This window comes from Vicia villosa, unplaced genomic scaffold (genome assembly GCF_029867415.1).
Source record: "Vicia villosa cultivar HV-30 ecotype Madison, WI unplaced genomic scaffold, Vvil1.0 ctg.000422F_1_1, whole genome shotgun sequence".
Lineage (NCBI taxonomy): Eukaryota > Viridiplantae > Streptophyta > Magnoliopsida > Fabales > Fabaceae > Vicia > Vicia villosa.
In genome coordinates this window covers 269028-412880 of record NW_026705199.1, presented here as the reverse complement: position 1 = coordinate 412880, position 143853 = coordinate 269028, and the positions used below count along the sequence as shown (strand labels likewise).

General features: G+C 35.4%; 15 protein-coding genes, 2 long non-coding RNA genes and 2 pseudogenes across 18 annotated transcripts in view; 10 read left to right on the top strand and 9 right to left on the bottom strand.

The window, feature by feature from the left end:
• Positions 1-775, top strand: part of LOC131628045 (F-box/kelch-repeat protein At3g23880-like) — a 1331-nt gene extending 556 nt beyond the window's left edge. Inside the window, exon 1 of the mRNA XM_058898905.1 lies at positions 1-775. This exon is cut by the window's left edge and continues 556 nt beyond it. Coding sequence (XP_058754888.1) covers positions 1-652 — 652 coding nt within the window. The 3' untranslated portion in view covers positions 653-775.
• Positions 776-3000: 2225 nt separating this feature from the next.
• On the top strand, positions 3001-3642 carry LOC131628077 (uncharacterized). Its single transcript, XM_058898937.1, has one exon. It carries the CDS (start codon positions 3001-3003, stop codon positions 3640-3642), a length of 642 nt encoding a protein of 213 aa, XP_058754920.1.
• A 9971-nt stretch (positions 3643-13613) lies between these two features.
• LOC131628043 (GEM-like protein 6) lies at positions 13614-15043 on the bottom strand. Its single transcript, XM_058898904.1, has 3 exons — positions 14857-15043; positions 14414-14751; positions 13614-14312 (listed from the first exon to the last, which is right to left on the bottom strand). Exons 1-3 carry the CDS (start codon positions 14975-14977, stop codon positions 14139-14141), a joined length of 633 nt encoding a protein of 210 aa, XP_058754887.1. The 5' UTR covers positions 14978-15043; the 3' UTR covers positions 13614-14138.
• Positions 15044-26857: 11814 nt separating this feature from the next.
• LOC131628042 (F-box/kelch-repeat protein At3g23880-like) lies at positions 26858-28123 on the top strand (annotated as a pseudogene).
• Positions 28124-44270: 16147 nt separating this feature from the next.
• Positions 44271-45398, top strand: LOC131628076 (F-box/kelch-repeat protein At3g23880-like). The gene has a single exon (XM_058898936.1). The coding sequence runs from the start codon at positions 44271-44273 to the stop codon at positions 45396-45398; it is 1128 nt and encodes a 375-aa protein (XP_058754919.1).
• A 7986-nt stretch (positions 45399-53384) lies between these two features.
• Positions 53385-56211, top strand: LOC131628075 (F-box/kelch-repeat protein At3g23880-like). The gene is made up of 3 exons (XM_058898935.1): positions 53385-53661; positions 53710-53836; positions 55386-56211. The coding sequence occupies exons 1-3, from the start codon at positions 53385-53387 to the stop codon at positions 56209-56211; spliced, it is 1230 nt and encodes a 409-aa protein (XP_058754918.1).
• Positions 56212-57657: 1446 nt separating this feature from the next.
• On the top strand, positions 57658-59046 carry LOC131628041 (putative GEM-like protein 8). The gene is made up of 3 exons (XM_058898903.1): positions 57658-57858; positions 57962-58299; positions 58385-59046. Exons 1-3 carry the CDS (start codon positions 57723-57725, stop codon positions 58556-58558), a joined length of 648 nt encoding a protein of 215 aa, XP_058754886.1. The 5' UTR covers positions 57658-57722; the 3' UTR covers positions 58559-59046.
• A 358-nt stretch (positions 59047-59404) lies between these two features.
• On the bottom strand, positions 59405-60218 carry LOC131628074 (putative GEM-like protein 8; annotated as a pseudogene).
• Positions 60219-63691: 3473 nt separating this feature from the next.
• On the bottom strand, positions 63692-64901 carry LOC131628040 (putative GEM-like protein 8). Its single transcript, XM_058898902.1, has 4 exons — positions 64710-64901; positions 64532-64612; positions 64085-64359; positions 63692-64003 (listed from the first exon to the last, which is right to left on the bottom strand). Exons 1-4 carry the CDS (start codon positions 64843-64845, stop codon positions 63815-63817), a joined length of 681 nt encoding a protein of 226 aa, XP_058754885.1. The 5' UTR covers positions 64846-64901; the 3' UTR covers positions 63692-63814.
• A 1403-nt stretch (positions 64902-66304) lies between these two features.
• LOC131628039 (F-box/kelch-repeat protein At3g23880-like) lies at positions 66305-67527 on the bottom strand. The gene has a single exon (XM_058898901.1). It carries the CDS (start codon positions 67502-67504, stop codon positions 66371-66373), a length of 1134 nt encoding a protein of 377 aa, XP_058754884.1. The 5' UTR covers positions 67505-67527; the 3' UTR covers positions 66305-66370.
• A 2401-nt stretch (positions 67528-69928) lies between these two features.
• LOC131628038 (uncharacterized) lies at positions 69929-71575 on the bottom strand. Of its 2 annotated transcripts, none has more exons than XR_009291665.1 (4): positions 71146-71575; positions 70948-71052; positions 70605-70655; positions 69929-70381 (listed from the first exon to the last, which is right to left on the bottom strand). It is a non-coding gene; the product is annotated as an uncharacterized LOC131628038 (long non-coding RNA). The 2 variants fall into 2 exon arrangements; XR_009291664.1 differs by having other exon boundaries at positions 70948-71043; positions 71146-71572.
• A 1580-nt stretch (positions 71576-73155) lies between these two features.
• LOC131628037 (GEM-like protein 4) lies at positions 73156-74383 on the top strand. Its single transcript, XM_058898899.1, has 3 exons — positions 73156-73360; positions 73465-73796; positions 73897-74383. The coding sequence occupies exons 1-3, from the start codon at positions 73225-73227 to the stop codon at positions 74089-74091; spliced, it is 663 nt and encodes a 220-aa protein (XP_058754882.1). The 5' UTR covers positions 73156-73224; the 3' UTR covers positions 74092-74383.
• A 1226-nt stretch (positions 74384-75609) lies between these two features.
• LOC131628096 (putative GEM-like protein 8) lies at positions 75610-77017 on the bottom strand. The gene is made up of 3 exons (XM_058898961.1): positions 76729-77017; positions 76357-76625; positions 75610-76265 (listed from the first exon to the last, which is right to left on the bottom strand). The coding sequence occupies exons 1-3, from the start codon at positions 76856-76858 to the stop codon at positions 76092-76094; spliced, it is 573 nt and encodes a 190-aa protein (XP_058754944.1). The 5' UTR covers positions 76859-77017; the 3' UTR covers positions 75610-76091.
• A 1176-nt stretch (positions 77018-78193) lies between these two features.
• Positions 78194-79238, top strand: LOC131628095 (GEM-like protein 4). The gene is made up of 3 exons (XM_058898960.1): positions 78194-78544; positions 78646-78929; positions 79028-79238. The coding sequence occupies exons 1-3, from the start codon at positions 78409-78411 to the stop codon at positions 79211-79213; spliced, it is 606 nt and encodes a 201-aa protein (XP_058754943.1). The 5' UTR covers positions 78194-78408; the 3' UTR covers positions 79214-79238.
• Positions 79239-81018: 1780 nt separating this feature from the next.
• Positions 81019-82200, bottom strand: LOC131628073 (F-box/kelch-repeat protein At3g23880-like). The gene has a single exon (XM_058898934.1). The coding sequence runs from the start codon at positions 82198-82200 to the stop codon at positions 81019-81021; it is 1182 nt and encodes a 393-aa protein (XP_058754917.1).
• A 3739-nt stretch (positions 82201-85939) lies between these two features.
• LOC131628097 (putative GEM-like protein 8) lies at positions 85940-86521 on the bottom strand. Its single transcript, XM_058898962.1, has 2 exons — positions 86342-86521; positions 85940-86238 (listed from the first exon to the last, which is right to left on the bottom strand). Exons 1-2 carry the CDS (start codon positions 86469-86471, stop codon positions 86081-86083), a joined length of 288 nt encoding a protein of 95 aa, XP_058754945.1. The 5' UTR covers positions 86472-86521; the 3' UTR covers positions 85940-86080.
• A 1803-nt stretch (positions 86522-88324) lies between these two features.
• LOC131628072 (F-box/kelch-repeat protein At3g23880-like) lies at positions 88325-89479 on the bottom strand. Its single transcript, XM_058898933.1, has one exon. It carries the CDS (start codon positions 89477-89479, stop codon positions 88325-88327), a length of 1155 nt encoding a protein of 384 aa, XP_058754916.1.
• Positions 89480-97140: 7661 nt separating this feature from the next.
• Positions 97141-98425, top strand: LOC131628036 (GEM-like protein 4). Its single transcript, XM_058898898.1, has 3 exons — positions 97141-97321; positions 97425-97753; positions 97850-98425. Exons 1-3 carry the CDS (start codon positions 97186-97188, stop codon positions 98036-98038), a joined length of 654 nt encoding a protein of 217 aa, XP_058754881.1. The 5' UTR covers positions 97141-97185; the 3' UTR covers positions 98039-98425.
• A 36914-nt stretch (positions 98426-135339) lies between these two features.
• Positions 135340-136904, top strand: LOC131628035 (uncharacterized). The gene is made up of 2 exons (XR_009291663.1): positions 135340-136323; positions 136716-136904. It is a non-coding gene; the product is annotated as an uncharacterized LOC131628035 (long non-coding RNA).
• The last annotated feature ends 6949 nt before the right edge of the window (positions 136905-143853 follow it).

The window sequence follows — 143853 nt, the reverse complement described above, 5'->3', positions numbered from 1 at the left end:
TACCTTAGTATATGATCGTTTCATTAATAGTTATAAGATTATTGCTGTTAGTTTAATTATAAGAAAATACGAAGTCAACGTTCATACTTTGGGTACTCGTGGTTGGAGAAGGATTCTGGAATTCCCAGGTCCCGGGCTCTGTCCTAATCATGAATCAGGAACATTTTTGAATGACTCCGTTAATTGGTTGACACGCAATACTAGTGGTGAGTATTTAATTGTTTCTCTTGATTTGGAGAAAGAGTCCTATCAAAAGCTTTCACTGCCTGCCTTTGATGTGGAATTCGAAACTTCTGATGCAACTACCTTAGGGACATTGAGGGGTTGTTTGTCTCTCCTCTCTTCTAGGGACGAGTTTGATGATGTTTTTATTATGAAGGAATACGGTAATGAAAATTCTTGGATTAAATTGTTCAGTGTTCCTCACATGAAAACATGGCGTGATGATGGTCACTATACCAAGGTATTATATATTTCAGAAGATGACCAAGTGTTGATGGAGTTTTGCAAGGATTGGACTGAGACGGAATTTAATTTGGTGGTTTATGATTCCATAAATAATACTTTCAAGATTCCGAAATTTCAAAACAACATCCATGGTCATATGGTGGCAAATGAAATCTATGTTGAGAGCTTGATTTGTCCTTTCTAGATGTTGTGCTATGTGACCTGATTTAGAGTGCTCATCTTGTTATTTATTTTATGCTTATTTTGATTACTAGTGGTGACTTATTGGGTTACTCTTAGTTTATGTTATTTTTATTTATTTGTTAGTTAGAGCTGTCGGTTTTGTCATTGCACATTACATTTTATAAATTTCTCAATTTTGTTTTGTGTATCATTAGTTGGTTTCTTTATTTCGCTGCAATGTTTGAATCACATTTTGCTTTCTATGCAATTCTTGGCCTTAAACAAGTTTCACTCAATATCAAAACTTGTGTTCTGGTAGAAGTCTGAGTCTACTATGTGATATATATGTGTGACTAATAACTTCTGTTTTACCTTACCAGAACATTTTTCATTACGATTGTTTGCATCTTTTTTATATCTAATCATGTTCAAAAGGGTGGACACTAGGTTAAATTGTTGAAAAGATTCAAAGTTAATTATAAATATGAGTAATAGTAAAATAAAAAACAAAGCAAAAACTAAAATGAGTGAAACATATGTTATAGCTGGAATATATTCACGCACAACATAATCATTGATGTTTATTTAACATACATTATAATATTAAGACGTTACAACTCCTTGAAAGTGGTTTCATTGATAAGAGAGAGGTCAGTGGCATCCTTACTTAGATGAATCGTCAGAGCTAGCTGCCATTCTTACCTTTTTGTGATGTCACCCTTCTTTAACACATTTTTCCTATGGAACATTGATTATTAATTTAAGAATTAGGCATTTCTCTCTCTTTTAATTAACTATTTGGATCCTGTGCTGATTGAATGTAATTAAGTATGATGTTCTTGAACAAGTTTCGTCTGCAACAGGATCCTATCCTAAGCCTACAATCATATTAATGATGTAATATATGATAACTATTTAAATTAAATAATTTAAACAAGTTTCACATTTGAATAAATTTTAGACAAATTTTATTAAAGATTTGAATGGTTTGAATATCAAAAGTCTCTAAGAACTTGCACGTAAATAGTTTGTAAGTAATTGGTCTGATACTTAAACTTCTAACCGTTTTTTCATTCTTTCTATTTACATTTCTTTCCGTCTTTCTTTCTACCACATGATAAAAAGTTTCCTATCAAAACTATCAAATTAGGATTTCAACAATATAGAAAAGATGTTTTAGTTGCTTGATGAAATCATTTTTGCCACTTGTTGGTGCAGAGACATTTGTACATTCACTCATAGTGTTGAATTCATGTGTGGCGTAGGCATGAACAACTTCCACATAATCCATTCATGAGCAACACAACAAAAATTGCAGCAACAAGCTCAAGGACAAATTGTTACCGCAATTCAAACTCCATGATCTAAAATTTTGTTTAACTGATTGTTTGAAACTTTTTACTGTATTTTTTTTAGTAAGCAAGAGATACTATATTAATGAAAAAGGAGAACAAAGGGTTCTCCAAACCTTTACAAGCGGATACGGGAAGAATTCCGACCAAAAGGAAAATTGCAAACTAACTACTACAACGAGAGAAAAAACAAAGGATCCGTTACAAACTCGTAATAGGAGAAATTGGAATGTGTAATTTTACCGCAAAACATTTTTACCGTTGATTGTAATGATATTTGGACCAAAGATAACATAGACGGAAAAGGAAAATTTGTAAGTGGTAGAAAAATGTTAAGTTCATTTGATCTGTATTGATTTGTTATGGGAATTTGGATTTGGAAATGTTTGTGAGTTTGAGGAAGAAGATTAAGAACAACACTCTAGAATCCGAAAAATAATTTAGTGATAGGTTTTTCTAACGCTAATTTTGTTACAAAAATTGGTCAATACTATTGGAATTACAATAAACATTTGAAGAATTCCGAATCAATCTTGATGAATAAGAATTATTTTTTTCCATTGATTGGAACAAAAGTGCGGGGCCAGACAGTTATTCGTTTGAGTTCATTAAGCGGAGTTGGGAATTCATTAAAAAGGACGTTTTCAAATTTGTGCTGGATTTCCATAAGGATGCCAGGTTAACAAAAACATGTACTTCTTCTTTTCTAACACTTATTCCTAAAGTTTCAAATCCTCAATTTCTTAATGAGTATAGACCCATATGCCTAGTGAGAAGCTTGCACAAGATTCTTTCTAAGCTGTTAGTCGCTAGAATTAAATATGTAGTAGGAAAACTAGTTTCGGTCAATCAATCAGCTTTCGTGCCGGGTAGAAACATATTAAATGGTGTTCTCCTAATCAATGAGGTTTTGGATATGGCAAGAAGAGAGAAGAGAAGTTGTGTAGCTTTGAAGGTGAATTTCGAAAAAGCGTACGATTGTGTAAGTTGGGATTTTTTGCGCATGATAATGGTCAAAATGGGGTTTGGAGAGAAACTGTTAAGCTGGATGGACAGCTGCATTTTTACAAGTCACACCTCCATTATCATCAATGAAGCACTACGTAAGGATTTTAGGGTGAAAAAGGGACTCTGTCAAGGAGATCCATTGTCTCCTTTTCTATTCGTTTTGGTTACGAGAGCGCTAACGGGACTCATGAAAAGGGCATTGGAACGAGTAGATTTCAAAGGGTTTAAGATCAATGAAGTTGATGAGGTTAACCTTCTGCAATTCACGGATGCCACAATCATTGTGGTGAATGGTTGTAGTGACAACTTCTGGATGATGAAGTCGATGCTAAGAGGATTTGAGTTGATGACGGGGACGAAGATCAACTTTCTTAAGAGCAAGCTTTATGGCATCCATGTTAGTGATTCGATTATGGAAGCGGCGTCAAATTTTTTGAACTACGATATTGATGTTTTTCCTTTCAAGTACTTAAGTGTTAAAGTTGGTGCTATTCCTAGAAACGTATCAATATGGAAGGATTTAATTAGTCAGCTGAAATCTAAAGTGTCCAAGTGGAGAGGTAGGCACTTGAATATGGCGGGTCGAGTTACGTTGATTAATTCGGTTTTGAATGCTATACAGATTTATACTCTCTTTTTACAGGTGTTATAAACTGTTAAGTGTACGATGGGCGTCAGACTGCATTCTAGCAGTCAAATTGGTTGGGAAATCAAGCTCTGAAAGAAGCATTCCCAGAGGCTTTTGCTGCAGCCATTAACAAGTGTTGTAGTGTGGCAAATGTTGGGTATTAGAATGGACAAAATTTGATCTGGAATTTAGGGGTTGTTCTTGATATGGCTGAACCGTCAAAACAAACTTTTAGCGTTAAATACATATTGTGTTACAACCTGAGGTTCCTTCAGCAGCAAGTAACAATGAGGACACAAATGGAAAGAGTGTAACTACCTAACTAATTGTTAGTTATACAGCTGGAAGTTAGTTAGTAGTTTAAGATTGTGTATAGGCAATGCATGATAAGCTAAACATGCACTATCTTGTTGTATATATAAACAACTTGTAATCTTCTCTACCTTCTTAATAAAGCAAGTTGTATTTTTCACAATTCATAATATGGTATCAGTTGAACATATCCTTGCTTCATTCATCTTCTTTGTTTGACTCATTCATCAAGATCTCTCTTCTTGATTTTTCTTACTCATTCAGTTCTCCTTTCTTTTCTTCTTCGTTCCGATTCTCTTTTGGATCTTCTTCTCATCGATCCAGTGGTTTTTCTTCTCTTGCTTTCTCACCATGCCTCCGCGCGTTACACCACTTGACATTGACTCACCTTACTATATTCATCCAAGCGAAGGACCAAACTCAGTTTGCATCTCACCAAAACTCAATGGTTCCAATTATCTCGCATGGAGTAAATCTATGCAACGAGCGCTGGGAGCGAAGAACAAGTTTCAATTCATCAATGGCGATCTTGATATTCCTTCACATCAAGATCTCAATCGTAATCAATGGGAAAGGTGCAATCATTTGATTCATTCTTGGTTATTGAAGTTTCAATTCATCAATGGCGATCTTGATATTCCTTCATATCAAGATCTCAATCGTAATCAATGGGAAAGGTGCAATCATTTGATTCATTCTTGGTTATTGAATTCTGTTTCTGAACAAATTGCTTCAACTATCGTGTTTCATGCTAATGCAATTGACGTTTGGATTGATTTACGTGAACGTTTTTCAAAAGCTGATCGCATTCGTATTTTCAATCTTCGTTCTTCGATTAACAATTTGAAGCAAGCGTCACGCTCTGTTATGGATTACTTCACTGAGTTAAGAGGATTATGGGAAGAACTCAATGAACACCTTCCACTTTCCTCATGCTCGTGTGTTCAACAATGCCGTTGCCATGCCATGCAGAATGTTCGTGCGTATCATGCTGAAGATCAGGTTATGCAATTCTTAACTGGTCTTAATGAACGTTTTTCAGTGGTTAGAACTCAAGTTTTGCTCATGGAACCATTACCACCAATTAACAAGGTGTATTCCTTAGTAGTGCAAGAAGAGAGTAATCATAACTCTGTTAGTGTTACTGAAGATGAGTCTGCACTCATGGTGAATGCTGCTCAACGCTTTGAAACCAATGGCAAATCTCTTCATTATAAGCATCCTCCTCGCCAATGCTCTTTTTGTCATAGAACTGGCCACACTGTGGACTTTTGTTATCAAAAGCATGGCCACCCTAATTTCAACAAAAACAAATCACAAGCTAATGCTTCCACAGTTCATGCATCCGATGTTGATCAAACACCTGGGAATTCTACAACAAATTCATCTACCGCTAGTGCTACCAACATCTCTCAAGCTTAATATGATCAGTTGATTGGTTTACTCCAACAAGTCAATTTGATCCCATCCACCACTCCTAGCACTACTGCATCTATTTCCACTTTGATGACTACTCCTACTCCTAATGAGGACCTCTCAGGTATTGTCTGTAACAATTTTAGTTCATCTGCTCGAGCCAATTTTTGGATCCTTGATTCTGGTGCAAATGACCATGTGTGCTCTGTAACACCCTTCTAAACCCCGCGGAAATTAATAAAATAACTCAGAGTAAAACATGAAAACAAGGGTGCCACAATTCCAATTATAACAAATTTTCATAAATCAATTGTCATGCTTCACTTAGGGGAAAATCATCCATTTAACAAAATCATGTTTCTATACAGCGGAACATTAATCAACAGATAAGCATAACATCATCTATGCAATATCTCACAAAATTACTCCAATAACAACAAAATAGAGTATCATCATAAACTCTAAACTAACGTCCCCCCAGTGTTACAATATCAGAGCATGACACCGACGCTATACCAAATAAACTGACTCATGAGCTAATCCTCACCGAGCCAAAAGCCGCTACTCGCCAATCTGAAATCATCAAAGTAAGGGTGAGTCTCATTCACAATTAACAAATGTTATCGAATCATAAACAATAACACACCATAGTCACATTATTCATCCAATTTCATTATATTCAGATTGTCAGGAAGTACTCATCAACACACAACAACAAATAGAATACATTACCAAGAGACAACACCATAATTCATCCAAACAAATCATAACCATTACACAATCATCACATATTATAACATTGGACAATCTTCCATTCATGTTATAATAACACAAGTAGCCTAATGCAGATGCAACTATATGCATGTGGTACCAAATCTGGGATAACCCAACTCACCGATCCACCATCGTCAAGGATACGGCAACACCCACTCACTAATTCCACACAATGGGAATTAGCTACCACTGATCCACCATCGTCAAGGATCAGCCACATAATGATTATGAATGCATGTATCAACCATAACATGCTCATCACCCACATAAGTCAGCCAAATGTCATAATCATCAACCACCACAATAATCAATAGCCACACACAGTTATGCTATTTCTCAACCATAATAAAATACATATTTTACATCAACAATATATGTATAACAAACACCAATTACAACCACCACATCATAACAGGTAAATCATTCATCATACAGTGCAACAACAATAACACCCCTCACGATCGTGTACCAAGTACGACAAAGCAACTCATCAATTTACCTCATCATTCCTCAAAACACATGATAACTATATTTACCATGAACAACACCCATTTGCACAATTAACAGAAGCAACCACATTATCACAACATACATCATTGCACGTATTCAATTATGCACACAACAACCATTGCACCTCATCAGCTATGCAAAACCAGAATAAACCACATTTGAAGAAAATGATACTTTTTAAAATAAAATCAAGTTGTTAGTGTTTTATTCATTTCATATGGTAGAACATTCAATTTAAGGAACAGCATCCAAAACGGCGTCTAAAACAAACTTACGGTTTGAAAGTTACACATCTTTAACTTTTTACAAGAAAACAGTTATCGCTACAGCACGCGGCGCCACCCACAGTCCGCGGCGCGTAACGATTAGAAAACACGCCTTCGCGGCGCAAACACAGGTTCGTGGCGCGAAACGAGAAAAGAACTACGCCTTCGCGGCGCCAACCTACCTTCGCGGCGCGAACTGGCAAAAACCAGAGATCTCACATCGATTGACAGCATTACGGGATTCATCCCAAAATCCCCAAAACCCAAATCAAGTTATGTCATGAACCTCAAATACCACCATATCAGCCACATACATGTTATAACACAAATATAACACACAAAGAGGATCATTCAATCATCATAACAGCCATATAATCATACAATTCATCACGTCAAACAATTCCCATCAAAATCATCCCAAAACCCCAACCTAACATATAACCAATTGACACAAACAATGCATCTAAATCAGTCCCATCATCTATAATACGATAAAAGATGTTAACCGGAAGAGTCCCCCCTTACCTTAGCCAAAGATCTTGATTAGCCCTCTTCCTCTTCTGTTCCTCTTTCACGTATCAGCTTTCCAATCTCTCATTCCTCTGCTCTGCTTTTCACGTTCCTTTTTCCTTTTTCCCAATTTTCTTTATTTCCTTTATTTTATGAAAACATAAAATAATTAGTAGCGGGCTTACTCACTTAGCACCCCCATACTACTATCTCACCATTCCAGCCCAATGGCCCTTAATCCATAATTCTCCAATAATTCAACAAAATACCAAATAATTCTAAATAATAATTTAATTTCCGATTAAATTAAAATTAGAAAATATGGGGTGTTACATGCTCATCTCTTTCTTTTTTTTACCTCTATTCATACCATTAACCCTATTTACATTACTCTTCCTAATGGTAATTCTGTTTGTGTGAAACAAGTTGGCTATGTACATTTCTCTTCTGATCTCTATTTGGAAGATGTCTGGTATTCCAATGATTTCCAACTTAATCTCATTTCCATATCTAAACTGTGCCAGTCATTAAAATGCCATTCTAATTTTTCTTTTCATACTTGTTTCATCCAGGATATGAACAACCTGAAGATGATTGGTTTGGGTAGACAGATTGGAGGGCTATATAGACTGCAAGTAAATGCCTGTCCTCCTAATGGTGCTATCACACATACCAACATGTCTCACCCTCATTCTACCAGTGTCAACACAATTCTCCCTAGCAATGCTCTATGGCATTTTCGATTAGGCCATGTTTCTAGTAAAAATCTCAACCACATGTCTTTACTATATCCAAATATCTCTTTTGATTCTAAGGCTACATGTGACATTTTCCATTTAGCTAGACACAAGAAACTCCCCTTTCCTCATAGTTCCAATATTGCAAACTCTAAATTTGAAATGCTCCATTTAGATACATGGGGTCCTTTGTCTGTACAATCTATTCAAAATTACAAGTATTTCCTCATTATTCTTGATGATTTTACTCGTTTTGTATGGATTGTGCTCATTAAATCCAAATCTGATGTTGCTCCTAAAATTCAGCAGTTTATTAAAATGATTCAAACTCAATATAACATCACCCCTAAGATCTTAAGAACAGACAATGGTCCTGAATTCATGCTTACTTCCTTCTATGCTATGCATGGCATTAAACATCAAAAATCATGTGTTGAAACCCCCCAACAAAATGGGAGGGTAGAACGAAAACACCAACACATTCTCAATGTTGGTAGAGCTTTATTATATCAATCCAAACTACCTAAACCTTACTGGTCTTATGCCTTACTCTATGCTACCTTCATCATTAATAGAGTACCTTCCACCATTCTAAACAATAAATCCCCATACCAAATTTTCCATGACAAACTTCCTGAGATTTCTTCATTCAAAGTCTTTGGTTCTCTTTGCTATGCCTCGAGCCTTAGTGTACACAGAACCAAATTAGATCCTAAAGCCAGAAAAGCCATTTTCCTAGGTTATCCTCCTCATATGAAAGGTTACATTCTCTTAGATTTAAACACTACAGAGGTCTTCACTTCAAGGAATGTTTCCTTCCATGAACACATACTTCCTTACACTCACTCTTCTTGTCAATCTTGGTCTTACTATCATAGCTCTTTCTCAAGATCAATCTATAGTCCAACTGTCCACTCCATCCTCCAGTGAGTCTTTCCATCCTTCAATATTTGACATCCCTAGTAATTCTGATCCTCCTCCTCATACACCCCTTCATTCTCCACATACTCCACCTTCTACAAATTCAAATCCAGTCTCTTTACCCTTACCTACTCGTGTATCCTCTAGAGTGTCTCACAAGCCATCTTACTTGCAGCACTATGTATGCTCTCAGTCTGGCAGCTCAGATCCATCTTCTAAAGGTATGCCATATCCCATCTCAGATTCCCTCTCTTATTCCAATTTATCCATACCTCATTGTCACTATTCTCTCTCTCTCTCTTTCATCTATTACTGAGCCTAAAACTTACAATGAGGCTTGTAAATATGATTGTTGGAATCAAGCTATGCAATTGGAATTATCAGCCCTTGAGAAAACAGGTACATGGATCATTGTGGACTTGCCTCCAAATATCAAGCCAATTGGCTGCAGATGGGTGTATAAAATCAAGCACCATGCTGATGGCACTATTGAGAGATTCAAAGCTAGGTTAGTTGCTAAGGGTTATAACCAAGTTGAAGGCCTAGACTACTTTGAAACCTATTCTCCTGTTGCCAAAATGACCACAGTCAGAACTGTCATTGCTCTTGCTTCTATCCATAATTGGCATCTCCATCAATTAGATGTGAACAATGCCTTTCTCCATGGGCAACTTCAAGAGGATGTCTATATGACTCTTCCCCCAGGTGTTACAGCTACCAAACCTAACCAAGTTTGCAAACTTGTTAAGTCTTTGTATGGTCTTAAGCAGGCTAGCAGAAAATGGCATGAGAGGCTAACTGAATTTCTTAAACATCATCACTACAAACAGGCTGCTGCAGATGTTTCCTTGTTCATCAAGCAAACACATAATGCATTCACCATCATGTTAGTCTATGTAGATGATGTTATATTGGCTGGTAATTCTTTGCAGGAAATGCAGCTTATCAAACAACAGTTACATAATGAGTTTCAAATTAAGGATCTTGGTCAATTAAAATACTTCCTTGGAATTGAGGTGGCTCACTCCAAACAAGGAATCTCTTTATGCCAAAGGAAGTATTGTCTTGATCTTCTACAAGATTCTGCACTCTTATCTGCCAAACCTGTGTCTACTCCATCTGATCCATCTTCTAAGGTTCATCAAGATGCTAGTGGTCCATACCATGACATTCCTGCTTATCGAAGGCTGGTTGGGAGGCTCCTATACCTTAATGCCACCAGACCCAACATTACCTTCTGCACTCAACAACTCAGTCAGTTCTTGTCAGCTCCATCCATTAATCACTTCAATGCAGCTATAAGGGTCCTCAGATATTTGAAGTCATGTCCTGGGAGGGGTATCTTCCTACCAAGAAATTCTCAATTGACCCTGCAGGGATATTCAGATGCAGACTGGGCTGGATGCTCAGATACTCGAAGATCCATCTCTAGCCAGTGTTTCTTCCTTGGAAGATCTCTTATTTCATGGAGAACAAAGAAACAATTAACTGTTTCAAGATCCTCCAGTGAAGCTGAGTATCGAGCTCTTGCAGCTGCTACTTGTGAGTTACAATGGATAGTGTATTTGCTCAAAGATTTGCATGTCGAGTGTACAAAGCTGCCAGTGTTATATTGTGATAATCAGAGTGCATTACACATTGCTGCTAATCCTGTATTCCATGAAAGAACCAAGCATCTAGAAATAGATTGCCATATAGTGAGAGAGAAGATGCTAAATGGTTTGATGAAATTGCTGCCATGCACTTCAAAGGACCAACTTGCAGATTTCTTTACTAAACCATTGCTGCCTCAACCATTCAATCGTTTGCTAGCCAAGTTAATGATGCTTGACATTTATCAGCCCTTAACTTGTGGGAGGGTGTTACAACCTGAGGTTCCTTCAGCAGCAAGTAACAATGAGGACACAAATGGAAAGAGTGTAACTACCTAACTAATTGTTAGTTATACAGTTGGAAGTTAGTTAGTAGTTTAAGATTGTGTATAGGAAATGCATGATAAGCTAAACATGCACTATCTTGTTGTATATATAAACAACTTGTAATCTTCTCTACCTAAAGCAAGTTGTATTTTTCACAATTCATAATATATTGAAAGTTAATCATTTTCTATTACTAATGTAAGGTTATTTTCTATTACTAATGGAAGGTTATAGGTAGACTAAAAGTTGAACCTTCACATTGACAACATTACATTGGCTGATCAATGTGAAGACGCGGTTGCTTAACCATGAAGCCTTGATATAGTACCATTCTGTGTCACCACCATTGTGAGAATGCATCCCTCTTTTATTTACATTTTGTATCTTATAATTGAGTATTAGTTTAAGAATTAGGGATTGAACTTTTGTTTGAAAGTAATTAGTTATAATGTTTTTGAGAGTGAAAATTTGTATCGGTTTCGTCTGCAACAGGATCCGATCATATTGTGGATGTAATATACAATAACTATTTAAACTAAATAATTGAAAAAATTCACATTTGAAAAATTTCTACACAAAATAGGCCTCTCTCTATGGATCAATGGATACCTTTTCCTAATATGATCCCTGTATGTAACTGTCACTGTTTGGTGTTTGTTACAAAGCTTGTTCCAAATGGTCTCTTGCATCAACAACTTTATCAACAATGTGTTGACAGCCAAGTTTGCATTTGAGCTGTTATATATCAATGTTCAATCTTGAGTGAAAGGCCAATACTTCCGCGAGATGTTTATAAGTCATATCTTATATCTTATATCCATCTAAGTTTGAGAAGTTGTCTGCTCGAGATATTTATAAGTCTTGTGATATTTTGATACACCCATAAGCCAGAAATCAAAGTTGTCAACTGTAACTATATTTATGTACTTCTCTCTTGCCTTCTCAACATTTTCACTTTGCCTCACACACTTTATCTTCTTCACTGGAATAGAAACCTGTTGTACATCACACATATATATACCTTTGAGAATCTTATAACAAAATATTGGAATAGAAAGACTCGGAGATATGAATAGGTTTGTTCATGACATACCTTATAGTGGATCCTACACATTTGACCTTTCTGATTAAAGACTTTTATTGATCTGTCACTGCAAAAGGCAACCTTTTCAGTGGAGATGAAGAGGAGACCAGCTAGAGGGCCAGATGTGGTCGACAGATAACAATGGCAAACTTTCCGTAGCGTCTCCCCTTCGAGGCTTTGAGAAAGGTTTATATATCTTGAGGAGCAAGATTTCATGGTGCACAAGACACGTTGTCCAACTCTTTGGAGAATTGCACTGTTATGGAAAAATGGGTATAAGGAAATTGAAACAAAAAAGGTAAAGGATGAGGTGGTTTACAATAGCAGAACTTTATGAGTTGGTATTGTAACTTTGTGATTCTAGACTTGTCAAAATTCTATTGCAGTAAGGTAGGTATGTAAAACTAAAATGAATGCCAAGTATAGTAAGTTAATGTGTCATCTCCTAGAAATGCAAGACCTCTAAAAACATGGCGCATTTGGAAAATAATTGGTGTTTCCCTTTTCCATGGGTGTCATCTCCTAAAACATAATGTTTGTGGTCCTTCCAATTTCTTCATATTAATTGTGTACTTCAAGCAAATTATTATTCATGAATTCTTGACATTTTCTTATAACTTTCACTTAAAATTTGAATTACATTTCAGTGAAAATTAAGTTGAGCAGTGAGTAAGTTGGTTACAAACAGTAAAATTATATGACTAAGTTATGTCCTATAGAATATACCATAGTATAATTATATATGTGTCACTATATCTCTTTACTTTTTGTTATCTTGTCAAAAGAGAAGTTAAAGAAGGGTGGCATCACAAAGTTAAGAATTGCAACTAGCTTTGATGATGCATGTGCACATAATAAGAAGATAAGCAAGTGTCATTCTTTTCTTTTATAGGCATTACTGCCCAATAGTTGAAAAAGTTATTAGGTTCAATCACTTATTGATGTAATAAAGACACTATTCTCAATAAATTGAGTGCAACATATACTATGTGATCACCTATAAGAAGGTGCACCATGTCACTGACTTTATATATTTTAATAATACTAAAAGGTTAAGGTCACCAATATGATAACAACCGGTTTATATAAGGTTGGTTCTATCAACTCAACTTAACATAGACTCTAACCATATGCATTGATAATGTCTTTTGACATTTAATTTGATAATTGTATCAAGTTACCGCGTTCGCGTTGATAATGTCTTGAGCATGGCAAAACATTACATATCTACGATATGCATGGGTGTTTGGTCTTTTTCTTGTGATGAGCCTATTTGTATATCCAAACTGGTCAGAGGAAGACCTTTATAGCCAACTCTATACAAGGTAAAATATACAACTACAGAAGAAAACTGTTACTTATTAAAGATGAAAAAAGCTACTACGGTTCTATTGTCTCAGTCTATGTAATTGATGGTTAAAATAATGATGTTGCAGAGGTTTCAAAAGTGAACTATTATGTCACATAATTGGTTTTAGAAAAGCTAGTTGTTTCTTGAATTTGGCTCACATTTCTGTAAAAATCTGCAATGATATTCAATATCAGATGACAAAAACTAATTTGACTCTTATTTATTTAATCAAACATATTTTCCAGCAACAATGCTTAGACCATGGAGCCTTGATAGGACTCCTCTGCATCATCACCATTGTGAGAATGCTTCCCGCTTCATTCTTTCTATTTACATTTCCTTCCATCTTGTTTTATACAATAACAATTAATAATCTCCTTTCATTGAACTCAAAATAGGCCTCTCTCTATGGATCAATGGTTACCTTTTCCTAATATTGATCCCTATCTCTAACACTCATTGTTTGGTGTTTGTTACAAAGCATGCACCTAATGGTCTCTTGTATCAACAACTTTATCAACAATGTGTTGACAGCCAAGTTTGCATTTGCGCTGATATGAATGAACCATGTGCATCTGTTATATATCAATGCTCAATCTTGAGTGAAAAGCCAATACATCCGCGGGATGTTTTGTCCTCAAATCATATCTTCAATTACAGCTAGCTGTCATATAATTACTTGCGGTATTTCATCTCTTGTAAGTTATATCTTATATTCAGCTAAGTTTGAGAAGTTGCTTGTTCGAGATATTTATAAGTCTTGTGATATTTTGATACACCCATAAGCCAGAAATCAAAGTTGTCAACTGTAACTATATTTATGTACTTCTGTCTTGGCTTCTCAACATTTTCACTTTGCCTCACACTCTTTATCTTCTTCACTGGAATAGAAACCTGTTGTACATCACACATATATATACCTTTTAGAATCTTATAACAAAATATTGGAATAGAAAGACTCGGAGATATGAATAGGTTTGTTCATGACATACTACCTTATAGTGGATCCTACACATTTGACCTTTCTGGTTAAAGACTTTTATTGATCTCTCACTACAAAAGGCAACCTTTTCAGTGGAGATAAAGAGGAGACCAGCTAGAGGACCAGATGTGGTCGACAGATAACAATGGCAAACTTTCAGTAACGTCTCCCCCTCGATCACACTAAAATACTTCATGAACACTTTCTCCACTCCACCCACTTGAAGAATTCGAGCCCCTAAGCTTAACTTTCTCTTTATAGTTTCAGATATGTTTGTCCCAAGTCTCGCTGTAATTTCAGAATTACTATCGGCCTTCCTGCTGCGCTTTTTCTGGTTAGAACTTATACTACCTGAAACATTGAAGCAGTCTATATTAGTAAAATCATCAAAATACTTAATGAAATTAAAGTAGATAATCGTGATTCGTCCGTCTATAAAGGAAAAGAAAGTCTTACATTTGCTTTGATCTTTGGATGGATATTGATATTGATGAGAGGCTGAATCGAGCAAGTATCTGTTATCCGATTTTTGAAACTTGTTTCCAACAATTAGCTGGTGAAGAAGTGAGGTCTGCATATTGATTGATTAATAAGGTTTGTGTTCTGTTGAGAAGGATACCTAGTAGATTGCAAGGAAGTTAGATTCACTTGGTTAGAACAGTCCCTTTGTATTGTAAGGTGGTGGTATTTAAAGGGATGAAAAGTAGGAAGTGAATGTTGAGCCTTTTGTTGGATGACTCAGCCATGATCCGGGTGATATAATAAAGACACTGCTGACATGGGAACTTGAAGGACTTTATTCAAGATAATATTTTGATATCATAGATTGTTTGGTTACTTTTAGAAAAAGATGGTAAAGAAGAAAGATATAAGTAAGCTTTTTAAAAAATAAAGTTAACAAGGTTTAATTTCATAGTGTGCAAGACACGTTGTCCAACTCTTTGGTTTACATTAGCAGAACTTTATGAGTCGGCATTGTAACTTTGTGAAGCTAGACTTGTCTAAATTCTATTGCAGTAAGGTAGGCATGTAATTTGTAAAACTAAAATGAAGGCCAAGTTATTGGTGAATGATGTGTCACTATATCCAACAACACACTTGTTTGCTTCACAATACATCTTTCCCATCTCTATTTAGCAAATTAGTAATACTTCTTACTTGTTAACAAGTCAGAAAGATGATATGTTTAGTTTATTGAAATAATTATGGTAGATAAAAATGATACACGTGCATATAAAATTAAACAAAATATTTATATAAAAAAGTAAAGAATTGAACTTATTAAGATAAATTATGCTACAACAAAATTATTTATAAATAAAAAAACAATTTGTTAGATAAAAGGAAAACAAAAATATGTAAATGGATAAGTATTGCTGTTAAATAAAAAATTAAAAATGTTTTATTGACTCGCATAATAAATCATTGTTTTTAAAAATATTAAAAGAAAAAATGTTATGAAATAATTAAAAATTAAATGTTCAATTTACATAATATTAAATAGGGTTTAATATATTTCACCCCCTGCCAATATAGCGAGATTCGGTTTGGCCCCCTTGAAGATTTTTTTTTATTAAATGCCCCTTATAAAACCCAAAACCTAGATTTACCAAACCCTTTTACCATATTTGCTGACTGGGCTTTGATTTAATTGGTGATGTGGCAAAAGCTACTTGATGACATGGCCATTAGAACAACATCACTCCTATCATCACTTCCACCATAACCATCACCATCACAATCACCACCACCACCACTACTACCTCTCTACTTCCTTCACTCTCTGAAAACTGCCATTAGAACAACAACACAAACAGCATCATCATCATCTCTCATCGACGTATCAGCAGCAACAACAACTTCGCAATGACTCGCATCATCTCATTCTGAACAACACAACAGAAGCACATGCAAGAATGAGAGGGCATCATCTCATTCTGAACAACACAACAGAAGCACACGCAAGAATGAGAGGGGGACGAGGCGGGCATCTTCGAGGAATCAATCCAACACCGACGCAAACTGACCTTGTCATCCATCCCTTAAATAGTTAAATTGAACATTGGAATCTTTTCTATGGAGAACTTGCTGCATTGTAGTGCAGATAATAGAACTTGATAAGGTGTAGCATGTAACACCCTTCTAATACCCCGCATAAATAATAAATAATAATCAGAGTAAACATGAAAAAAGGGCATTACAACTTCCAAATAATTAAACAATAATACTCATGTCATGCCATAAAGGAGAACGTCAACCAAATTTATTCAGATTCATCATGTTAACACAGCGGAATTATCTTTAACATCTGAATAACAAACAGCCAAGTCACAGACTTAGAGCGTCAACATACAAATCCATCCAAAATAAAAAGTTCAGCAAATAATTCTAAACGACGCCCCCAGTGTTACACGACCAGAGCATGACACGGACCCAACTGACTCTAACACTACTTGACGAGCTAATCCTCACCAAGTACGAGAGCTACTCCTCAATCTGAAAAATAACAACAGTAAGGGTGAGTCTCATTCACATTTAACTAATGTTATAAGATATAGATAATAAAATATCATTTCACATGCCATTCACCCAATCACAGTTATGATCAGATTCAAACCATACAATCAGCAAGCAAACAACCAATTTAACACATATTATAACATTGGACAATCTTCCATTCATGTTATAATAGCAAAACAGCCTAATGCAATGCAACTACATGCATGTGGTACCAAAATCTGGGATAACCCAACTCACCGACCCACCATCGTCAAGGATACGGTAACACCCACTCACTAATTCCACACAATGGGAATTAGCTACCACTGATCCACCATCGTCAAGGACCAGCCACCAAAATGATTATGAATGCATGCATCAACCATAACATGCTCATCACCCACATACATCGATCAATGTCATAATCATCAATAAAACACATATTTCATACCAACAATACATGTATAATAAACACCAGTTATACCACGTCATCATACAGGTAAGACATTCATTAGTGAACCTATAAGCATATCCCACTACAACAAATAAGATTGAGTGTTTTAAAAATAATTCAAGCCACAACTCAAAACACCATTTGAGTATATAAATTATTTGATTAGCTTCACTGTACTCGAAACGGCACCAAAATCCGGCTTACGGTTTAAAAGTTACACATTTTTAAACTTTTCAAAACGGCATGTCGCAACAACTAACAGCACGCGGCGCCACACACATTCGCGGCGCGGAACGAATCGGAACAACGCCTTCGCGGCGCAAACAAGGTTTCGCGGCGCGGAACGAGAAGAAACTACGCCTTCGCGGCGCGGCCATACCCTCGCGGCGCGTACTGAGCACAACAAAACTTCCTGGCCTTCTGCCAAGCGGTTCGCGGCGCCAACTCCTGGACGCGGCGCGAACTGGCGATTTCCAGCGCTCCGAATAGCAGAAAACAGCCTGCGATTTTACCCTTCCTTCACCAAGTCATTACCAATTCAACCCATTCCAATCAGATTTTCGCATACAGTACAACAAACACATATTATAGCACATTATAATACATTCAAACCATCCAAATAACACCATTACACGAATCAGCATACTCATTACGTGTAAATCCTCCCAAAACCTAACATTTCTACAACCTAAGCACAACCCAATTGGTACGGATAACACGATCAATTCTATCATATTATCTATAATCCCATAATAGAAGATAAACGGAAGAGTCCCCCCTTACCTGAAGGTTGATTCTTCGCTCTTCCTCGGTCGCACTTCTCCGTTCCTCTTCTCTTTTCACGTTCAGACTTCTTTTCCCAATACTGTAACCTTCTCTATTCTACCACTCCTTCTATTTTATTAAGAATAAAATAAAATTATTTTAATTAGTAATAGGGCCTACCAATGCACCCCCTCCCTTACTAACCACAACTCAAGCCCAATTGCTTAATTCCTCATAATTCAATTAATTTAATTAAATTAAATTATGAAAATAAATGGAGTGTTACAACTCTCCCCCACTAAATAGTTTTCGTCCTCGAAAACATACCTTAGGCAAATAACTCTGGATAGGAATCCTTCATCTGACTCTCCAATTCCCAAGTCACATTCCCACCTGCTGGTCCTCCCCAAGCTACTTTGACCAGTGCTATCTCCTTGCCACGCAATTGTTTCAGCCTTCGGTCTTCAATCCTCATAGGCAAAGTTTCAACTGTCAGATTGTCCTTTACCTGTACATCATCGACTTGGATCACATGAGATGGATCAGCAATGTATTTCCTCAACTGTGATACGTGGAATACATCATGCAGATTCGCAAGCGTCGGTGGCAACGCAATACGATACGCCACTTCTCCCACCCTCTCCGTAATCTGGAACGGACCAATAAATCGCGGAGTCAACTTCCTTGATTTCAGTGCTCTACCAACACCAGTTGTGGGGGTCACCCTCAAGAACACATGATCTCCTGCTTGAAATTCAAGTGTCCTCCTTCTTTTATCATGATAACTCTTCTGACGACTCTGAGAAGTCTTCATCTTCTCCTGAATCATCTTGATCCTTTCTGTTGTCTCCTGAACAATTTCCGGTCCAATCACGGCACTTTCGCCAGATTCATACCACCATAAGGGCGTTCTACACCTCCGACCATACAAAGCTTCAAACGGAGCCATACCAATACTCGAGTGAAAACTATTATTGTAAGTAAATTCGATCAAGGGTAGATAACTATCCCAAGCACCGCCTCTTTCCAACACACAAGCACGCAACAAATCTTCTAGTGATTGAATAGTTCTTTCCGTCTGTCCATCCGTCTGCGGATGATAAGCAGAACTCAATCTCAGCTTAGTACCCAAAGCCCTCTGCAAACCTTCCCAGAATCTGGATGTAAACCTTGGATCTCTATCCGACACGATACTCGAAGGAATACCATGTAAACTCACTATCCTGTCAATATACAATTGAGCCAGCTTCTCCATTGGGTAATCCATTCTCATTGGTATAAAGTGAGCAGACTTTGTCAACCTGTCTACAATAACCCAAATAGCTTCACAATTCTTCACCGTCCTCGGCAAACCTGAAACAAAATCCATAGATATACTATCCCACTTCCATTCTGGAATAAATAACGGTTGCATAGCTCCATACGGTTTCTGATGCTCAATCTTCGACTTCTGGCAAGTCAGACAAGCATAGACAAATTCAGCTATTTCCTTTTTCATTCCAGGCCACCAAAACAGCTTCTTTAAGTCATGATACATCTTGGTAGCACCAGGATGAATACTCAATCCGCTACGATGTCCTTCTTCAAGAATACTCTTCCTCAATTCGGCAACATCAGGAACACAAACACGATTACCAAACCTCATTATACCATTCTCGTCGATTCTGAATTCACCTCCTTTATCTTGATTAATCAGAGCCAACTTATCAACCAACTCTACATCAGTCTTCTGACCTTCTCGAATTTCCTCAAGAATACTACTAGTCAGCTTCAGCATACCCAATTTAACACTGGTAGGAGTGTCTTCACATACTAAACTCAAATCTCGGAATTGCTCAATTAAATCCAATTCTCTCACCATAAGCATAGACATATGCAAGGACTTCCTACTCAATGCATCGGCAACAACATTTGCTTTACCCGGATGATAATTCAGTTCAAAATCATAATCCTTGAGAAATTCTAACCATCTTCTTTGTCTCATATTCAACTCTTTTTGGTCAAAGAGGTACTTCAAACTCTTGTGATCACTAAATACTTCAAACCTTGAACCATATAGGTAATGCCTCCACAACTTCAACACAAATACCACTGCTGCCAACTCTAAGTCATGAGTCGGATAGTTTCTCTCATGCACCTTGAGTTGTCTCGACGCATAAGCGACTACCTGTTGATTCTGCATCAGTACACCTCCTAATCCTGACAACGAAGCATCACAATACACAACAAAAGATTCCGCCGGATTCGGCAAAATCAAGATCGGCGCACTCGTCAACCTCTTCTTCAACTCTTGGAATCCTTCTTCACATTTCGAATCCCAAACAAACGCTTGACCCTTCCTAGTCAACTTAGTTAACGGTAATGCTAACTTTGAAAAACCTTCAATGAACTTTCTATAGTAACCCGCCAGACCAAGGAAACTACGGATTTCGGAAACTGACCTCGGAGCTTCCCACTGAGACACTGCTTCTACTTTCGTTGGGTCAACGACAATACCATCCTTAGAAATTACATGCCCAAGAAAGCTCACTTCGTTTAACCAGAACTCACACTTTGACAGTTTTGCATAAAGTTTCTTTTCCTTCAATAGTTCCAATACCACTCTAAGATGATCCGCATGCTCTTTTTCATTCTTAGAATATATCAAAATATCATCAATAAATACTACTACGAACTGATCCAGAAAAGGGTGGAAGATCCTATTCATATACTCCATGAAAACCCCCGGTGCATTGGTTACTCCAAATGGCATCACTGTATATTCGTAATGACCATACCTCGTTCTGAATGCTGTTTTCTGAATATCGTCCGTCTTCACCCGAATCTGATGATATCCCGACCTCAAGTCAATTTTGCTGAACACACATGCTCCAACTAGTTGATCCATCAAGTCATCAATTCTCGGCAAGGGATACCGATTCTTGATAGTAACCTTGTTGAGTTGTCTGTAATCCACACACAACCTCATTGAACCTTCTTTCTTCTTCACTAGTAACACCGGTGCACCCCACGGTGAGACACTAGGACGAATAAATTTCTTCTCAAGTAAATCTTCCAATTGATTCTTCAACTCATTCAATTCCGATGCCGACATACGATAAGGTGCCATCGACACAGGATTAGTTCCAGGAATTAGTTCAATAGCAAATTCTACTTCCCTCTCTGGCGGCAATTCTCTTACATCTTCTGGAAAGACTTCTGGAAATTCACATACTACCGGTAAGTCACTACTCACCGCTTTCTTTTTCACTTCCATGGATGCAATCAACATGAACACGACAGCCCCGTCCTTCATTGCTTCATCCACTTGTCTAGCCGTCATCGCTAAATCCTCAACACTGACATTTTCAGGAAAAATAACCGTCTTCGTGAAACAATTGATATGAACCCGATTAAATTGCAACCAATTCATACCCAAGATAACATCAAGTTGTTCCAACGGAAGGCACACTAAGTCCATTCCGAATTCTCTACCAAAAATATCAATTGGACAGTTCAAACAAGCGAACGAAGTAGTCACTGAACCCGACGCAGGAGTGTCAATGACCATACTTCCATTAATCTCAGATATTTCCAAATTCAGTCGTTTAGCACAATCCAATGAAATAAACGAGTGAGTTGCCCCAGTATCTATTATTGCAATTAAAGGAGTGCCATGGATAAAACACGTACCTTTAATCAACCGATCATCTGGAGTAGTCTCTGAACCAGATAAGGCGAACACCTTACCACCAGCTTGATTCTTCCTCGGCTTAGGACACTTAGGACTGATATGACCTTCTTCCCCGCAGTTGAAACAAGTTACAGTGTTCCCTTTGCACTCAATAGCAATGTGACCTGCCTTTCCACATCTATAGCACTTCTTTTCCTCGCTCTTGCATTCGTGAATGCGATGTCCAGGTTCTCCACACTTGAAGCACTTAATAGGGGCACTAGAGTCTCCCCCACTAGGCTTCTTCCAGCCTCCAGCTTTCTGGTTACCCTTACCATAAGGCTTACCACGATCCATATGCTTTTTCCCTTTCCTGTCGACTAACTCGCGAGAGTGCGACGACTTCAGTTTAATATTGTCCTCTTCAAAGATTCGGCTGCAGTCAACCAAATCGACAAACCTGCGAATCCTCTGGTATCTGATACCCTGTTTAATCTCATCGCGGAGACCATTCTCAAACTTAACACACTTCGAGAATTCACTAGCCTCATCATTATTGTAGTGGACATAATACTTTGCTAGCTCAACAAACTTGGACGCATACTCTGGCACAGTCATGTTACCTTGTGTCAGCTCCAAAAATTCAATCTCTTTCCTGCCTCTAACATCCTCAGGAAAGTACCTCCGCAAGAATTCTCTCTTGAACACAGCCCAAGTGATTGCAACACCTGCAGCTTGCAGTTCGTCCCTACTAGCCATCCACCAATCATCAGCTTCTTCAGACAGCATGTGAGTCCCATACCTCACCTTCAGATTTTCGTCACAATCAATCACCCGGAAGATCCTTTCAATCTCTTTCAGCCACTTCTGAGCGCCTTCGGGATCGTGAGTGCCTTTGAACAACGGAGGGTTGTTCCTCTGAAAACTATTCAGCTGCCTGTCAGCACCAATTCCAGCTCCATTGGCATTCCCTCCCAGCACACCAGCAATCATGCCCAGAGCCTCAGCGATAGCATCATCGTTTCTTCCTCCTCTTCCAGCCATTGTTCTGCTAAATATCAAACAATATCTATTAGAACAAGAAGTATCGACAGTGTCAACCTTACACTAATCGCATACGAGGGATTAACCGACACTAAGACTCTGACTCAAACGACCGACAATGCTCTGATACCACTATTGTAACACCCTTCTAATACCCCGCATAAATAATAAATAATAATCAGAGTAAACATGAAAAAAGGGCATTACAACTTCCAAATAATTAAACAATAATACTCATGTCATGCCATAAAGGAGAACGTCAACCAAATTTATTCAGATTCATCATGTTAACACAGCGGAATTATCTTTAACATCTGAATAACAAACAGCCAAGTCACAGACTTAGAGCGTCAACATACAAATCCATCCAAAATAAAAAGTTCAGCAAATAATTCTAAACGACGCCCCCAGTGTTACACGACCAGAGCATGACACGGACCCAACTGACTCTAACACTACTTGACGAGCTAATCCTCACCAAGTACGAGAGCTACTCCTCAATCTGAAAAATAACAACAGTAAGGGTGAGTCTCATTCACATTTAACTAATGTTATAAGATATAGATAATAAAATATCATTTCACATGCCATTCACCCAATCACAGTTATGATCAGATTCAAACCATACAATCAGCAAGCAAATAACCAATTTAACACATATTATAACATTGGACAATCTTCCATTCATGTTATAATAGCAAAACAGCCTAATGCAATGCAACTACATGCATGTGGTACCAAAATCTGGGATAACCCAACTCACCGACCCACCATCGTCAAGGATACGGTAACACCCACTCACTAATTCCACACAATGGGAATTAGCTACCACTGATCCACCATCGTCAAGGACCAGCCACCAAAATGATTATGAATGCATGCATCAACCATAACATGCTCATCACCCACATACATCGATCAATGTCATAATCATCAATAAAACACATATTTCATACCAACAATACATGTATAATAAACACCAGTTATACCACGTCATCATACAGGTAAGACATTCATTAGTGAACCTATAAGCATATCCCACTACAACAAATAAGATTGAGTGTTTTAAAAATAATTCAAGCCACAACTCAAAACACCATTTGAGTATATAAATTATTTGATTAGCTTCACTGTACTCGAAACGGCACCAAAATCCGGCTTACGGTTTAAAAGTTACACATTTTTAAACTTTTCAAAACGGCATGTCGCAACAACTAACAGCACGCGGCGCCACACACATTCGCGGCGCGGAACGAATCGGAACAACGCCTTCGCGGCACAAACAAGGTTTCGCGGCGCGGAACGAGAAGAAACTACGCCTTCGCGGCGCGGCCATACCCTCGCGGCGCGTACTGAGCACAACAAAACTTCCTGGCCTTCTGCCAAGCGGTTCGCGGCGCCAACTCCTGGACGCGGCGCGAACTGGCGATTTCCAGCGCTCCGAATAGCAGAAAACAGCCTGCGATTTTACCCTTCCTTCACCAAGTCATTACCAATTCAACCCATTCCAATCAGATTTTCGCATACAGTACAACAAACACATATTATAGCACATTATAATACATTCAAACCATCCAAATAACACCATTACACGAATCAGCATACTCATTACGTGTAAATCCTCCCAAAACCTAACATTTCTACAACCTAAGCACAACCCAATTGGTACGGATAACACGATCAATTCTATCATATTATCTATAATCCCATAATAGAAGATAAACGGAAGAGTCCCCCCTTACCTGAAGGTTGATTCTTCGCTCTTCCTCGGTCGCACTTCTCCGTTCCTCTTCTCTTTTCACGTTCAGACTTCTTTTCCCAATACTGTAACCTTTTCTATTCTACCACTCCTTCTATTTTATTAAGAATAAAATAAAATTATTTTAATTAGTAATAGGGCCTACCAATGCACCCCCTCCCTTACTAACCACAACTCAAGCCCAATTGCTTAATTCCTCATAATTCAATTAATTTAATTAAATTAAATTATGAAAATAAATGGAGTGTTACATAGCATAATATTAATCTGCAGAATCTGGCATACATGTCTACCACACAAAATGCAAGTTGCAACTATGAAACCAAATATGTTACTATTGTTTTCTGAATCTGTTTCATTAGAGGAGGGTTATTCTTGAGTGAAGAAAGTGGTAATTGACCTAGAAAAAAAATGTGCCAACACCAAAACACCAGCCAAAAGAACAGAGGCATACTTCACCAGCCAAGAGAGCAATTGTACTCTGCATCTTACAAGAGCACGTATCATCCCCAAGTAATTCTCGGTTTTCCTTATGGGTAGAGTTGGTTTTGGTTCGAAGCATGTCAGTGGCTTATTTTACGCAAGATGACGTGGTTTAGTGTTTGCAAGCAACATGAGGATGAATTAAGATAAAAAGGTTTTGGGAAGAAAATTGAATTGGCAAGCCATGACTTGATTCACTAAAATCTTTTGATCTTGGATGAGTATAGTATTTTACTTACTTTCTTCCCTTAAATGAATTCTGAAAATTATTATATTTTACTGTCAATAAAAGTTAAGTGTTATAATAATTATTGACAAGCAATCACGAATATGATGTAATTTCTTGTTAATGTATGGGTGAATGTAACTAGAGATTGCTTCCATATTCCTGCATTTAGAAAACGAACTTTGACTTTAAAGAATGCCAACTGATAAGTAAATCACATCAAAGGTTGTCAACTGATATGCAAAGAGACATAACAGTACAAGCTGAATATAATTAAATAGCCACATTGAGAGGCTCACGTGGAACCAGGAACGGGTGGTTCTGAAGCAGAATGAGCTGATCTTTCTTAGTTTTGTTTTTTTTAATCTCTAGTGATTTGTATTCTGAATGGACTATTGATAACCATGCTTAAGAGAATTTTCATGAATCCATCACCTAAGTAATAAGGTAGTGAATAAAAGATCTTTCCTTGTTAAACTCTTGAACCATGTTTAAGAAATTATTCAGTATTTCTTCTTTTTTGGACCTGCAGATTTTTGTTTCGAACCTTATGAAAGGTAATTCGCACCAGATGAATAGAGTTAGTGTTTGATATTGGAGTTATATTTGCGTCATACTATTTATTTTAGTATGATATCGTCATCGTCACCTTATTTTCATGTTGTCTAGTTCCGTTAGTAAGGCCTCCTATCATAATATATTAAACAATTGTATGTCTTTGACTGTGTTATTTCGTGGGGCCAATTTGTTTTATGTTCTTCATGGTATTAGGTATTATATTTGGTATTCTGGTACTATGCCATAATTCTGTCATGTGAAGTATGTCTTCTGTTTTGGTACTAGTGATATTCTGACCATGATCTCCTGCTTATGAATGGCTTTCATGAAAAGAAAAAAAATAGAAAAAATACTGTTATTATTTTGTTACAGGTTTTATAAACATGGAATTTGGTTTTGGTTTGAAAGAGTTGGTGATAATATGGTTTTGATGGTTTTGGGTGAATGTATGAGATTAATGGTTTTTTTATGGTTTGATTTTGGCTGAGAATGAATTTGGATAAGTTTCTTTGGATGTGCATGCAAAGTGAGGGAAGAAAAACATGTATTGTTTATGTTTGATTTTGGAGAAGTTTCTTTGGATGTGCATGAATTCTCAGCCAAAATGAACTCCCATTGTTGTGTTTGTGTGCATGCAAAGTGAGGGAAGAAAAATTAAATCTGCCACATCATCAATTAAGTCAAAGCCCAGTCAGAAAATATGGTAAAAGGGTTTGGTAAATCCAGGTTTTGGGTTTTATAAGGGGCGTTTGCTAAAAAAAACATTCAAGGGGGCCAAACCGAAACTCGCTATATTGGCAGGGGGTGAAGTATATTAAACCCTATTAAATATGTGTAGTTTGTTGAGATAAATGTGAAAGCAACTCATTACTTGATCAATAAGTTGTTTAAATTTAAAAATAAGTATAAGTTGTTTAAAAGAATTAGGTTACTTAATCAATAAGGAATCGTAGATGGTATAAAAAAAAGTTTAACCTGAAACTCAGTCCCCTAACCTTTTCTTAGGTAGCAAAGGTGATGGCCAAAAGAAGGCAACAACCTCAACAAACCCTAACCCTAACATCACCGCATCCCAGCGGTTCTCTTCCGTTCGATTTGGTGGTTGAAATACTCTGTAGACTCCCTGTCAAACACCTCCTTCAACTCCGCTGCGTCTGTAAATCATGGAATTCTATTATCTCTAGAGATTCCAAGTTTGCCAAGAAGCACTTCCGCTTGTCAACCTCCCGCCACGACCGCCACCACCTCATCCTATCTTCACCTAAGTTCCTTCTTTCACATTCCTCAATTTCCTCTATATTCACCTCCACATTCACTACTGCTACTTCTATCGTCAAACAGTTCGGTTATGGTAAAAGAAGTATTCTTAACAAAATAGCATATCGGAATAGCGCTTCCACTTGTGACGGCATCCTATGTTTTAAGATACATAATACTTTGGCTCTGGTGTGTAACCCTTTCATTCGAAAATTCAAAAGATTGCCTCTTCTGAAATTTCCACACCAATTACCTACCTCATATACCTTAGTGTATGATCGTTTCAATAGTAGTTATAAGATTATTGCTGTAACTAATAGTTTTAAGATTATTGCTGTTAATACAAGTAAAAGAAAATACGAAGTCCGCGTTCATACTTTGGGTACTCGTTGTTGGAGAAGGATTTTGGAATCTGGACTTTCCAGGTCCTGACCTCATTCCTAATCATGGATCAGGAACATTTTTGAATGACTCCGTTAATTGGTTGACACGCGATACTACTAGTGAGTATTTAATTGTTTCTCTTGATTTGGAGAAAGAGTCCTATCAAAATTTTTCACCGCCGGGCTTTGATGATGTGACTACCTTAGGGACATTGAGGGGTTGTTTGTCTCTCCTCTCTTCCAGGGACGAGTTTGATGATTTTTTGATTATGAAGGAATACGGTAATGAAAATTCTTGGATTAAATTGTTCAGTGTTCCTCACATGAAACCATGGCGTGATGATTGTCACTATACCAAGGTATTATATATTTCAGAAGATGACCAAGTGTTGATGGAGTTTTGCAAGGATTGGACTGAGACGGAATTTAATTTGGTGGTTTATGATTCCATAAATAATACATTCAAGATTCCGAAATTTCAAAACAACATCCATGGTCATATGGTGGCAAAAGAAATCTATGTTGAGAGCTTGATTTATCCTTTCTAGATGTTGTGCTATGGGACCTTATTTAGAGTGCTCATCTCGTTATTTATTTTATGCTTACCTTTCTAGAAATTGCTGTGTTATTTTTATTTATTTGTTAGTTACTCTTAGGTTTTGTCATTCCACATTACATTTTATAAATTTGTCTTACTATTTAATCTACTATTCTCAATTTTGTTTTGTGTATCATTAGTTGGTTTCTATATTCCGCTGCAATGATTGAATCTCATTTTGTTTTCTATGCAATTCTTGGCCTTTAACAAGGTTCACTCAATATCAAAACTTGTGTTCTGGTAGAAGTTTTAGTCTACTATGTGATATATAAGTGACTAATAACTTCTGTTTTACCTTACCAGAACATTTTTCATTCGGATTGTTTGCATCTTTTTTATATCAAAAGATTCAAAGTGAAATATAAATATCAGCAGTATGGTTTTAAATTGCGGTTGCGGCTGCGGATGCGGTTGCGGTTGCGGATATTGCGATTGCGGTCATTGCGTTTGTTGCGATGCGCATTGCGGCCGTTGCGGCGTGAATTTTTAAAAGGGAGTGTTTGAAATATTATATTGAAAAATACTTAATGTTATTTTTTTTCATTATATAAGAACTAAATTGAGTTTTAGAATTCTAATATATTGATTTTTGATGAAAATACTTAAAAAAAACATGATTAAAATTGTTCGATGAGGTTCCTAATACATCCGGAGGCGAGATTTCAAAATCACACCGCAATTGCGGTCCGATGCGGTTGCGGAGGCAACCGCATCCGCAATATTGCGGGTGCAATTGCGGTTGCGGACCGCAATTTAAAACCATGAGCAGTAGTAAAATAAAAAACAAACCAAAAACTAAAATGAGTGAAACATATATTATGTGATCACTGTCAGAACCAGCTGTACAAAGTGTTAATTAGTTGTATATTTTATATTTAAATAGGATTAAACTCTCATAAATAGGATTTGATTAGCTGAATAATGTGTATGTATTTATAGAAATTATTGGCCCTTAGTTATAGAATTGAAACAGGGCAGTGATGAGTATTTATTAGGAATTTCCTTTTCTAAATACATTGTATTCTATTTAAGAGCACAGGCTGCTCTATCATAATAACAGAAAAATTATCTCTGTCATGGCATCAGAGCTCCAAAATCCATAGGAGCCTGTTAAAAAATTGTGGCCTGCATTGCCATTGTTTCCGCTGTGCGGCCTGCATTGCCGATTTTATTTTACAGTCTATCACTACGCCAAATTTAAGTTTTAGCAGCACACCTACTAAAGCGCTTCTAGTAAAAAGCGTTGTTATAGGTTGCACTAAAAACAAAATAAAAAAACAAGCTAAAAAAGCGCTCTTAAAGGGGGGGTAATGAAAGCGCTTTTCAAAAGCGCTCTTATAGGGGGGGGGGGGCTATGAAGGCGCTTTCTAAAAGCGCTCTTAAAGGGGGGGGTATGACAGCGCTTTTCAAAAGCGCTCTTATAGGGGTCTTATAGTGGGGGATATGAAAGCGCTTTTGAAAGCGCTCTTAAAGGGGGGGGGGGGTTACAAAAGCGCTTTTTAAGAGAAAGCGCTGGCATAGGTGGCCCTTCTAAAGCGCTTTTCATAAGCGCCCTCGTAGGTGTTTTAAAATAAAACAAATTAAACTTGCCCCAATTAATTTCAGAAGCGCTTCTCAGTATCTTTCTCTTCTTCTCCTCGCGAACAAACACCCAGAATCCCTAAATCTCAGATTCTTCCCTAAATCAATTTCAGTTCCTCCGTCCTCCGTCTCCGCCGCCGTTTCCGCCTCCGTCTCCGCCTCCGTTCGCCGTTTCCGCCTCCGTCCGTTCTCCGTTCTCCCTCCGTTCTCCGTTCTCCCTGCATCCCTTTAGGTAATTTCTAAGTTTTTGAATATGCTGTATGTGGGTTGCTATATGTTCTTATTCATACTGCTATATGTTTTTGAATATGCTTATGAGAATTTGTTTGGAATTTTATATGGAACATTTAGAATCTTTAGAACTGACATTTAGAACAACACTGACATTTGGAACAACACTGAGTTTTGGTGGAAAGATTGAGGAAATTCTGAAATTCTGGGGAGTTTCATAGTTATGGTGAATTGATGAAATTGGATGATCATGTTTTGTGTTGTTGTTTGGATAATCATGGTAGAATTATGATTTAGTAAATCTTACATGTATGATTATGAGTTTTGAATCTTCCTTATTAGTTTTATGAGAGTTTAGGTGGTTTGAGTTGTGACATAAAACTAAGATTCAATGATGAATTGGAGTAAAATTAGAAGATGGAAATATGGTGTTTTGATAGTTAAAACATGTGTATAACTTGTTCCATGAATGGTGATAGATCAAAATTAGGAAATAATTAGGGGTCATTCTTATGCCATAATATTGGAGTAGCTTTTTGTTTGTTGGTTGTTGTGGTTTGTTGAATTGGAGTAAAATTAGAAGATGGAAATATGGTTGTTGTATCATTAAAAAAACCACTTTTAATGATACAAAGAAATTTATAAAAAAAACAAAAGCTATAACAAACGGTTGCTATAGTAATAGAAATTAAGAGTTGCATTTTAAACTTTTTGCTTCTTAAGAGAAATAACACCCTCTTATTTTCCAGAAATACTTGAATTCATCCTTTTAAAATGTTAAAACTTGACACTTTTTGTTTTCTTTAAAAATGAATAATTTTATTGCATGCACTTTAGTTCATTTTAATAAAAAATATGTATACATGTGTTTCTCTATTTTTTTTTTTTGGTTACATGTGTTTCTCTATTTTTATTTATAATATAAGGAACATGTGTTTCTCTATTTTTTAGTTCAAATTTGCTTTCATAAAAAATGTTTGAATTTTAATATAAAAAGAAATTTCACTTTTTAAATTTATAGTTTGTTATAGTTTGTTATTTTCTTCTTTTTAAATTTTAATATCAATTTAGTGTCTCTCAACCAATTTTTTGGTTTGTGGACTTATATTACCTTGAAATAAGGTAATGTCTTCTTTAAGAAATCAGGTATTCTGATTAGGTATTCTATTATGATGATAGCTATTTATTATCTTGACAAAATTCCTTAGTACCTGATAGAGAAACCAAGAAGCATTTGTTTAGCTTAATTAAGTCATGGATAAGACATGGATGAGATCAAACCGATTGTCGAAAGAGTACGAGAAAGGGGTATGGGAATTCGTTGAGTTTGCGGTTAAGCACTCCGAAGACCCGCTTCGAATGCCGTGTCCTTGCTTGGGTTGCTGTTATGGGGATAAGGTTGACGGGAAACAGTTGGGATCCCATTTACTACGGTTTGGAATTGATAGAAGTTATACATGTTGGACAATGCATGGTGAGAAAAGTAACGGGAATGCTGGGTCGAGTTGTAATAGGAAGTATGCTTCAAACGACGATTGCACAGACACATACGATTGCGATCGAGTCGAAGAGATTGCAGAAGCGCTTGAAGAAGATCTTGCGGATTGTCCCAAAATGTTTGAGAGGTTGGTAAGCGATGCAGAGAAACCGTTGTATGATGGTTGTTCAAAATTCACAAGATTGTCTGCGGTGTTAAAGTTGTACAACTTAAAGGCGGACAATGGATGGTCGGATAAAAGTTTCACAGAGTTATTAGCCCTTATGAAAGATATGCTACCAGAGGATAATGTTCTTCCCAATCGAACGTATGAAGCCAAAAAGATGTTGTCCTCTATTGGCATGAGCTATGATAAGATACATGCATGTCCAAACGATTGCGTTTTGTTTTGAAACGAGTATGCAGCGTTGAATGAGTGTCCTAAATGTGGTGCCCCTCGATATAAGAAAAAGTTGTCTCCTGCTAAAGTCTTATGGTATTTTCCTATAATTCCGAGATTTAGACGCATGTATCGTAGTGAGACCGATTCAAGACACTTGACTTGGCATGCAGATGAAAGAATTATTGATGGAAAGTTGCGACATCCGGCAGACTCACCACAATGGATGAAAGTTGATACTGATTATCCTGAATTTGGAAAAGAAGCAAGAAACCTTCGGTTGTCATTGTCTACTGATGGAATGAACCCGCATGGTATTCAAAGTATCTCGCATAGCACATGGCATGTGATTCTTATGATCTATAACCTACCTCCGTGGCTATGTATGAAGCGTAAGTACATGATGTTATCAATGCTAATTTCTGGGCCTAAACAACCAGGGAATGACATAGACGTATACTTGGCACCGTTAATCGAAGATTTAAAGTTTTTGTGGGACAATGGTGTGGAGGTTTACGATGGGTATAGGAAGGAAAGTTTCAACTTGAGGGCGATGTTGTTTGGAACAATTAATGATTTTCCAGCATACGGAAATCTATCCGGGTACAGCAATAAAGGTCAAAAGGCGTGTCCCGTTTGTGAAGATGAAACCGATACGACACGATTGGATCTTTGTCAGAAGAATGTCTTTCTCGGTCATCGTAGATTCTTAAATTCTAATCATCACTACCGTGGGTGGAGAAAAGCATTCAACGGAAAGGCCGAACATGGTACAGCCCCGCCTTTTTTGTCAGGTGATCAAATTTTTGAAAAGGTGAAAGATGTGAGCACTCAGTTTGGCAAGCCTTTTGCACATTCACTTGTCAAGGGTGGGTGGAAGAAGAAGTCCATTTTTTTTGAACTTCCATATTGGAAGTCGTTGTACGTAAGACATTTCCTGGATGTTATGCATATTGAAAAAAATGTATTTGACAGCGTTATAGGTACGTTACTCAATATACCAGGAAAGTCTAAGGATGGCGTTAACATAAGGAATGACATGGTAAACATGGGGATGAGAACTGAATTGAGACCCGTGACGAAAGGAAGACGAACATATCTGCCACCTGCTGTTTACACTCTATCTAGAAAGGAGAAGAAAACATTGTGTAAGTTCCTCAGTGAAGTTAAAGTTCCAGAAGGCTACTCTTCAGATATTAGAAGACTTGTGTCCATGAAAGACCTCAAGTTAAAGAGTTTGAAGACGCATGATTGTCATGTTATAATGGAACATTTTTTACCAATAGGTATACGTTCTATTCTGCCAGAAAAAGTAAGAAGCGCAATAACTAAGCTGTGTTTCTTCTTCAGGTCAATTTGCAGTAAGGTGGTCGATCCCGCGATCTTACCAACATTGCAAAAAGAGATAGTTGTTACTTTATGTGATCTTGAAATGTATTTTCCTCCCTCGTTTTTTGACATAATGGTTCATCTAGTCGTTCATCTTGTGAAAGAGACACAATTGTGCGGACCAGCTTATATGAGATGGATGTACCCTGCTGAACGTTATATGAAAATATTAAAAGGGTACGTGAAAAACAGAAGTCGACCGGAGGGTTGTATTGCCGAACGATACGTTGTTGAAGAAGCGGTTGAGTTTTGTACTGAATATCTGTCAAATGTTCAATCAATTGGACTCCCCAAATCTCATATTGTCGAAAAAAAAGAAGGAAAAAGGCTAATTGGAAATAAAGTTGTGACAGTATCAATGGTCGAACGGGATCAAGCGCACTTGTATGTTCTGCACAATGAGATTGAGGTTGAGCCGTATGTTGAAATGCACAAGGTTGTTCTCCGAGATTTAAATCCAAATAGAAATGAGAACTGGATAGTACGAGAGCACAATCGAAGTTTCATACCGTGGTTTAGGGATCATATTTATTCAAAGTATCGTTCAGATCCTGCTTCAGTAACAGAAAGGTTGAGATGTTTAGCCTATGGTCCAACTGTAATTGTGCTTTCTTATAGCGCATACGCTATTAATGGATACACATTTTATACCAAAGAACAGGATGATAAAAGTACTATGCAAAATAGTGGTGTTACCTTGGTAGCTGAAGCAATGCACATATCAAGTGCGAATGACTTAAATCCGAAATTTGCAAATTTGTCATATTTTGGGGTTATCGAGCGCATTTTGGTGTTTGATTACGCGAAGTTTCAGATTCCTGTATTTGGTTGCAAGTGGGTTGAAAATAATAGTGGCATACGAATGGATAAGTCAGGATTTTTGCAAGTGGATCTCAATAGGGTAGGGTACAAAGATGAGCCTTTCATTTTAGCCTCTCAAGCTAAACAAGTGTTCTATGTCAATGATCCGACAAGTACGAAATGGTCTATAGTGCTTTTATCTAACAAAATAGTAGATGAAAACATTGAAGATCAAGGTGATATTGGTGTTGGCATTGAATCTTGTACAAGAAACGATCAAAATGAGAATGAATCTTGTACTAGAAATGATCATAATGAGGGTATTTGGATCAATCCAACCGTCCGCGTTGTTAAGAGACGCGTAGAACACAATCCTACCAAGAAAAGAAAGAGACGTTAGTGATAAAGGTAATAGTATACATATTCCGACTAATTTGTTTTATTCAATTTGTACCGATTGTTTTAATCAATAGTATAGTACTTATTCAATTTTGGTGCATATTCTCGTTTTGTACATAACTTTTGAACCATGTATCCGTTTGTCGACTTCTTTACATGTAACTATACTATTTTGACGATTCCGGAGCTGCTCATGCACTTATATGTTCATTTCGGGACTGTTTTTTTATCGGTTTTGCTTCTGCCCGTAATCAAAAGTCGGGCTTAGGGTCTGAATTTCGGAAAACTGACTTTATTTTTGAGTCCGTGGGGACGTTTTACCATAGCCATGTAAATTTCGTTCAATTCCGACAACTTTATTTTTTGACGCTTATTTTGATTTGTACCGATTTCGTTTCCGATTTACTTGTACATGCATGGTTTGACTTCCATTTTACTTGTATAGATTGTTAGCTTATTAATAGTGTACTAATGTGCTTTAGTTTGTTTGATACAGGTTAAATGGCTCCGGATAGAGATGCTCCACCTGAAAACTCACAAGAAAGAGATGCTCAAGAAAGAGATGCCACGGATACAAATGCTCCACCTGATACTGAAGCAAAAGAAGTTGCACGAGGCATCACTATCATGAAGGGAATCGTTCGACATAGAGACCAAGGATTAGTATACCGATTGGAATGGAATTCTGATAAACAAGCAATTGGTCCTAATTCTGCAAAGTTGACAAGTTATATTGGTACACTTGTTCGTATGCATATTCCGGTCTCCGTAGCTAAATGGAATCTGAAAAGCGAAGACTTGGATGCGGAAAAAAAAGCGATTTGGGACGAGCTTCAGGTATATATCATATATGGTTAATTGTTGTTATTATCTTGACGATAAATTGTTTAAATTACTTATACTAACACACTATGAGTATGTTTTTTTGCAGAGGACTTTTGAGATACCAGATGATCGTAGACGCTACATACTTGGTTTGGCCGGCAAAAGATATAGAGGGTGGAAAGCTTTTTTGACAAACACTTATCTTAAGGATAAAGATGGAAACTTTCTTGAAGAGGCACCGGGACGGCCAAAAAAGTATGAGATCTTCATTGGTGAAGAAGATTGGGCTAAGTTTGTAGAGCAAAGAGATGAAGATTTTCGGAAAAGGAGTGCCAAGAATAGTGCGAGAGCATCCAAACCCGCATATCCATACAAAAAAGGGCGTTTGGGATATGCACGCTTGGAGGATAAAATTGTAAGTAAATAGAAATGCGTTTTAATTAATTGTCTAAATGTGTTTTATTTGACGATTTTATCATTTGTGTCAATGCATAGTTAGAGGAGACTAAAAGTGAGGAAACCTCACTTCCTGAACATGTGTTGTGGAGGGAAGCTCGTGTGGGCAAGGATCATGCTGTCGATCCCGAAGTTCAGAGAGTTTTTACTGAATGTGTAAGTATAATACTGTGTCTTTAATTAAATCAAATGTTTTTTAATATATAAATGATTTTTTAATGTAAATGAATTACAGGAGACCTTGTCGCAATCGGCATCCACCGGTGAGGGGAGCGTACTTAGTAGAGCACTAGATGCTCCTGAGTATCCCGGTCGGGTGAGGGGTAAGGGTCATGGTGTGACTCCAACCTCTTTTTACAAGAGTCCTAGGAGAAGAAATCCTTCAAATGAAGAAGTGTTGCAAAAGTTGGCGGAATTGCAAGCACAAGTCTCTGAATTGCAAAGAGATAAAGAGGCGTATATGAGAGAAAAGTGCAACACTTCATCGGTGAAAGAAACTAGTGATAAGGCTAGTATCAACTATCAAAGGAAATTTCCCGAGGTAATTATAATTTTTTTCCTTTTAAATTGTTCTATTTTATTAATGATAATGACTTTATATTTACTATTGGTTTAGGGCATTTCATCTTGCCAACTATACTTATCGGAACCGAGTTATCGACTAGTTGGCAAGGGAAAAGTGCACAACACTTTGGGAGATTTACTTCACCATAGACCGCTCCCGGATGGACACCTGAAAGTATCGGTGGATGTTGTAGTAGATCATGATGCGATGCTACCGGTACCTGACATGGTCTCAGAGACGACATTGCTGCGAGATGCAATAGGATCATTTGTTGCATGGCCCTCGGAGCTCATTACCATTAGTGATGAGGTACATTGAAAACGATTATGAATCATTTAGTTTTCGAATGTCAATTCTAAACCGTTTATTAATTATTTTTTACATTTTAATTTTAGACTGCTCCTATAAAACCCACAGTTAAGGGTAAAGGGATTTTACAGGAGGAGGAGTGCGTTGCATCACTAAAAGAGGTACATTTAAAGTGTTAATAATTAATCTGAATCTAAATCTGCATGATTTTATATTTTACCTAACTTATATGATTTTTAGGCATCCGCTCGAGAGTCACAACAAGTGACGCAGCAAGTTCGTACCGTACCACCCACTGGTCCTCCGAAGCCAGCGGGAAAAAAAGGCGGTGCTTTTGTGCCTCGGTACCGGTCGACGCTCGCAACAATGCTTGATATGTCCGATTTGAAGGATGGTGCTTTACGTGAAATCGTTATGGATGAGAGTGTCTTCGGTATTGAATTCAAGTCACTTATTACACTTGATGACTTGGAGGAGATTTTTAAGCATGATCAACTAGGCGTCAATAACATGCACTCATACATCCGGTAATATTCCCTCATCCGATATATTATTTAATTAGTCCCACAATATAATTTATTTACACATTTCAATGAAAATAATCTAATGTTTATTATGTTTTTATTTAAGGTTGTTGTATGACAGAGTGTTGCGCGGGACTCCGTTGTCTAACAGATTCCGTTTCGTGTCTTCCGCCCACTGCAGCGGAATGGCAATTGCTTCGGAACGGGAATCAGTTAGACAGCGATTAGTCGATAGATTCATGTCCACCGGCAATACAGAATGTCTGCATCTTTGGGCGTATAATACCCGACCGTAGGGTTAGTTTCTCATTCTTTGTTCATCTAATCTCTGTTTCTTTTGTGTATAGCAAATTTTTCATATAACCTATTGTTTTTATTTATAGAGCACACTGGTTGCTGCTTGCTATCAACCCTATAAGGGAAGTCGTGTATTATCTGAATTCGGTAAATGGTGAATGGACCAATTATCCGGCCATGAAGGACATCGTTGATTTGTAAGTGGGATCGTTCTAAATATATATTCGTGTATATTTATATATATATTTACTTATTTGTGGGATTGATCTAAACATATGCTTTTATATATTTGTTAATTAGATCAATACAAGTGTTCCGAAGTCAACGGGACGCACAGGTATCCCGAACTAAATCTAGCAACATTACTTGGATCCAAGTGCAGGTACATTATTTTTCACAATGTTGCTTATAATATATTTATGCTACTTGATAAAACAATGCACAACTATAGAATCTTATTTGTTTTTCTATGTAGTGTCCGCAACAGAAAAACAGTTACGATTGCGGATACTTTGTATTGAGGTTTATGAAAGAAATCCTTCAGGCAAATCAATTAGAGATTCCGCTCACGGTATGAATTTATAACTTAAGATAATTTCATATAATTTATTACATTTAACTAAATGTATCATTCATATTTTGTTTTTGTTTTGTAGTACCTTGACGAATTCCGTGCCGCTGGATACCCGAAACTTAAGTTGGAAGAAATAAAAGAGGATTTGTGTCATTTTTATATTAAGCGCTTTTTCATGTAGGATTTGTGTCGAATTGAAGTACTATAATATTATTGATGTTGTAATGATGTATATATATAATTTTGGATATTATAATGGTATTATATTAGTATATATATATATATATATATATATATATATATATATATATATTGTCTTACTGATGGCTGAAATAATATCGTCGAAAATAAATTACAGGTCGAAAATATTACAGGCTGAAAACATATTACAGGTCGAAAATATTACAGGTCGACTGGGAGGATTAAATTACAGGCTGCACATTAAAATACCTCATTTAGCTACTAAAGCGCTTTTTAAAAAGCGCTCTTAAAGGCCCACATACTAAAGCGCTTCTTTTTAAAAGCGCTGCCAAAGATTAATAAAAAAGCAAAAAAAAAAAAAAAAAAGCAACATACTAAAGCGCTTTTGTAAAAGCGCTCTTATAGGGGGGGCTATCAGAGCGCTTTTTCTGGAAAAAGCGCTCTTAAAGCCCACCCTATAAGAGCGCTTTTACAAAAGCGCTTTAGTATGTTGCGTTTTTTTTTTATTTTTTACTCTCACAGGGGGGCCTATCACAGCGCTTTTCTGGAAAAAGCGCACTTAAAGGGGGGCCTACCAGAGCGCTTTTTCCTGAAAAGCGCTCTTAAAGGGGGGCCTACAAGAGCGCTTTTTCCAGAAAAGCGCTCTTATAGGGGGGGCCTACCAGAGCGCTTTTAAAAGCGCTTTCGTAGCCTATGCCAGCGCTGGCTTTGGCAGCGCTTTAAAGCGCTGTTAAAGGCCAAAAAAAGCGCTTTAAAAGCCCTTCCTCGTTGTAGTGTATATTGTTGTTTTCCCAACAAAATTCAGAATGTCTGAACCAGTTAATACCCCTGCCCCAAACACTGGCTCTGTTGAACTGCAGAATGTTCAACCTAGCCTTCGTCTCAATGGTAAAAACTACCTCAAATGGTCTCATTTTGTCCAAACCTTTTTAAAGGGAAAGGGCAAATTGAATCATCTTACTGGAAAGGATACTCCAGTAGCTGCAGACAAAAAGTTTGCTGCATGGGATGAAGAAGATGCTGTTGTAATGTCATGGCTATGGAATTCCATGGTACCCGAGATTAGTGATGCGTGCATATTCATGAAGACCGCCAAAGAGGTGTGGGACAGTTGTAAAGAAAATTATTCAAAGGTTGGTGATGCTGCACAAATTTACGAAATTAAGATGAATATTGCGACTACCAAACAAGGAGATCGGTCCATTAGTGAGTATGCACAAACTCTACAAAACCTATGGTTGGAGTTGGATCACTATGAACATTTTGAAGCAAAATGCACAGCAGATGCTACTTTACTAAAAAATTATAAGGAGAAGGATAGAATCTATAAGTTCTTAACAGGTCTGAACAACGAGTTTGATCCAATAAGGATTCAAGTACTCGGAAAAGAGTTACCCTCACTAAATGAAACCATGGCTGCCTTTCGAACAGAAGAATCGCGAAGAGGAGTGATGATGGAGCCTCAATCAACTCAAAGTTCAGCCTTAGTAGCAGAAAGTCGAGAGAAGAACATCGACCAATGGAAGAACGGTCAAATCGGAGGAACCCCCAAAATGGAGATTGAAAGAGGGGATAGCAAGGATTCTCTATGGTGTACATTCTGCAAGAAGCCAAGACACACAGAAGACAGATGCTGGAAACGTCATGGAAAACCGCCAAATCAGAATCGAAATTGGAACACCAAAGGCATTCAACGAGGAGGACCAGCACATGCTCACTTGGTCCAATCAAGTGTTGTTGAGGGAAGTCATTCCAAACCTACTGCAGACTTCAATCCAGAAGAAATTACAAAACTAAGGGAATTACTAGACTCTTTAGGCAAACCCACAAATACAGGTAGTTCTTCCATGGCATTATCAGGTAGTTCTCATCCTTATGCTCTTAGTGTTATACAATCTACAGAAAAAAAGACATGGATTGTTGATTCTGGGGCTACGAATCACATGACCCATTCCTCTACTGAGTTTATCTCTTACACACCGTGTCCAAGTAATAAAAAGATTGTCACTGCAGATGGCACTTTTATTACTGTTGCTGGGAAGGGAGATATTCCACTAAGTCAAAATTTAATTTTGAGAGATGTCTTGCATGTGCCCAAATTATCTGCCAAATTGTTATCTATTCACAAACTTACAACAAATTTACAATGCTTAGTAACATTCACTCCTACACTTTGCAAATTTCAGGATCAGGAAACGGGGAAGATGATTGGACTTGCTAGAGAGGACAATGGGCTCTACCTTCTTATGGAAGCGCGTGGGACAAGTAGCATTAAGAGTCAACTTCCATTGTCTTTGTTGTCAGAATTTGTTCCTTCCCTTAATAAAGAAATCTGGTTGCGTCACTTCCGGTTTGGTCATCCTTCATTTAGCACTCTCAAAAATATGTTTCCCACCTTGTTTCAAGGTATAAACTTAGAAAGTTTTCATTGTGATGATTGTGAACTTGCTAAACACAAACGTGTTAGCTTTCCTAATAATAATAAAAGAATGTCTACTCCTTTTTCCTTAATCCATAGTGATGTTTGGGGGCCATCCAATATCCCAAATATATCTGGGGCCCGTTGGTTTGTCATTTTTATTGATGATTGTACTAGAGTGTCATGGATGTATCTCTTAAAACAAAAAAGTGAAGTCACTCAAATATTTAAATTGTTTTTTCAAATGATAAGAACCCAATTTGAGACTACCATCAAACGGTTTCGTTCTGATAATGCCAAAGATTATTTTAATCAAACATTGTCTTCTTTTTTCACTGAAAATGGTATTATTCATGAATCATCATGTGTCCACACCCCACAACAAAATGGGGTGGCTGAAAGAAAAATTGGGCATATTCTCAATGTTACCCGAGCATCTTTAATACACACAAATGTTCCAAAACAATATTGGGGGGAGGCTGCTCTTACTGCAGCCTACTTGATTAACCACTTACCCTCTCAAATTCTTCAGAATAACAGCCCCATTCAGCTCCTCTCCAAATTCTACCCAAATTTCAAAACTTCAAACAACCTAGTTCCTAGGATCTTTGGATGTGTGTAATTTGTCCATGTTCATTCTCCACATCGAGGAAAACTTGATCCTCGAGCTATTAAATGCATATTTCTTGGTTACTCCCCTACCCAAAAGGGTTACAAGTGTTATCAACCTACAACAAAAAAGAATTTTGTCTCTATTGATGTCACTTTTGTCGAAACCGAATCCTTTTTTTCCAAACCTTATCTTCAGGGGGAGAAGGAATATATTGAAGATAAGGATGATTTGTTCCAAGACCTTTCTTTTATGCCCACTTCATTACAGACTCCTAATGCTACTCGTCCACTACAAGTTTACACAAGAAGGGCAGCACCTATTATCCAACCTGTGCAAGTTCCAAAATCTGACCCAAATCCTGAAACTGTAATTGATGAGACTGTTTTAGAGGAGCAAATTGTGCCCCTTGAAACTGAAGTTGATGGGACTGTTTTAGAGGAGCAGAATATGTCCATGGATGCTAGAGATCTTCCAATTGCAATAAGGAAGGATGTTAGAGAATGCACAAAAAGGCCAAGGTATCCATTGTCTCACTTTATATCCTATGATAATTTGTCCAACAATCATAGAAGTTTTCTTGCTCATTTAAACAGTACCACTATCCCAAAAAATGTTACTGAAGCACTAGATATCAAAGAGTGGAGAGAAGCTATGAAAGTCGAAATGGATGCACTAGAGAAAAATGGAACTTGGAAATTAGTAGAGCTTCCTAATGACAAAAAACTTGTTGGCTGTAAATGAGTATTCACCCTTAAATACAAGTCTGATGGAACACTTGAAAGGTATAAAGCAAGACTAGTAGCTAAGGGGTACACACAAACGTATGGGATTGACTATCATGATACTTTCTCTCCCGTCGCAAAAATGAGCACTGTCAGAATTTTGTTATCTCTAGCAGCTAATTATGGATGGAATTTGCAGCAATTCGATGTCAAGAATGCTTTCCTACATGGGAACCTTGAAGAAGAAATTTACATGGAGGTCCCACCTGGGTTCAGCTTTGAGAAAGGCAAAGTTTGTAAGCTAAAGAAGGCCCTTTATGGACTGAAACAGTCCCCTAGGGCCTGGTTTGGCAGGTTTACTACTGTGATGAAAGATATGGGATTTAAACAAAGTCAGGGAGATCACACTTTGTTTACTAAGCATTCAGCCTTAGGGGGAGTTACTCCACTAATTGTTTATGTGGATGATATAATTGTAACAGGAAATCATCAAGCAGAAATGGATAGCCTAAAAGTGTGTTTGCTGAAAGAGTTTGAAGTAAAAGAGTTGGGCAGATTAAAATATTTTTTGGGCCTTGAAGTGGCACACTCTCGTCATGGTATTTTCATTTCTCAACAGAAATATGTGCTGGATTTATTATCTGAAACTGGTAAATTGGGATGCAAACCAGTAGAAACTCCAATTGAACAAAATCACAGACTTAGTGAATTTGTTGAAGATGCAAGTGTGGATAGAGAATCCTATCAAAAGTTGGTTGGAAAGTTAATATATTTATCTCACACTAGGCCAGACATAGCTTATGCAGTGGGAGTGGTGAGTCAATTCATGCATAATCCCAAAGAAAATCATCTTAGAGTTGTTTATCGAATTTTGCAATACTTGAAGGGCACTCCTGGAAAAGGAATTCTATTTACAAAGGGTGAAGGAATTACTTTGGAAGCTTATACAGATGCTGATTATGCTGGATCAGTAGATGACAGAAGATCCACATCCGGATATTGTACTTTTCTTGGAGGAAACTTGGTGACTTGGAGGAGCAAAAAACAAAACGTTGTTGCGAGGTCAAGTGCAGAAGCAGAATTTCGGGCTATGGCTTTAGGTATTTGTGAACTCCTATGGCTGAAAATAATTCTACATGACCTAAAGATTGAATGGAATGGACCCGTGAAACTATATTGTGACAACAAGTCAGCAATAAACATTGCACATAATCCAGTGCAACATGATAGAACGAAGCATGTCGAAGTAGACAGACATTTCATCAAGGAAAAATTGGATAGTGGGACAATATGTATACCATTTGTATCAACTGGAAATCAGCTGGCAGATGTTCTTACAAAAGGATTAAGTGGCTCTACATTTCAATCTATTATCAGCAAGTTGGGAATGGGTATAATATCCACTCTCCAACTTGAGGGGGAGTGTCAGAACCAGCTGTACAAAGTGTTAATTAGTTGTATATTTTATATTTAAATAGGATTAAACTCTCATAAATAGGATTTGATTAGCTGAATAATGTGTATGTATTTATAGAAATTACTGGCCCTTAGTTATAGAATTGAAACAGGGCAGTGATGAGTATTTATTAGGAATTTTCTTTTCTAAATACATTGTATTCTATTTAAGAGCACAGGCTGCTCTATCATAATAACAGAAAAATTATCTCTGTCAATCACTTATAATCTAGAATATATTTTCCATCTCATAATCTGGAATGTGTAACTTATGCATTCACGCACAACATAATCGATGTTTATAATATTAAGATGTTACAACTCCTTGAAAGTGGTTTCGTAGCTGCCACTCTTACCTTTTTGTGATGTCACCCTTCTTTAACACATTTCCATCTGCCTGTTATTGTTTGCAAACAACACATTATGCACATTGTGTGCTGCAATGCAAACAACTAGTCTTAGATTTACCAAATATGAAAAGGATCAAATATATTAAACAAAATATATTCAAAAAGTAAAGGATCAAATATATTAACATAAATTATGCTAAAATAAAAATATAAATTAATAAAAAAACATTTTAATAGATAAAATAAAAATAGAAATGTGTAGATGGATAATTATTTATATTAGAAAAAAATGTTGTTAAACCATTGTTTTATAAAATTTTAAAAAATTATTAAAACAATTTGTTATAAAATAATTAAACTAAAAATATAATATTTAGGATACATAATAATAGTAAATATGTGTAGTTTGTTAAGATAAATGTGAAAGCAACTAATATTAGTTTGTTAAGATAAATTTAAAAATAACTATAAGTTGTTTAGTAACTTACTTAAAAAAATTAGGTTACTTGACTGATAAGGAATCGTAGAATGATTAAAAAAAATTTAACCTAAATAAATTTATAAAAGGGTTACTCTGAATCTCCCTCTCCTAGCCTTGGTAAAGATGACGGCCAGAAGAAAGAAACAATCTGAACCAACTTTAACATCATTGCATCTTCCAATTGATCTGGTGGAAGAAATACTGTGTAGAATCTCCGTGAAACACCTCATTCGACTCTGTTGCGTATGCAAGTCATGGAATTCTCTTATCTTCAGAGATTCCGAGTTAGCCAAAAAGCACCTTCGCAAGTCAATGTCAACCTCCAGCCACGACCGCCACCACCTCATCCTAACCCCTAATTCTCCTTCACCTGACTTTCTTCTTTTTCATTCCCCAATCTCCTCTATCTTTACCTCTGCTACTACTACTGTCAAACACTTCCACTACTCTATTACAGAAACTCTTAACCAAGGAAGATATGGTAATAGAGTCTCCACTTGTGACGGCATTGTATGTTTTAAGATGGATAATTCTTCGGTTGTGTTGTGTAACCCTTTCATTCGAAAATTCAAAATATTGCCTCCTTTAAAATATCCAGACCAAAGTTATTTTGAAATATATTATACTTTGGTGCATGATTGTTTCATTAATAATTATAAGATTATTGCTGTTAATTCGACACGTAATAGCAAAATAAAAGTCAACGTTCATATTTTGGGTACAAATTATTGGCGAAGGATTCAGGACTTCCCAGGTACTGACCTCATTCTCGTGTCTAGATTGGGAACATTTGTTAATCACTCTCTTAATTGGTTGGTATATACTGCTGCACCGTTCATTGTTTCTCTTGATTTAGAAAAAGAGTCTTATCAAAAGCTTGCACTGCCGGTCTTTGATGATTTTACCTCTTTTTTTACCATAGGGACATTGAGGGATTGTTTGTCTCTCCTTTTTTACAGGTGGGTCGAGTTTTGTGATGTTTGGATTATGAAAGAATATGGTAATGAAAAGTCTTGGACTAAATTTTTAACTGTTCCTCACATGAATGAATGTCATTTTTATGGCTATACCAAAGCATTATATATTTCAGAGGATGACAAAGTGCTGATGGAGTGTACGAAGATGGGAATAAATAGTTTGGTTGTTTATGATTCCATAAATAATAATTTCAAGATTCCTAAATTTCAATACGACAACGAGGGTGACATGACATCAGAAGTATATGTTGAGAGTTTGGTATCACCTTGTTAGATGTTATGCTTCTTAACCTAGTTTAGAGATTCAATTACAGCCTATAAGTTAACATATGATCTTGTTATTTGTTTAATGCTTAGTCTGATTCCTAGTAACTTCATGGTATATGCAACTTGAGCAATTATTATGTTTACTCTATTTTTTATTATATGAATCATAGTCAAATTAGATTTTGTTATCTAATATTGAATGTACTAGCATATTTTGACGGAAATTATCTCCATTTTTAATTATGTATATACTGTGTTTTAAACTTCAAGGAACAACTTTGTCTGTTAGAGAACATGGAACCAGTCCAAAAGTACACAAAATAAGATTAAGGTTACGTACTGGCAAAGTCTGAATACGAGATACAAGAAACTGAGAGCCTTAACATGGAAGTTACAACAACTAAAAAAGGTAAGAGGAGGCCTAATAAATTCTCCTTTGGGAGAAGTGATCTTGATGGATTTCTCACTGCCAAAAACAACTTTGTGAGTGGATATGAAGAGGAGGCCTGCTATAGGACCTGAGGTGGTTGATAAGTAGCACTTTCAATAGCTTCTCTCCATCTTTAACACTAAAGAGTTGCATAAACAGTTTCTCTACTCCTCCAACTTGAAGAATTCTTGCTCCCAACCTCACTTTCCCTTTTACAGTATTTGCCATCATAGTTAGAACTGAATTTAATTTACCTGACAAAAAATAAAATTGACCATGTTCAATAAAATTAACTTTGAAACAATTGTTGAGATTTTTGGCAAGGCAAATTTCTAGAGAGAGATGCTCCTCCTTCTCTCTAGAAAATTTTTCCCCAACCCTTTAGGGTTTGGTGGCTCTTCTCCACCTCCATGGTGGTCCTCTCCTTCCACCTCTATGGTGGCACCCTCCCTCTCTTTTGAGAGAACTTTCTTCTCCATCCCTCTTCCTTCTCATTCCCTCACCATAGACAAACTTTTCACCGGAATCTCCCTCTCTCAACCACTACCAACCGCCAAGTTTTCTTCTCTTCTTTTAAGGCCGCCACCGGAACCACCACCGCCAAGAAGAAACGACAAGTTAGTTGTGATTTTTCTACACACCTCAAACACAACAACAATGGATGCTCCTCTCCTTCAAGGAGCTGCTCATACAACTCCGTTGTCCGAAATTTGTCGTCCACCACCGAAGCCGCCATGGTTATACAATATGCAAATTCTAACAGGGATGTTTAACTTCGGTTTATTAATTTATGTTTTGTATTTTTGTGTTTTAGTGGTAAATGATGCACTCTTGGTGTTTGACAAAATGCCTCAAAAGAGTTTTGTGTCTTATAGCATGTTTATGTGTGTCTATTGGCATTTCATAGTGATTGAGGAAGCTTATGAGTTCAACATCTATTCCATAACTATCTCTAGTCATCTATTAATTTGTGAACACTCAAAAAATTGGGGCAATTTTGAGACCAAAGAAAGTCGAAATGTGCAAACACAAGTCAAAGAAATCATCCTTAATTGGATTTGGAAAAAGACTATGGATTCTCGCTTCTACATTGCCATTGATGGTGTTTGCAAGAGAGTGGATTGCTCGTTGATATGTCGTTGGATTTGGTTTGGTTGTGCCTTAGCTTTTGAAAATTATATGTATAATGTCTCTTATGACTATGTAGTGTTTTATGTTAGAAGTGCTTTTAGGCTATGTATGGAGTATGTTCCATTTCAATTGTGTCCTAACATTTGTAATTCTTGCTTGATTGAATATTAATGAAGCTTGTTTTTCTATAAAAAAAAAAAAAAAACTTTGAAACAATTGTTAGATGAAATACATATTTTGGTTGGCTCTTTATTTCTTTTACAAATGCAAATAAAAGAGAGTGATTAAAGCTTACTGAGCTAGAATTAGGCCTTTCTGATGCATTACATTGCTGTAGAAGTGAAAAAGAAGTTGAAAAGAAAATAGCCAAATCACTGCCACATCATCCCAATGCTCCCACATGGAAAATTAATTAAACTTTTTCACCAATTGAGATGTAATGCTTATAAAAGAATGATACTTGCTTATCTTATAATGTCCAAATGCATCATCAAAGCTAGCTGCCACTCTTGACTCTAATGTGTCCTACCTTTACAGCAGTTAGTTGCTGTGTGGAGGGTTTTGGTATTGCTTCATTACCATCATCTCCAAAGGGTTCGAAGAAATTCAAGCACAACTACTTAACAAGTTAGTTACATGCATATTTTCAAGAACTTTTGAATTGTATTCAGACCATAAAAATTTCTGATCGAAATTAACTAAAACAACGCTAAGTCAAAATTTTGTCGAGGCTAGCTCCTTCGACATTTCGACTTTGATACAATTCCGACATACAACACATTTTGATCCAACGAATTACATTTTCAACAAAATCCACATGGCATTCCACTTCACTGCCACATAATTTATTAACATAATTTGACTAACAAAATAGACGAAAAGACCAATGTGCTTCAGTTTTTACAGTTAAAGAATTCAAATGGTCTCTTTTTTTTAATTAAGAGACTAAAATGAACAATGACTACAAGATACAGAACTGAAAAAAATATTTTGCCAAAAAAGTAACTACCTTACCATGTTGAGAGTATTAAAGTCAAAATAAAAATTTAATTGGCATCTTAAAAAAAAGTAGTAGGATTATAAACAATATGCTATGAGGCCTCCCGATCAGTCAAGAACGAAATTTTAAATAGGATTGGTTGGTATGTGAAAGATCTTAAAACTCGAACTGTTAACATGACATGGATCGGGAGGCCTCTATTTAAACAAATTTTTATGACGACTTCATTGCTTTCGAGCATGCCTCGATTTTTTTTACACCTTAAAAGCTTCTTAATCATGTGAACTACATCATCACTAGCATGGTAGACATGTTCTTGTTGACATCAAGAACAACCTTCAAATATTTATTTACTCATAATTTTTATATAAAAAAAAAAATAAAATTGATTATGAAGTAGTGTCAATTGATTTTCCTATAGTTATTTAAAGTTATTAAATTGCTTTAAACTTTTTAAAATTTATTTATTTATTTATTGAATTTAAAAATACATAGATCATTCTTTTACATGATGATTTTGTAGTTTAAATACTATATATATTTTATCACATCATTATAGTTTTTTTATCAAAACACATAACATGATTATATAATAATAAGTTTATCATATCATTCTCATATTATATTTTTTTTCTTCCAAATTCTTATCATTTACTACTGTTATTTCTTTCATGCGTGCGTAACAAACTATAGTTTTTAAAACTCAATTCACCTAAACTTTTTATAACAAACAGATTATATGAAAATAAAATTCAAAAATAAGAAAAAAATTAAATAAAGAATTATTTGATGGATAAAATCAAAACAGATATACATAATATGTAGAAATATTTATGTAAGATAAAAAAACAAACAAATTATATCAAAAAATAGATATGAAGTAAATAAAATATAAATATTTGATGGACATAATCAAAATATATGTGTAATTTGTTGAAATATTTGTGATTGATAAAAAAATAAAACCACAAAGAGTAATGGGCGGAGTGAATGTGTGCCATAAAAACTAGAATTTTATTGAAATACATCAATAATGTAAAAAAAGATTTACACTTTCAATTAAATATTAATCACAACTAGGGGTGGGAATAGGCCAGGCCGACTAACAGGGGCCTACAGCCCAGCCTACATAGACCTAGGTCAGGCCAGGCTTTTTAGATAAATAGAAAAGGCCTAGGCTTTTTTATAAGCCTATTTAGCTAAAAAGGCTAGGCCACAGGCCACATAAAAAGCCTTTTAAGCCTAAGAGGCCGGCCTATTTAAATACATATGAATAATTTTATTATTATTATATTATATTTTTTAATTTGAATTAAAAATATAAAAATATATTTTAGTTATCTTGAAGAAATTATGAAAATAAGATGAAAAGAATCTTATGAACAATGTCATAAGTTGTTTCGATAAGTTCTCTCAAACAAATAATATCACAAAATTTATGCTACTAGGTAAACTCAAATAAACTAATGCAAACAAACATTTAATCTCATTGATCTTTTAATTTGTTAGTCTATATAAAGACGAGTTGAATGACTTATTTACAAATGTTCAAATGAAATAGGCTTTTAAGTAGACTAATAGGCCAATCAGGCCTTCAAAAAGGCCAGGCCCAGGCCAAAAAAATAAGCCTATGATAGGCTACAGGCCAGGCTTAGGCTTTGAATATTATAGCACGCCAGGCTCAGGCTTGGCAAAGCCTAGCTCGGCCCAGCCTATTCCCACCCCTAATCACAACTGTCTATTAGTTTAAAATATTTGACTTTCATTTTAACTTTTCTAAAAATAATAAAATATAGTATAAACTTTTTTACATTTATAATGAATAGCAATTAACAGGATATAATTAAATTTATGGAAATATAATTTATTTTAATTAAACTAAAATTAATAAGAATATGATAATATGGATACGCACAAAATATTAGTAAACAAAATATCTTTAAATAATAAATAGTCAAATTTATTAAGATAAATTATGCTGAAATGAAATTACGAATTGATAAAAATAACTATTTATTAGATAAAATAAAAATAGAAATGTGTAGATGGATAATTATTTATATTAATAAATGTTGATAAACCCTTTTTTTCTTAAAAATTTGTTATAAAATAATTAAATTAAAAATATATTATCCAGGATACAGAATAATCGTAAATTAGTTTGTTAAGATAAATGTGAAAGAAACTAATATTAGGGTGGGGACTAACATAACAACCTAAATAAATCTATAAAACGGTTACTCTGAATCTCACTCTCCTATAGCCTTCTCCTTAGCAAAGATGATGGCCAAAAGAAGGAAACAATCTCAACCAACCCTAACATCACTGCATCTCCCATTAGATCTGGTGGTAGAAATACTTTGTAGACTCTCCGTCAAACACCTCATTCGATTCCGTTGCGTATGCAATTCGTGGAATACACTTATCTCCCGAGATTCCAAGTTTTCCAAGAAGCACCTCCGTTTGTCAACCTTCAGCCATGACCGCCACCACCTCATCCTATCCCCTACCGACCCTTACTGTTCACCTGAGTTTCTTCTTTTACATTCCCCTATCTCCTCTATCTTCAGCTCCACGATCACTACTACTGTCAAACAATTCAAAAACTTTATTAGAGATATTCTTATCAAAGGAGACTATGGTAATAGAGCTTCCACTTGTGACGGTATCGTATGTTTTAAGATAGATAATTCTTCGGCTATGTTGTGTAACCCTTTCATTCGAAAATTCAAAATATTGCCTCCTCTAAAATTTTCATACCAAAGTTCTGTTGAAATATTTTATACCTTAGTGCATGACTGTTTCATTAATAATTATAAGATTATTGTTGTTAATCACCTTAGTAGCAAAATAGGAGTCAGTGTTCATTAGCCGAAAAATTGATTTGCTTACATCAACCAGAAAGTTAGAGACGTGTAAACAACTAAACATTCAATCTTCAACTTTTGAATTACTTTTCATCCTATTGAAAATATCGCAATGTTACTTATCAACAACATCAAGTCCTATAGCTTGCATCCTCTTCATATCTACTCACATACTTGTTTTATCCTTGAAACTTGCATTTCAGACAAGGACACTGGCAGACAGCTGTTCACTCTTAATGATAACAATCTTAAATTCTTTTACTTTTTCTCAAAGTTGTATTTAAAAATTGTATTTACGTCTAAAATTCTTTTATGATTCCTAAATTTCAAAACTACATCTACACTTGAAATTCAATTTGATAGTTGTATCAAGTTACTGCCTTTGACAATATGTCTTGAGCATGGCAAAATACCGCATCTCTACCATATCCATTGGTGTTTGGTCTTTGTCTTGTGATGAGCATATTTGTGTATCCAAACTGGTCAAGGGAAGACCTTCATAGCCAACTCTATACAAGGTAACATATACAACTACTGAAGAAAATTAGTACTGGTTAAAGATGAAAAAAGCTACTATACTATTCTATTGTCTCGGTCTATATATAAATGATGGTTAAAATTGATAAACTGAAAAAGTTTGTTTATTTCATTTGAGAAGTTGGCTATTTAAAACCCTTACATAACAAAATTAGAGAATAATTTACACTAGTAAAAAAAAATAAGACTTCCTAAAAACTAGGCAACTTATTAACAACACCGAAAATAACTCCTACAACCTAGAAAATAACTTCTACAAACTAGGACATTAACGTTAACAAAAATAATGATGTTACATAGACAAAATCACGGTGGCAGAGGCTGGTTCGAACTCTGGTATGGGCTGGGGCTGGAACGCTGATACGGTTCCTCTTGACAGCAGCGACGATGTTGTTCTTTTGTGGCAGGATCTCAATGACTCCATTTCCCATGTGGTTTTGAGTGAAACTTCAAAGGATACTTTCGCTTGGCGAATCAATCCGGAGGGAGTGTTCATCGTTAAGTCTTTTTATGAGTGGTCTAAAGCAAAGTTGTCGGGACCTCCTATCAATTATTTTCTTTGGTTGGAGGATTATTCATAATAGAATAGCTACTAAGGACTAACTGCACAAAAGGGGAATTTTGGATAGTAACGACTTGCTCTGTCTGTTTTGTTCGATGGAGGAGGAGTGTTTATCGCATATTTTAGGGGGAAGTCGGGTAGTGGTGGCTATTTGGAAGAATTCTTCGAGTGGATAGGTTCCATCGCGGGTTTATCCTTGGAGGAGTTTGAGGGTTTCCCTTTTGTTTTCGAGAAGGTGAGGATCCTAGCCAAAAGGAAAATAGTAGCGGTCATTTGGTTAGCAACGGTGTGGCGCGTTTGGATGCGGCGTAATGCGATCATTTTCAAGAACAGGTCCTTTAGTTTTACGGATTGTATGTCGGAGATCACTTTCATTTCTTGGAAGTGGCTATGTGCTAGTCATAAACTTGTGAGTAATTGTAACTTTTATATTTGGAATACTCTACCCCTCACTTGTTGAGTAGTAGAGGTTTTCCGTTTTGTATTCGGGGGGAGTATCCCTTATACTCCATTTATAATTCCTTTGTTTATTGAAAAAAAAACATAATTGGTTTCAGATATCTTTTATGTCATTTTACATTTATAAGTTACTTGAACCGCTAAGTTTATCAAATACTTCAATTAACTTATCAGTTATCAATCTCAACAATCAACCATAAACTATAAGCTATCAGTCATCAGCCATCAGCTATAAGCTATCAGCTAACTTATCAGTCAACCGCTATTTTTACCAAACATACAAAAATAAATTATATCAAAATAAAATAAAAAGATATGAAATAAATTCTTAGTTCTCTTTCTATTTTCACCATTTCTTAATCATGGGGGAAGATCACTCTCTTGAAATCAATTCTTAGTTCTCTTTCTATTTTCACCATGTCATTCTACAAGATGCCTTCGAAGGTTGTCAAAGAGATTACGAACATGCAAGGTAACTTCTTATGGGGGGTTTGGAGGAAAAGAGGAAAATTCATTGGTTGAGTTGGAAGAATGTGTGCCTTCCCCGAGCGAATGAGGGTTTGGATATTAAAAATATTGAGGATTTCAACCTAGCACTTCTTAACAAGTGGAGATGGAGAATATTGCAAGGTTGTGATTGCTTGTGGTATGATTTGTTGAGAGCTCGGTATGGGAATATTTCTATGAAGATTTTTCACGAAGGTAAAGGTGTTAATTTCTCTCCTTCCTTTTCCTTTTGGTGGAAAGATATGCTTAAGGTTGGTTCCATTTCTTATAGAGATCTAATGGTGGCATGTTGTAAGTTTGTTATTGGAAAAGGATTTTACACTCTTTTTTGGGAAGTAAAGTGGGTGTATGATTCACCATTGAGGGAGAAATTTTCGGCTTTATTTTCTCTTTCAAGTTTGAAACTTGTTTCGGTGGCCGGTATGGGGGGTTGGAGGAATGGAGATTGAGTTTGGGGGGATTATGGCGTGAATATTCCTTTGTTGTCTTTGGAGCACCGGATGGACTTTAATGCTTTAGAGTCGTTGTTAAGAGGGGTAGTGGTGGGAGATGTCGATCGTGATAAAGTGGAGTGGATATGTGATAATTTTGGTGTCTTTACAGTTGCCTCTTGTTATGATTTCTATGCTTCTTTTCGTACTCCTATTGGTCCACCTAATAGGTACGACATTTCATTGGAGAACATTTGGAAGATGGAGGTTCCTTTCAAGATAAAGACATTGGGATGGAGACTTTTTGTAAATAGTCTTCCTACGAAGGATCTCTTAAAGATTAGAGGTATTGACTTTCTTTTAAATACTCTAAATTGTGTATTTTGTGGCGTAGAGTTGGAGGGTAGGGACCAATCTTTTTTTAAGTGCAATATTGTGAAGATTATTTGGAAAGAAATAGCGTTATGGGTTGATAAATCGTATGTTTCGGAGGAGGAGTGCCTTTCGAGTTTTGGAGATTGGTACGTATTTTGTAAATGGAAGAAGATTAGGGAAGGCAAATGGCGAGTTATTTGGCTCGCAACAACTTGGTCCATATGACTCATTCACAATGGGATATACTTCCGAAATGCCTCGTGGAATGTCAACGACACGGTATGGAGTATTAAATTTTTGGTTTGGAAGTGGTTTTGCATAGGTGATATTACATATCTCAATTCCAGTTTTTACGATTTTAGTAAAAATTCTTTGTTATTTATGTCGTAACCAAATTGGTTTGTACTCTCTCCTTTTCTCCTTTTTGTCGGGTTTTGTCCTGTTTCGTGTAAGAGGTTCGGGAACTCTTTGTTCTCGCTTTAATATATTCCTTGATTACACAAAAAATGAAATAAATAAAAAATAAATATTTGATGGACAAAATCAAAATAGATATGGATAATTTGTTGAAATATTTATGGTTGATAAAAAATAAAAACAAAAAGATTATTGGGCGAGGTGAATGTGTGCAATAAAAACTAGATTTTAATTGAAATAGATCGATAATGTAAAAAAATTTACACTTTAAATTAATCATCACAACCGTTGATTAGTTTATAATGTTTGAATTTTATTTTAACTTTTAAAGAAATAATACCATTGGTTTGTTAAAATGCCATAATGTAAAAAATTTTACATTGACAATACATAGCAATTAGAAAGATATAATTAAATTTATTACTTCAACAATAAAATTTATTTAAATTAAATTAAAATTAATAAAAATATGATAATATGGATACACGCACAAAATATGAAACAAAATATTTTTAAAAAAAATAAAGAGTCAAATTTATTATGATAAATTATGCTAAAATAAAATTATAAATTAATAAAAATAACTATTTAGTAGGTAAAATAAAAATAGAAATGTGTAGCTGGATAATTATTTATATTGAAAAACATGTTGATAAACCATTGTTTTATAAAATTTAATAAAATTATTAAAACAATTTGTTATGTAAATTTCTTGCCTATTAAAAAAAAAATCGTAAATATGTGCAGTTTGTTAAGATAAATGTGAAAGCAACTAATATTAGGGTGGAGTCACTGGAGAGTAAGGTAACCACCTTTTCAATTTTAAATTTAAAAATAAATATAAGTTGTTTAGTTACTTGATTGATAAGGAATCGTAGAATGATTAAAAAAAATTTAACCTAAATAAATTTATAAAAGGGTTACTCTGAATCTCCCTCTCCTAGCCTTGGTAAAGATGACGGCCAGAAGAAAGAAAGAATCTGAACCAACCCTAACATCGTTGCATCTTCCGTTTGATCTGACGGTAGAAATACTATGTAGACTCTCCGTGAAACACTTGATTCGACTCTGTTGCGTATGCAAGTCATGGAATTCTCTTATCTTCCGAGATTCCAAGTTTGCCAAAAAGCACCTCCGCAAGTCAACCTCCAGCCACGACCGCCACCATCTTATCCTAACTCCTACTTACCCTTACTTTTCACCTCAGTTCTTTCTTTTACATTCCCCAATTTCCTCTATCCTCAACTCAACATCAACTACTATTGTTAAACAGTTCAGTTACTATATTAGAGAGATTCTTATCGAACGAGCTTATGGTAATAGAGCTTCCACTTGTGATGGCATAGTATGTTTTAAGATTGATAATTCTTCGGCTGTGTTGTGTAACCCTTTCATTCGAAAATTCAAAATATTGCCTCCTTTAAAATATCCTTCTGGTGAAATATTTTATACCTTAGTGCATGACCGTTTCATTAATAATTATAAGATTATTGCGGTTAATTGCACGCGTAGTAGCAAAATAGAAGTCAACGTTCATATTTTGGGTACAAATCATTGGAGAAGGATTCGGGACTTCCCAGATCCTAACCTTATTCTTGTGTCTAGATTGGGAACGTTTGTGAATGACTCTCTTAATTGGTTGGTATATTCTGCTGCACCATTCATTGTTTCTCTAGATTTGGAGAAAGAGTCTTATGAAAAGCTTGCATTGCCGGTGTCTTATCAAAAGCTTGCATTGCCGGTCTTTCCTAATATTTCCTCTTTTATGACCTTAGGGACATTGAAGGGTTGTTTGTCCCTCATCTTTGATAAGAGGGACAAGTCTTGTGATGTTTGGATTATGAAAGAATACGGTAATGAAAAGTCTTGGACTAAATTGTTAACTGTTCCTCACATGAAAGAATGTGACTTTTATTGCTATATCAGAGCATTATATATTTCAGAGGATGAGAAAGTGCTGATGGAGTGTAAGAAGATGGGAATAAATAGTTTGGTTGTTTATGATTCCATAAATAATACTTTTATGATTCCTGAATTTCAAAACTACATCTCCACTGAGATGACACCAGAAGTATATGTTGAGAGTTTGATATCACCTTTGTAGATGTTGTGCTTCTTGAAGTTAACATATGATCTTGTTATTTGTTTAATGCTTAGTCTGATTCTTAGTTACTTCATGGTATATGCAACTTGAGTAATTATTAATATTTAATGTAGCTAACTTAATTAACAACAAACAAGTAAAATTAAGAAAATGCATGTTGGTCTCAGTCTGTTATTTACTTTTCTATTTTGACAGAAATTATCTCCATTTTTAATTATGTATATACATAGTTTTAAACTTTTATGAACAACTTTGTTTGTTAGAGAACACGGAACCAGTCCAAAAGTTTAAGAAACAACTAGCTCTTTATATTAACAAAATGAAGTAACATATTTGTACACTTTTGGAATCGCTGCAACTAAACACACCATGATGTCATAATATTATCTTGAATAAAAGTACTTCAAGTTGCCAAGACAGTAGTGTCTTTCTTACATCAACCAAGATCTTGGCAGGTTGAGTCATCCCAAGAAAGGAGCAAGATTCACTTCCTAGTTTCAGTCCCTTTAAATAATACATTCCTTAGACTAATCAATCAACATGAAGAACTCACTTCTTCACGAGATAGATGTAATAACTCCAATCGTGTCGGAAACATAGCGAAACAATTGAATTTATAACATAATTGTTAAAACATGTAATGATGGGGGGCTGGTTTTTAGAATTTTACTGTTACTTCAGAAAATAAAGAGATAATGAATGGGTTGTGTGGGAGTTGAAAATGGACAAACTCAAAATCAGTTTTTCCTAAAAAATAACAAGTCAAAATCAGTTGTAGAATGTGTGAATTGGAAGTTAGAAATAATGAAGGTTAAGATTAATAATAATGAAAAGAAGATATAGCCATGGAACATTGAATTTTGTTTAAGTTAGAAATGGAAAATGATCTCATAGACATTGTGTGCTGCAATGCAAAGAACGAGTCTTGGACATACTTTCAAGGTTTTGTGAAGAAAGAGATTGCCAAATCATTCCCACATCATACCTAATACCAACCTGTTGTGCTAATTTGAAATTTGGAATGAGAATTGACCTGATAGTATAAAGAAAGAACCCCCAATCTGGTGGTAATACCCTTTAACTTTATTGCCTATCAATGAAATGAAAACCTTTTTCAGTAGCTCCTTTACAACAGTTGCTGTGAACTTGAGGGGCTTTGGCTTGCTTAATTACCACCATCTCCAAAGGGTTGGCCGACAACATGTCATATACATACACTATCATTCTTCTTTACCATCTTTTTCTAAAAGCCACCAAACAATCCATGATGTCAAAAATATTATCTTAAATAAAGTCCTTCTAGTTGCCATGTCAGTAGTTTTTTATTGCATCATCGAGATCATGGTTGAGTCATCCCACAAAAGGCTCAAGATTCCCTTCCTACTTTTCAATCCCTTTAAATATTACCTCCTTAGAATACAAAGGGACTGATCTAACCAAGTGAGCCTAACTTCATTAGCAACTACTAGCCATTCCTTTCAACAAAACACAAACCTTATTAATCATTCAACATGCAGACCTCACTTTTTCATGAGCTAATTGTTGGAACTCCAATCACATATGACCAGTTTCTAAAGTCGGATAACAGATACTTGCTTGATTCTGCCTCTCATCAATCTCAATATCCATCCAAACATCAAAGCAAATGTAAGACTTTCTTTCCCTATACAGATGGGTGAATCAAGATTATCTAATCTAATTTCATTAAGTATTGACGATTTTACTAATATAGAGTGTGTCAATGTTTCAGGTAGAGCAAGTTCTAACCAGAAAAAGCGCAGCAGGAAGGTCGATAGTAATTTTGAAACTTCGGCAAGACTTGGGACAAACATATCTGAAACTATAAAAAGGAAGTTGAGCTTAGGGGCAAGACTTCTTCAAGTGGGTGGAGTGGAGAAAATGTTCATGAAGTATTTTAGTGTGATCGAGGGGGAGAGGCTGTTGAAAGTTTGCCATTGTTATCTGTCCACCACAACTGGCCCTCTAGCTGGTCTCCTCTTCATCTCAACCGAAAAAGTTTCCTTTTGCAGTGACAGATCAATAAAAGTCTTTAATCAGAAAGGTCAAATGTGTAGGATCCGCTATAAGGTAATTCAGGAACTAATATTACCATACAGAAACAAACCTCTTTCTAATATCTCAATTTCCCTAATCCATGATTTGTTATGTGCAGGTTGTCATTCCAGCAAAGAAGATAAAGTGTGTGAATCAAAGTCAAAATGTTGAGAAATCAACACAGAAGTACATAAATATAGTTACAGTGGATAATTTCGATTTCTGGTTTATGGGTGTGTTCAAATATCAGAAAACTATAAAATATCTGGAGCAAGCAATTTCACAAGTTTAGATGAATCTCCCTAGTCCACCATATGTGCATAATATAACTAGTCGATGCTCGAAGAAAGCTTCATGTTACGATTACAAACATTAAGATAAACAACTTTGAAAAGAAAATGATAACCAACAAGACAAGCAATGAAAAATGATAGTTTTAGTAGAAGATATATCGCTGTCTTTGAAAAAAGAGATTTCTTGGACCGTATTGATCATTCTGAAGCAGAGAACATCTTGCAGGCTTTCGGATTTTCCCCCAAGATTGACTAGTGAACATATATGCTCAGATGCTGACATAGTTGTCAGCATAGTGTTGGTAAAATTATGGATGCAAGAGATCGGAGGATGGTAGCAAACAAGATAGAAGGACAGTAAAAAGAAAGATTGAGGAAAACTATTAGAAATTTAAATTTCAAGCACGATTACTTAACAGGTTAATTACGAGCAAGTTTTTAGGAACTTTCAAATTGTATTAGGACCATTAAATTCTTTTAATAAAATTTTGTCTATAGTTATTCAAACTTGAATCTAATTTAATCAGTTAGCTTAAATATTTAACATAGATTGCATAAAAAATGAAATTGGATACTCTCATGTGATGGCAGGTTCGGATAAGATCCTTCAAAAGATGAAACAAATACAATTTTTCCACCATTCATTCGCTAGAAGAACATTCCTAACTAATTACTTTCAAACAGCACAGGATCCAATAACCTTGTTAGCTAAGAAACCATATTATTTAGATGTTATGCATGTTTAATTTTGTGAAGATTGAGAGATAGCCTGTTGGAGACTTTTTAAAGCTTTTCATATTAATTAAATGATGTAAAATATTAATTTGTACACTTTTATTTCATTTCTACAACTTTTTCTTGTGAGATTGAGAGATAGCCTGTTGGAGACTTCTTAAAGCTTTCTGGTAATTAAAAAAACTCATAAACCAGAAATCAAAACCATCCACAGTGACTATTTCTATGTACTTTTCTGACGGTTTCTTCACATTTTGACTCTTGTTGACATGCTCTATCTTTTCATGTGGAATAGAGACCTGAAATGATAAAAAAAAAAATTGAGGTTATATATTTGCAAAGTGTGAAGAAAAGATAAAACAAATAGAGAGCATTGACATGGATATTACAAAAAGTAAGAAAATCACCTTATAATAGACTCTACTGAATTCTCCTTTCGGAGAATTGATCTTGATGGATCTCTCACTACAAAAAGCAACTTTGTATGTTGATATGAAGAGAAGGCCAGCTATAGGACCTGATGTCGTTGATAAGTAACACTGTGATGCTTTCAACAGCTTCTCTCCATCTTTAACACTAAAAAGTTGCGTAAACACTTTCTCTATTCCGCCAACCCGAAGAATTTTTGCTCCCAACCTTATTTTTCCTTTTACTGTATCTGTGATTTTTGGCGCCAGTTTCACTGTAGGTTACAACAACCATTAGTTACAGTTTTGGAAGCAATGATAGAATATTTGCATTTTGATAAAGTACAGTGACAAAGATGTTGTTGCATGTATTGAAACAAAGCAGAAGTGAAAAGTTGAAGATAATTCTGGTAAGATTACATACCATGCTCTTGGATGCCGTGTGCAAACCATCAGCTTTTCTTCCAAACTTAGTGAAAACTGAATTGAATTTACCGATACATGTAAAAACGACCATGGTCAATTTAAACCAGAAATTCTTGCAAGAGAGATTTGAGAATTTTTATGGATAGTACTAGTTAATTGAAGAACAAAATAAGCTATAGTTTTAAGTAACTAAAAATAAGTGGTACTTAAAGGGTCATATGCAAAATAGAGTAGACAGCACATGTGTGACAGACACAGACATAGGCATAGGAAGAATAAAACTTAGACTAGATTAGATATGATTGTATTGTATTCTAAGAGATGGCCTTAATTGGAAGAAATTGGGAGGACCACAAACATTGTGCATCCATATTGACAATTGTATTTTTCAAATGGATCATGTTATTATAGAGAGGCTTTGCATTGCTAGTTCTACCACTGACATTTCATCATGAAGCCATATCGAAAGTCTAACACATATTGAAGTTCGATACAAGCCTCACACCAATATATTGACCTCTTAGCTTAGTAGTACATGTCGCCAACAAATAGCTTACATGTAGAAGGTTACTATAGATATAAGTTGGCACACTCACATGGTAAACATGGAAACCACTTTACCTTTTTCCTAATTTAATATTACAAGAGAATTCAGAGAAGTAACCATATCAGAATGTTAGAATGCCAGATCATAAACCTATAGTGATTCATCCTAATATAAGCATAGGTTTTAAGTAGATTAAAAGTATTTATTTCATACTTTTCTAGTATAATTTCCATATACTTGGTGTGAGATTTTGGATCAAACTCTAGTCTCGATAAGAGCAGCTTCTTGGTTTGGCAGAGATTAAGCATGTCGTTGAAGTCTGATCACATGCTAATGACGAGAATTCCTGCATGTTGTAGTTGTTGAAATGCTAGGTTTGTTAATGTACCCACAAGCATGCAGTTGTTGAAATGCTAGGTTTGTTAGTATATTGAATTGGGCTTGTTTTCATAGCCCAATTGTTTAAGTTAACATAGTAGTCTATAAATAGAATAGTTCTCTCAGGTTGGTTGTAGTTATTCACTTGTAATCTTTGAACTCTTACTGAGTAAGTGAATGGTAAAAAAATTATAACCAATCCTGATTTTATTTTTCTTCTTCTCTCTTCTCTCTCTTTCGTAAAAACCTAATAGGATTTCTTATGTTTGTTCAAGAAACTCAATATTTCTCATAGTTTTGGTTTGTTCTTGACTACACTCCTTTACAATAAACTAGTGCGGTGAGCGTGGAGAAGAAGATGTCGTCAATAAAGTATGGGATTGAGAAATTCACCAGTGTGAATGATTTCAGTGTGTGCTGCTTGAAGATGCAGGCCCTACAGGTTCAACAGGGTTTTCTAGAAGCGTTGAAGAGGGACGCAATCATGGATGTTGCGCTAACGGAGAAGGAAAAAACAATGATGGTAGAGAAAACCCACATCGCCATCGCATTGAGCCTTGGTGATAAGGTTCTCCGGCAGGTTTCGAAGGAGAAGATGGCGGCGAGTGTGTGGGCGAACTCGAAAGTTTGTACATGACTAAATCGTTGGTCAATCACCTTTACCTGAAGCAAGCTATGTATTCATTCAAGATGAGTGAAGATAAAGTCTTGGCTGAGTAGTTGAATATGTTCAACAAGATGATTCTTGTTCTTGAAAATATCAATGTCAAGATTGATGATGAAAATCAAACGTTGTTTTTGTTGTGTGTTTTACCAAGTTCTCATGCTCACTTTAAAGAAACTCTCTTATATGGAAGATATTTATTGACCTTTGAAGAAGTTCAATCCTCCTTGTACTATAAGAACTTGAACGAGAGGAATGAGCATAAACCATCGTCTATTGGTGAAGGTTTGTCCTTTAAGGGGAAACGCTCAAAGAAAGATAGTAAGTTTGAAAATAAGGGTAAATGTCAGCAAAAATCTAATGGTGGTGATACTTATGCAATTAGGTGTTATCACTGTAAGAAAAATGGTAGTTGCAGCCATGGTCGACACAACAATCACGATGGTAAGGACAATGGTAATGCATCCATTGTGCATAATGATTTTTGAATCATCTGATGTTCTTGTAGTTTTGAGTAGAAATTTTTGCAAGGAATGGATCTTGGATTCAGGTTGCATTTGGCACATGAATTCAAACAAATATGTGTTTGAGGAATTTTCTGATCAAGATGGTGGATTAGTGTTATTGGAAAACAACAAAGTCTGCAAAATTGTAGGAATTGGATCTGTAAATTCAAGCTCCATGATGAGTCAATAAAGTTGTTGACTGGTGTCAGGTATGTACTTGACCTTAAGAGAAATTTGATTTCTCTTGGTGAATTCGACAAGAAAGGATATGTTTTCAAAGGGGAGCAAACTATTCTAAGGGTAATGAAGGGGTTGAAGGAAGTCTTGAGGGACACCAAAGGGCAACGCCTGTATACCCAGGACGAGGTTGTAACTCGTTCAGCAGATGTAGCATCCATAAAACCTTGAAGGTTCGTGCTTTCGGTTGGCATTGCTTTTGGAATAGGATCCCAACAAAGGATTTGCTCAATCATATAGGTATTCTTCCTTCTTCTTCCAACCTTCTTTGCGCTTTTTGCAACGCTCATCCCAAATCTTCTTGTCACTCTTTCTTGGATTGTCAAAAAGTTGCTAGAATTTGGAAGGATATTGCCGGATGGTTGGGTTTGCCTCGCGTTTTTAATGTGGGATTCAAAGAAAGTTTTCTTTCTTTGCGTGATTCATGTCGCTATTTGAAATTCAAAAGAGGTAAGGAAGGGTGTGCTTGGCTAGCCATTTTATGGTCTCTTTGAATTTGTAGGAATGATATTTTTTTCAAGGATGGCGAGTGGAATGCTAGAGATGTTTCTTGGAATTGCAAAGCTTTGCTTTGGAGGTGGTCTTATATAGGGAAAATTACCCATTCCAATTACAATTTCTATGATTTTAGCAAAAACCCTTTGCTATACTTATCTTAGAATTTATTTGATGTGTAATTTTCCTTTTTGTGGCTTTCGCTTTGGCCATCTCTTGTAATCGTATTTTGAACTTTTGATCTTTCTCAATACAAATTGAATAAAAAAAAGGATAATTGACATTTACCCCCTGCCATATAGGCGAGTTTCGGATTACCCCCTATTAATTATTTTTTTTTTTGGATTACCCCCTTGAAGTATGAAAAGTTGTATGATTTACCCCCTAGGACCCCCTGTAAACTTGTATTTTTTATTTACCCCCTGGGTTTTCACTATTTTTTACACGCTTAGGGGGTACCCTAAATATACAGGGGATAATCCAAAAAAAATAATTAATAGGGGATAATCCGAAACTCGCCTATATGGCAGGGGGTAAATGTCAATTATCCCAACAAAAAAAATGTAACAGACGAGACCAATGGAGCTCCGTATTATTTATTAAAATGAATCATAGTCGAATTAGTTTCTGTCATATGATATTGAAAGTAATTGAAGATTTACCCGAAACGTATCTGATGTTTAACTTTGTTAAAGTTGAGTTTAACAACATTGTCTGTTAGAATATGGAACGAAAAGTTTAATAAACAGATATGTTTTCTATTACCAAAATGATATAGAATATTTGTACATATATTTGGAACCTCTGCAACTTCAAAAAAATAATTGATGAAGCAGTAAGGATAAACAATTTGACTATTTCTACAACTTCTCTCTCTGAGATTGAGAGAGAGCCTGCTGGAGATATCTTAAAGCTTTCCGGTAATTAAAAAATCCCATAAACCAGAAGTCGAAACCATCCATGGTGACTATTTCTATGTACTTTTCTGAAGGTTTCATCACATTTTGACTTCGGTTGACCTGCTCTATCTTTTCATGTGGAATAGTGACCTGAAGTAGTAAACAAATTAAGGTTAGTTAAGGTTACATACTTACAAAGTGGGAAAGTATGACAGAAAGTAAGAAAATGACCTTATATTGGACTCTAATTAGTTCTCCTTTGGGAGAAGTGGTCTTGATGGGTTTGTCACTACAGAAAGCAACTTTGTGAGTTGATATGAAGAGGAGACCAGCTATAGGACCTGATGTGGTTGATATGTAGCAATGTGAAGCTTTCAATAGCTTCTCTCCGTCTTTAACACTAAAAAGTTGCATAAACACTTTCTCTACTCCACCAACCTGAAGAATTCTTGCTCCCAACTTTAATTTCCCTTTTAACGTTTCTGTTATCTTTGGTCCAAGTCTTACTGCAATTTACGAAAACAATTTCAAGCAATAAGTTAAAGAAGCTTTATTCTATTTTCCGATAATGCCAAATTTGAAATTCTGCATCATACATACTTTGAAACTACTCTAGGCCTAGTAATTTTGTTATCAATGACAGAATATTTGCAGTCATCTAAGGGTATAACTATATACCATGCTCTCGGACTCCATGCGCAAAACCATTACCCTTTCTCCCAAATATGTTCATCTTTGTTAAAACAGAATTGAATTTACCTGAAAAGTATATAAATGACCATGATCAATGAAATTAAATTTGAAAGAAGCATTGTTGAAATATAGTTTTGATTTGTTAATAGAGGTGTGTTGATACCTTGCTTTGATTTTGTTATGGATTTGTTGTATATGCTAGAAGAATCAAGCAAGTATCTGGTTGACGACTTCCCGGTTGGGTAAATTGAGGAGATATAAATTCCATTAAGTAACTCATTAAGAAATGAGGTTTTCATTTTTGTTTGATGTTTCTTGCCTTTGAAAAGGACTACTAGCTTGTGAGAAGTATTGTAAATTTTGGTAGATGAATAATCCTTCTTGTATAGTAAAGGGGTATATATATGGTTAAAAGAAAATAAGATGACAGTTTAGCTTTTGGAGGATGAGTCAGCTAGGAATCATCATGAAGACTAAAGGAAACAAGGTTTGTTCAATTAAAGCATTGTGAGGTGGAATGAAGCTTTTCTGATGCTATTTTTAACTTTGTGATGTCAACCTTGTTTAACTTTTCTCTTTTGAAAATGTAACAAAAAGTAAAGAGATATTAATATTACTTTACTCTATACAACATAACATAGTGATAGAGCACTATATACATTCCCATTTGGCTATCAGTGTTTGCAATCAACACATGTGTGACTGACATGGCCATTTGCTGTTTGGATTAGAATAGATATCGTAGCTTTTACACTTTCTTGTTTAAATTGAAGAAACTGGGAGGACCACTAAACATTGCATTTCAAGAGATGGCGCCAATGTTTTTGGAAAAGGGAATCACTAAATCATTCCCATGTGCATCCATCAGTCCATATTCACTATTATTGTATTTTCCAAATGACTATGTTTTTACGACGTCTTGAATTTCTAGTTTTACCAGACAAAGTATGCATCATAAAGTGAACATTGTGACAGGGATAAAGTTATGGGATATGAAATTGTGTTTATGTAAGGGTGAATTCTTATCTACCCAACTCAAAAAGTTGGGTAGAGTTACCTTCAATGTAAAATTTCTTGGAAACAACAAAATTTGTACTATTTTATAATTAATTAAATGTGTTAAAATTAAATGAAACTTTGTGATTGGTTGAAAGACATTACCCACCTTTTTGTGATGGGTAGAGAAGTTGTCCCCTTATGTAAGATATGAGAAATAACTTGTCAGCTAAGGATTATCATTGTTTTTATGACTATGTTTTTACGACGTCTTGAATTTCTATGTTTTTTTTATCATGTTGTGGAGGCAGTAAGGTAACACAAACTTTAGTTTGAGAAAAATTGAATGCCAAATCATTTCTACGTCATCCATCTTATACCTGTCATATTCTTTATCTTCATGGATTATTTATCATTTGTGACATTACTGCTCTCTAAGCATTGTCGCTGGAAAATAATTATATAAAAACCAACAAATGATATAGAAAACAAAATTGATTTAGTTTTTGTCACAAAATATTCCATATCTATCTAATACTGAATGAAGCTTGTTTGAGACAAAGGAGGCAAAAACATAATGTGATTCTTGCAGCAAATGTAAAGGTCAGCGACAAAATGTAAAGGTCGGCGACAAAACTAACAGCTCTAACTAACAAATAAATGAAAAATAACAAAACAACTTTTCAAGTTACATGCTCCATACACCATAAATTAAGAGCAATCCATAAAGTCACTAGTAATCAAACTAAGCTTAAAATAAATAACAGGATGATGTGTTAACTTAAAGGTTACAGCCGAGTCTCTAAACTACGTCATATAGAACAGCATCTACAAAGGTGATATCAAACTCTCAACATAAACGTCTGGTGTCATCGCATAATTTTGAAAATTAGGAATCTTAAAAATATTATTTATGGAATCATAAACCACCAAAGTAAAGTACCCACTCTTCATAACCTCCATCAGCACTTGATCATCCTTTGAAATATAAAACACCTCGGAACAGCTATAATAATGACAGTCTCTCATGGGAGGAACCGTTAACAATTTAGTCCAAGACTTTTGATTACCATATTCCTTCATAATCCAAACATCACAAAACATGTCCCTGTAACAGAAGAGAGACAAACAACCCCTCAATGTCCCTAAGGTAGTAACACAAGAAGTTGTGAAATGCACGTCAAAGACGGGCAGTGAAAGCTTTTGATACAACTCTTTCTCCAAATCAAGAGAAACAATGTATTGTGCGCAACTATCAGACTCACGTGTCAACCAATTAACAGAGTCATTCACAAATGTTCCCGATCTAGCCCTAAGAATGAAGTTAGGACCTGGATAGTCCTGAATTCTTCTCCAATAATCTGTACCCAAAGTATGAACATGGACTTCTTTTTTTAAACTACTAGTATAAACCGCAATAATCTTATATTTATTGGTGAAACACACTAATGTATATAATGTATATAAGGTTTGAAAGTATCCTTGGTCTGAAAATGATATAAGAGGCAATATTTTGAATTTTCTAATAGAAGGGTTACACAAGAGAGCAGAAGAATTATCTATCTTAAAACATATGATGCCGTCACAAGTGGAAGCTCTGTTAGCATATAGTATTTTTTTGTTAAGAGACTCACGTAGAGAGTAGATGGACATAGTAATGTTTGCGGAGCGGAAGAAAGAGGAGATTGGAGAATGAAATAGAACGAACTCAGGCGAAGATAGGATGAGGTGGTGGCGGTCGTAGTTAGCGGATGACAAGCGGAGGTGCTTGTTGGCGAAGTTGGAATCTGAGGAGATGAGAGAATTGCATGGTTTACAGACGCAGCGGAGTCGAAGGAGGTGTTTGACGGGGAGCCTACACAGTATTTCTTCTTCCACCAGATCGAACGGAAGATGCAGTGATGTTATGGTTGGTTGAGGTTGTTTCCTCCGTAGAAGCGACGGCGTCGTTTTGGGCATCATGACGGTCGTATCAAAATCCTAAAGAGAAGAAGGCTAGGCGACTGAGTTTCAGTGTAACCGCTTTATAAATTTATGGGATAATAGGTATTTATCCCTATCATATAGCGAGATTCGATTTACCCCCTATTAATATTTTTTTTGGATTACCCCCTGTATTTTTAACGTACCCCATAAACATGGTAAATCAAAAAAACAAGTTTACAGAGAGTCCTAAGAGTGTGTTTGGATGGAGCATTTTAATGAGGGAAAGTAATGTTTTGAGGGAATTTAAAATGATTTGACCAAAATCCATTGTTTGGATACAAAAATAAAGAATTGTTAAAATGATGGAAATTTATGGAGTATTTCATCTAAGTTAAATTTAATCATTTTGAAATGACACCAAAAACCAAAGAATTTGAAATTCCTCTCATGTTCCATAGAATGTATTTGTTATTATTATTTTTTCAAAATTTACAAATTGGTCCTCATATTTTTCAAAATTATAAAATTGACCCCAAAAATTTTTAAAAAATTGCAAATTGGTCCTTAATAATTTTTAAATTTTACAATTTGGTTCTTCAAATTTCTAAAAATTGCAATTTGGTCCCTACTTTTCAATTTTTTAATTTGATCCAAAAAAATTATATTTTATAAAAAATGACACAAAAAATCTAACAATGAATTACCTTAATACTCCATCCAAACAAAATAATTTAAAATGAATGGATTTCAATTGAATCATTTGAATTACTTTGAATTTTAAATTTCTTTAAAATTTTCAATTACCTCATCCAAACACACTCTAAGGGGGGTAAATCATAGAACTTTTCATATTTCAAGGGGGCAATCCAAAAAAAAATATTAATAGGGGTAAATGGAATCTCACCTATATGGTAGGGGGAAAATACCTATTATCCCTAAATTTATTCATGATTCCTTATCAATCAAACTAGTAAGAGACCCGTGCTCCCGCACGGGTAATTTAATTATGATATTTTGTAAATAATTTAAAATATATATAGTAATTTAGAATCAAATAATAAAATACAAAATTTTAGATAATAAATACAAATTTTGAAATTATTTACTTTTTTTTAAATGAACAATAATCATATAAATTTAATTATATTAAATAAATATAATTGTGAGATGGAGAAAAAATTAATATTTAAAAATAAAATTTTGGTCTCTTAAATTAAAATAATAATTGATTAAAGTAAAATAAATATTGTTTTGTTAGTGACTCGTGAGATAAATATATTTTTAGTGTTGTTAAAATTAAAAAATACAGTATACTATCATGCAATTGATATGGTATAAAATTGTGTGTGTGTGGTCTAGCAGTGAAACATTTGGGTCCTGAGAGTGTACCCCTCTCAAAGTCTCAAGTTCGAATATTGACCCATGAGACGGATAGAAAATAAAAAGAATTTTAACATTTAAAAAAATAATTAAAATATGTATTCTGTTGATAGTGACCCGTAAAATTTAGTCTAATAACATGTAAATTTATTTAATATTGTATAAAATATATTTAGAAACATGTAAATTTGAAATAAGTGATTTAATTATAAATGAATAATAATAATAAAAACTCAACTATATAAATATAAAAAAGGGCATTAAGTTGTAGAGAACAATGAATTTAACAAATACAAATGTAAAATTTTAGATATAAGTGTAAAATTTAAAATGATATACTAAATTTAATTATATTAAATAATCATACAAAAAGAAGAAAAAAATATTTAAAAATAAGGATTTGTCTTTCAAATTAAAATATTGATTAATTAAATTAAAACAGATAATGTGTTGATATTGACCCGTGAGATAAATAAATTTTTATTAAAATTAAAATTAAAAAATATAATATATTATATTATGAAAAAACAATTTAGAGAGTTCATGCACATAATTTTTAATAAAAAAATAGTAGATTATTATATTCATGTTTATATATTATAATATATATTAATATAAATCAATATATTCATGTTTATATTCATTCGTGGTATGAAAATATTTACAATTTATTAAAATTATATCATTTCGATTAATTTAACAATTCAATAAGATTCCCAATTATTCATACTTAAAAGATTTTTCTTTTATGGTTTAAAAGATTATATTCTCAATAATGTTTTGTTCAAATTCATAAAATGTCTCATCATATTATATTGACAGCCTAGTATGTTCTATTACGTATCCATTATGAAAAAAATTATAAAATAATATAAAGAATTGAACAAATAATAATATTTAACAGTAAATGATATGATTAAAAAATACTAATATTTAATTGAAATTCTAAAATGATCAGAAGACATATGTTATCTATTTAGTCTACTTACCATTTAATCCATTGTAATTCTATTCTCATTCTATATCTAAGTCCTTTTCATTCAATCATTTAGAATGTAAAGAGAACACAAATTTTTGATACGATGCCATTCTTTTATAATATTTCTTCACCCTTACATAAATTCAAATACTAATATAATTACCATTACATGAGTTTGAAGACATTTAAACTAATGTCACAATACCATGAAAAATGGGCTAGCTACAATGATGTGAAAAATGGGCTAGTTACAGTGATATGAAAAATGGGAAAGGCGATGATGAGAGAATAAAATGCTGCTGCACACATTCAATTTACACCTTTTTCTGGATTCAATAACTTGAGCAAACTTTTAGTCCAGTATTTTTTTTGAGTGATTATTAAAACTAACCTGACAGGTCACAAACATAGTTCTGTTTCAGCCAACAACCATTTCTTTGGGGTTATCGCCGCCACCGCATACTGATTGAATATTGATAATGCATAACAATGAGTTTCCGAATGATTGATGCAAAGGCCATACAGTGTAAAATAACCTCTTCTCCAACTCCTTTCTATGGCAGTGAATGGTTTTATTCAACAGAATTACAAAAAGCCAGAGACAATAAAACTATTATCAAAGTTGAAAAATAAATCATGGGTAATTTGTGAAAAAAGAAAGAAAATTCTGCTACTACTAAAAAAAAAGCTTCCAATAGAAATTGAAGATTAAAAATGTCAATAACAAAGACAAGTGAAGCAGAGTGTAATTGACCAATCAAGCAAACATAACCTTACCATTATTCTAGATGGGGATGTATAGCTCTTTGAACCTATATGACAGTATATCTGCAAAAGAAGCTTTGTAAATAAACCGTGTAACATTCAGTTTACAGCTCAAATTGGAGTTTCAACAACCTTTTACAAATCACAATAAAAGCTTTAAAATCTTACAAAACTCTTAATTAGATTAGAAATTTTCTAAACATGAACGCAACACACAGTTGCTACCATTAACTTCATAAATCCCTGTAATAAAACAAAACATAACCAAGCATATCCAAAACATAACCAAAAATTAAATCACCCAAAAACGAAATTATCATACATGTAGAACAAAAGATAGTTTAACCAAGTTTACCTTGTAACTACGGATTCGGAGAGTGTGAGACGGTGATAGTTCAAAAATGAAATCCACATAACCTTGAGCAAAAGATAGTTTTTCCAAAAATCACATCTTTGTTTCCTCATCAATCCATACAATGAAAGGAACAATATCAAAATAATCGAAATTATTGGAAGAAAGAAATAAATGTTAGCATAAAGATTAAGGAGATACCTTAGAACAACAGATTTTGCGAGAGCGGTGTGGTGATAGCATGAGAATCGCAATTGAGGATTTGTTTTCCTTTGATTCAGTCTTTGATTCTTCCTTTGAGAGATTTTCGGGAAGTAAGAGGAAACTATCCGAATCTTTGATTTTAGGGTTTGAGATAATAGGTTTTTATCTCTTATTTAATTTTAGGGAAAAGAATGGGGAGATTGGCTTCATTGAATCTCCATATTTTAGGGTTGAACAAAAGAAAATATTGGAGACAAACCAGTGAAAGTAGGGTTTAAGGGGGTAAAAGATAGAGGAGAAGAAAGGATACGGGAGAAAGAGAAAGAAAGATGAAATGAGGTACAATAGTGTTTAAGGAGGGATTTTCGAGAATTCTGTGTTGTGGGATTTGGGGGAAATTTTTTTCAAACCGGCCAATGAATCATTGACACTTGGTTTGGTTTTGGTGTAGATGGTGAAAAAGTGAAAACTTAATTTGTTAATTACTAAAATATCCAATTGATAGTGTAATTTTTTATTTAAGAAAGGACATATTAGGAAGTTTGGTCAATCTAATAATAATGGGTAGATAGTAGATAACCTATTTTTTAAAAATAATTTAGTAACCAACTTAAGAGAAATATTTGCATAAATAGAAATATAAATCCATAATTTTAGGAACTACCAATAAACAACTTATGAGAAATATTATGAAGAGAGAATTTAAAATTTAAATTTGTTTTTAGTTGAAAAAATTATATGATGGTTGTGATGAAGGAGGAGAGAGATAATTTTATTTTTATTTTCTAATTAATAACAAAATTATGATTGATTACGTGTAAATTTCCCTCTATCTAAATATTTTTCAGAACTAATATTTAATTTTTTAGAAAAAGATTATTAGTGTTACGTGTGAATGATGTAGCCACTTTCCCAGCAATAGGGGACGCCCTTTTTATTTTTCTTTGGAGAATAACTGAATGAATCATCTTAATTTGTGGAGCACATGTTTCTGAAAAAGGAAATCGCCACATCATTTCCATATGCATTCCAGATGGATCTGCATGAACATCACCCTTGAAACATGGAACTTGGTTTCTGTTAAAAATGATCTCATATGCAGACATTGTGTGCTGCTATACAAATAGTTATTTAAGGTTTCCTGAAACGTTTGGGCTAATCTGGTGGTAATACTATACTACAATTTGTGAAAGTGGGAACCAACATATGGGTTGGTTACATACATATACAATACAGGTATAAGAAGTTAACAATGATACTCTAAGCCACTTATCATCTACTCTTAACTTTATTGCATATCAAATGAAATGAAAACCTTTTTCAGTAGCTCCTTTACAACAGTTTCGTTGATGAGGGCTTTGGCCTTTGCTTACTTGCGTCTACGTGTTAGTGTTGTATTTGATGTTTGTGTATGTGTCGGTGTTTCATATTTGCTACTAATGTTGATGTACTTGTCACTGTTTCTTAAAAAAGGAGATTGTCAAACCATTACCATGTCACTCACAAAATAACAAGATTATGTCCTTCATTTTAGTTTTCAATACCTGACTTACTGCAAAAAAATTTAGACAAGTCTAGCTCCACAAAGTTACAATGCCCACTCATAAAGTTTCTGCTGATGAAAACCACTTCTTCCTTTTAATTTCCAAAACAGTGCAGTTCTCCAAAGGGTTGGCCGACACCATGTCATATACACCATGAAATCTTACTCCTCAAGATATAAAAACCTTTCTCTAACCCTCTAAAAATAAATACTTTTAAGTTTTTTTTTAATGAAAAAGCTAACTTATATCTTTCTTCTTTACCATCTTTTTCTAAAAGCAACCAAACAAAATATTATCCTGAAAAAAGTCCTTCTTGTTGCCACCTCAGTAGTGTCTTTATTACATCACCCGGATCATGGTTGAGTCATCCCACAAAAGGCTCAAGATTCACTTCCTACTTTTCATCCCTTTAAATACTACCTCCTTACAATACAAAGGGACTGATCTAACCAAGTCAGCCTAGCTTCCTTGTAATCTACTAGCTTACTAGCTATCCTTCTCAACAGAACACAAACCTTATTAATCAATCAATATGCAGACCTCACTTCTTCACGAGCTAATTGTTGGAACTCTAATCATACAAAACAAGTTTCAAAAATCGGATAACAGATACTTGCTCGATTCAGCCTCTCATCAATATCAATATCCATCCAAAGATCAAAGCAAATGTAAGACTTTCTTTTCCTTTATAGACGGACGAATCACGATTATCTACTTTAATTTCATTAAGTATTTTTATGATTTTATTAATATAGGTGCTTTAATGTTTCAGGTAGAGTAGTAAGTTCTAACCAGAAAAAGCCCAGCAGGAAGGCCGATAGTAATTCTGAAATTTCAGTGACAAACATATCGGAAACTATAAAGAGAAAGTTAAGCTTAGGGGCTCGAATTCTTCAAGTGGGTGGAGTGGAGAAAGTGTTCATGAAGTATTTTAGTGTGATCGAGGGGGAGAGGCTGTTGAAAGTTTGCCATTGTTATCTGTCCACCACATCTGGCCCTCTAGCTGGTCTCCTCTTCATCTCCACGGAAAAGGTTGCCTTTTGCAGTGAGAGATCAATAAAAGTGTTTAATAAGAAAGGTCAAATGTGTAGGATCCACTATAAGGTATGTCATGAACAAACCTATTCATATCTCCGAGTCTTTCTATTCCAATATTTTGTTATAAGATTCTCAAATGTATATATATATGTGTGATGTACAACAGGTTTCTATTCCAGTGAAGAAGATAAAGTGTGTGAGGCAAAGTGAAAATGTTGAGAAGCCAAGACAGAAGTACATAAATATAGTTACAGTTGACAACTTTGATTTCTGGCTTATGGGTGTATCAAAATATCACAAGACTTATAAATATCTCAAACAAGCAACTTCTCACGCAATGATATACAGCAGCAAGCAATGAAATGGCAGCTGTAATTGAAGATATGATATAAGAAGAGGGGCTTTGATTGAGCATTGATAACAGATGCACATGGTTCATTCATATCAGTTCAGATGCAAACTTGGGTATCAATACATTGTTGATAAAGTTATTGATGCAAGAAATCATTTGGTGCGTTCTTTGTAACAAACACCAAAAAATGACTGTTAGATATGTAAATAGAAAGAATGAAGAAAACTAATAGAAGTTTAAGCTCCAGACTCAATTACTTGACGAATTATTTACGTGCAAGTTCTCAGGAACTTTCGAAATTCAGCCCATTTGTCTAGAATTTATTCACATGTGAATCTTGTTCAATTATTTAGTTTAAATGGTTATCATACATTACATCAATAATGAGATTGAATACTCTCATGTGTAGAGATCCTGCAACAAACGACAAGATACAATTTTTCACTCTCAAGAAGATCATACCTAATAATTACTTTCAAACAGCACATCATCCAAATATAGTTAACTAAAAGAGGTAGAAATCCCTAAAAGACTGATGCATTTTCACAATGGTGATGATGACACAAAATGCCTTAGCTTATTCTTTTCCACCTCAATACCCTTGTTATGCATGCAGAAACCCTATAACATTCCCATCAGAGATCACAAATATATACTTAATTGGATTTATCTATAATTCTAAATTGCAATCTGCAACCGCAACTGTGGCTGCAACTTTGCTGATGCGGTAGCCTCCGCAGCTGCATCAGAGTGCAATTGCATTGTGATTTAAAAACCACAGGTCGTTCCGCATTAGGAACTCCATCAGACAATTTCGTCCTTGTTTCTTTAAGTACTTGTGAGGTGATGAAAAAATCTGAACATTAAATGTTTTTCAACATTGGATTTAAAACTCTTGTTAATCAAAATTCACACTGCAATGACCTCAATACGTATCGCAACAACCACAATGACCGCAATCGCATGGTCCACATCCTCTATCCCAACCGCAATTTAAACTCGAATTAGGTTTTCATTTTCTTCCATGCTTGAATTGCATTATAATCCACAGTTTTTTTGCATTGCTTCCTTCTATGTTTATTCAGAAACATCTATTGAATCTAGATGATCCCAATGTTGTGACAGTTGACAAGAGTCAGTGATCAATGTGAAGCCCTTATATGACCATTGTGAGCGTCCCTCTCTTGTTTCTTTTTTGTATCTTCTTTTGATTAATTATTAATATCAATTTCTTTTGATTAACTTCAAGAGACAAAAAATCATAGAAAAACAGAAAGTTGGTGTACAACTCCCTACACTTAGAGATGACCATTGATGTTGTCCTATTTTGATCCTGTTCTGTTTGAATGTAATTAGTTAGGTATGTTCTTCTGAAGAGTGAAAGGTCGAAAATTTGTATCTGTTTCCTCTGTTGCAGGATCCAATCCTAATGCTCCAACACATTAGAATATCCAATCTCTTTACTCATGCAAATTGTTTAAACTAACTGACTAAAATTAGATTCACGTTTGCATAACTATAGACAAGTTTTTATTAAAGAATTTTTATGGTCTAAATACATTTCGAAAGTTCCTCAAAACATGCAAGTAATTGTGCTTGAAATTTAACTCCTAATAGTTTTGCTTAATCTTTCTATCCACTGTCCTTCGATCTTGTTTGCTACCATCCATCGATCTCTTGCATCCACAATTTTATCAACACTATGTTGACAACAATGTCAGCATTTGAGCAGATTTGAATGAACCATGTGCATATGTGTTCATTAGTCAATCTTGGGGGAAAAGTCCAAGGCCTGAATTCCGCAAGATATTTTTTGCTTCTGAATGATCAATACGATCCATAAAGTCCAATAGCTTCTATTAAAACTGTCACTTTTCATAGCTTGTCTTGTTGGTTATCATTTTTTCTCAGTTTTATATCTTAATGTTTGTAATCGCAACATGAAGCTTTCTTCGAGCATCGTCTAGTTATATTATGCACATATGGTGGACTTGGGAAGGAAGATTCATCTAAACTTGTGAAATTGCTTGCTCGAGATATTTTATAGTTTTCTGATATTTGAACACTCCCATAAACCAGAAATCAAAATTATCCACTGTAACTATATTTATATACTTCTGTGCTGGTTTCTCAACATTTTGACTTTGATTCACACACTTTATGTTCTTCGCGGGAATGACAACCTGCACATAACAAATCTTGGATTAGGGAAATTGAGATATAAGGAGAGGTTTGATTAAACACTTTTATTGATCTGTCACTGCAAAAGGCAACCTTTTCAGTGGAGATGAAGAGGAGACCAGCTAGAGGGCCAGATGTGGTCGACAGATAACAATGGCAAACTTTCAACAGCCTCTCCCCCTCGATCACACTAAAATATTTCATGAACATTTTCTCCTCTCCGCCCACTTGAAGAATTCTTGCTCCTAAGCTCAACTTCCTTTTTATAGTTTCAGATATGTTTGTCCCAAGTCTCGCTGAAGTTTCAGAATTACTATCACCCTTCCTGTTGTGCTTTTTCTGGTTAGAACTTACTACTCTACCTGAAACATTGAAGCACTCTATATTAGTAAAATCGTCAATACTTAATGAAATTAGAATAGATAATCGTGATTTGCCCATCTGTATAGGGAAAGAAAGTCTTACATTTGCTTTGATGTTTAGATGGATATTGACATGGATGAGAGGCTGAATCAAGTAAGTATCTGTTATCCGACTTTTGAAACTGGTCATGTATGATTGGAACAACTATCTCATGAAGAAGTGATGTCTGCATGTTGAATGATGAATAGGGTTTGTGTTTTGTTGGTAGAATGTTAAGGAAGCTATGCTCACTTGGTTAGATCAGTCCCTTTGTATTCTAAGGAGGTAGTATTTAAAGGATTGAAAAGTAGGAAGGGAATGTTGAGCCTTTTGTGGGATGACTCAACCATGATGTTGGTGATGTAATAAAGACACGACTGACATGGCAACTTGAAGGACTTTATTCAAGATAATATTTTGACATCATGGATTGTTTGGTGGTTTTAAGAAAAAGATGGTAAAGAAGAAAGATATAAGTTAGTTTTTTTCTAAAAAAAACTTAAAAGGCTTTTTAGGCTTTTAGATGAGGTGTTTTGACTTAAGGTCTGCATATTGATTGATTAATAAAGTATGTGTTTTGCTAACTTGGTTTTATCAATCCCTTGTATTCTAAGGAATGTATTATTTATATTAGGAAGTGAATCTTAGCCCTTTTGTGGGATGACTCAACCAAAATCTTGACAGGGCTACATAGATCAGCTGTCAGCGCAATATGTCAGTAGCCGGCTTAAGGCCAGATTTCAATTTCCTATCCGTTTCCAACATACCTTGTCACCAAGCTCACTTTATGAAATGCATGGCCTCTAGAAAGATGTTTCTTTTGGAAAATACAATAGTCAGTGTAGATGCACATGGAAATTTTCTGATTTACTTTCCCAAAAACATGGGTGCCATATCTTAAAATACAATGTTTGTGGTCCTCCCATTTTCTTCAAATTAAGTAACATTAAAGTGTTATGATGTCTAATCAAATCTATACATATCAGTCTCATGTGTGCTGTCTACTCTATTCTATTTCTCCCTTTACTTGTGTTTAGTTATAAGTTGATTTTGTACTTCAATAAAATCTTGAAATCTCATGTGAAATTTTCATTGCAGTGAGTTGTTTGCAAACACTGATAGCCAAATGGAAATGCATGTGACCTTATCAAAGGAGAAGTTAAAGAAGGATGACCTCACAAAGTTAACAATGGAAGCTATCTCAAATAACTATCTTTGGTGATGCATGTGCAATTCTTTTATAAGCAGTACTGCCCAATTGCTGAAAATTTTATTAAGCTCAATCAAATTATTATGTAAGTGTTTAATTATCCATGTGGGGGCATTGGGATGATGTGGCAGTGATTTGGCTATTTTCTTTTCACCTAAACATTCAATTTCTCTTTCCCTTGTACATGAATGTAATGCATCAGAAAGGCTTAATTCCAGCTCAGAAACCTTTAATCACTCCCTTTTATTAACATTTGTTTTATCATAGCCACATGGTATTGTCCAATCAAATAAAACTATTATTCCCTGTAGACAACTAGACATGTAATCTTCAACTTTTGAATTGCTTTTTTTCATTTAGTCTTCATGATGATCCTTAGCTGACTCATCCTCCAAAATCTCAACCCTCACCTTGTTTCCTTTTAATCATATATATACTCATTTACAATACAATCATTCATCAACCATATTCCTACACCTCTTTAACATTTTTTACAAGCTAGAAACAAATTCCTCAAAGGCAAGAACACTAAAATGAATACCTCATTTCTTCATGACCTACTTAATGGAATCTCTATCAGCTCAACTTATCCGGTTGGGAAGTCCTCAAAGAGATACTTGCCTGATTCTTCTGGCAAATACTGCAAGTCTATCACAAAATCAAAGAAAGGTAGGACACATCTTCATTACCAGAACTATATTTCATCAATCAAATACTTGCATTGCATCAAATTTAATTTTATTGATCATGGTCATTTTTATATGTTTCAGGTAAATTAAATTCAGTTCTAACTAAGATGACAGATACCGTAAAAGGGAAATTGAGGTTGGGAGCGAGAATTCTTCAAGTTGGAGGAGTAGAGAAAGTGTTTATGAAACTTTTTAGTGTTAAAGATGGAGAGAAGTTATTGAAAGCATCACAATGCTACTTATCAACGACATCAGGTCCTATAGCAGGCCTCCTCTTCATATCCACTCACAAAGTTGCTTTTTGCAGTGAAAAATCCATCAAGATCACTTCTCCAAAAGGAGAATTTATTAGAATTCATTATAAGGTGAATTTTCTTACTTTTTTTTGTAATTTCTATGTTAATGCTCGCAATTCCTTTTATCTGTTTTCAGCCTTAGCCTTAATATGTATATACTATTTCAGGTCTCTATTCCACATGAAAAGATAGAACATGTCAACCAAAGTCAAAATGTGAAGAAACCTTCGGAAAAATATATAGAAATAGTTACCGTGGATGGTTTTGACTCCTGGTTTATGGGTTTTTTTAATTACCGGAAAGCTTTAAGATATCTGCAACAGGTTATCTATCGATCTCAGAGAGAAAAGTAGAAATTTTCAAATTGTTTATCCCTACTGCTTCATCAATTATTTTTTTGAAGTTGCAGAGGTTCCAAATATGTAAAAATATTTAACATTACATTATAAATATAAAAAGCTAGTTGCTTCTTAAACTTTTGGTTCTATGATCTAACAGACATTAGTTACGGAATATCTTGTACATGTAAGAAAATTTTTGGCAACATGCACGCCATCGCTTAAGATGATATGGCAATGAATTGTCAACTTGCATTTTCCCTAAAAAAGAAATTAAACAAATAAAAGTGATTGAATATATTCATATACTTTTAGCAAACAACAATATGTGTAATATAGCATTCGATATGAAATGTCAGTGCTACACAGGTCGGCTCTTAGCACAATATGTCAGTAGCCGGCCCGGGGCTAGAACTCAGTTTTCATTCCATTTCCAACATTGCCCTGTCAGCAAACTCACTTTATGATATATAAACTTTATCCGGTGGAACTAGAAATGTAAGGCCTCTAAAGTATATGGAAATGATTTGGTGATCCTTTTCCCAAAAACATGGGTGCCATATCTTAAAATACAATGTTTGTGGTCCTCCCAATTTCTTCAAATTAAGTAACATTAAAGTGGTGATGATGTCTAATCAAATCCAAACAACAAGTGACCATATCAGTTACACGTGGGCTGTCTACTCTATTCTGCCTTTGACCCTTTAACTACCATTTGTCGGCAAAGCCTTTGGAGACCTGCACTGTTTTGGAAAAATCGGTATAAGCATCAGCAGAGCTTTTCGATGGCATTGTTACTTCCAATTCACACATTCCACAACCTTCATTTTCTTACTATATTATACTTTTGAACTTGTTGATGTTCTTTTTTCACTTGTCCTTTTTCCAAATACAGTCAAACTCGGAAAAATCTGAATGATAAAATACAATCGCTGCACATGTTATTTTTTAATGTAAAAACTAGAAATGCAAGGATCATGCTCATGCAGCCGTGTGTTGTGTGCAAACAATAACAGCCAGATGGAAATGTGTTAAAGAAGGTAAGAGTGGCAGCTAGCTCTGACTGATTCAACTGCACATGTTAAGATAAGCAAGCGCTATTCTTATCTACGAAACCATTTTCAAGGAGTTGTAGCATCTTAATATTATAATGTATGTTAACTAAACATCAATGATTATGTTGTGCGTGAATGCATAAGTTACACATTCCAGATTATATCAGCTGTAATCTTTCCCTTTATATTATGAGATGGAAAATATATTCCAGCTATAGTTTATGTTTCCCTTTATATTATGAGATGGAAAATATATTCCAGCTATAGTTTATGTTTCACTCATTTTAGTTTGTAGTTTGTTTTTTATTTTACTATTACTGATATTTATAATTAACCTAGTGTCCACCCTTTTGAACATGATTAGATATAAAAAAGATGCTAACAATCCAAATGAGAAATGTTCTGGTAAGGTAAAACAGAAGTTATTAGTCACATATATATCACATAGTAGACTGAGACTTCTACCAGAACACAAGTTTTGATATTGAGTGAAGCTTGTTTAAGGCCAAGAATTGCATAGAAAGCAAAATGTGATTCAAACATTGCAGCGAAATAAAGAAACCAACTAATGATACACAAAACAAAATTGAGAATAGTAGATTAAATAGTAAGACAAATTTATAAAATGTAATGTGCAATGACAAAACCGACAGCTCTAACTAACAAACAAATAACATAAACTAAGAGTAACCAAATAAGTCACCACTAGTAATCAAAATAAGCATAAAATAAATAACAAGATGAGCAGGTCCCATAGCACAACATCTAGAAAGGACAAATCAAGCTCTCAACATAGATTTCTTTTGCCACCATATGACCATGGATGTTGTTTTGAAATTTCGGAATCTTGAAAGTATTATTTATGGAATCATAAACCACCAAACTATATTTCGTCTCAGTCCAACCCTTGCAAAACTCCATCAACACTTGGTCATCTTCTGAAATATATAATACCTTGGTATAGTGACAATTACCCCATGGATTCGTTTGAGGAACACTGAACAATTTAATCCAAGAATTTTCATCACCGTATTCCTTCATAATCAAAACATCATAAAACGTGTCCCTGGGAGAGAGGAGAGACAAACAACCCCTCAATGTCCCTAAGGTACTCATCATAGAAATTGGGAAATCCACATCAAAGACTGGCACTGAAAGCTTTTGATAGGACTCTTTCTCCAAATCAAGAGAAATAATTAAATACGCCCAATCAGTAGTACCACTTGTCAACCAATTAACGGAGTCATTCAAAGAAGTTCCTGATCCAGAATTAGGAATGAGGTCAGGACCTGGGAAGTCCAAAATCCTTCTCCAACAACGAGTACCCAATGTATGAACGCTGACTTCGTATTTCATTCTACTCGTATTAACAGCAATAATCTTATAACTATTAGTAACAGCAATAATCTTATAATTATTAGTGAAACGATCATACACTAAGGTATATGAGGTATGGAATTGGTGTGGAAATTTCAGAAGAGGCAATCTTTTGAATTTTCGAATGAAAGGGTTACACACCAGAGCCAAAGTATCATGTATCTTAAAACATAGGATGCCGTCACAGGTGGAAGCGCTATTCCGATCTGCTATTTTGTTAAGAATACTTCTTTTACCGTAACTGAACTGTTTGACAGTAGAAGTAGCAGTAGTGAATGTGGAGGTGAATATAGAGGAAATTGAGGAATGTGAAAGAAGGAACTTAGATGAAGATAGGATGAGGTGGTGGCGGTCGTGGCTGGAGGTTGACAAGCGGAATTGCTTCTTGGCAAACTCGGAATCTCTAGAGATAATAGAATTCCATGATTTACAGACGCAGCGGAGTTGAAGGAGGTGTTTGACAGGGAGTCTATACAGTATTTCAACCACCAAATCGAACGGAAGAGAACCGCTGAGATGCGGTGATGTTAGGGTTAGGGTTTGTTGAGGTTGTTTCCTTCTTTTGGCCATCACCTTTGCTACCTAAAGAGAAGGACTGAGTTTCAGGTTAAACTTTTTTTTATACCATCTACGATTCCTTATTGATTAAGTAACCTAATTCTTTAAAACAACTTATACTTATTTTTAAATTTAAACAACTTATTGATCAAGTAATGAGTTGCTTTCACATTTATCTCAACAAACTATACGTATTTAATATTATGTATAGTGAATGTTTTATTTTTAATTATTTTATAACATTTTTCTTTTAATATGTTATAATTTTTTAAAAAAACAACAGCTTATTATATCAAACATTTTTAATTTGTAATTTTTAATTTAACAACAATGCTTATCATTTACATATTTTTGTTTTTGAAAAAAAAATCCAAATAACCATGTTTAAAAAATAATTTACTCAAAAAATTAGGTTTTCAAGAAAATTATCTGTATGACCAGGTTTGGGAGGTGGCCTACACGTAGGAGCCACCTCCCGTGGCGCTAACTCACAAAACCTAAAATATATGCGCCACCGGGGTGGCTCCAATGTGTAATTAGAACTAACAAGCCACCTAAGGTGGCGCCTAAGTGTCCATGTTTTTTTTTCTTTTTTTCATTTTAATTTTCATTCTACCTTAGGTACAATACCAAATAATATATCATTCCAATTTTAATGCTACACGTCACTGCAATACTGATTATCAAAACCATATTTTTCAAGATAACAAACAAACAACAACTAATATCTAAAAATAGGATGTAACAAAAAAAATTCCTTCTAATCCATAATTTATGATAAATTGATAATACTCTAATAAAGTAGTCAAGAAATTGATGTATGTGGTTTATAAAATATATTTAAAATATAAAAAATCATAAGCAATTCTAGTTTTAGATTTTATTTTTTGTTTGCAATGAAACTATTTATTACTTAAAAACTTAAATATTATAAATTATTTTCTTGTAATCAATTTCCACCCCCATTAAAAATAATGTCTAGATTCTTCACTAATTCAAAAGATAATTTTATCCAAACACATTTTCACATTTAATAGTTCAAAACTTAAACAGCAAAAAACTCTAAACAAACTCCCAAAAAAGTTTACAACTCAAATTCAACTTAAATAAAAATGTGTTTTTATATATGCATGGTTTTTTTCTAGCTGTTTCAAGCTTTAGCATGTTTATGAAATGTGTTTTTGTATGCATGGTCGTGTTCCTAGCTGTTTGAAACTTTAAAATGTTTATGGATATGACACGCAACTCTATACGTGCCATTGCATGCATTCTTTGAACAGATACATGTCTATAATATATAGCACATGGTATGCATTTGAATTAAGATACCAAAACATATGGCTTCTATAAACAAGGTTGAATATATTGGTGTTGGCTTCTGTAATTTCTAATGATTACTATTCCTTTATAATGTACAAGAAGAAGAAAAAGAGTATTTCATCACACTACAAAAAAAAGTCTCAGTAGTGACGTGAATATCACGCCATTAACCAAAAAATCACATCACAAACTAATATTTGCGAAGTGAAAATTCACGTCGCAGGAGATAAGGTGGCAACTTTTAGTGACGTGATTTTCACTGCATTTTCAGTCAGAGCAGGCGTAGCAGCGTTTGGGTCAGAAAAGCAACTTTAGTTGCGACGTGATTTACATGTCACTACTTAGTGACATGGCAATCACGTCACTAAATTTGCCTAGGAGTCAACTGAAATGCGCATTTAATGTCTAATGTTGCGACGTGATTTTCATGTCACTACTTAGTGACATGGAAATCACGTCACTAATATATTTTTTTTTTTGAAAAAACCAAATATATATATATATATATATATATATATATATATATATATATATATAATTAAATTAATAAACTAAATATATTAAAATTTATAAATTAATTCAATAAACTAAATATAAATCTAATATTAAAATTAAGAAAGTAAAATTATAAATCTAATATTACTAAATAATGTAATTATAATTTAATTAATAGTTTACACAAATTCAAAATTAAAAGTTATAACAACAAAATAAAAACTAAACTAAATCAACAATCAATCCGGGTCGGGAAACTCATCCTCATTTAGATTTTCCTGATCAGTCGGCGCAGAACTCCCCATATTTTGGTTTCCACCAAAGGATTGCATAAATTGTCGCATTTGTGCCTCCATATCCGATTGTCTTTTCGCCATGACCTCCATTTCCCGCTGATGCTCACTCCGCATTGCCCTCATTTGGGCATCCATTTGGGCCTCCATTTGGGCTTTCAGTGCCGCTTCACGTTCCGCCGCCTCACGCCTCACCTCATTTATCGCTAATTGTCTTACAGTGTCTCTCTGTTCATCTGTTAAAGTTACATGACGTGAACCTCCTTCCCCGTCGAGAACTCTTTGATATAGAGTTCTATCATCAGATCTCAAGGTGCCTGCCAAATTTCCACCACCAAAAAAACACCCGTTAGGCCCCTTGCCGCCAATGACTTTACTCCAAAGACAAAAATCTACATTGGATGAAGTGGCTCTCCCGGTCTTGGAGTATACTGAGGATTAGCAGTCAGAAATTGTACAAGCAATGCCTGATAATCATCCTACACATACAAAAAAAAGTTAAATATAATTTAGTTGCCATATGAATTTCACGCCACAAATTTAGTTGCCACATGATTTTCACGCCACAACATGCCACATGCCACATGAAAATTATAACACATACATTCTACCTGTCAGAATTAATTAATAAATCAGAATAATAATACCGATTTAATTCATACATTATAACACATACATTCTACCTGTCGGAATTAATTAATAAATCAGAATAATAATCCCGATTTAACTCATACATTATAACACATACATTCTAACTTTGATCACCAATTTGATTCATATATATCAACACTTTATCGGCACTTCACAATCACCACCAAATACATCACAATTCATCGCTTAAAGAAATACCGATAGCTTAACCAAATATAATACGGATAGCTTAACCAAATATAATATCCAACTTTAACCAAATAATACCGATAGCTTAACCAAATATAATACGGATAGCTTAACCAAATATAATACTCAACTTTAACCAAATAATACCGATAGCTTAACCAAATATAATACGGATAGCTTAACCAAATATAATACTCAACTTAACCAAATAATACCGATAGCTTAACCAAATATAATACCGATAACTTAACCAAATATAATACCCAACTTAACCAAATAATACCGATAACTTAACCAAATATAATACCGATAGCTTAACCAAATAATACAGATAGCTTAAAAAAATAATACCGATAGCTTAAATAACTTACCATAGCTTTTTGTGTACGACTGTCAACAAAAGCTCCTGTTTTCTTTTTCCGAGTCCTCGCAACCAGCTCGGTCATAAGTGGAGGTCTATTTAATTCCTTAGTCTAAATAACAAAATAAACTATAATTAATAATATCAATTATTAATTGAAATTATAACTTTGAGAAGTGGTAATAATTATTACCATGCGACGAACATGCTCAGCAGTGCTTATACTTCCAATAGCATTAAGGCAACCACCCTTTTCAGATGCTCTCATCTTCTTTGCATTTTCAGATTTGGCCACAATCTCATCACTCTCCCAATATTTAAGAAGTTCCCGAAAGATGCGTTTGCAAGAATGGTCGCAATAAGGAGAGGTTTGTTTGTGTACAGTATATTAGTTCATGATTTACTTTATAGTGGATCCTACACATTTGACCTTTCTGATTAAAGACTTTTATTGATCTGTCACTGCAAAAGGCAACCTTTTCAGTGGAGATGAAGAGGAGACCAGCTAGAGGGCCAGATGTGGTCGACAGATAACAATGGCAAACTTTCAACAGCCTCTCCCCCTTGATCATACTAAAATAATTCATGAACTTTTCTCCTCTCCACCCACTTGAAGAATTCTTGCCTCTAAGCTCAACTTCCTTTTAATAGTTTCAGATATGTTTGTCCCTAGTCTCACTGAAGTTTCAAAATTACTATCAGCCTTCCTGCTGCGCTTTTTTTGGTTAGAACTTGCTCTACCTGAAACATTGAAGCACTCTATATTAGTAAAATCGTCCATACTTAATGAAATTAGAATAGATAATCGTGATTCGTCTGTCTTTAAAGGGAAAGAAAGTCTTACATTTGCTTTGATGTTTAGATGGATATTGACATGGATGAGAGGCAGAATCAAGTAAGTATCTGTTATCCGACTTTTGAAACTGGTCATGTATGATTGGAACAACTAGCTCGTGAAGAAGTGATGTCTGCATGTTGAATGATGAATAAGGTTTGTGTTTTGTTGGTAGAATGTTAAGGAAGCTATCGCCACTTGTTTAGATCAGTCCCTTTGTATTCTAAGGAGGTAGTTTTTAAAGGATTGAAAAGTAGGAAGAGAATGTTGAGCCTTTTGTGGGATGACTCAACCATGATGTTGGTGATGTAATAAAGACACGACTGACATGGCAACTTGAAAGACTTTATTTAAGATAATATTTTGACATCATGGATTGTTTGGTTGCTTTAAGAAAAAGATGGTAAAGAAGAAAGATATAAGTTAGTTTGTATGTAAAAAAAACTTAAAAGGGTTTATTTTTAGAGGGTGAGAGAAAAGGTTATATATCTTAAGGAGCAAGATTCCATGGTATGCATATGACATGTTGTCGGCCAACTCTTTGGAGAACTGTACTGTTTAACTGTGATATTATACTTGTCTAATTCCTTTTACAGTTAAGAAGATATGTGACTGACTTATATTTTCACTCAATGCTACTGATTTCATTACCTATTTAAATCATTAATAAAATTATTTTTCTTATTTTTTAGTTATTTACTCAAATGAGGGATTTCATCTTGTAATGGGTGATATTAGATCACAACATATGTTGTAAAGGAGCTACTAAAAAAGGTTTTTATTTCATTTCAGATAGGTAATAAAGTTAAGAGTATATGATAAGTGGCTTAGAATATCATTGTTAACTTCTTATACCTGTATTGTATATGTATTACCCCCAGATCTGGCTTCTTTTGTAGTATAGTATTAACCTACTTTTTTGTTCCTATTTACATATGCAATTCAAGGATCGAATTCTAAAAATCAGCCTCATCATTACAGTTTTCAAAATTCTGTGATGGGAACATGCTCCAAGAGATGTAACATCAGAAAGCTTTAATAACTATATCTAATAGATGTCTAAAAACATGGCCCATTTGGAAAATACAATAGTCAATGTGGATGCACATGGAAATTATTTGGTTATGAGTTGAATTTGCACTTCAATGGATTACTGTCAATAAAATCCTGAAATCCATTGTGAAATTTTAATTGCAGAGAAAATTATATATGTGACCATATCAAAAGAGAAGTTAAAATAGGGTGACATTAGAGTCAAGAGTGGCAGCTAGCTTTGATGATGCATTTGGACATAATAAGATAAGCAAGTATCATTCTTTTATAATTATTACAGCCCAATTGGTGAAAAAGTTTTATTAATTTTCCATGTGGGAGGATTTGGCTATTTTCTTTTCAACTAAACATTCAACTTCTTTTTCGCTACTACAGCAATGTAATGCATCAGAAAGGCCTAATTCTAGCTCTGTAAGATTTAATCACTCTCTTTTATTAGCATTTGTAAAAGAAATAAAGAGCCAACCAAAATATGTTTTGTCATAATCACGAGACATTTGTCAGGTAAATTAAATTCAGTTCTAAAAGTTGTATAAATTAAATGAAATTGTTAATCTCTTCTGCTTCATCAGTTATTATTTGAAGTAGCTGAGATTCCAAAAGTGTACAAACATCTTGCATCATTTTGTTGTTAATATAAAGAGCTAGCTAGTTGTTTCTCAAACTTTTGGACTGGTTCCATGTTCTCTGACAGACAAAGTTGTTCCTTGAAGTTTAAAACTCAGTATATACATAATTAAAAATGGAGATAATTTCCGTCAAAATATGCAAGTACATTCAATATTAGATAACAAAAACTAATTTGACTATGATTCATATAATAAAAAATAGAGTAAACATAATAATTACTCAAGTTGCATATACCATCAAGTTACTAGGAATCAGACTAAGCATTAAACAAATAACAAGATCATATGTTAACTTCAAGAAGCACAACATCTACAAAGGTGATATCAAACTCTCAACATATATTTCTGGTGTCATCTTGGTGGAGATGTAGTTTTGAAATTCAGGAATCATAAAAGTATTATTTATAGAATCATAAACAACCAAACTATTTATTCCCATTTTCGTACACTCCATCAGCACTTTCTCATCCTCATCCTCTGAAATATATAATGCTCTGATATAGCAATAAAAGTCACATTCTTTCATGTGAGGAACAGTTAACAATTTAGTCCAAGACTTTTCATTACCGTATTCTTTCATAATCCAAACATCACAAGACTTCTCCCTCTTATCAAAGATGAGGGACAAACAACCCTTCAATGTCCCTAAGATCATAAAAGAGGAAATATTAGGAAAGACCGGCAATGCAAGCTTTTGATAAGACACCGGCAATGCAAGCTTTTCATAAGACTCTTTCTCCAAATCTAGAGAAACAATGAATGGTGCAGCAGCATATACCAACCAATTAAGAGAGTCATTCACAAACGTTCCCAATCTAGACACAAGAATAAGGTTAGGATCTGGGAAGTCCCGAATCCTTCTCCAATGATTTGTACCCAAAATATGAACGTTGACTTCTATTTTGCTACTACGCGTGCAATTAACCGCAATAATCTTATAATTATTAATGAAACGGTCATGCACTAAGGTATAAGATATTTCACCAGAAGGATATTTTAAAGGAGGCAATATTTTGAATTTTCGAATGAAAGGGTTACACAACACAGCCGAAGAATTATCAATCTTAAAACATACTATGCCATCACAAGTGGAAGCTCTATTACCATAAGCTCGTTCGATAAGAATCTCTCTAATAGTGTAACTGAACTGTTTAACAATAGAAGTTGATGTTGAGTTGAGGATAGAGGAAATTGGAGAATGTAAAAGAAAGAACTGAGGTGAAAAGTAAGGGTAAGTAGGAGTTAGGATGAGATGGTGGCGGTCGTGGCTGGTGGTTGACTTGCGGAGGTGCTTTTTGGCGAACTTGGAATCTCGGAAGATAAGAGAATTCCATGACTTGCATACGCAACAGAGTCGAATGAGGTGCTTCACGGAGATTCTACACAGTATTTCTTCCACCAGATCAAACGGAAGATGCAACGATGTTAGGGTTGGCTCAGATTGTTTCTTTCTTCTGGCCGTCATCTTTACTAAGGCTAGGAGAGGGAGATTCGGAGTAACCTTTTTATAAATTTATTTAGGTTAAAAAATTTTAAAATAAGTTACTAAACAACTTATATTTATTTTTAAATTTAAAATTGAAAAGGTGGTTACGTTAGTCTCCACCCTAATATTAGTGGCTTTCACATTTTTCTTAACAAACTATACATATTTACGATTATTATGTATCCTAAATATTGTATTTTTAGTTTAATTATTTTATAACAAATTGTTTTAATAATTTTATTAAATTTTATAAAACAATGGTTTATCAACATGTTTTTCAATATAAATAATTATCCAGCTACACATTTCTATTTTTATTTTACCTACTAAATAGTTATTTTTATTAATTTATAATTTTATTTTAGCATAATTTATCATAATAAATTTGATTCTTTATTTTTTTTTAAATATATTTTGTTTCATATTTTGTGCGTGTATCCATATTATTATATTTTTATTAATTTTAATTTAATTTAAATAAATTTTATTGTTGATGTAATAAATTTAATTATATCTTTTTAATTGCTATGTATTGTCAATGTAAAAATTTTACACCATCATCGCATCTTAACAAACCAATGGTATTATTTCTTTAAAAGTTAAAATAAAATTCAAACATTATAAACTAATCAACGGTTGTGATTAATTTAAAGTGTAAATTTTTTTACATTATCGATCTATTTCAATTAAATTCTAGTTTTTATTGCACACATTCACTCAATCCAATAATCTTTTTGCTTTTATTTGTTATCAATCATAAATATTTAACAAATCACCCATATCTATTTTGATTTTGTCCATCAAAAATTTATTTTTTATTTATTTCATATCTTTTTATTTTATTTTGATATAATTTGTTTTTTTTTTTTCTATTTGGTAAAAATAGCGGTTGACTGATAAGTTATGTGATAGCTTATAGCTGATGGCTGATGACTGATAACTTATAGTTTATGGTTGATTGTTGAGACTGATAACTAATAAGTTAATTGAAGTGTTTGATAAAATTAGCGGTTCAGGTAACTTATAAATGTAAATTGTCATAAAAGATATCTAAAACCAATTATGTTTTTTCTTTCTTTCAATAAACAATAGAATTATAAATGGAGTGTAAGGAATACTCCACCCGAATACAAAACGGAAAACCTCTACTACTCAACAAGTGAGGGGTAGAGTATTCCAAATATAAAAGTTACAATTATGCACAAGTTTATGACTAGCACATAACACTTCCAAGAAATGAAAGTGATCTCCGACATACAATCCGTAAAACTAAAGGACTTGTTCTTGAAAATGATCGCATTACGCCGCATCCAAACACGACACACCGTTGTTAACCAAATGACCGCTACTATTTCCCTTTTGGCTAGGATCCTCACCTTCTTGAAAACAAAAGGGAAACCCTCAAACTCCTCCAAGGATAAACCCGCGATAGAACCTATCCACTCGAAGAATTCTTCCAAATAGCCACCACTACCCGACTTCCCCTAAAATATGCGATAAACACTCCTCCTCCATCGAACAAAACACACAGAGAAAGTCGTTACTACCCAAAATTCCCCTTTTGTGCAGTTGGTCCTAGTAGTTATTCTATTATGAATAATCTTCTAACCAAAGAAAATAATTGATAGGAGGTCCCGACAACTTTGCTTTAAACCACTCATAAAAAGACTTAACGGTGAACACTCTCTCCGGATTGATTCGCCAAGCGAAAGCATCCTTTGAAGATTCACTCAAAACCACATGGGAAATGGAGTCACTGAGATCCTGCCACAAAAGAACAGCACTGTCGCTGCTGTCAAGAGGAACCGTATCAGCATTCCAGCCCCAGCCCATAGCAGAGTTCGAACCAGCCTCTGCCACCGTGATTTTGTCTATGTAACATCATTATTTTTGTTATCGTTAATCTCCTAGTTTGTAGGAGTTATTTTCTAGGTTGTAGGAGTTATTTTCTGTGCTGTTAATAAGTTGCCTAGTCTTTAGGAAGTCCTATTTTTTGACGTGTAGATTGTTCTCTAATTTTGTTAGGTAAGGGTTTTAAATAGCCAACTTCTCAAATGAAATAAACAAACTTTTCAGTTTATCAATTTTAACCATCATTTATATAAACCGAGACAATAGAATAGTATAGTAGCTTTTTTCATCTTTAACCAGTACCAATTTTCTTCAGTAGTTGTATATGTTATCTTGTATAGAGTTGGCTATGAAGGTCTTTCCTTGACCAGTTTGTATACACAAATAGGCTCATCACAAGACAAAGACCAAACACCAATGCATATGGTAGAGATGCGGTCTTTTGCAATGCTCAAGACATATTGTCAAAGGCAAGAACTTGATACAACTATTAAATTGAATGTCAAAATACATTATCAATGCATATCCTTAGAGTTAATGTTAAGTTGAGAATACCAACCTTATATAAATTGGTTGTCTTCATATTGCTGACCTTAACCTTTTAATATCATGAATTAATAAATGGAAAACAAAATTGGAAGATCTATCTAACAAATAAATGAAATATAACATAGCAATTTCTGAAGTTGCATGTTCCATATATCATGAATTAACAGGAAAACATGGAGACAATAGTAATTAGAATAAGCATAAAATTAATAACAAGATGATTTGTTAACATAAAGGCCGCAGCTAAGTCCCTAAACCACATCATATAGAACAACATCTACAAAGGTGATATCAAACTCTCAACATAGGCCCCTCGTGTCTTCTCAGTGTAGATGTAGTTTTGAAATTTAGGAATCATAAAAGTATTATTTATGGAATCATAAACAACCAAACTATATCAAACTCTCAACATAGACCCCTCGTGTCTATTTTTATTTTAGACGTAAATACAGTTTTTAAATACAACTTTGAGAAAAAGTAAAATAATTTAAAATTGTTATCATTAAGAGTGAACAGCTGCCTGCCACAGTCCTTGTCTGAAATGCAAGTTTCAAGGATAACACAAGTATGTGAGTAGATATTAAGAGGATGCAAGCTATAGGAGTTGACGTTGTTGATAAGTAACATTGTGATACTTTCAATAGGATGAAAAGTAATTCAAAAGTTGAAGATTGAATGTTTAGTTATTTACACGTCTCTAACTTTTTCCTGTATTATATAAAATAGAGTGGAAAAATTGACTTGCTTATATCAACCAAAATTACAAACTAAACGGAATGAATAAATTTGCAGTACATTCAGAACTATCAGAAACCCCTTCAACAAATTTATGAATTTAGTACTTCATAGTTCTTAGACTAATCATATTAACAACTCTCATATATATATATATATGATGGATTTATGAAGGTCTTCCCATGGCCCTATATTATAATACTTGTTTGTTGTTAATTAAGTTAGTTACAGTAAACATAATAATTTCTCAAGTTGCATATACCATTAGTAATTAGTAAACATAAAACAAATAACAAGATCATATGTTAATTTATAGGCTGTAATTGAGTCTCTAAACCAGGTCAAGATGCACAACATCTACTAAGGTGATATCAAACTCCCAATATATACTTCTGGTGCCATCTCACCCTCGTTGCTGTATTAAAATTTAGGAATCTTGAAAATATTATTTATGGGATCACAAACAACCAAACTATTTATTCCCATCATCGCACACTCCATCAGCACTTTGTCATCCTCTGAAATATATAATGCTCTGGTATAGCCATAAAAATGACATCCTTGAAGGATAGAAAAACACTTAGAAAGGGGGGGGAGTTTGAATAAGTGTGACTTTAAAAACTCTTAAGATAAAAACAATTTGCACAATGATTTTTATCCTGGTTCGTTGTTAACGAAACTACTCCAGTCCACCCCTTTAGAGCAGAGACAGTTGGATCTATGATCTCGACGCACCTGCTCCTGGTGAAAACATACAAGGTGATCAAAATAATGCAGATAATATGGATGAGGTTGAACAAGAAATGGATCAAGGAGAGCCCCAGCCTGATGAAACCCCCCAACCCAATCCTGAAAACATTGTTGGACCATCTAAACCTCAACCCCGAAGAAGGAATCAACCAGTCACACTGAATGATGTGTATAGAGAGATGATACGCAACTACGAGGAAGAAACTCAGTGTCATCAAAGGATTGAGGCGGGACATAATTAAATGATGACGCTGATGCGTCAAATGTCAATAGATCAACACGATTATGCGCAATGGAATGATCAAAGCATTGCAGACCTCACGGAACAAAATGCATTGCTTGAAATATCGTGTTGAGGGCTTACATGAGTATGTGTACCATGCTGGGATAGTTCCTCCTAGAGACGACGATGAAGGTCGAAGAGGAGGAAGAGCACGAACCCGAGGGAGAGCACGAGGAAGAGGAAACGAGTAGTGAGTTTTCACCGTTTCTACCACACAAAGTCGCATTGAGGACAACGCAACGTTTAAGTGTGGGGGAGGAAGCTCGCTGTTTTTCTAATTATTGTCAGTAGATTTCAATTCTTAGTATTTAATTTTCAGTATTTTTAGTTATTCCCTAAAAAAAAAATTTAGTTTCCCGTCACTACAATCCATGTACTCTAAGCTTAATATATGTGAGTATCTTTCCGTTTCTCGAATTCTCCGCCTACTTGAACCATAAATATTTTATTTTATATGCATAGCCTGACACGCTCGAAAAGTACCAAGATATACAATTTAAGATATGATTGGAACTGAAGCACTATTAAACAAAATTGCTACAGTATTGACACTATAGAACTCTGATTTATGCAAGAGTCAATTTAAGTACCTATTATTTCAAAGTCTACAACCTCTATTTTTAAAGTAGCTTCGAGTAGTTTATTCAGCAGTCAACACCGTCTTAAACACAAACTACGTAGAGAGCCGATGAATATAAGTGAATGATCCTGAAAAATTCTCAGTAAAGAATTTAAAAGATTGCACTAACTAAGCTAGGTGACCCTGTACCGGTCATTTAACCCAAAGGATGTATATCTCGTGAACAATAAAGAAACCTATTGTCAGTTGGTTCAAAAGTATCTGGTATTGAACTTGGTAGGACGAATTACGGTTCGATCCCCCGCAACTTACAATTCGTTAAAGAAGTGAGTACCACAGAAATGTGTCAGAGCCCCGTGATAATAAGGATCAGAGTCACTAACCGGTTACTTTACTATGTGCGTGTGAAGATAAAGAGCTTAATGTGATTGCGCTCGAATGAAAACAAGCAAAATCTAGCGAAAGGGTCTAGATGAGCTGTAATAGCATGATTTGAGTCGGTCTGCATAAGCTGGAGTTGTCTAGTGTCGCCACTGTATCTTTAGTGTTTGTATTGAGCTTTTGTATCTCTAGCAAAGTATCGCCCCGACCGCGTACGAATCAAGATGATTGTCATGCATGTGTAAAACCTTTTTCTTGATTGTTTGCTTGAGGGCAAGCAAAAATCAAGTGTGGGGGAGTTTGATAACAGAAAAACGTATTGTATATTTAGCTTAATTTACATGCATTATTATCCTGTTTTATTTTGATTTTATTATTTTATTTTGTATAGTGCTGGTATTTCTATTTGTTTTCACGAATTTATTTAATCGGAGCTCGCAAAGAAATAATCGGAAAAAAGAGCTAAAATGAAGAGAGATTGCTTAAAAGGACATTTAAATAAGGAAGTGCACATAGAAGAAGCAAAGGCCCGGTCTGCAAAGCAAGCCCAACGCACAAGAGAAAGTGGAGCACGTGACGTGGGGCATTTTGAAGTGCCTGCCGGTCGGCATACACCCTCTCCTGCCGGTCGGCACCCCCTTGAATATTAGTGTGTGACGTCAGTCACACACCCAAGCCCAGAAGAGACTATGTTTTCACGATCCGCTATTTTCTCCTCCAAAGGAACTGCAACAGAGACGAAACAAACTCAAGACCAAAAATCTGAGGCAGCTCTATAAATACCCATCAAGACTAATTGAGAGGGTTACGAACTTTAACCTAGTGCCGTCACATTAATTTCTTTTGCAATTTTCAAGTTCTGCTACATGTTTCCTACCCACTTCCGGCAATAGATTCCACACCGGAAATAATATTGCGATTAAGTTTTCTTTGTTAGCTTCAGATTTAGTTTTAGTTTTAGCATCAGGTTTATTTTCAGAACTTAATTCCTGTAGCGAATTCAAGAACGAGTGCTGCTCTATTTCAATATTCAGTCTTGCTATATTAATTCAGGTTCATTTATTAGCTTAAATTATTATTGTCTGTTTATGTTAGTTTATAGAATTATGCCCGGAATATTATTCATCTGCTATGCTTATTCTGTTCCGTCTATTAAAATAATGTCCGGCTAAATACTTTTTATCGGTATGTAAGGTCACATAACCGAGGGAATCGAGTAATACTTTCGACGTACTTTATTAATGAAAATTATTTATCTGGTATTAATTTCTAATGCTTAATTCAACTGTTTTGTAACAAGAATTAAAAACAATAAAAGTTAGGATCAATAAAAACGAGAGTTTAAGATTTTAACTGGACAGTAGAAATTAAACATTAACCTTAAATACAGCGAGAGCGCATAAAAGAAAAAAAATGAACACTTGCTTATCTTATTATGTGCACATGCATCATCAATTTAACATTAACCTTAAATTTAACTTTTTCAACAATTGGGCAGTAATGCCTATAAAAGAAAAAAATGACACGTGCTTATCTTATTATGTGCACATGCATCATCAAAGCTAGTTATTTAGTTGCAATTCTTAACTTTGTGATGCTACCCTTTAACTTCTCTTTTGATAAGATAACAAAAAGTAAAGTGATATAGTGACACATATATAATTATACTATAGTATATTCTATAGGACACAACATAGTCATATAATTTTACTGTTTGCAATCTACACACTCACTGCTCAACTTAATTTTCACTCAAATGTAATTCAAATTTTTGTGAAAGTTATAAGAAAATGTCAGGAATTCATGAATAATAATTTGCTTGAAGTACACAATTAATATTAAGAAATTGGAAGGACCACAAACATTATTTTTAAGGAGATGGCACCCATGGAAAAGTGAAACACCAATTATTTTCCAAATGCGCCATGTTTTTAGAGGCCTTGCATTTCTAGGAGATGACATATTAACTTACTATACTTGGTCTTCATTTTAGTTTTACATGCCTACCTTACTGCAATAGAATTTAGACAAGTCTAGCTTCACAAAGTTACAATACCGACTCATAAAGTTCTGCTAATGTAAACCATCTCATCATCCTTTACCTTTTTTGTTTTAATTTCTTTATACCTATTTTTCCATAATACTGCAGTTCTCCAAAGAGTTGGACAACGTGTCTTGTACACCATGAAATCTTGCTCCTCAAGATATATAAACCTTTCTCTAAACCTCTAAAATTAAACCTTGTTAACTTTACTTTTTAAAAAGCTTACTTATATATATCTTCCTTCTTTACCATCTTTTTTCTAAAAGTAACCAAACAATCCATGATATCAATATATTATCTTGAATAAAGTCCATCAAGTTCCCATGTCAGCAGTGTCTTTATTATATCTCCAACATCATGGTCGAGTCATCCAACAAAAGGCTCAAGATTCACTTCCTACTTTTCATTTCTTTAAATACTAAGGGACTGATCTCTAACCAAGTGAGCCTAGCTTCCTTGCAATCTACTAGATATCCTTCTCAACAGAACACAAACCTTATTAGTCAATCAATATGCAGACCTCACTTCTTCACGAGCTAATTGTTGGAACTCCCATCATACAAAACCAGTTTCAAAAATTGGATAACAGATACTTGCTCGATTCAGCCTCTCATCAATATCAATATCCATCCAAAGATCAAAGCAAATGTAAGACTTTCTTTTCCTTTATAGACGGACGAATCACGATTATCTAATATAATTTCATTAAGTATTGATGATTTTACAAATATATAGTGCTTCAATGTTTCAGGTAGTATAAGTTCTAACCAGAAAAAGCGCAGCAGGAAGGCCGATAGTAATTCTGAAAATTCAGTGACAAACATATCTGAAACTATAAAAAGGAAGTTGAGCTTAGGGGCAAGAATTCTTCCAGTGGGTGGAGTAGAGAAAGTGTTCATCAAGTATTTTAGTGTGATCGAAGGGGAGACGCTACTGAAAGTTTGCCATTGTTATTTGTCGACCACATCTGGCCCTCTAGCTGGTCTCCTCTTTATCTCCACTGAAAAGGTTGCCTTTTGCAGTGACAAATCAATAAAAGTGTTTAATCAGAAAGGTCAAATGTGTAGGATCCACTATAAGGTATGTCATGAACAAACCTATTCATATTTCTGAGTCTTCCTTTTCCAATATTTTGTTAAGATTCTTAAAGGAGATATATATGTGTATGATGTACAGGTTTCTATTCCAGTGAAGAAGATAAAGAGTGTGAGGCAAAGTGAAAATGTTGAGAAGCCAAGACAGAAATACATAAATATAGTTACAGTTGACAATTTTGATTTCTGGCTTATGGGTGTATCGAAATATCATAAGACTTATAAATATCTCGAACAGGCAACTTCTCAAGCAATGAAATGGCAGCTGTAATTGAAGATATGATATAAGAAGAGGGGCTTTGATTGAGCATTGATAACAGATGCACAATGTTCATTCATATCAGCTCAAATGCAAACTTGGCTATCAACACATTGTTGATGCAAGAGATCATTTGGCGTGTTTGTAACAAACACCAAAAAGTGACAGTTAGATATTTAAATAGAAAGAATGAAGAAAAGTGTTAGAAGTTTAAGCTCCATACTCAATTACTTGACGAATTATTTACGTGCAAGTTCTCAGGAATTTTCGAAATTCAGACCATTTGTCTAGAATTTATTCACATGTGACTCTTGTTCAATTATTTAAGAGTATATGATAAGTGGCTTAGAATATCATTGTTAACTTCTTATACCTGTACTGTATATGTATTACCACCATATCTGGGTTCTTTTGTAGTATAGTATTAACCTACTTTTATGTTCCTATTTACATATGCAATTCAAGGATCGAATTCTAAAAATCAGCCTCATCATTACAGTTTTCAAAATTCTGTGATGGGAAGAAGTCTATAAATACAATGTTGCCGACATGATTGGAGTTCCTACATCTATCTCATGAAGATGTGAGTTCTGCCTATTGATTGGTTAATATGTTGTGTTTTGTTGAAAGAGGAGTTGTCTGGTATGCATCTCTAACTGATTCTCTTCTAGAGGGATATGTTCAAAAGTAATCTCTTCGAAGTGTGGAATTAAAGATAGCACCAAATCTTTATAAGGCATGAGATTAGGATGTTTTGTGTCTCATTCTCCCTTGACTTGACTGATTACTAAGGCTGAATCCCCATATACTTCTAAGAACTTGATTCTTAAGTCAATAGCAACTCTGAGTCCTAGGATACACGCTTCATACTCGGCCATATTGTTGGTACAATCAAAACATAGTCTTGCGGTGAATGGAGTGTGCCCACCTTCTGGAGAGATAATCACAGCGCCAATACCATTTCCAAGTGCGTTTGAAGCTCCATCAAAAACCATAGTCCATCGGGCTCCTGGCTCAGGTCCTTCATCCGGACCAGGTTCTTCACAATTAGTAATAAACATAATATCTTCATCTGGGAATTCAAAACTCATGGATTGATAGTCGTCCACAGCTTGTTGTGCCAAATGATCTGCCACTACGTTTCCTTTGATTCCTTTTTGTGTTGTATATTGGATGTCGTATTCTGTTAATATCATTTGCCATCTTGCTATTCGTCCAGAGAGAGCAGGTTTTTCGAACACGTACTTGATAGGGTCCATTCTAGAGATCAACAAAGTGGTATGGTTCAACATATACTGTCTCAGTCGGCGAGCATCTCATGCCAAAGCTCAACAAGTTTTCTCGAGCAGTGAGTATCTTGTTTCACAGTCGGTAAACTTTTTGCTAAAGTAGTATATTGCATGCTCTTTTCGACCAGACTCGTCATGTTGCCCCAGTACGCACCCCATTGAGTTCTCTAGCACGGTTAAGTACATAATTAGAGTTCGTCCTTCAACAGGTGGTATCATGATCGGAGGTTCTTGCAGGTACCTCTTGATTTTGTCAAAGGCTTCTTGACATTGGTCATTCCATTTCACTACTTGATCTTTTCTCAGTAATTTGAAGATTGGTTCACAAGTGGCGGTCAGATGGGAGATCAATCTAGCAATGTAGTTCAGACGTCATAGAAATCCTCTAACTTCTTTATCGTTTCATGGAGCAGACATCTCTTGTATAGCTTTTACCTTTGCAGGATCGACTTCAATACCTTTACTACTAATGTAGCAACCTGCCCTAAAAATTTAGCTTTTAGAGTCGCCACCTATTCTGAAGGGCGAATAGGAAACCCTACGCAGTTTAGAGATCGGGGTAAGTTATTATAATCAGGTTGAGGGAAGGTGTTAGGCACCCTCAACCCTTTCCTATTGGCTTTGAATCTAAGGTAAAGGTTTATGGCTAAAATATTAGGATTTAATGGCTAAAGAATTGAATAGGGGAAAAATTGAGATTTTAGGGAGGGGGACTCGCCTTGTTACCAAGTGCCTACGTATCTCCTTATGGAGAATCAGAGTCAACGTAGTTCGGGCACAGGGTTGTACGCCTTAGGATTGAAGTTGTGGTTTGAAATTGTTTAGAGGCTTTTTGAATAGCCTATCGTAGTTTTAGATGTTGCAAATGTCCGAAGGTATTTTGAATTACCTTATCGTAGTTGTGAACATCGCAGTGTTTGAAGGGATGTAAATCCGTGGTATTGTGGTTTAGTGTTTTAAATGTTGTTTTGGGCGTACAACCCTGCTTTGATATGACACTGTTAGATGCGGTGATCAATAGATTTGATCAATATAGCTAACAGATTAATGGGCATTGCTGGTTACTCAGATCGATAGATTGATCGTCGCGGGCAGCAAATTGAATGTGTTTTAGAATTTATATAATTTCTATCTCTCGTCTAAAGCGACTAATAGCTTTAGTCGGGTCGAGGAGAGAATTAACTGAAGATTGTTATTTTTATCTCTCGTCTAATGCGACTAATAGATTTAGTCGGGTCGAGGAGAGAATTAATTCAAGGATTAATTAAATTATTATCATCAACTGAATTAAATTGATCAACATTATTTCTCGCCTACTGCGACTAATAGGTATAGTCGGTTCGGGGAGAAAATTAGATTAAATCATCAAAAGCAACAAACCATTAAACAATTAAAATTTCACAAAATTAATTATTATCCTAAAATAAGTTAGAATATAAACCTATTTGAATAAATTATTTAATTAATAAAATAAAGAAAGTTATTAAGTTTAAACATTGCCCAAAATACTTTAAAAAATGTAACACCAAACTTACGTTTCCGTTTCTACGCATGGCAATTGATCTCTAAAGAAAATATCTCTTGAAATTTTTGTTTACCTATTCTTGTACCCAACCACAAAGTGACAAATGCCCCATTATTTGTTAAAAATAACATGATAATATGCCAAAGATCTAATCCTAATTGTATAAACAAATCAAAAACACATGACACTCAGTATAAATCAAATGAACATATTTTAAGAAACAAGTTTCTACTTTTTCTTAGTTACAGTACCCGAACCTTCTTCTCTTCTATTTTATACACCTTTTCATTTTTTTTTAAAGAATAAATCACACAAAAAGATTGAAACAACATAAACCAAATGGTAAAGACATAAGATAAAAAGAATCAAGAGGTTACCGATTATGTTGGATCTGGAAAAAAGACGAAGATGATTGAAGGCTGTGAAGCTGTCTCTGGTGGTGAAAGGACGGCGGCGGCGCTGGCAAGTTGTTTGAAGTGGTGGTGTTGTAGTCGGTGACAACACGGTCCCAAATCTGGACGCCGAAGGCAGCCGCGCGCTGCTGGGATCTGCGGTGGTTGTCGGTTGAGTTTCCCGACGGCCGTTTGAGCGACTGAGTTGCCGTGGCGGTCTTTTGTGCGATACGGTTCCGCAGGAGGCTTGAAACTAATTCCTTTTTATTATCAACCTCCTTCTCCTCCTTTGTTGTTAAAAGCAAGCTTGTTTCATATGTTAGTGGTGGTCAAGAAAGAAAACAAATGTGAGGGCCATCTTATTGTTGCATGAGAGAGAGGTTTCACCAAGAAAGTTGTTTCTCAGTCTTTTTTTTGTTCTACGCTGTGTGTATAAAGAGATGAACAAGATTTTCAATATTTACAATATGTACAGTATGAGAAAATGGTTAGCGTGAATAGTTTCTTTCTCCTTTGCATTTTCCAGCGAAAAAATAGGGGTCCGTAATGTATGAGGGAATCGGAGGAGGAGCAGGTATGAATAAGGGTTGTGGAATATTTACATGTTTGGGAAAATTGTTACGTGAGAGTGTTAGGGTTAGTGAATGGAGTCGGCCTCCTTTGTACAGTAAAAAGTGTTATATTTATATTAGTCCCAATTAGGGTTTTCTACACCTAATGGGCCTATTGCCCAACTAATCCTAACAATTAAAAATAATTTTGATAATAATATTTACATTAATACTAATAATCCTAATATATAATTAATAAAACTAGTTAATAATAATGTATACAAATTCTATAAGAATAATGTTAAAATAATATTAATAATAATATCACCTAATATTAATATTAATATTAATAATAAAATTACCAATATTAAATACTAATAGTTAGAAGTAATAAAAATTACTAATAATAATTCAAAATAAAAAACAAATGCAAATGTTAGTAAAAGAAAAATAATATTAACAAATGATGAAACCCTTGAAACACCTGTTAATCGCACCCCATTTATTTCTCAGGATATTTTATAAGAGGACGGGTTTGACAATAGGAATGTCAAACCCCATGACTCTTAATTTTGATCCTTAATGAATTAAAAGATATAGATCTGATCGGGCAAATTTTGGGGTATGACAGCTGCCCCTGTTCAATCTTCTTAAACCTGAAGAGTCGGATAGGCACGTCTGCCTATCGTAATCTAAAGGTAGAAGATGATTGAACACTGAAATGCCCTGAAATTTGCCTTTGTTGGGAAGAAATTCCATGGGAGATGGGCTTACAGATGCCACCCAAGGTAAATACCCCTCTCTTTTGAATGCGAAGCAGATGCTTTCGAAAGGAATCACTGTGTTTCGATTGTAGCCCGGCCTAAAAGGCAACCTGAATTTTATGCAATGTTATGATGCATGCGATGTATGATGCAGTAAGCTTCTCAAAATAAATGAGAGCGATGTTTGTATATGCATTATGTATGAATGAGATATGCAATTGAATGATGCATGATTGTTAGTTATGTAAATCGAAGTGTGTTAGCAATTCTGAAAAGAAAGATGACACCTTTGATTGTTATTGATGATGTTTTGGAGAAGATCACTGCCGAGGGACTAACGTGATAAACCCAGTTGAGAAACCGTTTGAAAAATCTTGTATGCCTGGAAAAGCTCCTAGAAAGGATGGAATACGTCTTGAAGAAGACTTCCTGGAAAGGTTCCTGAAAAGGAATAGCGAGGACCTCCTGTTGATTGTGTAATTGGCTTGCTATGGCCAGCAAGCCTCCGCAGTTTGTGAACCCCTCACTTACCATAGTGCTGGTAAGCTACTCGCAGTTTGTGAATTTCTCACTTACCATAGTGCTGGTAAGCTACTCGCAGTTTGTGGATTTCTCACTTACCATAGTGCTGGTAAGCTACTCGTATTTTGTGAATTTCTCACTTACCATAGTTCTGGCAAGCTACGTCGCAGTTTGTATCTCTCACTTACCATAGTGCTGATAAGCTACTCGCGGTTTGTATCTCTCACTTACCATAGTGCTGGTAAGCTACTCGCGGTTTGTGTCTCTCACTTACCATAGTGCTGGTAAGCTACTCGCAGTTTATATCTCTCACTTACCATAGTTCTGGTAAGCTACTCGCAGTTTATATCTCTCGCTTACCATAGTGCTGGTAAGCTACTCGCAGTTTGTATCTCTCACTTACCATAGTTCTGGCAAGCTACCGTAGTTTGTGAACTTCTCACTTACCATAGCGCTGGTAAGCTACTCGCAGTTTATATCTCTCGCTTACCATAGTGCTGGTAAGCTACTCGCAGTTCGTATCTCTCACTTACCATAGTTCTGGCAAGCTACCGTAGTTTGTGAACTTCTCACTTACCATAGCGCTGGTAAGCTACTCGCAGTTTATATCTCTCACTTACCATAGTGCTGGTAAGCTACTCGCGGTTTGTATCTCTCACTTACCATAGTGCTGGTAAGCTGCTCGCAGTTTATATCTCTCACTTACCATAGTGCTGGTAAGCTACTCGCAGTTTGTGGACCCCAATAGGATTGCTTGCTATAGTTCTAGCAAGTTCACCTGCACCAATAGGATCATCTGTCCTAGTTCGGACAATTCACTTGCACCAAAGGAATTACCTGCCATAGTTCTGACAAGCGTACCTGCATAAGAGTGATCGCCTGCTATAGTTCTAGCAAAATTTACCTGCATGGAAAAGATTCACCTGTTCGGAGACTCACGACTCGAGGGTCGGAGAAAATACACCAATCACAACACGAGGGTTGGGAAACTAGGCTTTTGTAGTATGATTTGAATTTTGATGTAATAGTGAGACGGGAACTGATTACCAGACGGGAACTGGGTTTAATGATGGTTTGGACTGCCAATAGAAATTGGGCTTTTTGTGATGTGTAAATGCACTAGATGATATGCGTATGCTAATGCGTATGTATGTATGCTAATGATGATGCAATCCCGAGATTTTATCTCCTTAAACCCATTGAGCTTGTTTACTCCATGCTTGCACTTATACCCTGACTATGCTTATGCTGGATTTGTAATGTTTATGTATGCTTATGCGTATGTTTGGTTGACGTAATGAGTGGAACGAAGTAATGTCTTCTGTAAGATTACCTGAAAAGGTCTTTTTGGAATGGAAGTGAATGTTTGTCTTAAAGAAGACTATCTGAAATGATTTTTCGACATGGTAGCAATTTGTCTTAGAGAAGACCACCTGTAAAGGCTCTTAGCGTAGATAGAAATTTGTCTTAAAGAAGATTACTTGAAAAAGTTCTTAGCGAGGGATGAAGAATATCTTTAAAGATGACTACCTGAAAAGGTTGAAAGATGTCTTAAAGAAGACTACCTGAAGAGGTTCTTGAGAGGGATGACGAATTGTTTTTTTTTTTGAAAGGGACTACCTGAAAAGGTGCTTAGGACAAGAATGTCTCGAAGAAGGCTACCTGAAAAGGTGCTTAGAAAAGTAATGTCTTAAAGAAGACTATCTAAAGAGGTTCTTGGAAATGGTGATAATTTGTCTTGCATAAGACAGCTTGAAGAAACTCCTAGAAAGGATTGTGAGATTCGTCTTAAAGAAGACCACATAAAGAGTTACGGTGTAATGTATCAGCCAATATATGCAATGCATGATTTGTATGTATTTGTATGATGCTCCAATGGTAGGTTGTTGATAACCAAAGCGTATATAGCTTGCTGGAGTTGCAGGTTTGTTTGATAAGGTGGGGTGTGATGCTAGCGCGATTTCCCAATACCTGTTTTGTTTGAACTTTGAAGATCGTAGTTAGGAGAAAGATTTGTTCGATGTTGTGAGGTGCGAGAACGCCTTTTTCCTTTTGTTGTGCGCCTTGCCCCAGTTTGATATTTTTTTAGAAGTACCCCACGCCTTTAAACTTTGGAGGTTCTCCACACTTTTAACCTTTGAATTTTTTGCCTTATGGATTTGATATCCAATGCCCCAGTGTTCAGTGGAGAAGGTGCCTATGATCTACAAGTTATGAGGGAAGTGCCCCGAGGAATAACCTCGTCGGATGCTTTGCCGTTTAGATTAAAGGGTGTGCCCTTGGTTTCCATGATATGGAGGACTATCCATAGTGTGTTATCCTTCTGAATTTGAATTCTTCCCATGTTTGACATGCCCCTGTTTGAGGTTGCTTTGAGATGTGCCCCAAGTCGATTGAACCTTAGGAAGAATGCCCCTAGTAAATAGGATCTTTGATTGTATGCCCCTGCGATCCTTGAAAGTTTGCCCCTGTTTAGGAGAACCCCCTAGATGTGGTTCCTCCGACTCCAGGGTCTTTATTAGAAATGATCACCTTTGATTAACCCATTTCGAGATTTCCTCGATGCTAAGTGTATACTTGTAGATGGTGTTGTACCTTTTGAGAAGTAGCTCCAATGGAATGCGTATGCAAGTTTTGAAATCGAAGTCCGTTATGAATTAGGACTGGATGGTTTTGGAAAGAATGCTTGAAGAAGCACATTGGTTAGAGATAGTTTTAACAAACATAGGAGTCAGTATAACAAATCCTGCTTAACATGCTTTCATGGTTAACCTTGCCTCAATTAGGACTTTTAAATGTTGTAACTTGGCCTGGTTCATGTTTTAAGAAACAATGGATATAAGGCTCAAAATTTTTATTTATCCCACCCCTTTCTCCTTGATGTTCTCCGGATCCTAAAAAATTCGCCTAATCCAATGGATGTGCTTTGTTTGCAAGAGAATCGTTTCAGTTTCGATGTTGAGCAGAAGCCTTAATAGAGATCCAAGCATTGATGATTTAGCAGTCACAAGTTTATCCTTTGTATTTCACCTTTGTTTTTTATCCCTTATTTTTGCATGATCCAATTCTTTTGAATTTGATCCATCGGGATGCCCTAAATTTTGCCTAAGTCGTTTTTTTTATTCATGGAATTTTGACTTAGCGGGCGCTTTTCTCCTTTTTCTTTTGAATACTCCTTTTGAGATTGATCCTTGGATATTGAATATTGTGACTGCTATGTTGATTTTGATTTGTAAGCTTCGCCTTTGATACTTCCTCGATCTTGAATAATGTAATGAGGAAGAAGGTGTTGTAAATGTTACCTCCATTGCTTCCTCAATCTTGGATGAATGCGAGGAAGAAGATATGCTTGAACCTTATGCTTGGATTGACTGATTCTCTTGGCAACCAAAATACATCATTGAATTAGTTGACATCTACCCTGTCCCTGGTTAAAATCAAGGTTTATTTGAAAAGTAGAAACAAACTCCAACTCCTGGCTCGAGGGGGTAACGAGGGATTAACATCCTTATATCTCCACTGTTTAGGAATTGAAGCAATGCCTGTACATCCTCGGCTCGGTCTTACCCTGAAAGCATATGTTTAGCTGGACTTAGTCATTTGTATTCGTCATTCTCCCTCAAGTTTGTTAATAACCCTAAAAATAGAAGTGTGTGACTGGAAAGTCATGGTAGTGAGTGAATGAATTGACTCCAAAACCTGCATGGTTGTCCCATTAGAATTACTAATCCGAAGGTACAACTTTTATCTTGAGTAACACTTAGCGGTCGTAAGGGTTGAAATTGTGAGCACGGTAAACACCTATTGATCCTAGGGATAATCTCCTTTGTAGATCCACTGACCTTGTTTTACTCCTTAGATTCTTAAACTTGTAGAAGTGAGGGCAACCTCGAATTTTCTTTGGACATGTCAAACCTGGCGGGATTAAGTCGTTAGCGGTGGGTTTTCGTCGTATCGGAACTTCATGAGTTTCCTTTGACTGAACCTCTTTTGCCTTTCCTAAGGATAGTATCACCTATGACCCTTTTTTCTTGGTGTGGGGCTGACATATGTCGAATTCCCTCCATCGTAGTTATGCCTCTTTGTTCAGGATATTGCCCTAGTTGGACTAATCCTTGTCCCCAGGTTATCGTAGAGCGTCCTCGAAAGTTTGATATGTTCTAAGATGAACCCCTTTATAACTAGATACATCTTGAGTGTATCTATGAGGGAACTCTTTGTTGAACTAATCCTTGCTCGATGACAACCTTCATTGTATTCATAATCCTGTTATGACAAGGCATGGACATGCGGCTGGCATGGCGAAAGGCATCTTTTTTTTTAGCAAGACTAAGATCTTTTATTCTCCTTTCTCCGTAGTCTACGATCCTTTGATTTTTCTCCATGAGTTTCAGGAAATCGGCTAGCACGGTAAGTGTGGATGCGGGTGAAGATGCAAATGTAAATGTAGATGCAAATGTATGTCAATGCAAATGCATGCGTATGCGAGACTCCTTGTATTGTAACTCCGTGTATGCAATGCAGACGTATGACGTATAATCCTAGGGATAGCCTTAGAGGCGACATTAGACCCTCGTGGAATCTTTGTAGGATAAACGTTATGACACGCTAAGGGAAATCCCTTAGATTCGGGAGTATGCATAAGGTAGCGGCTGGTGACCGTTCAAGACAATCACCAAGTCTCATGGCCATCGATAGGTCAATCAACGTGTACCAATGAAGTTGTCCTTGGTGGGAAGGTTCTCTGTGCGGAACACAACCTACATAAGGACGATATCGGATGAAGTGAAATCCCTACGGGCTAGGGATGAAAGATGTACAAACGGAAATCCAAAACCCTACAAGTTAGAGGGTGCGCGAGAACAAGCATGGAGTGACCGTTCAGGACAGTCATTAGATCTCATAGCCATCGAGAGGCCAATCAAACTCATGCTAATAAAGTTGTCCTTCGGGGAAGGACGCGATTTTTTTTGAAGTAGCATCCCTACAGGCTAGGGGATACGTAGTTGTAAGCACTGGGTGACCATTCGAGACAGTCACTAAGTCGCATGGCCATCGAGAGGCCAATCAACGTATGCTAACAAGGATGTCCTTTGTGGGAAGGACACGTTTTTAGAGTTAGAATCCCCTATAGGCTAGGGAATGCATAGACATAGGCACGGAGTGACCGTTCAAGACAGTCACTAGATCGCATGGCCATCGAGAGGCCAATTGACGTGCGTAAACGAAAATGTCCTTCGTGGGAAGGACACGTAGTTGTAAGAATACGGAGATATGAAAATAAAATCCCTACAGGCTAGGGAGTGCATAAATGCAGGCGCGGTGTGACTATTCATGACAGTCATTAAGTCTCATGGCCATCACGAGGCCAATCAACGTAAATAAATGAAGGTGTCCTTCGTAGTAAGGACATGGTCTTAGAAATGGGATCCCTGCAGGCCAGGGAACGCGTAGGAGTACCTGCAAAAATTAAAATGCAAGGCATCCGCAGTATATAAATTGCATATATAATAAGCACGTAAGCACATAAGCCCTAGGTTCATAGGTTCGACGTAACGGCTTAGGGTGCCTACCCTTCCCATTGGTATGTTCTAGAAGGTCTCATGGGGTCGTTCGTAGCCGCCGAGACTTTTTGTCTCTTTGGATTTTGGAACAACTCATTAATCCATGAGGTTCGAATTTTAGGGGTAGGTTCCCAGAGAGATCAGCCAAATACCAAGTCCAGCCCTCAACAAGGTCGAGCCTCGTATCAGACCTTTCCGGATATTCAACCCACTCTGAGTGGAATTATAATAAGACTCGTAGGCGATGTAATTCTCCTCTGGTCATTATTATAATTCCCACGCTTAGGTTTAACAACAATTTATATACACCCAAAATTTACAGTAAAACAAATAATCATTTAAATAAACATTTATTTAAATTACTATAAATAATTACTGTAAATAAAAACCGTAAATAAATAAATAAAATTGAATTTAAATATTTATAAGAACCTGATCCCCAAATCCTGTCATTTGTAGCTCCAGAAGCACAACAATAAATATTAACGTCGAAAATATTTATTTAAATTGTTGTGAATAATAATTGTAAACAGGAATTGTAAATATATAAATAATTAATTAAAAAATTAAATATTTAAATAAAATAAAAAATCTAAATCCTAATCCAAACCCTATTTTTGGCAAATTTGCCAAACCCTGAAAAAGTTCGCCAAAAACCTAGAAAGGTTTGCCAAAACCTAAACCCTCTCAAGCCTTAGGAGCATAATAATTCACCTATAGTGTGTCCCCAGCAGAGTCGCCAGCTGTAGCAACCTGCCCTAAAAATTTAGCTTTTAGAGTCGCCACCTATTCTGAAGGGCGAATAGGAAACCCTACGCAGTTTAGAGATCGGGGTAAGTTATTATAATCAGGTTGAGGGAAGGTGTTAGGCACCCTCAACCCTTTCCTATTGGCTTTGAATCTAAGGTAAAGGTTTATGGCTAAAATATTAGGATTTAATGGCTAAAGAATTGAATAGGGGAAAAATTGAGATTTTAGGGAGGGGGACTCGCCTTGTTACCAAGTGCCTACGTATCTCCTTATGGAGAATCAGAGTCAACGTAGTTCGGGCACAGGGTTGTACGCCTTAGGATTGAAGTTGTGGTTTGAAATTGTTTAGAGGCTTTTTGAATAGCCTATCGTAGTTTTAGATGTTGCAAATGTCCGAAGGTATTTAGAATTACCTTATCGTAGTTGTGAACATCGCAGTGTTTGAAGGGATGTAAATCCGTGGTATTGTGGTTTAGTGTTTTAAATGTTGTTTTGGGCGTACAACCCTGCTTTGATATGACACTGTTAGATGCGGTGATCAATAGATTTGATCAATATAGCTAACAGATTAATGGGCATTGCTGGTTACTCAGATCGATAGATTGATCGTCGCGGGCAGCAAATTGAATGTGTTTTAGAATTTATATAATTTCTATCTCTCGTCTAAAGCGACTAATAGCTTTAGTCGGGTCGAGGAGAGAATTAACTGAATATTGTTATTTTTATCTCTCGTCTAATGCGACTAATAGATTTAGTCGGGTCGAGGAGAGAATTAATTCAAGGATTAATTAAATTATTATCATCAACTGAATTAAATTGATCAACATTATTTCTCGCCTACTGCGACTAATAGGTATAGTCGGTTCGGGGAGAAAATTAGATTAAATCATCAAAAGCAACAAACCATTAAACAATTAAAATTTCACAAAATTAATTATTATCCTAAAATAAGTTAGAATATAAACCTATTTGAATAAATTATTTAATTAATAAAATAAAGAAAGTTATTAAGTTTAAACATTGCCCAAAATACTTTAAAAAATGTAACACCAAACTTACGTTTCCGTTTCTACGCATGGCAATTGATCTCTAAAGAAAATATCTCTTGAAATTTTTGTTTACCTATTCTTGTACCCAACCACAAAGTGACAAATGCCCCATTATTTGTTAAAAATAACATGATAATATGCCAAAGATCTAATCCTAATTGTATAAACAAATCAAAAACACATGACACTCAGTATAAATCAAATGAACATATTTTAAGAAACAAGTTTCTACTTTTTCTTAGTTACAGTACCCGAACCTTCTTCTCTTCTATTTTATACACCTTTTCATTTTTTTTTAAAGAATAAATCACACAAAAAGATTGAAACAACATAAACCAAATGGTAAAGACATAAGATAAAAAGAATCAAGAGGTTACCGATTATGTTGGATCTGGAAAAAAGACGAAGATGATTGAAGGCTGTGAAGCTGTCTCTGGTGGTGAAAGGACGGCGGCGGCGCTGGCAAGTTGTTTGAAGTGGTGGTGTTGTAGTCGGTGACAACACGGTCCCAAATCTGGACGCCGAAGGCAGCCGCGCGCTGCTGGGATCTGCGGTGGTTGTCGGTTGAGTTTCCCGACGGCCGTTTGAGCGACTGAGTTGCCGTGGCGGTCTTTTGTGCGATACGGTTCCGCAGGAGGCTTGAAACTAATTCCTTTTTATTATCAACCTCCTTCTCCTCCTTTGTTGTTAAAAGCAAGCTTGTTTCATATGTTAGTGGTGGTCAAGAAAGAAAACAAATGTGAGGGCCATCTTATTGTTGCATGAGAGAGAGGTTTCACCAAGAAAGTTGTTTCTCAGTCTTTTTTTTGTTCTACGCTGTGTGTATAAAGAGATGAACAAGATTTTCAATATTTACAATATGTACAGTATGAGAAAATGGTTAGCGTGAATAGTTTCTTTCTCCTTTGCATTTTCCAGCGAAAAAATAGGGGTCCGTAATGTATGAGGGAATCGGAGGAGGAGCAGGTATGAATAAGGGTTGTGGAATATTTACATGTTTGGGAAAATTGTTACGTGAGAGAGTGTTAGGGTTAGTGAATGGAGTCGGCCTCCTTTGTACAGTAAAAAGTGTTATATTTATATTAGTCCCAATTAGGGTTTTCTACACCTAATGGGCCTATTGCCCAACTAATCCTAACAATTAAAAATAATTTTGATAATAATATTTACATTAATACTAATAATCCTAATATATAATTAATAAAACTAGTTAATAATAATGTATACAAATTCTATAAGAATAATGTTAAAATAATATTAATAATAATATCACCTAATATTAATATTAATATTAATAATAAAATTACCAATATTAAATACTAATAGTTAGAAGTAATAAAAATTACTAATAATAATTCAAAATAAAAAACAAATGCAAATGTTAGTAAAAGAAAAATAATATTAACAAATGATGAAACCCTTGAAACACCTGTTAATCGCACCCCATTTATTTCTCAGGATATTTTATAAGAGGGCGGGTTTGACAATAGGAATGTCAAACCCCATGACTCTTAATTTTGACCCTTAATGAATTAAAAGATATAGATCTGATCGGGCAAATTTTGGGGTATGACAACTAACAACGAAACCTAGTAGCTTACCAGACCTTACGCGAAAGGTGCACTTGTTCGGATTCAGTCACAACTTGTATTTTTTCAACCTATCAAACAATTTCTGCAGATGGTCTAAATGTTCTTCTTTAGTGTTGGATTTTGCAATCATATCATCGACATAAACCTCTATTTCTTTGTGGATCATATCATGGAACAGAGCTACCATTACACGTTGATACGTTGCCCCTGCATTCTTCAGTCCAAATGGCATGACCTTGTAACAGAAGGTGCCCCAAGGTGTAGTGAAAGTTGTCTTTTCCATGTCTTCGGGTGCCATCTTGATCTGATTATAACCTGAGAAACCATCCTTGAAAGAGAACACTTTGCATTGCGCAGTACTATCAACTAGGATGTCAATATGTGGTAGGGGAAATCATCTTTAGGACTTACTCGATTCAAATATCTATAGTCTACGCACATTCTGACCTTTCCATGGATGATAGCTTACCACTCTCAGGAAACCGGCATTGAATTGCTTTTCAACCTCTTTTTTGATCTTCTGAGCCATGTCAGGTCTGCTTCTTCGTAACTTCTGTTTGACCGGAGGACTGTTTTCTTTGATAGGTAGGCGGTGGACCACAATATCAGTATCGAGCCCAGGCATATCTTCGTAGGACCAAGCAAAGATCTCAACATTGTCTCGTAACATCTGGATTAATCTTTGTTTGACAACTTCCTCTAATTCAGCCCCTATCTTGATCTCTTTCTTTTCTTCGTCAGTACCTATATTCACAACCTCAATTGGCTCTTCATGCGGCTGTATAATCTTTTCTTCTTGCTCTAGTAATCTGGAAAGTTCTCTGGGCACTTCACAATTTTCCTCACCTTCATCCTCAGCTTGGCAGATCGGATTTTCAAAGTCATATTTAGCAATAGCAGAGTCGTTATCAATAGGATCCAGAGTGGATATGGATCTGCAGTGCATTATGTGGGTGTGTGTAAGAACACATAGCTATAAAAGTAAAGAAAAATAAAACGAACACACAATTTGAATACGAAACGTCCAATGCTTTATTGAATGAAAATATGCTTATGAATTGACAAGCCCTAACAATAGACCATTGTGCCTCGGGCAAGACACACGGCTTTAAAGTTTATTGTTTATTGGGATACAGAAATTAAAATTGGAAAACATAAGGAAAAGCAAAAACTAAGAATGGCAATTACTCCTGACTATAGGAGATAGAGACAATGTCTTCAGTCTTCCAGTTGTCCATCCCTTTGTCTGATGTAGGAAAGATCCACTTGTCTAGATTGCAATTATCTTTATCTTCAGCAATGGTGTTGACTCCCTTGCTGATGAAATGATACTTCAAACCTTCTGGACGAGGATGTCTTTCTCCACTCTGATCCTTAGTAGTGCAACCTAGACCCCATTTGTTGGACTTGTACGGGATATCAGGAAGTTTCCCCCAGATGGTGCAGCCACCTTCTTCTACCACAACCTTAGCATCTATTAGGGAAGCCATTGTAGGAGGAATCCTAGTAACTTTAGGCACAACATTGATGGGTTTAGTCTCAAGAACCACTTGAGGGACTGTGGACCTCCGTTTTTGGCCATACCTCTCGCGGAGAGATACGTGAACTGACTCTTTTTTGTTTCTGCTTTCGTATTTGAAAATTAGAGAGTCGCCACCGACCTTTTATTTTATCCAATTAAGGAAAGGTTTATAAAAGAAACAGAAAAAAGACCTTTAAGAAATTCTGGGTAAGGGGGTAGGTTATACAAAGGGAGGGTGTTAGCACCCTTTGTATCCATGGTTATCCATGGGCTCTTTAATTTGCTTAGCTCACTTGTTTTCGATCACTTTTCAATTGCTTTAAAATGCTCGTATGTGGTTTGAAATACCTTTGTAAATTGACTTCGTAATGATCCTTGTGCGGATGTATACAAAGTGTTTTTATCTTTCAAAAGATGTTTTTTTTTTTAAAAAGAACGTTAACTTCGTAATGATCCTTGTTTGGATATATACAAAGTATTGTATTTTTAGAAAGTTTTATTTTGAAAAACAACAGTGTATGAGAATTTTGTTTGTTTTGATTTGAGCAAGGGAATTAGGAGGTCTACCCTGAGTTATAAGGTCTTTATCCTATTTCCTTTAAAAATCTATCCTTTCACCGGATATAAACAAAAGTTCGATTCGAAACAGTAGAATTTGATTTTTTTTAAAAGAATGAGAAAGGGATTACCTTAAGAGGTGCAAATGTGATTGTGTTTGGGTTCAGATATTTTATCTTTGAAGTTAGTGATCTAACGATTCAATTTTATCTTTGGCATGTACGCAGTTTATATGTGCGGGAATTTAAAATGCGGAAATGTAAAATGCGGAAAGTAAATCTACGCTATTACATCGATTGTGCAGGAAATATAAACTATGCCTATTTACATGAATTTGACAACCTATACATTTATCTAGGAATTTAAATTGCAAGAAAATAAAAGAAATGTTTTTGGATTTTTTTTTTATGATTGATTTTAGTTATAATTAATGCATGATTAATTAAATTAAAATGAGGAAAAAAGGATGAAAATGAATTTAAACCTAGAAATTAAGTTCAAAATATGTTCAAAATGCTTTTTAATTAATTTTAAAACAAAACTAATTTTTTTGGAATTTTTTAAATTTGATTTGAAATTTATTAAGTTAACTAATACATAATTATACAAATAATTATACAAATAATTAAAATTTAAAGAGAAAATTATTCAAAATATGTACAAAATTAGTTTATAATATATAAACAATATTTAATATGAAGAACAAATTTTTTTATGATTTTTGATTGGTTGAAAATAATTAAAAGATAAATATATGCATATTATCTAATTAATTATACAAAATATTTAAATTATGAAGAAAAATAAAATATTTTTATACCAAAAAATAAAACATTATTTTAGAAACTTAAAAATATTTTTTGTGTATTTTTTGGATTTTTAAAACTATTTTTAATTAATTTAACAAAGAAATTAAAATAAAATAGAAAATAAAAAGATAATAATCAGGTGTGGTATTTAAATGAAGACCATGGTAAGGATGAGTGTTTTGATGCGTTGGATTGAGAGTTTAATGAGATCAGACGGCCCAGATTATTGAGGTCACATGGAAAGATGATGGAAAGCGCACATGGGAACCCAGGATTCAAAAATACTGGCGCGCGCGTTCTATCCAATGAGGTGAGGACACCTCATCATCTTCAACCTCCAGCCAACACATTTAATAGCGTTTTTACGATAAAAGCGTTGTAATAGATGTGTTCTAAACCTGCAAAATAGCGAATAGGGTCAAACATGAATATAAATTTGGCGCGACATGCTCATTCGATTCGTCTCAATCTACTGAATTCAACCATGCCCTTAATTTGTCCTATTTTTGGCTCTAACGAAGAACCCTAAATTTGAACTAAGAAACCCTAAAATGGTAGTTTCGTGTACAGGCCCCCAAACTTTAATTAAATGTCCAAAAATGATCAGGACATCAAGCTAAGTTCAAATATATGTCTACATCTTGTTAAACATGCCTGAATGATCAGATACGAGTTGGTTTTATTTTGAATAAATCGTGGCCTGTAGTGCTTAGTTAAGTGGGTTTCAAGGCTGGGAAATGATTGGAATAGGTTCAGTGATACTTGAGGAAGGTGTTTGAATGTTTAGTTTGTATTGAAACTGACTTGAATTCAAAATTCGAATTTGGAATTTCTTTGAAAAATTTAAGTGATTACAAGTATGGTTACAAGCATAGATTCTCTTCTGAATTCGTGGCTTTTTCATTTGTGAAGTACTCTAAGCTATTTATAAGCTATGTTGTGCTTAGAATTGAAGCCAAGAAGCCTTTTGTTGCCTTTGTTGAATTCTTGATTTTTTTATATTAAAACCTTTGAATTGTTGACCAAGTCTTGCTCCTCTTCAATGCTCTTGCCTTGTACTTCAATCTTCTGAAGAAAATTGAAGATTCTTGGATGACTCATGCTTAGAAACTAAGCTATCCATTATCCTTCCATTTTCCATTTTCATTTAATCTTAAAATAGAATAAAATTAAACCAAAAATGGATTAAAATGGTGTGGGCTTTGTCTTGGTCGTGGGAGGCCCATAATATCATGGCAAATATGTTTGAACTATGAAAACTTGGCCCCACTTGAAAAAAATACATTTTTGAGCAATGTTGGTTTTATGCATTTTCCCAAAATTTAGCCAACTTCAACAAGGTGTAAATCCCTCAATTTTTGTCATATGAAGGAGATCTTGCACTTTTTGGAAACCTCAAAGAGTCCTCTAACCAATGTATTTGGTCTCATGTCAAAATGATTTTTGATGCTCCTTGTGTGTCCTTTTGAAAAAAGTGTCTTTTTGTTGACTTTGAAAATGACCTGTAATGTCTTTGTTCATATTTTTCAAATGATGAATGTAATGACCATGGGATCAATTGCATTTGAAAGATAATTGAATTTCCTTCAAAATGAGCTTTGGTTTGAATTTTTTGGATGAAGGATGATAGAGTTATGACCAGTCAAAGTTCAGTTGACTTTTTAGGAGAAAACCCTAATTTTGAATCTTAGGGTTTTATTGATTTTTGATCTTTCCTTGATGAATTATGATCATCCAATGATCAAATGATGAATCATTTGACAAAATATGGATGTTGACAAAAAATTTCATTTTTGACTGTCTGTTGACTTTTTTGGTCAAACGGGTCGTCTGTTGACTGTTTGAGCTGCTAACGGTGCGTCTGAGTGAATTGAAGTTTGAAAATTTGTATGATGGTACTTTGAGATATATGTAGTTCCATGAAATCCATTTGAGGTCTCAAAAACTTGTTTCTCCTGAAAAAAAACAAGAAACCCTAATTAGGGACTGTTTGTGTAGGAGACAGTTAAGCGTACCTGATTTTTGTGCAGTGCTGAGTCTCTGCTAATCATGTGATATTCAGAAGACTTCTAGGACAAAAATCTTGGAATTTTGAAATGCAAAAGTTTGATTTGATTGATGGTACAAAACACGGAGAATTGTACTGTCAGCAGTTTGACTGTCAACTGACTATTCAGGCATCAATGCAGTAGTTAGAGTGAAAAATCAACAGTCAAAGTTAATTTTCTTTTTGTTGTTTTTTTTATATGAAAGATAAAATTTATTTACATGACTTGTTAAAAAACACAGACATAATAAATAACTAATATTTACTGTACGCGGGCAAAATTACCGATAATAACCTTGAAAAACATTTACTGCACAGAAAAATAAATATTTGACTGGCAGAAAACACATAAAACATTATCTGAATAATTAAGCAACACTATGACAAATAGTACAACATTTAATACTGACAGTACAAATATTACATACTATAATGAACAGTACGACGAGTAAACGGTACATTTAAAAAATAAGAAATACGACAAACTTTAAGAATGACGATTGATAACCCATGCTACAAATAATTGCATGTAGATGATTGGGAATGCAAGCATCCCAGGTCCACAGTTTTCAGGGCTATGTAGACAAAAGAAAGACATGATTACCACCACGACGGTGATGATCATAAGAAAACACGTTTCCCACAGCTTCGCCATTCTGTCGGGGAAGAAGAAAGAATGGATATGAAGTAGAAATTTGAGAGATGAGTTAGAATTTAATGTGAGATTTTATGGAAAAAATGAGAGGTATTTATAGAATGGAAAGAATGATAGAGACGTTGGGGAATGAAGTGATTCCGTACAAAAAGAAAATTTGAGTGGAAGTTGGATTTGAAAGAAAGTGTAGGATAGTGTTGGGAAAAAGTGATGTATAGAATAAAGTTAGGATTTGATTTTTTGAAAAAAGAGATTTGAAGAGATTTTGAAAATAATGGAATATAGTACAAAAGTTAGTGGGAAACAAAAGATAATAATAATCTACTTGTTTACGAGTACAGTTTGAACCCTCGACTCTGCGCCTGCAAAAGATTTAGTTTTGTACCAATTGCGTTAGTACTATTTATTTGTAAATAAATATCAAATAAATAGCGTGTGTGAAGTAAGAATGAATTCGACAGTGAGCCAAAATACTGTATAAGAAAAATTCTAAAAACTAAGTATTTCATATGTCAGGATATTTATGAAATAAAAATCCATGATTATATGAAACTCCTAATTTTTAGATTGGAGTTTTCTTGAAAAAGGATGCGGGCAAATTTTGGGGTATAACAGGGACCAATTTGAACGCTTGACGGGGAGCTTCAAAAGGTTCTCCAGTGAATTCAACATACTTGGTTTCGTCTACAAAGCTCACCACATACTCCTCCTCGCCATAAACAGTGACAATTTTGCCTTTCGCCGGATATTTCAGTTTCTGATGGAGAGTCGATGTCACAGCATTTTCCCCATGTATCCAAGGACGTCCAAGTAGACAAGAATAAGCGGGATGAATGTCCATCACATAGAACACAATGTTGAAAGTCTGGGAACCTACTCTGATCGGGAGCTCAGTTTCACCATATACATCACTCATTGAACCATCGAAAGCTTTTACTATCACATCACTGGATTTCAACGTAGTTCCTTCAGGTTTGAGTTTGTCCAACACCAGCTTGGGTAGTACATTCCGAGACGAACCATTGTCAACCAACACATGGGCCAGAGTGGTCCCCCACACTCAATGGATATATGTAGCACTTTGTTATGATTCTTTCCACTAGGACTCAAATCAGCATTAGAAAACCCAAGGTAATTTTCTGTCGTCAGGTTTGCAATACAATTCTGGAGTTGATTGACGTAAATCTCTTGTGGCACATGAGCAGCCTCTAGAAATTTCATCATGGCTTTGGCATGAGTCTTGGAACAACTCAAGAGTGATAGCATAGAGATCTTGGAAGGAGTATGCCCCATTTGTTTAATGATGTCGTAATCGCTCTTGCGGATGATCTTCAGGAACTCATTTGCTTCTTCAAAAGATGAGTTTTCAGTAACGGTCTCAGCAGTGTTTGGACAGGTTCATGCAAAGGTCCTTTACCATGAGCATCAACATTTGGAGTGATTGTGATAGCAAGTGAAGCAGTGTTTGGAGAGATCTCTGGAGAAAGCACCCTTCCACTTCTTGTCACTTTACTAGTTCCAGCAATATTACCCACATCAGGATTGGTGTCTTCAGAAACCTTGTCAGCTACGGGTTCTTGCTTAACTCCTTGAATATAGACCTCAGCACCATAATTCCAAGGGATAGCCTTATCAGAAGAATAGGGCATTGGTCCAGGTTTAGTAATGATAATTGGAGCCACACGAGGTTCAGCAGAAATCGTGAAAGGAGCCTTGGTAGGGATCTCCAGTGGAGCTTTAGAAATTATTGAGACGTCCTCAATCTTCAAGCCACGAGAGAAACCTTCGCACAAATTATCTATAGAAGGGACATTCTCAAACATGATGGTACGACGATCCATCCAGCCTTGAATTCCTCTTTCCAGACTCTCACAACCATTGGGTTGGGATGCACAATAATAACAATCTGGGTCGCAACCTGGAAATAAACCAACTTGTAGCAGCTTTCTCTTGATTTCAGGGAGAGGAGTTGACAGATCTCTCACATCACGAACATGGACAGTGTCTATGATAGCATTAACAGTCTTGTCGTACTTTGGCATTGGTGAAGTAATGACATTCGGAGTCTCTGGAGCGTCGAACTCGATTTCACCAGCTTCTATCATGTCTTGGAATTTGTTCCTCAGGGCCCAACAATTATCTGCATTGTGCCCAGGAGCATTGGAATCATAAGTTGGACTTGCAGTGTTGACAAACTTTGGAGGATCCTTCAGGGTGACCAATTTGGCCTTCAATAGATGTTGTAGGGCTTGAGACAAAGGCATGTTGTCATACCCCAAAATTTGCCCATCATATTTCAATATATCTTGACTCATATGATCTTCAGTTAATCAAGCATATGCAAGAAGTGGGCACACTTACTTAGTTCCTAAGCAATCAATCCATAACTAGGGTTTTGTTTCTCTCGAGATCAAATCAAGTCCTAAGACCTCAAATGGATCCCATGGCCTCTAATACGTCTCAAAGGATCCTTATGCCAAGTTTTCAAGCTCTGATTCATAAGATTGCTCAGTCACAGTTCAAATAATCAACAATCGACTGGTTGACCTAAAAGTCAAACTATGGTCAAATCACAGTCAAAGTTCCTGATTTTTTTGTCAACATTCTCAGTTTGAAGTGTCATTCATCATTTGATCAAGAGTTGATCATGATTCATCAAGAAAAACACAGAATCCTAATTGCACGATTTCGTATTTTTGGACTAATGGGCCTAAAGAATGAATTCCAAACTTGTCCATGGGCCTCAAAATAACCTTTAAAATAATTATTTTTATACTTATAATATTTATCCTACTTACTTGAATTTTAATTCATTTAAATGTTGAATAAATTATTATAAAATATGAAAAAATTATTTTTAATTAAAGATTTGATTTCCAATCAATTTAAATCAATCAAAAGGGGCCTTTACATCCATCATTATTTTTGTGTTTTTTTTGTGATTTTATTAATATTTATTTTTATTTTTATTCATTTAAATATTCAATAAAATATTAAAAAATGAGAAATTAGATTAAGTCATAAATGATTTGTGAAATCTTTCTAAAAAACAAAAAAATAGGACTTTTAGGAAAGAGAACCGTGTGGTAGAGATTGATTTGGTTGATTGAAGATCAAAAAGGAAAGTTTCAATTCCCATTCCAACAAAATTGCAATCATCCAAATTATGAAGATTTGATTCAGTTTTTTAAACCTAATTTGATCTCCTATATATGTATAAACATATCCTGATGCAAGGGGAGGATTTTCAGAGGATTTTGGCTGCAAGAAACCTATTCCAAAGCTTCAAGAACCGTGAATACAAAGGCATGGAGCAGACCAAGTTTTAGGGGGATTCAGATCAATCCAAGCATTCCTATTGATTCCGTGATACCTCCGGAACGTGAATCTATCCTTTCCATCGATCAAAGCACGTTAAAGCAGATCCTGGTATTCACGTTTTGTTTCAATTTTTTTTTCAAATCTGTATTCATCCATTACGCATCACAAATCGTGTTTGGATATATTGTTATGTTTTAAATTCAATTTGCAACCTCTCTGTTCCGTTCGATTTGAGTTTTGTCGCAGGTTTCACGACCTACCATAGATAGGGTTTCGAGTTTGCAATTTGGGGGTAAGCGGTTGGAGGTTAAATTGGCCAAAATAAGCCATGGTTTCACGCTTAGGAGATGGTTTCTAGTTAATCTGGGTTTTCAATCGTTGTTTATTGGCCCTGTGTTATGAATTAGAAAATTACAGGTTTAGCTATGGAGGCAAGTCGCAGCCGGATGGTAGCAAAATCGCAGTCGTACGCAAAGTCTGAATGGAGAAGATGAGACTCTTGGGGCGCGCGTTTGGTTTTTTTTTGAATTTATGAACAATTAATTTTCATACATATTATTATTCAGGTTTACATTTGCAGCGAATAAAAATTGGCGAAGTGGTGTGGAGGCGCGTCCAGAGGTTTGCACAAGGTTAGGGGTTCGACCCCTGTGTGCTGCAAACCATTCTTTTTTTTCCTAATTTTGTTACGTAGATTCCATGTGGCCAGCATGTGCGAGCTCACGATGCAGCCTCGCGTCAAGGCCATAGGATCCCCATCTGATCAAATCCGAGGGACAGAAACGTGCAATCCCGTGATGCACCCCCCATCCACATACCACACTGGATACACAGCTAAGTTTTTTTTATTCATTTAAATATTATTTTCTTGTTTATTTGAGTTATTCAATATAATTCTTCTAAAAAATATTTTTTTAATTCAAACCTTTTTTTTCTTTCTTTCCAAAAAAAATTCCTTTTTTATAAAACAAGAATTTTATTTTTAAAAAAGGTTTATTTTATAATTAAAATTGTTCAATTGATCTAGTTAATACTAAATTCTTATTGGATTTAAATAATTAAATTAGCTTAATTTAATGAATTATCAATATTTTTAATATTTATCAGGATTAGACAATTCATCGAAATTCTTTGTTTACCGATTTAATTAATTAGGTTGAAAATTAATAATTAATGAATTTAGTTTTTTATTTATTATATTAACTATGGTTAACTTGTGCCTCAATTACGAGGATCATTCCTACACTAAAATTTTTCCCTATTTTCTGTGTGCAGTTTTTTTTAGGGTTAACATCAGGATTCGTTTGATTACGCGCCAAATTCAAAGCTGAGTTCTAAATCACTCCTTTTATTTCAAAGATCTTTTATTTTTCTGTTACCCTATAAGGGTTTTCTTCTGCCTTTTAATTCCCCCATCCCGCAGGTGTTTATTGTAATAGCGTAGGACATTTAAAACTGCTTTATTTTTTCTGCTGTGGTTAGTAACTCTAGGGAGTGCAAGCTTGTTAAATGAATTAGATCACTAATTACAAGATAAATAATCGAACTTAATCACGTGATTGTTGCACACACACCTTTAGGGTAATCCCTCTGGTTGCCTTGTTGCCTTATTACTGTTGCCTTGTTGCCTTACTGATATTGCCTAAAAATAGTCAAGTCCCTCGATTTCGAGGATACCTAAAGCAATGTTGCCTATTGCCTTCAAAGTTATAGATTGTTCGAGATTCTTTTTCTCACTGGAATAAACAGCGGAAAGATGAGGTATTTGCTTTTATGAAACCTGTGATGCAATGTTTATGAATGGTATGTTTATGCATATGCAATAATTTCACGGATTGGAGGATTTTTAACACACATTGGAGCAAAAGAAAAAAATATCATGATTATTTAAATTATGAATTTATAAAGTCATATTTTAATTGGTTACATCAAAACAAAATAATAAAATACAAAAATCTAAACTCCGGGACTTTTGTCTTCCTGACGACGCTTCCTTTTCCGAACCCTGACTTCTTCTTTGTGTGCCTTGATCATTTCTTCTCTCTTTTGAAGAAGCCTCGAAATTTCATCCTCCCTTGAATTAATCTGATCCGGGGAAACAAAATCATCAATCTTCCATTTGCGAGAAAAGTAGTCAAGTAAAGTCTCTCGCTCTTTAGCATATTGTGTCAACACTTCTTTTTCAGCTTCAACCTTTCATAGGCGTCTCTCAAAGTCATCCCTTTCCCTCTTTAGTCGGTTAATAGTTGCAACAAGATCCTCATTTGGAGCAGGAACATATGGCTCAAATGCAACTGGGACAGCGGGAGGAGCCAATTTTGGTACTATGGGCGTATCAGATGGGTAAGGCATTCCAAATTCCATAACTCGATCATAAACCCATTGGAAGTATGGGTCCCATGGCATGTAGTTTCTCCTTCCTATATCTTTTGCACCAACTTTCTTTACTTTCGACCAAGCTTTGATGAAGAGATCTCTTTTCTTCGACTCGTCTGAATCATAGCTGAAATATTTTGAACTGATATACAAGGAACGTGGCTTATCCTTCAAAGCAAACCCAAACTGATATCGAGCTAGAATAGGATTATAACTTATTCCTCAACGAACGCCAAGAAGAGGTATATTAGGGGATTCTCAACAACTATCAAATAGCAAAGTTCTTTCAAACTCCTTTTGGTACCAGATGATGTCATCAAAAGAAATCTTCATAATCCTTTGAGCCCAAGTTAAACCTTCTTCATTCTTTCTTACGAAAAGGGGTAAGTGCGAAATAAACCACTTATGCAACAGAGGAGCGCATCCAAGGACACAACCTTTCCTTTTTGATACTCGGAAATGAATAGAGTGTAACAAGTTACCAAGTAGAGTAGGAATGGGATTCTTACTGAGGAATATATTGATAGCATCCACATCAACAATTTTGTCATAATGGTAAAATAAGACTTGTCCATAAATTAAAAGAGACAAAACAACTTCTAAAGCATCCATACTTGCAGCTTTAGCAAAAATCTCCGCTTTTTCGTAAAGAAAATCAAGGGGTAATCCAGAATACTCTTTTTTACTAATCCAAACCTTTGCAATCTCAGATCTTGGCAAGTGTAGGGCAGCAGCGATGACTTCCCATTTAGAGTCTTCTTTTTTACCTGTATAAGGGATTTGATTGAGCACAGGGAGCCCTAACAAGTATGAGAATTCTTCCAAGGATGGTACCAACTGAAAATCTCTATAAGTGAAGCAATGTAGTAACGGATCATAGAATTGAACCATGGTGTTGAGAAGAACTTCATCCACATTAGTTCGTACCAAACTTATAAGCAAATTGAGAGACTCACTGAATCTGAGAGAAACAGAAATGTTGTCGCAGAAAACCTTTAATGGAGTAGGTACTTTCTTGAAATTGAGGAAGAACGGTTTGTGGCCTTTTGTTTCCATATTCAAATATCCTACAAAACAATATACGGTTAAAAATCCCCCAATTCCTTGAAATGGGTTAGTCATGTCATGTATGAATGATGCATGTATACATGATGCACAAATATAGATAAATCCACACAAATCACACAATTTCTTAGGCTTGGCTTGCATGGAGTTTAGATCATGTGAGATACCCTTCCCCAAAGGTATTTCTAAGGGTAAAGATGATATCCGCAACGGGTTCTACCGAGTTGCCCAGAATTGTCAGCCCCTCTAAAGAACCCTCGAAGATGATACATACATACCATGCAATGATACTTTGAGAAAGGACCTATCTGAGTTGTAGTATCGGGTAGCGACTATGCTCTCAACATACATCAAGAGTTGTCCCCCCACTACGTTCCTAAAAGTTAAGATGGGTTAAAGGTTACTAACAGTCCTTAAGCTCTGACTCACCCACAGGTATCCACACGAACCTCCCTCATACAAGAGAAGCATGTAAACACCCATAGAGGCCTAACTTAAGCGTGAACTCTCATATTTGACCAATCCTCCACATACATGAAGGAGGTCGCCATGACTATGCCACTTCCTATCTTAGATGTACTTGAATACGGGTGTAGGATTTGTCCTTCAATTAATTCCCAAAACAGCACTGAAAAATAAAGCAAACAAAGCAAACAATAGAAAACATTTAAGTGATTCCTAAGCTTTTAAGGTAACCCCTCTTTTATTCAAAAAGTCCTCAGCAGAGTCGCCAGTTCTGTAATACGGTGAACTGACTTTTAAAGAAAATGTTGCGGTAAGCAAGAGTCGCCACTGACTTTTAATTTATCCAAATTAATAGAAAGGCTAAAAGAACAGGAAAAACCTTTTTAGAAGAAACTGAGTACGGGGGGTAATTTATACAAAGGGAAGGTGTAAGGCACCCTTTGTATCCATGGTTTTCCATGGGCTCTTAATTGCTTTGCTCTTTGAAACCAAAATTTTAGAAATGTATAGAAGAAGAAATAAGGACGTTAGCTCGTAAATGAGCGTAGCCTTATGAGTGTTTAGAAAAAGGGTAGAAAAAGAATTTTAAACCAGGGCAAAGCAATTAGGGGCAATTACCTGGTTAGATGAAAAATGTTCTTTTAGCCTTTCAGGGCTATCCATACCATAGGAGGGTAAGGAAGTCCTTTTATTTGGAGGTTAAAGGGTCGTCGAATCATCGTTCGCCACAAGACTGTCCCTTCCATAGAGAGGGTAGGTAGTCTAGGGGAAGGATCAGAATAGCCATTCGTTAGGCAACTTCGAGGGACGAGATCATATTAGCGAATCGAAGGCAACATCATTGGGACTTATGATCTTAGAATGAACCGAGGGCAACATTGATGAGGTATCCTCGTATTCGAGGGACTTGGCTATTTTGCATTGAAAAACACAAGGCAACAGACAACAAGAGGGGTACCATAAAAGGTGTGTGGATGTAACAATACTTGATCAGATTCAAAATAAATTATCTTGTAAAATTAATGATTCTAATTCAATTCGAGGTTACATTCCCTAAATTACTAACCACGCAGTTAATATAATGATACATTTTTAAGTGCCTTCAAGGCCACACAATACAATCCAGGGAACAGTTACATAATCAGCCATGGGGATGGGGAAGAAAGGCAATAATAAAAAAACCCACAGAGCAGTAGGTCTGACACAAATAATAACTTAAGAGAAAGAAATTAAAATAAATTAGGTTTTAGGGTTACCGACTAATCGAGCTTTGACCGGATGGATAACCCTGAACATTGGAAAAGGAAAAATAAAAAGCAAAGGGTGAGTGCGTTACCAATTCATTGACAGTTAAGGCTAACCCTAATTTGATAAAAAGAGACAAAATAAAACAAATATTTAAACAAATAATAGTAAAACCAGGGACTTAGCTTTTGATCTGATATGGCTCGTAGTCGGAGGAAACCTGGTGCTTACCCTGAAAAAACTCTACAAGGAAAATGTTTTCAGTGTGGGCACACTCTTCGTAAACCCTGATTAGGGTACGAATTAATATGATTAAAAAATAAGGTCAATTTAATTAATTATTGGTTTTCAACCCAATTAATTAAATCGACGAAAATAGGGTTTCGATTAAATATCCTAACCCTAATACGTATTTTTAATCAATTAATAAAAAATTTATGATTTATTAAGTTATTTAAATAAATAAAATCAATTTAAATCAAATAACATAGTTAATAAAAATTAAAATAAAGATTTTATTTTAATATTAGTAAAAAAAAGAAATTTAGAGAAAATAATTTTTGTTAAGGAAATTATTAAAGGATTTTTTTTTAAAAAAGTAATATATAAACATATATATATATATATATATATATATATATATATATATATATATATATATATATATATAATAAAAATAAAAATTAGGTTGTGTAATTAAAAATAAAAAAAATTAAAGAAAACTTAACTTCTGATTCAGTATGGTAGCGCGCGTGAGGTCCATGGTGGTCCTGCATGCCTATGAGTGAAGAGGTGACGAGATCTGATGGCCAGGGGCTGAGGGTGTATTGTACGTGTATGGACAAAAACACGCTGGATCCCCAAATTTTTAAAAACCTGACGCGCGCGCAAAAGGGACCAATGGCGTTGCGAAAAGTCATCATCTTCTTCCTCCGGTTCTGGCTCTTGATTTTAGCTACGATCTTGCTACGTTTTAGCTACGGATGTGAACGTAGCTATACCCTGCAGATTACGAATACAGAAAAACAAGCATAGAAATTTTTCGCGAGCTTACGAATAGGATCGTCCAAACCTCACGAGGACGACCATAGCCTCAATTGGCCTCAATTTCACCTGCACACAAAAGCCCTAAACGAAGCCAAGAAACCCTAACAATGGCAGAATGCTTATAACAACGTATTAATGCAATTAACTTTCCAGAATCGATCATAACATTGAGATAAACATGAATATGCAATTGGAATCCATTAATTATGCGTGTATGATTGAATCCGTTGCAAGGTTAAAAGGCTAATAACATGACTTACAGTGGGGTGTTCTTGAGGCTTTGAGGTTCGGGAATGATCAATACAGCTTCAGAGAAGATCGAGGAAGGTGTTGGAATGCTTACTTCTCTTTTAATTGTCTTGCAACTGAAAATTGGAACTTAGAATTTCCTTCACTTTTTCAACTCGGGTTAGGGTTCTTTTGCAGAGAATTTGTGTAACCTAGGGATCTCTGATTGTTATGTTTATATAGGGGAACAAATTAGGTCAACAAAACAAGAACAAATCTTATTGAATCTTTGATTTGCAAGTTGGAAATTTTGATTTGTGAATATTACTAATTAGGGCCAAATTGATCCAATATCCTTTCAATTAGCATGTGCACGGAATTTGATTTATTTGGAGGAATATATTGATTGATTTCTTGGCTTAAAATCAAAGCAAGATCATATATTTCATTAATTTACTATTTTATATGATTTAAATAAATAAAAACCATAAAATAATCAATAAAAATAATATAAAATGGAAAGATATATTTTTGGGACGTGCATGGGCTCAAGATGAAGATTGGATGAAAAGAATATAGGCCCATTTGGAAATATTTGGAGTTTTGGATCTTTTCTCTTTATACATGCCCTTGGAAATAGGTGAACTTGTACACCTTGCCATTTCCTCAAACTTCAACATTTTTCCAAGTTCTTGGACTTTTTAGAAACCTTAAAGAGTCCTCTAATCAATGTTTTTGGTCCCATGTCAAAATAATTTTTCATGCTCCTTGTATGCTCTTTTGAAAAAGATGACTTTTGGTTGACTTTTGAAAATGACCTATAATGTTTTGATCCATATCTCTCAAATGAGACATTTTTAGACTTGGCTTGTGAGAGACAAAATTATAGGGAATTCAATTTCCTTAAAAATGAGCTTTGGATGGAAAATTTCTGATGTTCCATATGGGAGTTATGGATGGTCAAAATTCAGTTGACTTTCTCCTATGAAAACCCTAATTTAGAAACTTTTGAAATTGTTGATTTCTGATCTTTCCTTGATGAACCATGATCAATTCTTGATCAAATGGTGAATGGTTATTTAAAATAAGGATTTTGACAAAAAATCAGGAGTTTTGACTTTCTTTGACCACAGTTAACTTTTAGGTCTAATCAGTCGACTGTTGACTTTCTGAGCATTTGAGTGATTAACTCTTTGAATTGAGACCTGAATTTTGTCATGGAGGTAGTTTGAAACATCATAAACCATATGAGATGCTTTGGAGCTTTTGATCCATTAATTTTCTTCAGGGAACCACAAACCCTAGTTTCTTGAGCCTTTATTTAAGAGAGATGCCTTTGAGCTTTGTACCTTGATTTGAATTTGAACAAGAGAAAGTATGGCCAAATTTTGGGGTATCACAGCTGTCATATTTAGTCCATACAATCCATAAAAATATGCTATAAAACCAAGCCAATACACATACCTACAACATTTAAATCCCAGTTTTAATTTCCTTCCAAGTTAGTTTTAGGTTCTGCATTCCAAAAAAAAATCAAGCTCAGTCCAAGTATACCAAACTCACATTCATGTATACATGCATATACATTCAGGGCCCAACATATTTATGCACAAGATGTTTCAAATAAGCAAGCCAATTGGGCGTATTGTCAAGACAGGTTCCTATGACATGAGTTATACCAAAAAAGAAAGCATCAAAAAAATCAAGCAATTCAAACCAGGCCCTGCACAGGAGATAGACACAAATTCATTCAACAACAGTCGTACAATTCAGTCCCGACAAAGTCAAACATCACGTCTTTCACTCAACTTACATTTAAGCCTACGGTGATCTAAAACAACTTGCTGCCAAGTACCATATATACCCCATATCTCATGATCATGGCTAATGCGTTTCAGTCACCTATCAACATGTTTCAGTTAGATTCGTACATACCGAGCCATTAACAACATCCATGACTAACCAAGAGTCTCAGATCATCTCCATCAGTAGTTTCTTCTATTGAGTTCTCAACCTGTACCATTAATTTAATTATTAAATATTTAAAAAAATTGTCATGTCATAATAGAGTTGCATTGCAATGCAACAACTAAAAGATTGTGTGGTGGTTGTTTTTTTTTACCTCCCCGTTTCACTTGGGAGGACGGCACGCTAGACCCTTCACGCGAAATTTGGAAGGAGAATGCGCCCGGGATGGGATGAATTTTATTTCAGTTCTTCCTACGATATCACACGAACTTTCTTATTGTCCTACGAGTAGGAAAGGGGAAAAAAGATCCCAACTAAACCCTAGGAGTTTGCTAAGTGTGGGGATTTCACCTAGACTAGAAATTCTGGAGTCCGGGGGGTCGGTTATACATAGGGAAGTGTTTAAACACCCTACATATCTCTAGTACTCTACAGGAACCTTCTCTGTGTCATTGTGATTGTGTTTATTACTAATGACTGGGAAAGTTTCTCCTTTGTGTTAGGAGAAGGAATTGAATTGATTAAAGAAAGACAGACAGATAGACAAACTGACTATTTTTGGTATTTTATTAGCTCGCTGAGATTCCTTGTGAACCTCATGCCTACATATCCCTAGTGGAAGTCAGAGCTTAATGTAGTTCGGGGAACTAACTAGGGAAATTAATTGTTTTTGGTGCCTTGCTTGAAGCTCAAGGTTGAAGCTTGAATTAAATCTCTGTTTATAGTAAAGAGACATGAAATCATCTTTACATAGAGGTATTTGTACTATTCTACCACAAACATTTTGAAAGAGTGACAGAATAACTGGATTCATTTCATTAAGAGAGTGACCTTACTTGTGTGTTTGCAAGTATGCTAGTATCTCTTGAATGAAAGAAAGATGCTCGTCCAAATTAGGGAAAGTGTACAAGTCTGGGGATGTGCCAGAGCATGTCTTTCAGAGTCCTAAATGGGAGACTTTGATTGAAATTGAAATGTGTAATGTTTGTTTGTTTGAATGTGGTAGAGTAGTAAAAATATCTCTCTATAGAGATAAGGTATGTCTATCTACTGTATGAAAGATTTGACTTTAGCTGGCATGCATGAGGCCCAAGCTTGGGGCTTTTTGATTGATTTATTGAAAGATAACTCTACTGGGGAAAATTTAAACTAAGGAGTTTTTTGGTGTTCTGTACAAAGCCAAGAATTGAGGCTGACTCTTTTTTAGGGAATTTATCTTTTAAAGGAAAGAGTCTTTGAATTTGAAGGAGTGATTTTGGAGGCTAACCCTTTCCAGGGGTTTTGACTCAACTGGAGAAATTGTCTGTTAAAAGACTGATTTTATCTTGTTTTTTGGAGACTGACCCTTTTTGGGGATTTTGACTCTTTTGGGGAGACTATCTCCTAAGAGAATAAATCTTTGGTTTTTGAAGGACTGATTTTGGAAGCTAACCCTTTCCAGGGGTTTTTATTGAAATGAAAGAATGTGTGGAGGCTAACCCTTTCCAGGGATTTTTATTGAAAATGGAAGAATGATTTGGAGGCTAACCCTTTCCAGGGGTTTTTATTGAAAATGGAAGAATGATTTGGAGGCTAACCCTTTCCAGGGGTTTTTGTTGAAATGATAGAATATATGGAGGCTAACCCTTTCCAGGGGTTTTTGTTGAAATGATAGAATGTGTGGAGGCTAACCCTTTCCAGGGGTTTTTATTGAAAATGGAAGAATGATTTGGAGGCTAACCCTTTCCAGGGGTTTTTGTTTGAAATGAATGGCAGAAAGATTATCTAGTGGAGACTTCTTGTTTAAAGCCCAAGATGAAGGCTGACTCTTGCTGAGGATAAGCAAACATAGATCCTAGACTCTGCTAAGGAAGATGGATGAAGGTAAGGGTGACAGAGACTGTCCATGTCTCTCATTCCAAAAGGTGTACTCAATGTAAAATTGAGACAATCTTAGCTTGTTTAAAGTCTGGTTTAAATTTGAAGAAACTCACCAGGATAGGCTAAAAGGTGACTAAAGACCTGTTCCTATGTTTATAAGAAACCTGATGGGTCCTTGTATACAAGCTCAAGAGGAAGCTGGAAATGCTTTTAAGAAGCCTGTGGGTTCTTGTACAAAGCCCAAGAGGAGGCTAATCGAGGGTCCTTGTTATAGCATAAGAGAAAGCTATGTAGTTTTGAACTTATTTTGGCTCTAAGCAAATGGGTAAGAGGTTTCACCGGGAATAATTCCTCTTTAGGTGGATGTGTCCTATTTTTTTGGATTCTAAAGTTTTTGCCAAGATGTTTCACCGGGAATAATTCATCTTGGGGGTTTGAACTACAGATCTTTAATTAGGAAAGAGCCTTCACCGGGAAGACATTCTCAATCCTAGGCCATATTCCTATAATATATATATAGTTTAACTGTCCTAGGGTTTACACTCAAACGTAGTTCTAAACAAATATATGTACAGTTTATATTTGACAGTAATTTAAATAAAGACTGTAAATTGAAAGCTTGTAAAGCCTAACCTGGATGGAGTGGAGGCCTTTGAAGAAGTATGTACCAAGCCTTACCAGCAATTTTTTTGTTGTTTTATTGATGACAATTGAATATTTATGATAAACAGTTAAGGGTTTTTGAAAACAGAAGAAGTGAAGATGGACAAAGGTCACATAGGTATCTGAAGAGTTTCACCGGGAATAATGCCCTTCAAATACCAGAAGAATGTTTTGAAAACAGAAAGAAGATTTTGTAAATACAGTTTTTGAAAACAAACTATGAAAAGAAAGAAGGTGTTGGGTCTTACACTCTATTAGAGGCCCAAAGATTATTTACTGTTTATAAAAAAACAGTTAGAAAATGATTGAAATGATATAAGGTTTTGTTGTTTGAAAACAGTTAGATTATTTACTGTTTAATCGGAGATTGAAAATAGTTTTGAAAATTGACAAAAAGTCAACTTAATTAAGGTAAAGATAAAGATCTATGCCTAATTAAGACCTAAACAATTAGGGCTTTATCATAAAATTATTCACAAAATAATTAGGTTAAAACAAAATGAGTATATATATTTAAAGTATTTAAGAAAACACTTAAAACATACTATTTTAAACCTAATAAAAACACATGAGATAAATAATATTTTTTTGATTTTTTTGATTATTCATAAAATAGATATATTAAATGACAAGTGTGTGAAAAATGAAGTAAAAATGGATTTATTTGATAGGTTAAATAATTGTGTGAAGTTGTGAAGAAAATAGGTGTGAAAAGTGGTAAAAAATTAGGAATGTCTCCACCAAGGCTTGAACTCACGTTCTTATGGTCACTCACTCAAAACAATACCACTGGGCCAAACGCCAGTTGGTGACTACAATACGCGCGCATTTGGTTTTGTTTCAAAACGAGTTAGAAAAATCTAAAAAAAATAAAAGGATCAAAAAGTCTGGGGCGAGGGGGATTCAAACCCCAGACTATGGGCATGAGGAGACTAAGAGCGCATGTGAGGCCACTAGGGCAAACGATGAATTCGTTTGTAAAACGCATACCATTCAAAATAAAATAAACTAAAACCTAGGAAATTTGAAAAATGGCGCCACCATCTTCATCTTCAACCTCAAGCTTTTGAATTTCTGGAAATCGTATCTCTCTCAATTCTCAACCAAATCCAAAGATGTAAAGATGGATTTTGCTCGTTTTTGGACGAGGATCATGATAGTATCCTTTAATTTCATTTATTCAAAGTGTAACATAAAATTCGCAAGCATGAACACTAAGAACCCTAAAATTGAAATTAAACATGAAATGCTATATATGCATGTTTTGATGCAATTGATTGAGGGCTAATGATCTATGAAGGTGCAGAAACCAACTGGTAACTTCATTTTAAATTTATCATGCGTGAATCATAGAGTTTGAAGCTTTTGGAACTTACCTGAAAATGAAGATTTGGCTCTGATCAAAGTGTGTTGCAGAGTTGTTGCAACGATCCAGATAGCTTCAGTGATCCTCCTGGAAGGTGTTGAGATGCTTAGCTTGGACTGAAAGTACCCAGAACCTTTTGCTCGACCCCAACTGCAACAGCTCCAAGTGAGAGGTGAAGATGATGATTCCCCACGCACAGAAGTGTTTCAGAGGTCTGGATCACCTCTAAATGACTCCCCTAATGTGTTTGAATACTTAATTCCAAAGGAAGAGCTCTGGTTTGAAGAATCCGAGTCTTCTTGCCAAAGAACCTTTGAAAACCTTAAGTATGAAGAAAGAAGAGAGAAAGCAAGAATTCTGTTGCTTTGGTGTGTTTTTCTACTGAGGTATGCTCTCCTATTTATAGGCAAATGGTTCAGTATAGTTGCAGAGGAGTGAGCTTGCTTAGTGAGGTTGATTTGGTTTTCTTGGCCATGAAGGAAGTTTGCAAATATCTCTTATGCAATGATGAGAATTTTGATTCCATTTGATCAATCCCCTAGCCCTCGATTTTGCTTGATCTTAGGGGACAATTCTGAGACAGAAATGAGCTCTAATTGGTTGGTGAGAAGATTCCTTTGGTGATTCATCAATTTGCCATAAATTCACAAATGTAATTATTACATAATTGTAGCGGGAAAATCTGAGATCAAAGCCATAAATTGACTCGACTCAATATTTCAGTGAAAGTCGCCACCGCGCTTTATTATTTCCAAAGGAAAAGGGAAAAGAACGGAAAAAACCCAAAGTTTGTTTTTAAAACAAAAAGAGATCTTAGGTACGGGTGTTGATTATACAAGGAGAAGGTTTTAAGCACCCCTCATATCTGTGGTACTCCACAGGAACCTTTTTGAAAATCTGTGTTTTATAAAAGATATCGTGTGCAAAAGAAACAGTTTGTTTGATTTTTAAAATAAGCTCGGCAAGACATATATCTTGTGCCTACATACCTCCTCAGTGCAATGGAGAAGTCAGAGCTAATGTAGTTCCGCTTTTAAAAAACGTTTGAAAAAAGGTATAAACACATTTAACATCGTCGGGGCGAATACTCAGCCATTGATCTTAAACATGAGAACGAACGAATTCTTTGCGTCACTAATGAGAGAAGGGCGCCAACTTGGATAAAATCGACAAGTATGCCACTAGCTCTCTCACGTGGAAAAGATTTCGTCGTGTCAATCAATATTAAGATCGTGGGGCATCGCAACTAATGACAATGATTAATCGTGCTTACTTTTGAAAAGAAAATGCCAACAAGGGCTAAATATAGTTTTAAAGAAGATTTTAAAAGGGATTTCAAACATAAGAAGTTTTTTTAGAAAAAGAGAGGAGACTTTGAAAATTTAAGAAGTGGGAGGAGATGAAGAGACTATCCTAGTGCGGGAAAATAAAAGTTTAGGGAAAAAACGATCTGACCAAAATAAGAAGTCGACACTTGACACATTAAGTCAAGGAGGAATTCCCATCCTTTGGATTACCCACACAAAACCAAAATTACCACTTAGGAACTCAAATGAGCTTGCAATTCCTCGGATAATCGCATAAGTTTCTGACGGAAATCGGGCAGAGTAACGGTTGTAAATGGGCGAAATCCTTATATTAGTGCTTTGGAATTAACCTTCAAAGACTTTTCGAGGAGACACCTACACACATCACAACAACAATCCAACCAGACAAAATAACGAGCAAAATAACAAAATAACAGTCAAATAATAATCCACAGTCCATTGGTCCTTAAGCGTTTTTTAGGTTTCATCTTGTTTATTAATGTTTTAGCATAAAAGTAAAGTATGATCCAAATGGACAAAAGAAAAATAGCGGAGAATAAACATGACGTCCAAATGGACAAAATAAAAATAGTAGAAAGTAAATATGATGATATGATAAATATAAGAGCGATAAAGATAAAGGACAATAATGGAGGAAGGATGAATTCGGATTTAAATCAACCACATGCGACTTCCTTTTATTTTTAATCTTTTATCGATTCGGGACAAAGAAAAAAGAAGGATAGATGAAGAAGAAATAGCAAAATTAAAATAACAAACTAATAAAAAAAAACACAAGGTATAAAATAATAAGACATATTTTTGTGAATTTTTTCATAATTTTTAGACTAAAACAAAATTAATATGAATTTCTAAAGTTAAAACTAATTAAAATAAAACAGAGTAGATCTCAGCCATCTGATCTGGTCAACTTCAACACAGTATTGACATCGGAAGGTCCAGATCAGAAGTACATAGTAAGTACAATAAGCAAAAGTATAGAGAATCAACTTTTAGATCATCTTCTCAGGTGAAGACAAGTGGATCCGATGGCCACTTGTCATCACCGCATACGCTGGCGCGGATCACAAGGTAAGAAAGAGGAGACATCAGAATTTTTTAGAACAAATCTTCCTTATCAAAGTACCAACGTTACTATTATTTAAAAAAGGGAAAAGAAGAAGAAAAAACCATTAAATAATATGATACATTGATGATAAGAGATATGCCAGGATTATGAAAAGAACAAAATGTCCTCACGTGAAAGCCAACATCCATAGTCATTATCAATGTTCATTTATTTTTGTAATAAGAAAATAAAAAGTATCACCTCTCCCTTATAAACAAAAGCAACCAAAATATTTAAAGAAAAAGTGGATTGAATAACAGACAATGAAAAACAAAAGGGGCGGTGATCATGAAGAAACGCACAGCGGAGTACGGCGGCTCAGCTAAAGCTTCACGGCGGCCGGAAAAAACAAGTTTCCAGAAACGTTAAAGAGCTACATCATTCTACTCAGTTTCTTCTCCTTGTTTCAAATCCGAGATTAGTTTTATCAGAAAATAAATTCACAAGCACAGATCTAAAGAGAAAGTGCTTGTGATTTTTGTTCTAAACACAAGTAAATATCACAGAAATTAGCAATCAAAGGATGGAATCGTTATCAGAGAGTAACTCTCAACCTTTTGAGGCAAAGAAGTCAAAGAACGGTGGCGATTTGGAACTCCGGTGCGGTGGTTGCGATTTCCGGCGGTGGTCCGGTGAGAATAGGGGCGGATTCCGGCGAGGGAGTTCAGGTGAGTTTAATTTCTGATTTTTGTTCTGAGTAAGTCTGAATTTGTCAGTCTGAAAAAGGTCTGAAAAAAGAGGTCCTTCTGTCAGTGTTAATGAATGTTTATATAGAGCTCAGAGTCAAGGTTTTGGATGAACAAATTGGGCTCAAATTGTTGTGAAGTTTTGCTGAGAACTGATTTTTTTATGAAGTGTAATTTTTCTCTTTGGCCCAATCCGAAAATGCTTCCTTCTTTCCAATTTTCAGCTTTGTTTTAATGTTCTTGAGATATTGTTTGAACATGTTCTTGGGCCTTGAATCTTTGTCAAACTTTTTGTGGATTGATTTATTTGTATTTGGGAAATTGCTAACTCCACCTTTGTTTCTTTTCCTTTATGAATTGATAAATGTTGAAAGAAAAGCATGGATGAAATCTTGAAGATTATGGAGCTTGGAAGATTCAAAGGAAGACATAAGCATGGACATGGAGAAATATTGAAGAAAATGGTGTGGACTTAATATTTTGAATTTTTTCTTGAGTAAACATAATGATGTAACTTTGAGAATCCGTCCACCTTGTAATATGGAATGAGTTGTGAACTTGAATGGACTTTCTTGGATTTGAAGCTTCGAAATTTGTATGTTGAATGATAATAGAATTGAAACTCTTACATCTTGAATGGAAACTTTGGAATCAAATCATGAATTGGACTTTTTTGTATGAAATGAGAACTTGCACTAATCCTTAAGAACTTGGTTTTGAACTCCAAATAACTCAATTTGCATGATTTCTTCATCTCGAATTAAATTCTTGAACAAAATAAATGCTCAAAAATTCAATATCATTTGACTGAACTTGAACACTCTTGAATTGATTCTTAACCACTTGACAATCATTACCACAATAAGAAAGTCTTGATTCAAACCTCTGAAACCTGATTGGAAACATCACCCGAACTATTTGATCCTCAAACCCTATCTGATAAAGAAACCAAAAATAAAAAGACATATATTTTTTTGAATTTTGATTAATGGTTAGTGAAAATATAAAGACTATAAATAAATAAAAAGCGAACGAAGAGGCGCTTGGTGATTCCCCTGTAGGTGAGCTCAACAATGAGATAGGCATCAGAGAACCTCACAAATGATCTTGATGTGATTTAAACAAAACTTGAGACGCGGGATTTTAGGGTCAAAAATTGGGGTATGACAATAATCACATGTTCTTGTTTTTAGAATCTTCTTCAATTCTCATGTCATGGTAAAAATGAATGCATGGCATGTTTGCAGATGTGTTATGGGTCATGTAGCATCCATAAGAGAGGTCATTTGCACAAAATTGCAAAGTTTCAAATTGTACATGACCTATAATTTCACTTCATGAGGCCAACTTTGAACAAGCATAACTCTTAGCTCAAAATTAATTTGGAGAAGGTTGAACACAATTTGGAAAGCCCTAAACATCTACTTCAAATCATTAGTTTATGGTTCCTTCAAAATCCTTTGGCAAATTTGTGAAAAATGAGGCCAAAGTTGGAAGAAAACTAAGTTAAAAATACTTAGAAAATTTTCTTAGTGTTTATGACCTAAAACTTCAAAATTTCCAAATCTCTTAAATGATTGATTTCTTGAAAAAAGTTGCATTGTAAGATGTTGTTTTATTTTGCAAGATCTACAACTTTCATGTTGGAAGTTTTTTGAGTTGTGTAGGTGAAATTTTGAGTTCTCACCATGCCTTCAAAAACCCTAATTCCCGACTTTTCGCTCCTTGATGAATTTCTTTGAATTTCTTTGGTCAAATGACTTTAATACCCATATATTGATGATATTGATCTTTGAAAGTCATGGTTTGACCAAAAATCTTAAAAGTCAAAGGTGAACCCATACAGTTGACTTTTTCCTTATAAAGTGAAAATTTGGACTTTTGTGTAGAATCAAGATCTTCTCCTCAAATGAGTGATGTAAATGGATTATATTGAGGTAGCAGAGGTTCTTGAATCATGTCTTGAGTTTTGGATCCATGCCTCTGATTAAAAGTCAACTATCCTGGTGAATTAGGTCAAAAACCCTAATTGTCGACCATATGAAAATAATGACTGTAGACTTTGAATTGAGGTGTGATGTCCAGTGGATCTTGTCATATGAGCTATTTGAAGATGATTGATGTCTTTGAATGTTCCCCTGGGGCTTTTTAGAGTTTCCCAAAGGTGATCCCTGATTTTAGTCCTTGATAGGCTAAAAAACCCTAGCCTGGTGACCTGAGTAAACCTGTACTCAGATGACTGGGTGTCTAATCAATCATAGGTGAAAAAATGAAGCTCTTGAGTCTTATGATTGTATTAGAGACTAATTCTTCCATTGATTGATCCTTTGCCTGAGTTTTCTTGTCTTTGAACATCCTTGATTGAATGCCAGGCTGCTCTGGGTACTTGCTTTGACTTGATGAAAATCCTGAAGATATGTCATCTCAGGGGGGTCAAAAATTAGGGTATGACAGATTGTAGTACCCAATCAAATCAAGTTACGAGGTAAAGTTGTGGGACCCATATCATATTTTTATTAAAGTTAAAATTAAATAAATAATTTTAATATGATGTGGCTTAGTGGGTCTCATAAAGAACTCAAATGTATTTGTCTCCTGAATATCTATGCTTGCCCCCCCTGGATATTAACGTTTGCACCCAAAGAAAATAAATGTTCAGTTTTTCATTTAACTACCTAAGTTGCCCCCTGTCTTTTCATTATACTAATATTTTATTATAACATATCTCTTAACACAAAATACAAAACATTTATTTCTTATATAAATGTAAGTTAAATATTTATAAAAAAATATAAAAAATTGCACCCCTGAATCAGGGTTCTGGCTCCGCACTTGGTGGTGGTCCACCACCAATCCCTGAGATCGTCATTCCCGTGATTTTCATATAACAATCTCTAAATTTCACGCTGTTCGGGTGATTCTAATTGATTGAGATCATTGAGGAAAAACTTTTGGTGAAACTTCGATCTCATCTTCGCTTTAATATTGACATTTGCATTGCATGGCTTTTGGTGACACTTCAATTTCTCTCTTGTTACCCATGTTAAAGTTTCTCACATACTTACAGTTATGTAGGCTACAAACTTAGCTTTAACCTTCACACATAAATTCTTTATATCAGATTATAATTTTAAGAGCACCGATTTTAGTTGACCCATATGAAAATCAAATCAAATTAGGATTAATTATAATGGGTTATTGTGTAAAATTTAATCAACATTTAGAATTAACAAGAAAGCCAAATGAATAAATGATTACAGAGATCAAAGACTTATCAGATGAATGGCGACCAAGCGGTTCGAGATCAAAGACTTATCAGATGAATGGGCGACCAAGTGGCGAACCATTGTACTTGTTAGGAAGACACATGAAAAGAAATATTTATATATATTAAAGACTTATCAAAGACTTTTAATGTGTTTAGGGAGGTGGAATCTTGGTAATGGTATGAATACTCATGCGTGGCAGGACAACTGGGTGTATAGAGGTGAGAGTATTGTTGATAAGGTTGGAAGTATCCCGACTGCTATGACAAATTTTACTGTTCGTGACTTGGTGGATATTAATGGCTGCTGGAACTGGGAGAGTTTGGAATGGTTACCAAATGATATCAAGCATCAAATTAGGGCTATGCATCCCCCTGTCCTTGATGACTCTGAAGATTTCTTTGAAGTTGCATCAATGGAAGATGGCCTTTAACTGTGAAGCATATGTATCAGTTTTTAGAAGAGGAGTACGATGCGAGTGAGAACAAGGATTGGAGGAATATTTGGAGAATAAAATCTCCTGAGAGGGTGAAGTGCTTTGTTTGGTTGATTATGCATGATAGATTACTTACTAGGGAGAAAATACATTCCTTTGGGCTAGGAAGTGCGGGTTGCAGGTTATGTGGCTGCTACAAGGAAGATACTCTTCATGTTTTACGTGATTGCAAGCTAGTGAAGGAGGTTTGGAATCATCTTGTACCGGGCAGTATGTGATCGGTCACCATTTCTAGTAAGTTTCCGCACCTTTTTCCGACCAAAAGTCATAATCTTGGTAATACTAAGTGGCATTGTTATAGGTTTTATTATAAGTTTCTTAATTTGTCGGTTGTTTGAATTTTGCATATTAGTGTGTCTTAAGTTTTATAAAAGTGCCATTTTATGCGTTGGTTGTTAGTTTGTTGTTGGCCAGGTTGACCCAGGAATGAGATAGGAACTTAGGACACTTCGGGGCGAAAAAAGAAGCTGAAAGAGCCAAAGATGAAGGTTCACACGGGCCGTGTCAAAAGATGGCTGGAAAGATGTTTTTGGGAAGCAAAACAGAGGTTTCACACGGGCACCCGTGTTCCTGCACACGGCCCGTGTGGAAAGATGCGTGGAAAGGAAATTTTTGAGAGCTGACCAGAGGAACAACACAGGCACCCGTGTTCCTGCACACGGACCGTGTTGTTAGGCGCGGGCAGATGTTCAAGTTTTGTAATTTTGAAAGCATGGATCTCATTAAGGGTATTTCGGACCTTTCGGATGCTGAGGAAGTGAGCCAACACTACTAAAACCTAACGGGAAGAAGTGTGAAGGCATCTTGGATCATTGAGCATAGAGGATTACAGAGAAAGAAGAATCAAGGGTTTTGGAAGAGATCTTCAAGAGCACTCGCGATTGGAGATCATATCAACCGATAATTTCTTGTAATGACTTCAATTACTCTTGTTATTTTCTTAAACACTATGAGTAGCTAAACTATTTTATGCTAGGGTGATGTCCCTAAATCTTTTCATGTAATGACTTGTTAAAACCGTTGTGATGAATTTGATGTTTTTATAATTTGAGTTTATGATTCAAAGATTTTCATGCTTCATTGTATTGGAAAATATTTTGTTGATCTATGATTAGGGTTAGGCTTGACACACCACTCTAATGCGTTTTGAATCAAAACATTACCGGTAAATCGCTTAGGAATAAGGATTTCACCATAGTGATCATCCATTCTAGAACACGATGCATAATGCCTTAATACTAAAATCAATTATTAAGGAATTGAAATTGACTTTTAAGTATTAAGAAGTTCTCCACTAAGGAATTAGGGAAAACTATTTTATGGAATTGATACTCAATTGTGGTCACATCTTTTCATGAACAACGGTGTTTTCAAGGAGTTACATAAGATTTATACATCAACCTTAGCATGCTTTCTCATTTGTGAACCAAATCATCATTTACTTATCGTTTTTAATTATCAACAGTTAGTAGTTTCATCAAGCAAATCAAAAAAACCAACAATAGCTTTTTGTTCAATTGAAATTTAGTACTGGCTTATACTTTATTCGCAGTCCTTGTGATTGATACTTGGATTCAACTCCATTTTAATAACTACATAGGTAACAAAAGTAGTACACTTGCTATTTCCCGATCAAGTTTTTGGCGCCGTTGCCGGGGACTGCCAAACTATAAGCCGAACTTTAAGTCAATTGAAATTTGGTTTCTCTGCGACCAAAATTTTATTTTTATCTGTTAATTTTAATTTCGTTGCAGTCTTGTATCTGTTCTAACTGTTGTCTAACTGTTTATGCGAGGTCAGACCTCAGCTAAATTTTCCTTTGACACAGAACCAGAAAGAGCTCTGCACGAGAGACGCCGCAAGGCAAGAATTGAAAGACTGGCAGCACCAAGTGCAAGTCTTAGTGTTCCACATCAGGAAAGCGACGACGAAGTGTCTGTGCATTCGGAGCACAGCGACTCTGACTTTGACAGGGAGGTAGTTCAGGAACCAGTTAACATGGCTGGAAATCAACCTCCTGCAGAAATATTGTTAGGGGACTATGGAGGGGCAAATGCTCACCCCAACCGGATGACTATTGTTAATCAACCTGTGAATGTGGCGCATTTTCAATTGCATCCATCCACCATTCGCCAGTTAGAGAGCAAGCCGTTCTCCGGAAGAATAAACGAGGATGCAAATAAGCATCTTCAGAGATTTCTCACTACGACAACTTCGTTGAAGATCGAAGGTCATTCAGAGGAAGCCAAGAGACTTGTTATGTTCCCGTTTACACTTACTGATGACGCAGAGGAGTGGTTTTACTCACTTCCGGCTGCAAGTATCACAACATGGCAAGAGATGGAAACGGCATTCCTCAATGAATATTTTCCTGCGTCGGTGTTCATCCGAAAAAGATACGACATTGTAAATTTCAAACAAAAAGAGGGGGAATCATTGGGGGATGCATACAAGAGGTTCAAAAGGTGTTTGACTGCATGTCCTACTCATAACATGGACGCTACCGAGCAAATGCAGAATTTTGTGAATGGGTTGCGACTTAAGACAAAGCAGCTTATTGATACCGCTGCTGGTGGTTCAACAAATTTTGCTACAGCCACAGTTATGAAAAGGATCATAGAGGCAATAGCTGCTAATGAGCATCTTGAGTTGTATGATCGTACCATGAGCCAACCGGAGGGCAAAATTGATTTGAAGTTGCCAGAACAGGTTGTAAAGATGGAGGATCCGATTGCTGCAGAGGTAGAGAGAAGGTTAAAAAAGATGAATATTGGAACTCAGACAGTAGCACAGGTGGAACCAGTTAAAGCGGTTCTTTGTGAAATATGTGGTGGACCGCACTTTGCTATGCATTGTGTGGCAACTCAAGAACAGGTTGAGGAGATTCATATGTTGAGGCAAAACAATCCTTATGCCAACACATATAATCCGGGGTGGAAAAATCATCCGAACTTCTCATGGAAAGACCAGCAAGGAAACGTCCAGAAGCCGGTTCAAGGACAACAACCATATCAGCCTCAGACTCAACAATACCAACCACAGGGACAACAATATCGTCCGCAACAACAACCGTACCAGCAACCTCAACAACAATACCAACCACAAGGTCCAAGAAAGGCGGATTGGGAAATTGCCATTGAAAAGATGGCCGCTCAAAGCTCCCAATTCCAAGAAGAGACACGTAGCAATTTAAGGAACACCGGAGCCTCAATCAAGAACCTTGAAGTACAAATGAGTCAAATTGCTCAACACCTTGCAATTCCGCAAGCACCAGGAGCCCTCCCAAGCGCAACTGTTACTAATCCTAAAGACAATCAAAAAATCAATGCCGTCACTACACGGAGAGGGAAACAGCATGAAGTGGTGGAAAAGGATTCGGAGAGTGAGGATCAATTGCTTGAGGTGGAGCTGGACATAAGAGAGAATGAGCAAGTGGAAGAAGAAGTGGTAACACCAGCACCAGTTACAAAAGAAAAAGTATTAACACCAACACCAGAAGTCAAGCTGCCTTACCCTCAAAGAAACAAGAAAAAGGGGCAGCAAGAAAAGAATTTTGAGAAGTTCCTGGAATTATTCAAAAAGCTGGAGCTGAACATTCCGTTGTTGGAGGCACTTGAGCAAATGCCCACCTATGCCAAATTCATGAAGGACATCATCGCAAAAAAGCGAACCATTGCAGACCACCCCATTATTCTAACAGAAACTTGTAGTGCTATTTTGCAGGGCATGAAGATACCAGTGAAAAAGAAG

Excerpts from the sequence above, each read along its gene's own strand:
- LOC131628077 (XM_058898937.1), top strand. The coding sequence starts at position 3,001 with ATGGGGTTTGGAGAGAAACTGTTAAGCTGGATGGACAGCTGCATTTTT.
- LOC131628043 (XM_058898904.1), bottom strand. The coding sequence starts at position 14,977 with ATGCAGACCTCACTTCTTCACCAGCTAATTGTTGGAAACAAGTTTCAA. Across the intron at positions 14,752-14,856 it reads ATCCAAAGATCAAAGCAAAT|GTAGTATAAGTTCTAACCAG; the intron begins GTAAGACTTTCT and ends TCAATGTTTCAG. Across the intron at positions 14,313-14,413 it reads TGTGTAGGATCCACTATAAG|GTTTCTATTCCAGTGAAGAA; the intron begins GTAGTATGTCAT and ends GATGTACAACAG.
- LOC131628076 (XM_058898936.1), top strand. The coding sequence starts at position 44,271 with ATGACGGCCAGAAGAAAGAAACAATCTGAACCAACTTTAACATCATTG.
- LOC131628075 (XM_058898935.1), top strand. The coding sequence starts at position 53,385 with ATGGACTTTAATGCTTTAGAGTCGTTGTTAAGAGGGGTAGTGGTGGGA. Across the intron at positions 53,662-53,709 it reads GGATCTCTTAAAGATTAGAG|AGTTGGAGGGTAGGGACCAA; the intron begins GTATTGACTTTC and ends TTTGTGGCGTAG. Across the intron at positions 53,837-55,385 it reads CTTTCGAGTTTTGGAGATTG|TTACTATATTAGAGAGATTC; the intron begins GTACGTATTTTG and ends TAAACAGTTCAG.
- LOC131628041 (XM_058898903.1), top strand. The coding sequence starts at position 57,723 with ATGCAGACCTCACTTTTTCATGAGCTAATTGTTGGAACTCCAATCACA. Across the intron at positions 57,859-57,961 it reads ATCCAAACATCAAAGCAAAT|GTAGAGCAAGTTCTAACCAG; the intron begins GTAAGACTTTCT and ends TCAATGTTTCAG. Across the intron at positions 58,300-58,384 it reads TGTGTAGGATCCGCTATAAG|GTTGTCATTCCAGCAAAGAA; the intron begins GTAATTCAGGAA and ends TGTTATGTGCAG.
- LOC131628040 (XM_058898902.1), bottom strand. The coding sequence starts at position 64,845 with ATGAAAACCTCATTTCTTAATGAGTTACTTAATGGAATTTATATCTCC. Across the intron at positions 64,360-64,531 it reads GCATGGAGTCCGAGAGCATG|TAAGACTTGGACCAAAGATA; the intron begins GTATATAGTTAT and ends CGTAAATTGCAG. Across the intron at positions 64,004-64,084 it reads TAATTAGAGTCCAATATAAG|GTCACTATTCCACATGAAAA; the intron begins GTCATTTTCTTA and ends TTACTACTTCAG.
- LOC131628039 (XM_058898901.1), bottom strand. The coding sequence starts at position 67,504 with ATGATGCCCAAAACGACGCCGTCGCTTCTACGGAGGAAACAACCTCAA.
- LOC131628037 (XM_058898899.1), top strand. The coding sequence starts at position 73,225 with ATGCAGACCTCACTTCTTCACGAGCTAATTGTTGGAACTCTAATCATA. Across the intron at positions 73,361-73,464 it reads ATCCAAAGATCAAAGCAAAT|GTAGAGTAGTAAGTTCTAAC; the intron begins GTAAGACTTTCT and ends TTAATGTTTCAG. Across the intron at positions 73,797-73,896 it reads TGTGTAGGATCCACTATAAG|GTTTCTATTCCAGTGAAGAA; the intron begins GTATGTCATGAA and ends GATGTACAACAG.
- LOC131628096 (XM_058898961.1), bottom strand. The coding sequence starts at position 76,858 with ATGCAGACATCACTTCTTCATGAGATAGTTGTTCCAATCATACATGAC. Across the intron at positions 76,626-76,728 it reads ATCTAAACATCAAAGCAAAT|GTAGAGTAGTAAGTTCTAAC; the intron begins GTAAGACTTTCT and ends TCAATGTTTCAG. Across the intron at positions 76,266-76,356 it reads TCTTCATCTCCACTGAAAAG|GTTGTCATTCCCGCGAAGAA; the intron begins GTTGCCTTTTGC and ends TGTTATGTGCAG.
- LOC131628095 (XM_058898960.1), top strand. The coding sequence starts at position 78,409 with ATGAATACCTCATTTCTTCATGACCTACTTAATGGAATCTCTATCAGC. Across the intron at positions 78,545-78,645 it reads TATCACAAAATCAAAGAAAG|GTAAATTAAATTCAGTTCTA; the intron begins GTAGGACACATC and ends TATATGTTTCAG. Across the intron at positions 78,930-79,027 it reads TTATTAGAATTCATTATAAG|GTCTCTATTCCACATGAAAA; the intron begins GTGAATTTTCTT and ends ATACTATTTCAG.
- LOC131628073 (XM_058898934.1), bottom strand. The coding sequence starts at position 82,200 with ATGGCCAAAAGAAGGAAACAACCTCAACAAACCCTAACCCTAACATCA.
- LOC131628097 (XM_058898962.1), bottom strand. The coding sequence starts at position 86,471 with ATGCAGACATCACTTCTTCACGAGCTAGTTGTTCCAATCATACATGAC. Across the intron at positions 86,239-86,341 it reads ATCTAAACATCAAAGCAAAT|GTAGAGCAAGTTCTAACCAA; the intron begins GTAAGACTTTCT and ends TCAATGTTTCAG.
- LOC131628072 (XM_058898933.1), bottom strand. The coding sequence starts at position 89,479 with ATGACGGCCAGAAGAAAGAAACAATCTGAGCCAACCCTAACATCGTTG.
- LOC131628036 (XM_058898898.1), top strand. The coding sequence starts at position 97,186 with ATGCAGACCTCACTTCTTCACGAGCTAATTGTTGGAACTCCCATCATA. Across the intron at positions 97,322-97,424 it reads ATCCAAAGATCAAAGCAAAT|GTAGTATAAGTTCTAACCAG; the intron begins GTAAGACTTTCT and ends TCAATGTTTCAG. Across the intron at positions 97,754-97,849 it reads TGTGTAGGATCCACTATAAG|GTTTCTATTCCAGTGAAGAA; the intron begins GTATGTCATGAA and ends TATGATGTACAG.